This window comes from Callorhinchus milii, unplaced genomic scaffold, assembly GCF_018977255.1.
Source record: "Callorhinchus milii isolate IMCB2004 unplaced genomic scaffold, IMCB_Cmil_1.0 Scaffold1, whole genome shotgun sequence".
Lineage (NCBI taxonomy): Eukaryota > Metazoa > Chordata > Chondrichthyes > Chimaeriformes > Callorhinchidae > Callorhinchus > Callorhinchus milii.
In genome coordinates, this window is record NW_024704742.1 from 115,184,069 (window position 1) to 115,328,247 (window position 144,179).

Consider the following 144,179-nt stretch of genomic DNA (forward strand, 5'->3'; position numbering starts at 1 on the left):
GGAAAATATGAACATGCCAAAATATTAACTTGAATGTTAACTATTACATTCACAAACAAGTGCATTATTCCTAATATCGTGAAATATCTAGTGTACATTATGCAAATCCAGCATATCTGAAAATACAAACTATTATGGAACAAGTTGAGCTGTAAAATTTATTAAACTGATATTTTGACAATGTTGTAATAATTGTCTAGAATTGAGATTAAATGGAGGAATGCATAGATTTTTAGTGTTTTTTGAGCATCATAGAAATTTTCACTTAAACTGAAACTCAGCAATATTGATATGACTGAATAATATCAGCATTGAATAATTAGAAGTTTGATTGCGCTGACTCTGAAATGCACCTCTATAGAACAGCTCCTCACGTTATATGGAAGTATTAAAATAAACTGTTCACACAGAGATTGAGAAAAAAAATGCAAATCTAATGTGAATTGACAAATATCACATGCTTTTTTTAAAAAAAAGTGCTAAATATTAAAAAGAAAGGAATACTACTTTTCCTAATGCTAGTAATACAATTTAGGTTTCTTTAACAAGATCAGTTTAATGTATAACTTGCTTGTAGTTATATTACGGTAGATAACTGTTTATTGTATTTAGTGACCTCTAAATTGTGACCAAATGATGTTTTTTTAAAAAACATCACATTTTATAAGAAACTAATTTGTTCAGGTGGTGTGTGTTTTTATTATGTGACTATTAATTGAAAAAAAATGGGTGTTCATTTTGATTACCTTTTTAAAAAATAAATGACTATTTATAATTAGGTTGGTTGTGTTATTATTTTCTTACAAGGTTCAAAATCGGTCCAAAACGTTTAAATTATCTTCTGACTGAAAAAGTGGATGTTGCAGTCATGAATAATTGATTTTAAAAAGTTGCCTTGGTCAATAATAATCCTTGCATTTGTCTTGTCATGTCTTTGAGACGTTTCAAAGCGCTTCACAGAATATACTGTAAAGTGAATTCACTGTACACTGTAAAGTATATACTGTAAAGCGAGAGACCTGGGTTCAATTCCTGGCAGGGTGAAACCTTAGGCAAGTTTCTTTACTCCACACGCCTGATAATAATCCCTCAAGAAAAAAAAAGAAAATTAGTCACTTCAATCCACGACTGTTTATGGGACACTGCTGTGCGCAATTGGCTGCCGCATTTCACCCACAAATACACAGTCAATTCACTTTACGGTCTATTCTGTGAAGCGCTTTGAGACATCTAGAAGACGTGAAAAGTGCTATCAAATGCAAGGATTATTTTTATTATATTTTGTGGTCAAGCCTCCTATTTTATAAGCAACTGTGGTCACTTGTCATTTTCACAAGGCAAATGATTACTAAACCTTTACTTTTTCCGTCTGAGTTTCACATGACTTACTGTGAAGTTTAGTGGACTCAGTGGTTTGTAGGTGAACACTTAACGCCATAGCCAATAAACATCTGCTCTTTTATTCAGGTGCTATTAAAACGATAAACTCTTGTGATGTTTGTAAAATCTCACAACTATTGTATGACAGTTTGCCTCTACAATAAAATTTGCTGCTCAGGCTAAAAAAAAACACATCAACGTACAATTCAAATTTCAGTGTGAATGTGTCCCTGGACACAGGTCATTCCGCCTGAAATAAGACTCCAGAGCTTTTTTTTTGTGTAGTTTTGCTTTCCGTTGAGAAATATTTCTCACCTTCCCGAGGACACACCTGCTCGAGCCCTTCTCTCGTTGGTTTTGCAAACGTGTAAATTGTGGGGTCAAGACAACAAACGCCAACAACAACAACAACAACAAAAAAAGGTGCTTTTCTGCAGACTTTCTCTCCGGCTGGGAAAAGGTCAATCAAAACACGGATGTGTTGGCAGTAAGTTGCTGTGAATGTAAGTTGCTGTTTTCCTTACTCCACACAGAGCCTAATAATAATCCCTCCAAAAAACAAAAACAATAATAAATTGGTCATTTTCAATCTACAACTGTTTGTGGGACATTGCTGTGCGCAATTGGCTGCCGCGTTCGCCCACAAATATACAGTCAATTCACTTTACAGTGTGTTCTGTGAAGCGCTTTGGGACGTCCTCCCGACGTGAAAAGCGCTATATCAAATGCAAGGATTATTATTATTATTATAGGATTAATGGTTTGTCGGTTGACATGGCGACGCCCTGACCGACCGACCGACCGACACCCCCCTCGCCCAGGCACCGGGCGTCGCTTTGCGATGACGCAATCGCGCCCCTCCCCCCCCCCCGGGTTAAAGCGCGGCCGTCGGAGCGCGTACGCTAAAGTGGTCGCGGTGTGATGACAACCACAGAGTGCCTGGCTGGTGCTGCCTGCGAGGCGCTGCTCGACGCCAACATGGGGGAGGAGAAGGAGGTGGTTTTCAGGCGCGGCTGCGGACAGGTGGGTCCCGGTGGCTTCCCTCCCACCTCAGGCCCGGGGAGAGGCGGCTTCAGGCCTTCCTGTGACTGATCACAGCGGGGGTTAGCGCGGCTTAGAGTGAGTTTGAGAGAAGAAGGTCCCGAGCGGCCGGGGGGAGGGAGTGGGGGTCCTGGGGGGAGAGAGTGGGGTGGGGGGGAGAGAGGGGCCTGGGGGGTCCTAAGGGAGAGAGGGGCCTTGGGGGGAAAAGGGTATTGGTCCCAGGGTGAGAGAGGGGGGGGCCTGGGGGGAGAGAGGGTGGGTCCTGGGGGGGAGAGAGAGAGGGGGGATAGTCCTGGGGGTGGGGAGAGAGGGCGGTCCTGGGGGTGGGGGGTGGGGAGAGAGGGCGGTCTGGGGCGGTGGGGGGAGAGGGAGGGGGTCCTGAGGGAAGGGGGAGGTGGGATCTGGGGCCTTCTCCTCCTCCATGAGCTCTGGGTCACTAACGGCCGATTTTTCTCCCTTATTTGCCCAGAGTGATGACTCGGACATCTGGGACGACACAGCTCTGATCAAAGCGTACGATAAGGCGGTGACCTCGTTTAAGGTAAACAGCGGCTTTACACCGGGAGACAGCGGGTTTATAATGATAATAATCCTTGCATTTGATGCATTATCATGTCTTCTAGACGTCTCAAAGGGCTTCACAGAATAGACTGTAAGTAAAATGACCGTATATTTGTGGGCGAAACACGGCAACCAATTGCGCACAGCAGTGTCCCACAAACAGTCGTGGGTTGATGTGACCAATTTATTATTATCATTATTTTTAATTGGATTTTTACTCGGGGAGACAGGTTTTCATTGAGTGATTTTCTCATTGGGTGTCAAACGTGCCACTATAACGTTTAATTGAGGGATAAAATTAATAGGATGTAAATAGGGAGTTGTTAAGAGAACAGATTGGTTCACGGTGTAGCCTTGACTTGACCTTCCCAAAGGCAGACCTCGCTGGTCTCCCAAGAGCTAGGAGAATCCACAATACTCCAGGGCGCTCCTGATGACCGACCAGCTAGCCTGAGTGGGACAACGGATTCTTTCCACTCGAGTTAATTCTGGTTCCTGTTAATGATCTAAACCAGGGGTGTCAAACATAGGGTGGGGTGATATTTGGCAGCCTGCTCAATAGTCGCAACCACAACACTGAGAAACTACAGTCAGGACAACTTGTCTTCAGCCTATGTGTGTGTCTGAATGATCCAGCATTCCAATTTTGTACAACTCGGTCTCAATTGGACTTGTGCTTTGCAACTAACTGGGTAAGGGCTCCCTCTAGGTTTTCAATGGAAATGGCAGCCTGAAAACACGCACTGAATGTGGAGGCCGGCAGTTTAACAGTGCAGACGAGTGCTGGTCCTGCTCGAGGAAAATGTTATTTTGAATTAAATGAGAAAGAAAAATCTTACCAACACCTCTCCATGCATCCTTATACAGAGGAAATAATCCTTTAGGGATTTGGGGATTAATTTTACCTTCCGTTCAAAGACCGCTTTTTTTCAAAACAGAATGGCTTTGCTTGTGTCTCAATTTTTTGACCATTTATATTATATTTTAATGTTGAACGTTACCCACTGGAGCATTACGGTCTCCTGTAAAACTGTCAAATTTTAATGGATTATGCCACATTTGTATTTTTTTTTAAAAATAGCATTTTCACAGCCTGATGGTATTTTTTCTTTGATGTTAAAAAAGTAATATTTTGGAAACATAAGTTAAAAATTGAAACTTAGTATTTGCTTGTATACTTTTTTTAATGACGAGAAATTATGCAGTACGGGTAATTTTTTTTAATATTGTGTGGCCCACCAAGTGAACAGTGAACAAACCACCAGCAGTATGTCTGCACAAATGGCTTCTCCTCTCGCTCTCACCTGGTCACCTGTGGGGTACCCCAAGGATCCATCTTTAGCCCCCTACTCTTTCTGATCTGCACGCTCCCTCTTGGGGATGTCATCTGCAGACATGGCGTACATTTCCACATGTATGCAGATGACACCCAACTCTATTTTTCCACCTCTCTTTGCGAAGCGATACTCTTTGGCTCTCGTCAACGTCTAAAATCTCATGGCTCTCACCTCCTCCACCTACCCGAACTCCCCCTAAAACTCTCCGAACCCGTATGCAACCTTGGCGTCAGGTTCGACCCCCAATTATCCTTCCTCCCCCACATCCGGTCCCTCACCAGCGCCGCTTTCTTGCACCTCCGATGCATCGCCCGTCTCCGCCAATACCTCTCCCCAAAAGCTGCTGAAATCCTGGTCCCTGCCTTTGTCACCTCTCGGCTGGACTACTCCAACGCCCTCCTCGCCGGTCTCCCATCCACTACCATCCATAAAATCCAAATCATTCAAAACTCTGCCGCCCGCATTCTCACCCGCACCATATTCCGCTCCCTGATCACCCCAGTCCTTGCCAGACTGCACTGGCTGCCTATCCCAGAGAGGATCGATTTCAAGATCCTCACCCTGTATTCAAGTCCCCGCCCCCCCCACACTCCCACCTCTCCGACCTCCTCTCTCCTCAAAACTGTATCCGTTGCCTTTGTTCCTCCGGGTCTGGCCTCCTCCTCGTCCCCCGAGTTCTCCGCTCCACCCTCGGCGGCCGTGCCTTCAGCCACTATGCCCCGAGGCTCTGGAACTGCCTTCCTCACTCCCTTCGTCTTGCTCCCTCCCTTCCCATTTTAAAGTCTCTGCTGACGACCTTTCCTTTCGACTCCGCCTTTGGTCACCTTCCTCCCCCTCCCCCTGGCTCGGTCCCGGGATCCGTTACTGTAAAGCTCTCTGAGATGCCGTCCGGCATGGAGAGCGCTATATAAATCCATGTTGTTGTTGTTCTTGTTAACTTAAATGGCCCCTGCGGCCAGATGCGCTTGTCACCCCTGCTCTAAACCAAAGCTCAGGTGGGTAGGTGATCCTAGATGGACAATTGGATAGTCTTAAGCATAATGTATTTCTGTTTATCAAAAAATAAATATTTTTTGGAACAATAAAGCAGATCAAATGCTTTCTTCTGGTACATTTGCTTCCTGTTGTCTGATTCCCATTTGATTTTATACCATATAGAATACAAAACATTTGTAAAGTGACTTGCATGTCAGGAGGACGTTCCAAGGCACTGGACAGTCAGGGATTTGGAACCAAGCTGGAGGTCGGGATTGGGGAGGGTGGAGGGTAAGAGGGTGGCTGAAGACTTGGTCGAAGAGGAGAGTTTTGAGACGCGCTTTGAAGGAGGCAAGGGAGGGAGTGAAGCGAAGGAAATGTGGGATGGAGTTGCATGGGCTGGGGGCAAAAAGGCTGAAGGCCCGGATGCTGATGTTGGAGTAGGCCGGGCGGGGGACGTGGAGCAAGCCATATTAAATTAAACAGTAATTTTGTTTTCCCTACTTTGGGAAATGTATGAGATCAGGAACTTGCAATATAGAGAAACACAAGTGTGTCACTTCATCATACAATTCTAACATTGTGCTGGAACCCATAATTTTCTCCATTGACTATAATTTCCAGTGTATTTTTGCTTACTTCGTGAGGAGGAGACATTTTACTAAAACATGGTTCAATGTTGACGTGTTGAATATTTTGGTTTACATGTCTGTTCCTCTGTTTAGAATGCCCTGAAGAATGGTGAATATGTTGAGTCTGATAACAAGGATTATAGTGGCTTTGGAACAAAACGAAAAAGCAAAAAGAAGAATAGAAGCAGGAAGAAGAGTAATGTACATCTGGATAGAAGGGTAAAATAAAATCATTTATTAGGATCATTCAAATTTAAGTGGAAAATTTCCTTAAATTTTAAAACCGAAGTGAAGGCAAATAAAAGAATATAATAAAAATGTTATCAAGAAGAACATATTTAGCTGTGATATAGAGATCATAAAGAAGTTGGCTGCTATATTTTCAGATACTAAGGTTAATGGAATGCTACTATAATGAGTGTAGTGCTGGCTTTTTTTATATCTCCCACCCTACCCACCTTACCATCGATTGGTGGACTTTCAGCCTAACCGCCCCCACTCTCTGGAACTCAATCCTGAATCCCTTTGACTTGCTCCCTCCTTCACCTCGTTTAATAATAGTCATAATCTGTTACAGCGCTTTTCATGTCTTCTAGACATCTCAAAGCGCTTCACAGAATATACTGTAAAGTAAATTGACTATATTTGTGGGTGAAACGCGGCAGCCAATTGCGAACAACAGTGTCCCACAAATAGTCGTGGATTGAGTGACCAAATTTATTTTATTTTTTTTCTTGAGAGATTATTATCAGGTGTGTGGAGTAAGGAAACTTGCCCATGGTTTCGCCCTGCTGGGAATCGAACCCAGGTCTCTCGCTTGCGAGGCGAGTGCTCTAACCACTGAGCTCAGGACTCCACGCTCTGTTTCAAGACCTACCTCTTTGACTGTGATTTCTTCATCTTTCCCCCCCGCTCCCCCCACCTCCTCTGATTCCATCCCAGTTTGGGTATGCCTTGGCTATATGAATGTAAATTTGTATTGTAGTGTCTTAATCGTGTTTAAAAGGTGTAAATTTGTCTTCATTTTCTCTTTTGCACCGGTTTAAAATCAGTGGTTGGTTGGTGATGTGTGCAATGCAGTGTGGACCGAAGATGGCAACATGTACCCAGCTATTATTCAGTCAGTTAATGAAAAGCAAAGCACATGCATTGTGATGTACACTGGGTATGGAAACCAGGAAGAACAGAATCTGTCTGATTTGATACCTGTTGACAGCTCTGAGGCAGAGAGTGAGGGACTAAAAGAGGTGAGCAACATTCAGGTTTGTTTGTAGCCTCAAAAATTGTAACTTCTTTTGGCGATGGTAGGTAAAATACAGTCTTTTATGTCCTATTATACGCAGAATGATGGGGCGGACCGTCAGTCCACAGAAGAGAGTGAAACAGCATCATCTACAGATAGATGTCCTCAAAAGGAAGCTAAATTCAGACCATCAGCACCTCAACCTAACTGGACCAGAGAACCCAAAAAACATCCCCCTAAACCATCTCAAATACCAGGGTTTGGCTCTGTAAGTCTATATAGAAATATCTGTAGATTTCACTATGGACCTCCTTCACTCTTTCTCTTACCACCCCCCCCCCCCCCCTTTAAAAATGTAATGTTTGCTTTGGTGAATAGCCATCATTTTAGTGAGGTATAAATTGGGTTTAGGTAGTGTGAATGATACTGGAACCCTACTCATCAATCTAGCGGATGTAGTTTCTAGATTTAGAGCGATTCCCAGCAATGTAGAATGATTGTATTGTGTTTACTCTCCCTTTGTCTGATAAACATGCAGGAACTTTCAGTGGACTTAAATGTCAAAGAGCTGATTGTTCATCTGCTTCCATAATACAATTAACTATGACCTATTTGTGCACAATCTTGAATTTATTTATACTGTATGATGCAATTTGCAGCAGGAAGTATCTCTCCATTTGGTGGAGCTGTTCAAATTTAAAACTAAATTCTGCTCTGCATTGCATTGAAACATCTCAATATGCTTCATGGGTAATTGCTTTTGAGTGCAGTGACTACGTACTTGCATACAGTCACTACATTTAAAAATCAACTGTGAAGCACTTTAAGATGCTTAGACAGTATACAAAATAAAGAGTGATAGTCAGAGAATTAAGTGCAATAGCCAAACAAAAATTGGATCAACTATTAATGCAGACAATAGTTGGGCTGGAATATATGGTTGAATTGTTAGATTGGACCATGTTATAGACCTGGATACTGATGCTTTGAATGGTGTTTTGTCTTTTATATTTTTATACTATATTCTTAATAATTTGAAAATTTTTAGCTGTATTCCAGAAATTATAATAATCCTTGCATTTGATATAGCGCTTTTCACGTTTTCTCGAAGTCTCAAAGTGCTTTACAGAATATACTGTGAATTGACTGTATATTTGTGAGCGAAAATTACACTTGACATTAGAATAAGATGCAGTTTGATTCTGTGAAAGTTTTAATGGAATTAGATAACTATACTGTAAATTCATTGAACATCATTGAATCTGCATTTTGTTTTGTTATGCAGCCTGATGCCAAGTTTGGCCCACCTCCTTTCTTGCCTGGATGCCTACCAACAATTCCTGGAGGACCACCGGTGAGTGAGTTTCCTTTTCAGTATTAAATTTGAAGCAGCAGCACAAATTGGATAAAAATCCAGATGTGTTGTGATTTATTAAAAGCATTATTTGAGAAGTTATCTCTCCTCTTGATGAGATGGAGGAAGTGAGGCACCTGGGGGAAAATGGTTACAGTCTTTATATTCTTAAACAAAATTGTTAAGATGGATGCTAAAGGTCCCATGGCACTATTCAAAAAGAGAAGGGAATCTCTGCAGGTGTACTGGCCACAATCCCTCAGTTAAGATGAGTGATTCACTTCAGGCCTATTTGAGAGACATTACAGTGTGCCAAGTGCCATAATAATAATAATTCTTGCATTCAATATAGCACCTTATCACATCTTTGAGATGTCTCAAAACGCTTCACAGAATATACTGTAAAGTGAATTGACTGTATGTTTTTGTGGGCAAAAAGTGGCAACCAATTGCACACAGCAGTGCAGTGTCCCACAAACAGCTGTGGACCAATGACACTATTCAGAAAGAAAAGGGAGTTTCTCCTAATGTCGTGGCCAACAATGTTTGTGAGACGTTGCTATATGAAATTGGCTGCTGCCTATAATATACATTTTACAGTAAATCTCCTTCAAGCGCTTCGAGATGTAAGCCTCATGTGATTTTTATTAATACTGTAGTATAAAATGTAACTCTTCTCGATCTTTAGAAGCTTTTTATAAAATGTTACATTTTAGGTTGTAAGTGTGACAGGGTTTGAAGACTAAATTGAGGTAACTTGAATTTTTATTTAGGAACTGTAAACTTATTTATGGTCTGAGTTTTCCCCTTCTGGATTCTAGTTAATTCCTCCTCCACCGCCAATGGGCCCAGATTCAGTTGATGAGGATGATGAGGCTTTAGGAAGCATGTTAATAGCATGGTACATGAGTGGCTATCACACTGGTTATTATTTGGTAAGTACTTGTTGCAGTTTCTATGAAATCATTTTCTTAATGCTATCATTCTAGCATAATGTATAGTAGTGTATTTAGAACTATATAAGGTAGATATATGTGTGAAGGTTGGTGGTGTTTTATATTGTATCTGTATCCTAAATAAACTTAACCTTTCATACTTTTCCACATTTCCTTCTCACCATTTGAATATTTAGCACTCATGAGAACCTGCATTACTTTGCAAATTAATGTTTTTTTAAATAATAATGTGACATTGCAAATATAATTACTGTCAAACCTGTCTTCAACAACCTCTCAGGCAAACTGGGCCAAATTGACCTTTATATGAGGCTGTCCTCTGACTAAGGATTCATTGATGTGTGCTCCTGGGTAGTTGTTAATTGGGGGTAGTTGCTTGAACATGTTTGACTGTAATATTTAAGCAAAATAAGTTTTGACTTGGCATTGCTAAAATTAGTTCCCTTTGCACAATAAAAGTGATGGCTTTCTTTTAGATGAAGGTAAAGGTGAATCTGATACTTATTGCAATTTTTCTATTGTAGGGTCTTAAACAAGGCCGAGCAGAAGAGGCCTTGGGGAAAAGTTCTCATCGTAAGTAAACAAGTGGGCTCTGAGAGTTTGTTAGAATGGTGAGTTTCTCAGTATTTAGCAGATGAACAATGACAAAGTGGTTATGTTTCTTTTCACAACTCTGCCAGTTTTGCCAATAAGATTACAGATAGTATAAAACTCTTTCAATAGTATCAGTCTAGTGGGTTGCCAAGTAACTCAAGATGTAGATGCACAGCTTGCCATATGGATTAGAAAAGTCGGTGGCTTGCTGTTTACTGGGATAGATTATCTTAAGAAGGGGGGCAGTAGGGCCACTACCCATCCTTTGGCTTCGGGGTGGGAAAAGTGAGAGAAAATAAGTATTTCCTTAATATTCCCACTAATTCCCCAACTGGCAAATGTGCACACACAAATCAGGTGAGGATTATAACTCCTATTTATAATATAATGTCACTTAGATGAGATACAGAATGCTACTGTGCTCATGTTACCCTAGCACAAAACACATTTCCAGAGCTTTCCTGGACCGCAGTGGCAAAATCAAATGCAGCTTAAAAGGGAAGATTATATTCATATTAATATGAACAAAGTTTATGTAGTTGTGGAGCATTAAAATCAATTCAGATTGAAGAGTGAGAGTGTAAACCGAGTTTGGAAAATTTTCAACTTGCTTTAATGAACATGAGTTCACAATATAAAATTTACCAACAATAAATATTAATTTTTAAATCTATAAGTGTTCTAGGGTGGAGATAAGATACAATATTTAGGAAGAGTAGAGGGAGTTTTACTCAGGAACTAGCCCTTTGAGGCACCTGACTGAGGAACACTTGATGAGTAAGCTGAATGTTACAAGTGTAAATATCTCATCCCTTGTTTTGGCGAATGCAAATTTTCATGAAATGTTGCTTACGAGTGTTTCTGTTCAAGTTATATACATAACTAAATAATTGCTATCATTGTGACTGCAGTTTTGAATTAGCTGGAAAATAGGATGACTTATTTAAATTTGTTCTAGAGTTCTATGGGTATTATATTTGAAAACTGAAACTTGTAACTAATTACATTTTCCCTCTTTTGCAGGTGGATCTTTATCTCCCAAGGAGAGAGTGTAACAATTTTGATACAGATAAAGTGAAGTAGAATGTCAAATCTGTACGAATAAACCATTAGTGTGTTCTTGAGAATTCTTTGTATTGACTAAATACTTTTTATCAACTTGTGAATAAAATTTTTTTTCTGTTTTGACATCTTGCCTTTTACATTCTGTAGGAATTATTTGGTGTAAAATGGGTGAGTGGAAGGAGAAGAAAGGCACAAAATGCAGTTCAGAGTTTTTAAACTATTTCAGTTTATAGCCCAATTAATATATTTATCTACACTCAGTTAGGAAACAGTAACCACTGGATTTCTAGCTTTAAAATAGTACTCACTAAGTGTGTGCTTTTTTAATCTGACATCCAAATTAATGAAGGGTAAAATAAATAGTAAATTGAGCAGGTTTATTAGGATAAAGGCTTGCAATTGTAACCATGCTTTTTTGCCCCTTTAGGTGGAAGGTAGAGAGAAAAAAACAATAACAAAATTGGACACTTCAATCCATGACTGTTTGTGGGACACTGCTGCGCAATTCGCTGCCGCGTTTCACCCACAAATGTACAGTCAATGCACTTTACAGTATATTCTGTGAAGAGCTTTGAGATGTCTTGAAGACGTGTAAAGCGCTATATCAAATGCAAGGATTATTATTATAAGTTTGCTTGTGATTGGTTGTAGATGGTGTGAAAGAAATACTGCCTTTTCTATTTTAAGAAAAGCCACTCCACAGTGTGAAACTCATATAGATCAGAAATTTATTTTCTTCGGTCTTCTGAGTTGGCTGATCTAAACTGGAGGCAGCAACGTATAATCTCGCAACTGGAGCAAGACATCATAACAATTAGCCTTGGTTAGGCAGGAGAAAAAAAGGACGCCCAATTGCTATCTCGTGATTCCTGCTGCTAAGTAAGTTTGGAAGAGAATGGATCAGGCCAACACTCATTGCCAAGGCTTGCCAGTGATATCGATTGGGTAAGTTAGCAGTGGGTACCCTTTGAACTATACCACATTATGGAATCAATAGCTTCAAAGCACTTGAAAGAATACTGTCGCTCAGTGGTAGCCAACGTTTATGGTCGTCCAACAAAATAAATTTTCTTGATTGAATATTTCTCGATTTATGCCGTAAATCAAGAAATATTCAATCAAGAAAAACAACAACGAGTACTTACCTGGACTCCTGCGGATGCTCGGGGGCCGTTTCATGACGGCCCGCGGGCCACAGGTTGGCCACCACTGCTCTGATAACTACAACAACAACTTGTGTTTATATACTGTTATGTGGGGCAGTGTCTCGGAGCGCTGAAACATAGTCTTACTTATCCCAATGGCATTTCTCGTTGCTAACAAATTATATATTTCCAACTGGAATTTGAAAGTGAAGTTACAACATAACCCGCTGTGACCCTACATTGCTGCCGCTTTAAACACATTAACGTCATTGGTGCAAGAGCGTGCGCCACAAAGCTCCCTGGGAGTTGTAGTTCGGTGGTTCCGCCGTTGCCCGGCAGGAGGCGCCGGGCAGGACTGCAACTCCCGTGATGCCGCGGTGGTGGTGGGGGAAGACGGGAGGTGGGGCGCGCTGGCTTGTGGGACGGGGTGACGTGAGGGAGGGGGAGGAGTAGCGGCAGGAGGGACGCTGTGGGTCTGAGGTGAAGAGAGAGAGAGAGAGAGCCGCGGGGCCGCGCCAGGCCAGGCCGGGCTGGGCTGGGCTGTGAGGCCGGGGAGAGCTCGGCTCAGGCTGCACTGACAGCAGCAGCACGTGTGTGGCAGGTACTGGCGGGGCGGGGCGGGCCGGGCCCGGGGGGTGGGGGAGCGCCGGGGCCGAGGCCGAGGCCGGCTCTGGCGTTGTCACTGTGCCGTTTACCAGCTTCACTCACCCCGGGGGTGTGACCGAGGCCTGGCTCGGCTCGGCTCGGCCACCGCTGCCCTCAGGTGTAACCCGAGAGCCCCGAGCAGGTCACCAGCGGACACGGTGTCACGGACCACGTCCCCCATCCCCTCCGCGGTGTTGTACCCGCACCAGCCGCCGCCACTCACTGCTCCTGTAAACACTGCAGTTTCACTGCTCCACTTAATTACTAACAGTTCACTCCAGGACAGTTCTCAGGCCTCTGCTGTTTAATTTGGTTTCTCTGGTACTACAGGGGATATAATAATAATAATAATAACCCTTGCTTTTGATATATCAAATGCAAGGCTTATTATTATTATTAACCCTATTATTATTATTAACCCTTGCTTTTGATATAGCGCCTTATCATGTCGTTGAGACGTGGCAAAGCTCTTCATATGCTGTAAAGTGAATTGACTGCGTATTTTCTGGGAAAAATGTGGTTTGCCAATTGCGCAAAGCTGTGTCCCACAAACAGTGGTGGGTTTTAACGTTGCTGCCTGGGGCCCTGAGCTGGGGGCGGAGGCCACAGCGGGTGGAGAGAGGTAAGATCACAGAAAGCGCGGTCAAAGAGCAACGTCTTCAGATGGCCCTTGAATGAGGTGAGGGAGGCAGCGAGGCAGATGGACACCGGGATTTCGGGGCATCTTGTGTTACATCAATTACGGGTTTCCACAATTGAACTCTGTAACCCCAGTAATCTTGAAACCTTTGATTCTTAGCTTCACTGGGAAATATGGCTTTCAACAGGTTAACAATTAACCCCCAGTGCTCTGTTTACAGGATTTTACATGGTTGCACACGATCTTACTAAATGCTTTGACGAGGCAGACATTATTATGCGGATCAGGAAAAAAACAATTTAAACAAGGTATCAAATTTTACATTGTCTAAAGGATTAACTGTTATCAGCTTTATCAACTCTAAAGTACGTATATGGTAATTTACCTGTTTAAACAGCTCAGTGCTTTAGTTCTTTAAAACAACAGCTGCAGACTTTAGTTGATTAGCAAAGCTTTTAAAATACATTGAATTTTTTTATCTTCTCACTGCTTTTTGCTATGAGTTTGTCGCTTGGGCTCATAGGGATAAAGCCTCCTCTGGCATGTAATAATAATAATAATCCTTGCATTTGATATAACACTTTTCACATCTTCTCGACGTCTCAAAGCGCTTCATAGAATATGCTGTAAAGTGAATTGACTGTATATTTGTGGGCGAAACGCGGCAGCCAAATTGCGCACAGCAGTGTCCCAAATTTATTTTTTTTCTTGAGGAATTATTATCAGACATGTGGAGTAAGGAAACTTGCCCAAGGTTTCGCCCTGCCTGGAATTGAACACAGGTGTCTAGCTTGCAAGGCGAGTACTCTAACCACTGAGCTATAGGACTCCACGTATTGGTGCTTAGTGATCGACCCTCAGTAATGAGTTACTGTTTCTCAAACAGTTAAAAAAGTAAAAACGTTAGTTCTCCTAGAATTATCCTTTCTTATATCCAAGTTACATTAATGCTGCCAGTGATTTGAAAGCTGAAGAATGACCAGTTCAGTGAGATTCGGAAGGATTACTGTTTGGATGTGTAAAATAGCAAGAGTTAGTAATTTCAAAAAAGGAGTGCAAAAAATTAGCACACAAAACCTTCCACTTGTCTAAGGATGTGTTGCAAGAGTTATAAGTCCCCTGCATGTGAGCTTGTGCAGGGTTTATTGATATTCTATTTTTAGGATTTTTATTTTTATGCAACATCTCTCTCTCTCTGATCTCCACCCAGGAAGTGTGTGCCCAAATGTGAAATTAGGTGTTGGGAGTATGCTGAAGTGACATAGATTATTCCGTGCTATTGAGTAATACTGCACTCAATTCTTAACAATTAATGGTGCCTTAGAATTGCAATGAAGTTCCCTTCCTCTCCATCTCTATAAAATTTGCTTGTACCCGAGATTCGAAAAATTATGGCAATGTATATTTTTGAATTGATGAGGGCAGGTTTATTTTGTTTCACTCTTTCTATTCCCCTCAGCAGCGGCCATGGCAGATGTTGATGGCAGGAATGCTGTGTATGGTTGATGTGTGATGCTGTTCACACCAACAAGCAACATTCAGACGGAATCGAAGTTACCAGAATTTAACCTGCAGTTGATTACCGGGGAATAAATAGGTTAATCTCAGAATATTTTTATGAATGTATTTATAAGTGTTTTATAGTAACTTGTTTTTTACTCTGAAGAATACAAATATATCTGACGTGGTGAAGGACATTATTTGCATTGGGGTGCTTCTCTTATAATTAAAAATGATAATTACTAAAACTTTGGTTTCTATGATGCATATAGTGTGTATAAAATAAAGATGATCCTTGCTTTTGATATAACGCCTTTCACGTGTGGAGTCCTGGTAGCTCAGTAGTTAGAGCACTCACCTCGCAAACGAATCAAAAAGGATCTGGGTTCGATTCCCAGGCAGTGCAAAACATTGGGCAAGGTTCCTTACTCCACACGCCTCTGTTCACTTAGCAGTAAGTAGGAACCTGGTTGTTAGTCGATTGGTGTGTTGCTTTTCTGGGAGTAATAGTCCCTTCAAAAATAAATAATGTTTTGGTCACTTATTCCACAACTGTTTGTGGGACACTGCTGTGCGCAATTGGATGTTGCATTTCGCCCACAAAATATACAGTCGATTGACTTTACAGTATATACTGTGAAATGCTTTGAGATGTCTTGAAGACGTGATAAGGCGCTATATCAAATGCAAGAAGTATTATTATTATTGAGAAGATGTCTCAAAGGGCTTCACAGGATTAATTGTAATATGCAGTAACTTGCATTTTATAATCAAATGTGGTAGCAATGTCCCATAGAAAGCCATAAAGTGAATGATCAATTCTATTTGGGGGATTTTTGCCCAGGACTCTAGGAGAAACTCCTTCGACTTTTTCGAGAAGCACCATGTGTCACCATGTAAAATTTGAATTGTTTCTTGCTTGATGTACGTATGCGGTTGACTGAGATAAATCTGAATGTGGGTAAAATTCTAATGTGGAAGAAACTAATGAATTGCTTTGAAATTCAAAAATGGTTTACATTTAAAATTTTAAGATTCAGAAGTGGCAGATTGTACTCCAAAGTTTATTCGCTTAAAAGCTTTATTGCTGTGAGATCCTGCAATCCCTGATGTGTTGACGTTATATTCTTACAGAATGTTTCGCCGCTCAAGACTCAGTGTACGGCCCAATGTGAAACCTGGTGGAAGAGGTTTGGCAGGTTCTTCACAGGCACCCAAACAGGATGACAAACCTCCTGCCTCAGATCAGCAAGCAAGCCCAGAGGAAAAGGCAACCAATGAAAAAGATGTTTCTGAGAACTCGGGCACGGTGCCAGTTCCATCACCTCCATCACCACCACCTAATTCAAGCGCAGAACAGGACCAGAGAGATGGCCCAGATGAACAGCAGGAGAATGTGCCACTCAACAAGTTAGTATTGAATGTAAATACAACAGAATTCTTAGTAATCGCACTCATCCAAAGTGAGCATCATTTTAAGTGGGTACTGGGCACAATTTTTGCCATGACCGTTGTAATTAACAACTCAGTACTGCAGAAACGTGTTAGGACTGTTTAGAGGTGTTTAAGATGGTGAAAGTGGATGTCAATAGTCTGTTTCCATTTGCTGGTTAGTCCAAAAGTAGAGGGCATAAATATAAGATGGCTAGTGGTAGTTTTAACAGGGCATTTAGGAGGAACTTTTAAGAGGGTGATGAAAGTGTGGAACTCACTGTCAGAAGCAAATAACGTCAATGTATTTAGGCGGAAACTTGATGTGCACTTGTGGGAGAAGGGAATAAAATGTAAAGGAGAGGGGCTTGTGTGGAGCATAAATGCTGGTGTGCACTAGGATCGGCTGACTGGCGTCTTTAAATGCCTCTATATAAGTCATGATAGCTTCCTGCATTATTCAGTTATGTTTTGATAATATTGGTGTCAAATCACATGATTTGATCTTGAGCCCATTAGCTGTTTCTGTCTAGCATTAGCATTGGAAGATAATCAAAGAAAACAAGAAAAATAACACATGGTCCGTGATGTCCTCTCAACTCTTAGAAACGTTTCTGCCTTAATAATATTCTGCTGTGCATGTGTTATTCTTTCGATGCAATTTTGGCTTCTGTCTTGATCCCTTGAATTGGACCTTGTTCTTATTACTGGTATTGCTATGCTAAGTGAAACCTGTTTCAATTGTATTGCCACCCCCACCTCCTGCATTTTTCCAGCATATTTGATGTCTTCCATTTGAAGTCTTCTTAAAGATTTGTTTCCTTGTTTGTCAGGAAAGAGAAAAATGATAAGAATACCGAGTCGAGTGCTGGCATCAAATCATCTGCAGTGCCTTTGCAACGAAGAAAGCGGATTGCTACCATGCCAAATTTGGCAAAACAGAGATCTGCAACTCCGTCAGCAAATCAGTCAACTACCGTGACCCCAAAGTCTCCGCCTCGGAAGCCAACTCCCCTGTCTTCTGTGAGCAACGCCGTGTCACTTCAGGAAACTCCACCTCTGTCGCAGACCACTACTCCTGAGAAACCACTTCCCAAATCACCAGAGAAACGAAGAGCCTCTTCAGGACAACAGACCAAATTGCCAGAAAAGAAAACTCCAATTCCTCAAGTGCCGCAGTTCTCTCCAGTTAAAAAAAGTTCCAACAAAGATTCAACCTCAGCAGCTAATTCTCCTCGAGCTGATTCTGTCCGGAAGGCATTGGCATCACCGCTTAAGGAGAGGGTTACACCATCTCCTGGTGCCTCATCTACATCTCCCAAAGGTCCAAAACTTCCATCGGAAGTTGAACGACTGAGAAAAGCTCGGAAACTGCGGGAAATGCTGAAAGAGGAGTTGAGGAAAGAGAAGGTAAACTGCAGTAAATGTAAAAAAAGGTTGCTTTTTAAAGGGAATAAATACTTTCAACGGATAACCTATTGCCATGTCACCCTTAACTAATTTGAAAGCAACCTAAATGTTTATTGTTCCTTACATGTTGAAATATCTCAAAATGCTTTACCAATAATCACAGTGTAGTGTAGCTTCTGTTTTGTTTAGCAACCATTCGCAACAGCCAAATCCCACAAATAGCCAGGAGGTGAATGACCAATTGATCTAATGATTGTTGGCCAGTAAATGCCCTTCTCTTTTAAAGTTTCATGAGATCTGTAAGGAGGCAGAGGGGACTTTGGATTAACATCTCATCTGAAAGACAACATCTCATCTGAAAGACGTCACCTCTGACAATCCTCTTTAATGTCAGCCTAAATGGTTGATCTCAAGTCCTGACATGAAAATTGAATTGACAATCTTTTGATCCAGAGATGAGAGTGCTAATAATTGAACCAAACTGACACATTAGATGGACATGTGACACATCACTAATAATTCTTAGATTTGATAATTTATCTGCTGATCAATTGTGAATGGTGAGGCAGGTCTTGTAGTTTTAAGTTTCTGATTCACAATACAAGTATAGCGCCTTTCACGTCGGGAGGACTTGCCAAGGCGCTGGACAGTCAGGGACTTGGACCCGAACTGGGATTGGGGAGGGGGAGGGTAGGAGAGTGGCCGAAGACGCGCCTTGAATGAGGTAAGGGAGGAAGCGAGGCGAAGGGATGGAGGTTCCAAAGGGTGGGGGCAGAAACAGCAACAACAAAATTACATTTATGGAGCGCCTTTCACGTTGGGAGGCATCACAAGGCGCTGGACAGTCAGGGGTCAGGACACGAGCATGGGGGAGGGGTGTGGTAGGGGTGAGGGAAGGCAGAGAGGTGGGAGGGTTACCCAAGGCATAATCGAAGAGGAAGGTCTTGAGACCGGCCTTGAAGGAGGCAAGGGAGGAAGTGAGGTGAAGTTCCAGAGTGTGGGGGCAGAGAGGCTGAAAGTTCGACCACCGATGGTCGGGCGGGAGACATGGAGCAGACCGGAGCCTGCTGAAGGCGAGCTGAAGCCCGCAGAAAGGCTGAAGGCCCGACCACCGATGGTGGGTTGGGTGGGGGACCTGGACCAGGCCACAGCCTACTGAGTAGATGGAGTGGACCAATTGATATTGGGTCAGCAGGTCGCAAAGATAGGAAGGAGCAAACCCGTGGAGAGCCTTGAAGGCAAGGATGAACATTTTGAACTCTATCGTCTGGGAGTCAGCCAAGGTGGCACAGTACAGTCAAGGTGGGGCAATACATGCAGATGGAATGTTAAACAAGGACATCAGTTTGTCATTTCTAACTATTGTCTGGTCTTATTTTTTGGAGGGTCTATTGCAGAAATCTAATCGGGAGAAGATTTTACTTTGGGAAAGTGGCACTCCACCAGAACGCACTAAAATGACGATGAGAGACTTCATATACTACCTCCCTGAAACAAATCCAATGCAGTAAGTGCTCTGTGCTTACATTGTAGAGTTTTGAATAGAATACATTTTAGAACCATTTGATTGCTTATTAAGATGCACTGTTTACTGCAACTCCTAACAGGTCTTCGTTGGAAGAAGAAAGAAGACAATCGGAGAAGGTACCTGCACCAGTGCCTGTGTCAGTGCTGGCCCCAGTTTTAACTAAGGAGTGAGTATATCTTATTCTGTTTACCAAAAGGAAGCCTTTTAAAAATAAATGGCACAAGAAGGATATTGTGCTGTGTGCCTATTTGTTTAATCTGCCTTATCAGTTTCTGTTATAATAATAATCATCCTTGCATTTGATAGAGCTCCTTAACACGTCTTTGAGATGTCTCAAAGAGCTTCACAGAATATATTGTAAAGTGTTTTTGACTATATTATGTGGGTGAAATGCGGCAGTCAATTGTGTACTGCAATGTCCCACAAACAGTTGTGGATTGAGTGAGTGACCAATTTCTTTTTGGAGGCATTTTTACCTCCGGAAATCTATCCTCCAATTGACTAACAACCGGGTTCCTACTTATTGCTAGGTAAACAGAGACGTGTGGAGTAAGGAAACTTGCCTGAGGTTTCGCTATGTCTTGCTTACCAACACTTTGTGGAAAAATAATGAAATACTTCTTTTTGGGATACTTTGCTCATTTGACATTTTGGATGCCAGACAAAGTGAAACATACGTATAATAAATAAACCCTGCATTTGATATAGTGCCTTATCACGTTGTTGAGACATCTCAAAGCACATAACAACAATCACGATATTGACTGTATTTTGTACGTTAACATTTGGGAATTATGAATGGTGGAAATAAAGAACAAATTCCTTCACCAGTACCACAGTTTTCAGGCCTTGCATTTAAAATTCTCAGCGACACAAGTCTGCAATTTTTTCCTTGTATGAGAGTATTTGTATTTGGAATTGTACGTTTGGGTTTCTAAGTGGTCTGATATTCACCATAAAATTGCATGTCTGCTGGGTCACCCTCGTAAGGATCTCAGTCTTCATTGACTGAAGTCGCTATTTTATAACTGCTGGTATATGCAACAAGAACATGTATTTCAGTTATACGTCAAAGGAAGTTAACTTCCTGTTTATGGATTATAGACCAGAACTGGAAAATACTAACGCCTCAGGTGATGATGAGGATGACGAGGGTGATGATTCAATCTTGGGTCCACGAGTTAAGGTAGCAGAAGATGGGACTATTATCATTGATGAAGAAAGGTAAGCCTAAAAATATTAACATTTCAGACTGAAATGCTGGAGCAGTCTTTATCCTAATGAGCCAGCTGGATTGTGAATTTTGATGAGCTGAGATCTTGAATTATAATAATAAATGATAATCCTTGCACTTCAGGAGGATGGCTCAAAGTGCTTCACTGGAGTGACCGGATATTTGTAGGCAATTGAGTATCACTGCATTTACTGTATTATTATGAAAACTAAAAACTGATCAGTTTGCAGTATTCTTCCTGTAGGTGTATATTAAATGCTAGGAACTGCTTTTTAATTTCTGAATTTATTTCATAATTGATGAGAAACATTGTAGTCTTGAATTGACCCAAATACACAGTGATTGTTGGCCTCTGGTTTTAATTTAAAATGGCAGTTTTCAAACTGCCTTTATTATTGCTACTCCTTGCCAGTCATTGAACTCGGATAGGTCTCACATTTTTTTGTTAAATTATTTGTGTAGTGCTGTTAAGTGAACACTTTTGATCATTGAAAGCATTGAACACTCACAGGTCCATTATAGCATAGTTAATTGAGGGGAAAGTTCCCTCGATGTCTCCTATCTTGGTGCCATCATTTTAAGCTTAAGCTTTATTGCAGAAGTGTGCCATTTTCTCTTCTCCACTAGATGTTATATGACGTTTTAAGTGGGTTTTTCAGGACAAGCAGTTTTTTATAGGAACTGGATTGAGTTTGCCCAAAATTATTTTGAGTGGAGCATTATGCCAGTTAAACATTTACTTTTAGAAGGTAAAATTGTACTTTGCTGAATTGTGCAAGTGTGGTCTGATTGAGCGAAATGATCATTCCTGAAATCTTAATTTATTTATTTTTCTAAATCATAAACAGTTTAACTGTTGAAGTTTTGAGGATGAAGGGACCTAATATCGCTGAAAACAATGATCCCATCTTTGAGCGTGGCTCACAAACAACCTATTCCAGCTTTAGGAGAAACACTCACACAAAACCGTGGTCCAATAAAGGCAAGTTTTAAAGCTCACGCGAACATTGTATTTAATAATAGTAATAATAATAATCCTTGTATTCATATAGTGCTTCATCACGTCGTTGAGACATCTCAAAGCGCTTCACAGAATATACTGTAAATTATAGACTGTACATTTTGTGGGCAAAACGCTATAACAGTCGACTCAATATTATAAAACTAATGCACAGAAGTTAAGTCTCTACTGGTGCCTTTTCAGATAGAGACTACAAAAAATCACATTGGGACTTAATTTGCAATATTTCTCAATAGGATTTCTTAATAAGCTACTTGTGCAGATACTTGGATCTCTTCTGTTCTGCATTACAATATTTGTTTGGTAAACTGAACGTCTTAGCAATTCTCAACTAAACTGTGCGTTGACTGATTATATAATCATTTCTTTGGAATATAAAATCTAATAGGAATATTTTAACCTGTTCTTGAAAAGGTACCAGCAACTGTTCTAATCATCACTTTTGCTTCATATCGCACAGTCAACATGTTTGAGGACAATGACATATTGACATGTTAACCTTTTGTCTTTTAGTGTATCGGTCCCATTAGTAATTCCGAGTATTTATTCTTTCTGCAGAAACGGACATGTTCTTTTTAGCGATCAGTATGGTAGGCACCGATTTCTCTATGATTGGTCAGCTGTTTCCCAACAGGTCAAGAGTGGAGATAAAGGTAACCCCCCCCCCCGCGTTCACTTTAATAGGGCTAAATGCTACATGATGGATATATTTTCAAACTGTTAAAGCTACAAAGTCATAGCATAACAATACCAAGTATTTAAGTAGAATCATAAAATATTACAGCACAGAGGGAGGCCATTTGGCCAATCATGGCTGTTATGGCTCTTTGGAGAAGCTACCCAATCAGTCCCACTCCCTCGCTCTTTCCCCATAACCTTCAGATTTTTCCTTTACAAGTACTTATCTAATTCCCTTTTGAAAGTTGTTATTGAATCTGTTTTCAACAAACTTTCAGGCAGTGCATTCCAGACTGTAACAACTCTGGGAAAAAGAAAATGTCTCCTCACCTCCCCTCTGGTTCTTTTGACCATTATCTTGAATCTGTGTCCCCTGGTTACTGACTCACCTGCCAGTGGAAACAGTTACTCCCTTTCTACACTATCAAAAACCCTCATAATTATGAACACTTTTATTAAATCTCTCCTTAACCTTTTCTGCTCAAAGGAGAACAATCTCAGCTTCTCTCGTCTCTCCACATACCTAAAGTCCCTCATTCTTGGTACCATTCTGGTAAATCTCCTCTGCACCCTCTCCAAAGCCTCGATATCCTTCCTATAGCGTGGTGGCCAGAATTGGACACAATACAACCAGCGATTTGTAACATAACTTCTTAGGCCTCTATTTATAAAGTCAAGGATCTTGTATGCGTTTTTAACAGCCCTATCAACCTGTCCTGCCACCTTCAGGTGTATGTGAACCCCCAGCTCTCTGCTCCTGAGCCCCCTTTAAAACTGTAGATTTTTTTTCAAATATGAAACCAATTAAATGTCATTACAAGATAAGATTTGCACAAGGTAAAAGATGATCAGCACTTGTTTTTCTTTTTACCAAAGAGCCACAGGAATATATGTCACAGAAGGAGGCCATATGATCAACGTATTGGTACAACAATCAGTACAAATTTACCTTCATTTAGCACTTTTCATGGTAAAGTATAGACTTTACCAAGTCAGCATAAGTTAAATTTACAGTTTAACAATGCAGCCAAAAGAATTTTGGTTCTGCTGATACTTTCTGCATTGAAAAGTTGGTTGATGGAAATCTATCACACTCACAGAGAAATGTGCACTTTTGGTAGTAAGGTTTTAGTAAAGGGTTTTGGTGACTTGAGTGAAATTTCAAAACTGTGAAAATGCCATCTGTGGGAAAACACCTGACGTCTCTCTGCCCCCCCCTTACCCACTTCAAGTTTGCTTTGTATTTGAAGAGTGTTCTGAGCTGTATGACACTAAAATCACCACATTACAGAATTGGTTTGGATGAAGAAGGCCCTTTGGCTCAACCATCTTCCCATCACTGAGGGCTTGAAGAACTGGTGTTGGCTGGTTTGTCCCTGGTGGTGGTGGTGATAGTGGAAGCGATTTCAGGACGTTGATGAAGAGGAGACAAAGCATCTTGACTTAGATGCATTTTTTTCTCTCCTAAACTGATTAGTTACTAATAAGTTTTGTGACAATATGATGTATTGATAGTTTTATTTTAAAACCCCTGTATAACAAGGCTTGCTGGTTTCTGATTTTAATTGGTATAAATTGGTACTCATTCCAATTTTTTCCAAATGCCGGAAAAAATTCTCATTGTTAACCATGTGTTTTTAAAAACAATTTTTATTATTTTGAACATCAAGAACAACATTAAGAAAAAAGGCCTTCCAGACCATAAGATTGCCTTGGGTATCATTTCCTGTGACCTGTGCATGCGCATTACAGAGGAAGTGACTTTAGTGGCATTGTCTGCACATTTACCTAAGTGCAAAATATTTTTTCATTGACAATTTTCTCTTCTGCAGAACAAATTCAAACGTGAAGAAAAGCTAAATTCATGGAGGATAGATAAAGCATTCAGTGAGTATCCAGGAGTATACTGCTTAGATGGGAATAGTACATTCTCTAATTTCTGTACTGACTTAAACAGTGTTTTTATTTGCAAATGGCAGAATGTACCAACAAAGACTGTCTAGCCAGGAATAGTACATGATAGCTGCGGAAATTTTGTTTCTCTTTTTAAAGCAGAAGTGTGTCGCAATTGAAATCTACATGTATTTTTTTGCTGATTTTCAGTGAGAAAGCGCTTAACCAAAACAACGGAAACTGATGTGTGTTTACTACTGTTTCTCTTTTAGTGGCCTCCCTCCCTCCCTCCCTCCCTCCCTCCCTCCCTCACTCACTGTCTGCCCTTTGTCATGCAGAGGAGACCAAACCTCTTGATTTGGAATTCTTTGGAGAGCTGCTAACAAAGGTTCTGGAGGCAGAGACGAAGAGGAAGAGAGAAAGGAATGGGAAAAACAAACACCAAGCCCCAAGAAAATCAAGTGTCAAACAAAAAAAGAAAGGTATGAACCAGAGGTGCAAGAAATCTCAAAGCTCTTTGCAGAACGAAGTGTAGTGAATGTGTATTTGTAGCCGAACACAACAGCCAATTTGTGCTCAGCAATTCCCACAAATAGTCACAAAGTGAATGACCTATTTTATCTGGGTAATTATTGGCCAGGACACAGGGGTGAAATCCTTTTTCAAATACAATTGATTACAATGCCTTGGGATCCTTGACATTCACTTGAATAGACAGACAGGACGTTAGTTTAACATCTAATGTGAACGATGGCTGCTCCACCAATGCAGCACTTCCGAGCACTGTATTGAAGTGTGAGCCTGCACGAGGAGCTAAAGGTCCTGATGTAGTGCTTGAACTTGCAACCTTCTGATTTGGAGGCGAGAGGGTACCAACTGAGCCACTTTATGTCAGTATAATTTGTTATGTCAAATCTAAGGATTCTACTTCTAATTCAATATTGGAAAGTCCCTATCCTAGAATGTATGAAGCCAGATTGACGGGGAAAGTTGCTGGGAAATGTCCCGCTTGCCAGTGTCACCGATGTACACGTTTTCTTAAAGCGAGGTGCTTATTTTTCACACTTTCTTTAATATGAATTTAGGTAAGAAACTGCCCCTTGGAGAAACTGAAAGTGACCCAGATGATCCTGACCCAGTTGAAGGTTCTTCCGATGAACTGGCTGAGACTGACCCCAGCGCTGTGGAAGAAAGAACTGAGGCATCACACAGTGTGGAAGAGCAGGAAGAGATGCAGGAAAAAGAAACCGCATCAAAAGCTTCACTGACCAAAGGCAAACGAAAAAGAAAGAAAAAGGATGTTGCAGAAATAACTGAGACAGAAAGTGCAGAAGGACCATCGCTAGAGGATACTGCTTTTCAGAAATCTAAACAGACAGGACGGCAGCAGAGCAAGAAAGGTAAGAAAATATTTAGTTCCACGCAGGACTTCATTTCACTTTTGGTGGAACTTCTGCTTTTCCCCCTTTATCTGGATTTCCTAGATCACTGTAGGACTGTGGCCAGAATAGACTTGCTGAGACTTGTGGTGAATCCTTTTCTTGAATAAATTATCAAGCTGATTGCAATGCCATTGTGTGTTAGTCTGGTTCACGGTAGCATGAGTCAGAAGGTTGTGGGTGCAAACTTCCTGCAGCTGAATGTGGACAAGACGGAAGCCATACTCTGGCTCCCTTCAAAGTTTTCACTCCTGTGGACCTGAACTCCTCAACTTTCCTGGGCTCTCCCTCAAACTCACTGAACCAGCGCGCAATCTAGGCATCCGGTTCAACCTGCAGCTGTCCTTCCTCCCCCACATCCGGTCCCTAACCAGGACCACCTTCTTCCGCCTCCGCCACATTGCCCGCCTTCAACTGTACCTTACCCCAAATGCAGCCGAAACGCTCGTGCATGCGTTTGTCACTTCCCGCTTGGATTACTCAAACACACTCCTCCCCGGTCTGCCCAACTCCATTATTTGAAAGATCCAGCTCATTCAGAACTCTGCGGCCTGCATACTGACCCCGACCAAACTCTGTACCCACATCTCACCAGTTCTGGTCAGAACTGAACAGATCAATTTCAAGATCCTCACACTCGTATTCAAATTCCTTCACTCTCTGGCACCTCCCTACCTCTCAGACCTCCTCACTTCCCAATCCACCACCCGGCGCCTCTGCTCGACTGGCGCCGGCCTCCTGCTTGCCCCTCACAACCTCCGCTCCACCATCGGTGGTCACACAATCAGCCACTATGCCTCAAAACTCTGGAACACTCTCCCTCAGTCCCTCCATCTTGCCCCCCCTCTCCCCTTTTTCAAGTCCCACCTGAAAACCTTCTTGTGGAGTCCTGTAGCTCAGTGGTTGGAGCACTCGCTTTGCAAGCGAGAGACCTGAGTTCAATTCCAGGCAGGGCGAAACCTTGGGCAAGTTTCCTTACTCCACACAGAGCCTAATAATAATCCCTCCAAAAACAATAATAAATTGGTCATTTTCAATCTACGACCGTTTGTGGGACACTGCTGTGCGCAATTGGCTGCCGCGTTCGCCCACAAATATACAGTCAATTCACTTTACAGTATATCCTGTGAAGAGCTTTGAGACGTCTCGAAGACGTGATAAGGCGCTATATCAAATGCAACGATTATTATTATAGTACAATACAAAATTACATTTGTATAGTCTTTCACATCGGGAGGATGTCCCAAGTTGCTGGACAGTCATGCTATTGAATTGGTCACTGTTAATGGTGCTAAAAAATCTAATATATCTTTGAACGTTTGCCATTGTTTGTGGGAGATTGCTGAGCGGAAATTGGCTGCCACGTTCACCCACAAAATGACACGTAAAAGCTTCAGCTTTGGTGTCCAATGAAGAATACAATCTATGTGCAGAAAGTTTGTAACAACTCTGAAAAACTGCTTCTTCAAACTTTTTAAGTTTCCTGAAACTGACAACTACCTGAAAGCTGATTTGACTGTAGCAACTGTGTTGTTTGTACCTCAAACTTTTGACAGGAGCATAGATTGCATGATAGATTTGTGATGTAATTGAAATTATATGCATTTGAGATTTGTTAAATATTTTGCACAGGAATCCAAAATGCTTCCGATTTGTCGTCTGGTGAATCAAGTCTTGGTGGAAAAGTTGCCAAGGATGGTGATGACATGCATACAGTAGATGGTGAAATGTCATGTGATCCAGAGACAACTGAAAACAAGCAAACTTCCCCGACCAAGAGAAAGCAGAAATCCATTCCTGAAGATAAATCCGCAAGGTAATGTTGATTTAAAAAAATTCTCCTTTGAGTTTCTCCCCTCTTTCCTCAACAGCTGGAATACACTTGGAAGAAAAATGCAGAAAATCAAAATAAAAAAAAAATAAAGATATGAAAAGGAATGGTGTGTAAGCACTTATTTCCCGTACCATCAACCATGTTAAAATACAGTTGGTGGATTGAATTGCAATGACTTTCCATTTCCACTCAACCACAGTGAAACGCACATCACATTAATTATATAAGTATAATCTCTTAGAACGTTACATGTGTTTTCAGCTAAATAACATGGGTGCACTGCAATGGTATCTTGAGATATAATGATTGCCTTGTGAAGAAATTGGATGTCACAGCTCTGACTAATGTGCAAATTCTACGCCCTCTTGTAATTGTCGAATGTTAAATTGACTAACTCAAAGTGGGTCCAGGTCCATTGCTCAATATCAGCATCAATTGTCATTCTAATCCAGTGTCTAGAATGTTGCCTTTTCTGGGAAATGGATCAAATTCATAAGGGGTTTTGTTCAGTGATTTGGGCTAAGTTGTGTTGGGACCGTAGATGTAGATTCTTTATCCTCTATATCTGAATAGAGAATACTGAATGCTGACAAGATAAGTGCCAAAATGGAAATGTATTGCTCAGCATGACACTTTAATGAGGAGTGAACATAGAAATCACAAACTTGACCTTTTGCAGAAAATTTCCTGTGAATTTGAATTATTTATTTAAATTCCAATATTAATATTAAATATAACCAACTAGATCTTTTACACTGTACTTGTAATGCATAATGAACAAGAAAATGTTTGGTTTCTGTAAAGTTTTTGAACATCTTAGAAACCACTCCTAATATGTAACCATTTGTTTCAGTGATCATGAAAGTGTAACATCCTCAGAATCATCATCAGCAATTCCAGCAGAAAACTCAGAGAAAACACAACACTCGCTCCTTCAGAAACCAAAACCCAACTTGAAGTTGACTGGAAGGAAAGGAGGTGATGGGAAAGGATCTGAGAAACCTGCTTCTGAAACCACTGACTCTTGTGATGATCAGAACAGTGACAAGTTAAACGATCAATCTGTGCAGGTTCATGATCCTCCTTGTGAAGAAGTTAATGAGATTGTGGGTAAAGAAATGCCAAATAAGGTAGGGGTGTGTGTGTGTGTGTGTGTGTGTTAGTCAATCAAGTACTAGAATATCGAGGTTTGACCTGAGTATTTTAGCGAATGATTAGGTCAAGTGTATGTTGATTGTTGTGCACTTGTTGTAGGGTGCTCAAATTGTTCTTATTAGTGCTGAGTATTGGCGCTCACAGTCAAAATGTTCCACAAATTTCTTGCTTGTGGAGCGATACTTAGTCTTATCATGTAACCATTTACACCCCTCCTATCAGCTCCCGGAAAAATAAATGTTACAGGATCCTGTATGCTGGAATAGAAAACATTATTTGCTAGATAACAAGAGAGGATAGGAGAAAGAAGTCTCCTTGGCTTATTTGAGATTCAACATTCCAGAATATAGTTTTTCCCTTACAGCATCAAGCTATTTCTTAAATGAGTTTCGAGCTAACTTAAAGTGCCTTACTGTGTCTTGTATTTTAATTGGATCTTACTTTTCCCTATTCCAGTATTTAATCTGTTGGAGTATTTGTGTTTATTCTGATTGTCTGCCACTACAGACCAAAAACAATGGACAGTTTTAAATTTTTGTTTCCAGTTATTGCAGTTTATTGTTCCTGAGGATTCAGTCGTCAAAAAACATCAGCAAAGTTCTCAACAAGAGCTGAGGCTGTTATCATTTCACATGTGTTAGTGTCCAGTTTTTGTACAATCTTCTGTTTTTATTGTCACACAGGATATTGTGAGTGTTATGCAGATGCCTGAAACGACTGAAGTTGCTAAACCCATAACTCAGGAGACTCCAGCAAGTCAAGCCCACGATTCTGGGACTGAATCAAGGTAACAGGGTAGTCTCTTTTCTTCAAAAAAAATTGGTTCTTGCATCCCTATTCAAGATGATTTTTTCACCTGCTTTAAGTGTGTTCCAACAGTCTGCATTATTGGAGTCTACCAGACCATTTCTAACTCGATTTCTTATTTGAGAAAACTCAAAGTACCTCACACCTACTCATAGGAACTCTGTTCCGACTTCAGCTATGTTTGGAGTGGACTTGCCATGAGTAGATGTAATGTGTTTGGGTTACAGAGTGGTATCTCCATTGGAATGAATCTCAAAATTTGTTCAAAATCTCTGGTTAAAAAAAGTAGGAAAAAAAGCCCCTTTGCCCATTTGATCTCATCCTTGGACAATATTCACTCTACTGTTCTCTTGTAAGACAAGTTTTTTTCATATTGTCTCTTTGTTTTAGTTCTGTGGAGAAACTGACTTCTCATGAGGAATGTAAGGAACCCAGATCAAAAACAGGACCACCAGTGAGGAGCCGGTCCCAGAGACCCAAGCCAAATTTAGGAAAAGCAGCTGGAAAGAAAGATGTGCCAGCACAAAAAAGGAAGATTGTAGCTGAGGAGGCCACAGAATCCAGTCCTAAAACCCCTGATAATGAAGGAAATAAACCGATGACGCCTGACACTTGCCTTACTCCAGTGGTAAGAACTATGAAACTATAGGAACATAGGCAAACAGAAACCGGAGGAGGCAATTCAGCCATCAAACCTGTTCTACCAGTTTATTAAATGTAGTTTAGTACCTTTTCGTAAAAGATGAATTTTGGACTCCGAACAAGTTGTGCATTTGTTTTAATGGTGCACAAATGAAGTTTGTTATTGATCCATTTCAAACTTGATCTGTAAGGAGGAATAAGGAGTGGATGGAGTCTCACGTGGAGTGGACTGATTAGGCTAAATGGCATGTTTCCATGCTGTGCAGTCTATGTAAATCTGTGAAGGTTTATTATTTATTTCCTGATAATCAAGTTTTTCGATGGAATCTTTTATTGGGATCCCATCTGCTTTATAATTCAGGTGGACATTAAAGGTCCCTTTCTCTCCTGCTTTTTAAAAGTAAAATGGAGGTTATTCTTCTTTATCTTGCTTTATATTCCTTCCTCATCCAAATTCATCCCAAAACCTTGGAATTAATTGGCTCCGTGTGTCTGTTTTTAGGAAGTTCCTGACGCAAATTAGCTACATAACATTCCTTTCTTATAATTCTTATTCTGTAAAATACTTCAAGAGATTCCTTTTTCATATGTTGTGTAAATGTAACCTGTGTAACTTTAGGAATTTGGTCAATCTTTTAATTTCCAGTCTGAAGGACCATCACTTGCATCTGTACTGGTTTCCTCTGATCCTGTGGAGTCGGAGAAACAAAATGCCGCTGATTTGGATTCTATGGTATTGAGAAAGGACAGCGTACATCCTGACAAAGTACAGCAACCAGAAAGGCCACTTGAGAGTGACAACCAGGAGGAACAAGAGGAATTAAACCTGGAAACTTTTCAGGAGAAGATTATAAACAAACCAACAAGGTACAATACATTTTCTTGATTAAATATTAGTACCAATTTTCTTGATGGAATATTTTTTGATTTATGCCATAATTGAATCAAGAAAACACTGAGAACGCACTAATGGTCGAACATAGACCTATCTAAATTTATGTGAATGTTTGGAAGGACAGCTTCTTGACGCACAAATATTTAATTGAATTTGTTTGGTGGATAATATGCTAAGTTCCTTTTTTTTAAGTCTTTTAAAAGATGCAATTTTAGTGGAAAACATACTGAAGATGCTAATATGCCTGCTAATTATGCTGCAGGACACAAGCCAATAAACTCCCTCAGCATTGTCACACCACTTCACAGTAAAAATCCTGTGAAGCCCTTTGAGGCATCCTGCCAATGTGAAAAGCCTATACCAAATGTAAGGATTATTATTGTTATTTGTGACAGATCCAGATCTGCAAAGGCGAGCTTTAATGTTACAGTAAAGAATTATAAAGCACAATAGGTTGGTAAATTGCTCGTACTTCTCCTGATTGATTGATGCATGTAAAAAAAGTAAAACTCTATAATTGTATAGGTCTGGAAGGCAGCCCAAAGCTCCAGCATTTTATAATCCTCCAGTAGAACAGAAATCATCCACCGCTTCCACGTCATCTGAAGGAGAGAATGAGAGCAGAGGCCGAGGTAGACAGCCGCGATCTCAGAAACCCAAATCTAAAGCTAGCAAAGGCTCAGCTAAGAAGGACGCACAAACCAAGAATGCTAGTAAAGGTCAAGGACAGGGTAAGATGACACTTGTGACCTTGCGAGCGTCCCAGGACGATGATGAAGACGATGAGCCTGAAGCGGAAGAAGAGGATGACATGTATCCCTTCAGTCCTGAGGAAGTCAATAAAGCACCAGCCTTTGTGCCTATCAGTCTGCGGTCTCCAGAACCTTTTCAACCCCAAGTGGAGGAATCCATGGAAGAGGTACAACACCAAATGTGCAATTCTTCCAAGTCCGCACAGCTTTGCCTCACTAGACTAAGTTTAAGATCCTTGTTGCATTTTTATAACACGTGATTATAGTTTACAATGGATGAAGGTTTTATGTGCCTTAAATGCATGTAATAGTTGCCAACCCAATCTGTTTCTCACCTTTCAGCAAGAATCTTCTGACTGTCTTGACCTAAAATTGCAATGCAATCTATTTATGTATGCTAGCTGCAATCTAACAGGATATTATACAACTTTTGGACAGGACTTTCCAGGAGATTGTGAAAGGGGGTGTTACTGAGCATCAGCCTTAAATATAGACGAGACAACATTTGGAGCATATGTACTACGATTGGGCTCAGCACCTCTGAGCTGGAGAGCAGAAATAATCACCTGGGTTCCTGTTCCTTATTGAAGCCAGTTTTCTCCCTCCTCTGCTGAAGGAACAAACTCTTTCTTGGAACAGGGTTTCACAGATGCATTCCCCTGCCCCTTTACTTGACCTGACTGGGCACACAGAGTGTCCCATCAGCAGATTTATTTGACTGGGAGGAATTATAATTGAACCCAGCCTTTTTCCCACCAAACATTCACCTCTGCATATTTTCCAACAGGGATCACTAGATGGTGATCAGGAGATTTGGCTGTGTTTTTTTTCTCCCCACCCTCATCCACCAGGTTACTGACACTTGGACACTTTTGCAATCTCCTGGAAAGTCCTGTCTGAAAGTTATATATTATATCTTGTTAGATTCCAGCTAGTATACATAAATAGATTGCATTGCAATTTTAGGACAAGACAGTCAGACGATTCTTGTTGCATAAAGCCAGATTAATTTACTGAAACAGCAGCCCATGTTCACTGCTCATTCACCCATACTAGCAACTTTACCAGTACAGGTATGAATTTCCTCTTTTTTTCACTATACAGATCCGGAGTTAAAAAGGATCTTGGGGCTAAGTTCACGTGTTTGGCCCTTTCTCAGGATCAGCCAATGTCACAATAGCAGTTTGACAATAATTCCCCGCTTCTTTATCCCCCCCTCCCCCCATCGTCGTCTCACGAATCTGTGCCCAGGCCTCTTCACACAATGTATGTGGTTGCAAACAGAAACTAGACTGAGAAAGGGGTTGAATTTGCTTCTTTCCAGGCTATGGCACAGCATGAAAAGGCTGCTATATATTTTATATTTCAAGCTGAAACAGGAATAAATTGCAAAATATCAAACAATTTGCATCATGTTTCAAGCAAAAGCCTTTTCAATGTTTTTGAGGGCACTTTGATGATATTATTCCTCATGCTGTATGTTCATGATTGATTTTATAACTTGTTTTCAATTTCACAAATGGTACTTGGCTTTAGTTTATTTAAGGCAATGTTGAAACGTTGCTAACATTTTGAAAAACTGTCCATTCTGTTTCTCACCCAGCTTATCAGCTGCTTCTCTGGACTGTGGTGCAGATGTTGGGGTCTCGTCAATATTGGTTTCTATTTTACAGTAAAGCTGGATGTATTGTGGACTCTCCATCATTGATCATGGCAATAGAAGTGAATGAATCCTTGATATTAATACCTCGGTGGGAATCTAACAAGAAATATTAATGCTCTCATATACAAACAGGTATTCATATTCAATGGACAGGGGACAACAGTGTATTCTGACATTACCTGTTTGTATATGAGAGCATTTGCACTATTTGGTTGAACCAGGAAAAGTGTTTTTGATCTGAATTCTATCAGGTCCCAGATAAGCCATAACGTTTTGCATTTGAATATCAACAAGATCAAAGCCATTTTGTCTGCCTACATCCTTATCTTACCCCATTGCTGCAAAAAAAAATTGTTACCGAGTAACTAGGAACACGGTTGTTAGTCGATTGGTGGATTGCTTTCCGGGGATAATAATCCCTTTAAATAATAATAATTTGGTCACTCCATCCACCACTGTTTGTGGAACACTGCTGTTTCAAACACAAAATATACAGTCAATTCACTTTATAGTGTATTCTGTGAAGCACTTTGAAACGTCTGAATGATGTGATAAATGCAAGGATTATTACTAAAAGTACGTATCCACTGTCACCTCAAGGATAGATTTTTCAAGTGCTCTCCTTGCTGGCCTCCCAAACTCCATTCTCCAAAACCTAAGACTGATCCTGAACTCTGCAAGCAGTATTCTTACCTGCACAAAGCTCTGAGTACCCACGAACCTAATTCTTAGACTCTTCTCCAATGAATTCTAATACCTTTTGAGGATTGAATTTAAGATTCTTGTCTTGATCTTCAAATTCAGTTTCCACCCAAGCTACCAATGTAATCTTCAGTCCTGCCTCCCATTCCATACTTCTTCTGACTGTTTGCTCACTCCACTGTCAACCGCTGTTGAATGCTCCTGTGCTCTGGAATTCTTCCAATTCCACTCTGCCTTGATAATTCTTTCTATGCCTTCAATAACCTCTGAAAGCATATTTCTTTGGCGAATGTCATCATCTTTAAAACTTTAATTTCCCCACTTGGTGTGCACCACCACATTTGCCAACCATTTTCAGATGATCTTTTCCATGAAAAGCACAATCTAAATGCAAGTTGTTGCTGAATACAGATTGCAATATTTTTAGTCTTTTAGCTTTTGTACTTTGTTAAAAGATGCTTTTTCTATTAAATTTTTAAAATATATTTTATATGTTCTGTATCCCGGCAGAGGAATTTTGCCTCCAATCACAGCAACGGTGTAACAGCATTTCTGAAATTGGCAATTAGAGTTGTGCACCAACAGGGCTACTATAAATTCCTTTCTATGGGTATAATCCTAGTCCTCTATTTCACTTGGGTGTTTGGTGTCTAATATTATTATATCGTGGATCTGTTTGTCTGCAAAACCTAATGCATTTAAATTGTACACAGTTATGGTGGATCCAGTAGCCAATGATTTAGCTCTTTCATAATCACATAGCAACTTCATTCTATTCACTAAAGTAATGAGGGGACTGAACATTTTTTTAATTTTCAGTTTTGCGTTTTATTTTCACCATGAATCTACATTACTTGATAGCAGTTGTCGGTATTTAAATAAAACTCAAAACTGAAGATAAATTCTATGCGTGACGAACTCTTAACAAGTAATGCAGAGTTGGAAACGTTCTGGTCGGAAAGTTTACCTATTCACTCCCATTTATCATTCACACAGCTTGAAATAGCAGTTAATGTCTCAGACAGGACCTATGATAGTGACCCTGAACAGCCACTCCCTGTGGTGCCTGATAAACATGACCCCAGTCAGTCAAGCACCCCAGTTCCAGAAGGAGAATGCAACCCATCAGCTGATGATCAGGTCAACCTTTTTGTTGTAAGTTGTTGTCGTCTGCTGTTTCCACATGTGTGTATCAGTAATATTTTTTAAAAAAAGTACTGCAGTTACATAATATACAGTTATCTCCAATCAACTGTGGCTTTCAATTCATAAAAAATAATTCAGCAATAAAATCTTTTCAATGTTTTGATTCTCAGTATGTTCCTTGTTTATGGCGAAATCGAATTCAAATATATTTTGTGTGCTAAAATGTAATATGTAGGTTTAGATTTCTACAATATAACAATAAGTTGTGTAAAATGGTCATTGACTTGGTATATTCAATTAATTGTCCACACTGTGTCTAATGGCAAAAAGCTACATCATCACTTCAGTGAAATTTCCTGCAGAAATTGTAGTCTCTATTTAAATGCCAAGTACAAGCCACCTTTTTAGAAAACCTCCAGAAATATAGTGAGCTGAAGAATTACTTTACATAAATCAATACAGTTTGATTACTGGAGCAGTAAGGTTTCAAACCTTTTCTGTTTTATTTACAGGAAGTTTTTGAAATTGCCAGTGAAGAAATGAATAAAGGTAAGAAAAGGCCTGAACACGCTACTCAGTGCTGTCTTGATTCAGTAATTTTGATGTGTATAATTGGAGTCGTGTAGCTCAATGGTAAGAGCGCTCACCTTGCAAGCGAGAGACCTGGGTTCGATTCCTGGGCAAGGTGAAATGTTGGGCAAGTTTCCTTACTCCACACACATGCCTTTGTTTACCTTGAAGTAAGTAGAAACGGATTGCTTTTCCGGGGGTAATAACTCCTTAAAAAAAAATTGATCACTTAATCCACGACTGTTTGTGTGACACTGCTGTGTGCGATTGGCTGTTGTGTTTCGCGCACAAAGTAAACAGTCAATTCACTTTACAGTATATCCTGTGAAGAGCTTTGAGACGTCTCGAAGACGTGATAAGGCGCTATATCAAATGCAACGATTATTATAGTACAATACAAAATTACATTTGTATAGTTTTTCACATCGAGAGGATGTCCCAAGTTGCTGGACAGTCATGCTATTGAATTGGTCACTGTTAATGGTGCTAAAAAATCTAATATATCTTTGAACGTTTGCCATTGTTTGTCTACCATCATATGTTTTAATCTACTTTCCCAGTCTATTTTAGCCAAATTGTCCCTGATACTGTACGTTAATACGTTTCGCCCACAAAATATACAGTCAATTCACTTTACAGTATATTCTGTGAAGTGCTTTGAGACATCTCGAAGGTGTGATAAGACGTTATATCAAATGTAAGGATTATTAATAATAATGTACTGCAAACCTTGGAGGTTATTCTTCCATTTTTTATAAATTTGCTGATCTTCAGTCGGTAAAAAGCGTGCGCGATGGAGTTTTTACGATAGGAAATGCAGCATTCTGAATCACTGTCATCTCTTTCTATCTTGCCTATAATTTAAGAGCTCTCCTGTTGAAATTCTACCTTTGGAATTTGCAGACCATTTCAAACTTAATTATGCACTTTATGTTTTTGCTCTCCTCACACTTTGTATGTTTCCTACTTGCCAGTCCTCTTGAGAGATTCGACTGACCTCATAAAATGCTGCTGTTGGCCTTCTTCACAGGTGGCTGGGATCTTCTTTGCTCTGGGTTGCTTTGTTCTTTGTTCTCTCTTGAGAGTGATCAGCCTTATTGGATAATATTCTATGTGTGGAGCACCTTATCTAAGTAAGCTCTCATCATATGTAAAGCTAGACAGTAAGAGTTCCCTCAGGCTTAGCCACCTGTGTCACATTTTTGTAAAGAAACAATAATAAATTGGTCAGTTTCAATCCACCACTGTTTGTGGGACACTGCTGTGCGCAATAGGCTGCATTGTTTCACCCACAAATATACGGTCATTTCACTTCACAGTCTATTCTGTGAAACGCTTTTGAGATGTCGAGAAGATGTGAAAAGCGCTATATCAAATGCAAGGATTATTATTATTATTCTCTTCTTCACCCAGTCTTCTTGTATATCTCCAGCTCTGGGACTTGCATCTTTAAATTATATTGCAGGTAACCATGCAGGAAGCTCAAAGTCTGCCATATTTGTAATATTCAAAGAACTTCCTTTTCATTCACATATCAATGCAGCTAAAGAGGAGAATGTTCTAGGTGAGACTTTTTTTAAGCTTAGGATCTGTACAGATCTTGGATGAATTACTGAACTCTATCATTAACTGGACATAAAAACAGAAGTCACGAGTATTGTGCCTAGCGCTACTCAGATTTTATTGTACATTTGATTTGAGCCAATATATTAATTCTTGCATTTGATATACAGCCCTATCGCGTCATTGAGCGGTCCCAAATTGCTTCACAGGATTTATTGTAAAGTATAGTGACTGTATTTGTAGTCCAACTAGGAAGCCAATTTGCACACATCATTGTTCCACAAACAGCCATGAAGTGAATGGCAGAACAGTCAGTTCTGCAAATCTAAAACTCCACTTAGTAACAACACAGTATCATGTATCCTCAGAACAAAGCTCCATCTTTCAATCAACCTCAAAACAGTTCAATGAATATTAAAGCTGCAGAGATTTTGTACTGGTAAACTGTTTTCTATTTGCTTCTATTCTGTCCTCAAAATAAAATTTAGGAAGTCTCATAGCGTAGTGGTTTGTGCGATTAAGACAGGACCGGGTTGATTCCTGGCAGGGCGAAACCTTAGGCAAGTTTCCTTACCCCAAATGCCTCTGCTTACTAGTAGTAAGTAGGAACCTGGTTGTTAGTCGGTTGGCAGATCGCTCTCTGTGGGAAATGGTTTGTGTGTCAGCCTGGCACAGTAGTAGTACTCGCACCTCTGACTCAGAAGGTTCCAGGTTCAAGCCAAAACGGAACTGTATCAATGTTTCTTTCTCTATAAATTGCATTTATGCTTTTAGTAAATAATGCTAACTTTTTATTATGAATGATGGTTCAATTAGAGAAGGACCCTTGCAGCGTGGAGCCCAGTGACACTTGCATCGCGGAGCCCGGGGACCCTCGCATCGCGGAGCCCGGGGACGCTCCCATAGCGGAGCCCGGGGACGCTCGCATCGCGGAGCCCGGGGACCCTCGCATCGCGGAGCCCGGGGACCCTCGCATCGCGGAGCCCGGGGACCCTCGCATCGCGGAGCCCGGGGACCCTCGCATCGCGGAGCCCGGGGACCCTCGCATCGCGGAGCCCGGGGACCCTCGCATCGCGGAGCCCGGGGACCCTCCCATCGCGGAGCCCGGGGACGCTCCCATCGCGGAGCCCGGGGACGCTCCCATCGCGGAGCCCGGGGCCCCTCGCATCGCGGAGCCCGGGGCCCCTCGCATCGCGGAGCCCGGGGCCCCTCGCATCGCGGAGCCCGGGGCCCCTCCCATCGCGGAGCCCGGGGCCCCTCGCATCGCGGAGCCCGGGGCCCCTCCCATCGCGGAGCCCGGGGCCCCTCGCATCGCGGAGCCCGGGGCCCCTCGCATCGCGGAGCCCAGTGAGCCTGGCAGGAGAAAGCTCAATGACTCTTGCAGCACAAAGCTTTGTAACCCCGGCAGTGCAGGGCTTGGTGATGGATTACACAATACTGAGGATACTCATGGAACCTGCGCAAATCAGAAAATCGTGGATCAGGCTTCTGTTCATGGTGGTGACCCTTCTTTGCAAACTGCTGAAACGATTGAAACAGAAATTAAGTCTAGGAAAGCTGACGAGCAGAACGTTTCTACAGGACGAGATGTGAAGGATGCGCTGTTATCTGAAAAAGAGAAACCAACTCAATCAAAAGAGGACTCCAGCAGTAGGAGTTTTAGGTATGTCTGGTTCAGATTTTAAGGCTTATGCCCCTTATAATGGATTCCTCTACCAAAGGGAATTAGCAGAATAGTGCAGAGATCAGTCCTCTCCTCAAAATATATTGTAGCTTATCTCCATGGATCTCATTTAGATGAGATCTAACTACGCTAGTTCTGTGCAAGGAGAACTTTCCTCTGAACTTCTTCTAAACTTCAGCGCTGCGAGTTTAAACCTGCTGCTATGTTGTATGAAGAATCGGGTGCAAGATTTTTAAAAAATTAACAAATTGTGCTTGTTCTCCATTTGTTGATTAATTGGTGTTTGGACCAGGTCTTGTGAAAGTTTCTAATTCCGATAGCTGTGAAATTGAGACCATTGCATGAATCATTCTGAGACCAAGTGCACTGCTATTGAGAAACAAAAACGAATAATATTGTCAGCTCCCTGGATAAAATGAATGATTGGAAGAGTTAGCTACAAAGTTGTCAATTGTCAGCCCACTCTAACAGTCTTCAGGTTTTTTTTTTGAGACACTCTTTTGGACCAGAAACTGGAAGATAAAATTGGAACAGTAAGAACCGATATTTATTTGTTCTCCTTCACTTTAGTGCCTCTTCAGCTATTGAAGTGAATGATGACACACAGGGAAATCGAGCCGTGGGCAAGTCCAGAAGATCTAGGTTTCTAAAGCCAAGGCCCAACCTCAGTAAAAACGCAGCTCGAAGGCATGTAAAAGAACAACCATGTTCAGGTGCAGAGATGGTAGAAACCCAGAGCTCCAATGCACCATCAGCACCTACTTCAGAGAGGACAAAACATGGTAAGCAAAATGGGAATTTTTAAAAATCTGATCAAAACAACAACTTGCATTTTTATAGTGCCCTTCAATAGCATTAGCATTTTGCAGCATTTACCAGCAAAGTGATTTGACACCAAACTGGAAAAGGAGGGGAGTGACCGAAGGCACAGTCAAAGAGGAAATTCTTCAGGTGTGATTGGAAGATGGGCAAAGAGGGGCAAGACAGAGGGACTGAGACAAGGAGTTCCAGAGATTTGGGACAGAGTGGCAGAAAGCATGGATGCCATTTGTAGTGTGAAGGGGATAGGGGACATGCAGAAGGCCTGAGTCAGCTAAGTAAAGGCGTGCGGAGTGAGCAGATTGGAGAAGTAGGGAGATGCCAGGGCGTGAACTGATTTGGAAGTGAGATTGAGGATCTCTCCAAAGAAAGACCTTTTTTGGGGGGAGAAATTGCACCTGGGACCAGATTTACTCTATTTGTGTAGCATTTTAAAGTGTCCAGAATTTGCCAAATTATTGACTTAACTTTAACTTGTTTTCTGTTGTTCTTAATCAAATGAATTCCATTTCCAGATATTCCTAATTCTTTTTAAGAACTGTATGAAGCCTAAATTTATAAAATTTCTAAAATTCCGCATGATCTTAAGGCTAAGGCACTAAAGAATTTTGGCCCTTGGATTGGTTGCAGGATGAATATTTTCAATCAAACAACTTTCAAGCAACATGTTTCTGGACCCTTTGTTGTTGATATTACTCTGGAGTCCGCTTTAGCCGGATGCATCAGGGTTAACCGGTGTCCGGCTAAAATGGATTCCACTGTATCTAATAGTGAGAAGGTGTGACCGTCAAGAGTAACTTGCCATTCATTTTAGCCTTCTCTGTTGATTAGCTTCCTGATTGAAAATAAACATTCATCCTTTTGTGTATTGTTGGCATGAGGTTGTTTCCTATATAATAGGAACCTATATTGCAACAGATGTTTGAAAGATGTTTAAAATTCTGTCTTTTTGTAGCTGATGAAATGGAAATGAAGAGCAGTGACTCCCTGCAGATTCGCCTCTTGGGAGGGGAAGGTGATGAGCAAGATAAAACCAGGGAACAGTCTCGAGCTGATCAACCAGCAGATGAGACATTGTTGATAACTGAGAAAATGTACAAATACATGGAGGATAAAAAGCAAATGATCCAAAGCGAGCCTTTAAGTGAAAGGTGAGGATGAAATATCAATAGATGTTGAGAACAAGAAAAAACAAATGCAAGTTATCTTGTTTTGCTTCCAGGGAACAATAGCACAAATATAAGCAGTAGATAAGTGGAATATGCGACATTTCATTTCAAACATTGCATGTTGTTTTGCTTCATTGTTCTTGCTATTATAAAGCGAAGTAAAATTCTCTTCAGGACATCTCCCGGACACGATCTGCTACTTCCAGTTGATCAAAACCAAGAGACAGGAGAGAGAATTTCCTCAGACTCATGGTGTCAGCAACCCACAGTCGACCTCTGTCAAACCTCCGATACAAGGTTGTCTTCAGAAGTTGCAGAGACAAGTGTAGAGGTTTCAAGCTTGGGTTACGATCAGAAGGTAAGCAGCGCTAAGGAAGATTAAATCTTTTATCGTTTTGGAAAATAACCTTGGTACTCCATTCTAGTAATATCTTTGTTCACTTTCACACTGTAATTGTGAATTGCCTTGTGCAAATCGTATTGTATTGCTAAAAAAGTCTTTTTTTCCAACAATAAAAAATCCCCCCACCCCATGTCTGCATGGAGGAAACTAGAATTCCCCCAAACTTCTATAAGAGTTAATGCAACATTGGACAGGGTAGAGATGTAGATCATCCAAATAAAAATTGAAGTCCTGTAACTACTTAATGAAGTTACAGATTTTTTTAAAGTGCATCCACTTCCCAAACAGATGGGGTTTGCGATGTGACCCGACCAGTATTTCTGTAGCCCAAACAAAATATTGTTAAACATAAACAAAAGAAACAAAATATGTGGAGAGGCTAATCAGTGTTTTAAAGCCCTTCATCCTTTCCTGGCTACACATTTGCCACATTTTTTCTGTTTTGGTTTCATATTTCCAGCATTCTCATAGGCAAAGAAACATCAATGTTCACTTCATGTTAAATAGAAACTTCACTTTGGGATTTTCTTACCTTGGTATTGATCCTGCAGTGACTCCCAAAGTATCTACCACATAGCAATTGGTTGGGTTGTGAGGTCACACTGCAAAACGCATTTTATTCTCCATCGTTGGCACCATTTGTCATAAAAGCTACAGATGAAGATAGTTTAATATATATCTTGAACGTGGATTGGTTTTAACTATTGCAGATTGACGTCATGGAAGCTAAAGATATGGAACACCAAGGAATGAACACTTTTGAGGGAGATTCTGGTAATTGTCCTGAAAGTTTTGAAACTACTTTATACATTTTTTTGTTTAAACTGTTTAATTTATACTTTCAAGCTGGAAAGCGTTGATAGTTGGGAATAAATTAAAAGTTTCTAATTCTGTTGAGAAATCAAGGTAATGTCATAAGCAAGTCTCTAGTTTGTGAATGAGACCTGAAGTGACCAAATTATTATTATTTTGTTTTTGAATATATACTGTATGTGCCCTTTTTGAGAGAGGTCACTACAGTGATCTTTGACTGAATTTAATCCCTGTATCCAGAGGCCATAAGGCCTATTGTAATGTCCCTGCTACCACAGCACAGGTAAGCTAACAGCACAGTCCTAGGAACCGTCCTAGACTAGGATATGGCATGGTGCATTTCTTTCTTGTTTGTGTTTTTTTTCTCTCAAACTATTATTGTGGTTTCCTTGCATGGATATTTTGGACCAGTAGTTTTGTTAAAAGCATCTTGAAAGGACATTTTATTGTTTTAATTGATAGTTTATTTTAAGCTTTAATTTCATTATATTGTTTTTAAATAACTCAGGGTGATAAAAAAATTAAGTATTTATTTCTCTCTGAGTAGGAATGGATAGATTGACAATGCTTTTGCATTTACCTTATTCACTAATTAATCAGTCTTGAGTTTCCTCTTTAGAAAGAATTCCAAGTTTGATAAGCTAAACATTTAAAGTCTTTGTGATTGTGGTTGCATTTCTTTCAGAGAATCTTATGGCGATTGGGAGTTCAAAGGAGGAGACATTTATATTAACCTTAGTTGAGATCCCGACATCCAGTTTAAATGAGTACGATCCATCTTCCACCTCCTTTATGCCATTACCGGAAGCTCCCCTGGCAGTAGTTGAACCAGTTATATCCCTACCGATGGAAAATATAGAAGATGCAGAAGCAGTGAGGTAAGGCTTTAATATTTGGGATGTTGAAGCTACTTAGAATCTATCTTAAACTTTCAGTAGTTGGCGGTTGATGGAATAAGTTTAGATGAGTTAATGTTCCGACACTTTGAAAGTCCATATTTTATCCAAAGAGCGATCTTTTAACCTATCATTTGTCCATCTGGTTCCTTTCCTAAAGAGCTGACTCGGTCGGGTACGGATTCACAGTACGTACCTGCTCTCCGATACCTTGCCCTAATGATCATTCTTAAAGTGTGAGCTCAGTGAGTGAGTGTCAACAGGCTAGGATTCTGTAGGGTATCAAAGCTTAGCCTGTTCTCACTTGACATGTACACGTTTGCACTTTCTAACAAGATTACTAGATAACAATCAGGAGTGGCAACCTTGGCTGATTTGCCAAGCCCAATTGTGGTTTCCTGACTGCTGCTTTGGCTAGCAACAGCCAATACAGCACAGATGGGAAATCAAACCTCTTGCTAACCTGTGCCTAAAGAAATTAAAGAACAGCAAGGAGTGTGTGTTTCTGGGAGAGACCATATTTATGTGGAATTCTCAGTAGTTTGGTTTGGAGATTCTTAAACATGGTGATGGATTTCTACTTATGTCATAAATCTTGATTAACCAAAAATATGAGCTGTCTGAAGCTGGGATTAAGGTACGTTGTGGGTCAGAGTGTTCGAGCTTTACTGTGTTGTGTACTAATACTGCTTGACTGGGCAATGCTTCAAGCTGGCTCTTTTAATAAGAGCAGGAAAGATCCTATTCCCCAGCGCTGACATTATTTACTGTGAAACGTTAACAAAAATCTAGCTTTCAGAAAATGAGATCTTGCTACAATTACTGTTTCCATTCTTGCAGTACTGAGCCCTTGGTAGAAGCTCCTGATATAGTCACTGTAGCTGATAGAACACCACTGATAAAAGCTTCACCACAGAGACGCTGCTTAAATAAGCCAAAACCTAATCTACATCAAATGGGGAGAAAAAGGAATGCTCCTAGTGTGAAGAACTGTCGAGATGCTCCTCCTGATAAAAACAGTACAACAGTTGCACCAAATACTGAGAGATGTGAAGAAATCGCTCCACAAGTTGAAGAAGCTTCTCAGTCCAGCTTAACTATCAGCACTTCACCTGAGGTAAGGCTGCAATACTGAAATGTTATGTTAATAGCTTGTAAGGTGGATTTCCTCTGCATTATGGTATGTTCATTGGCTTATACCAAGGTTGCTGATGTTAAACATTAAAGGAGAAAAGCCCAAATTATCTAACCTACAGTATCTGTTCTGGGGCTACTATTAGGTACGAAGAGAAAAAATATTGTTCTCCAGTATCATAGACTTGATTTTATTCTAAGAAACTGCTAAATGGTACAAAGCACGTCTGTTGGGTATATTAAGTTGCATCTGAAGAGCTCTAGGATTAAGTGTTGTAATTCTGCTGTTTGTCTGTTTTGCAGAAATGTCCAGTGATTTTCACAACAAATATGTCTGGTAATTATGGTAAGTGTGATTTTCAAATATAGCTATAGCATGATTGTGACTGTTGGGTCTTTTTCAGTGTACAATGACAACAACTTATATTTATATAACACCATACACAGAAAATAAATATCTTAAAAGCACTTCACAGAATTAGATTAGTTAGAAATTAATTAGAAAATGCATTCAGATGAACTAGTAGTTGGTAGTTTTGTGAACTTTGCTCAGACATTTGTATTGGGCATGTGAAATTGTTTGCTTTTTTTTAATAGTTCTACTTCCTAGGATCACTTGTGGAGTCCTGTAGCTCAGTGGTTATAGCACTCTCTTTTGCAAGCGAGAGACCTGGGTTCGATTCCCGGCAGGGTGAAACCTTGGGCAAGTTTCCTTACTCCACATGTCTGATAATAATTCCTCAAGAAAAAAAATAATAAATCGGTCATTTTCAATCCATGACTGTCTGTGGGACACTGTTGTGCACAATTGGCTGCCGCATTTCGCCCACAAATATATACAGTCAATTCACTTTGCAGTTTATTCTGTGAAGCGCTTTGAGACGTCTAGAGGATGTGAAAAGCGCTATATCGAATGCAAGGATTATTATTTAAGATAGTTTTGCAGTAATGTTTCTGGTCATGGCAATGAAAAGCATTCTAATGTAAATATCGAAAAGCATTTTATGAACTATTCTTTGTTTTAGTTTCAGGCTATTAATTTTGCAAATCTGGCAGCGATTACCAGTTGAAAAATTTGTCTGGGCTCATATTTAACCTGAGGATACAAAGGATGGGATTTAGTTGTGCTGGCAGCACCGCTTTCTTCCAACTCCGCCACATTGCCCGTCTCTGCACATTACCTGAAACTCTTATCCATGTCTTTGTCATCTTTCGGCTGGACTACACTAACGCCCTCCTCACCGATCTCCCTTCCTCCACTATTCACAAAATCCAGCTCATTCAAAACTTCGCCTTCTCATCCGCACCAAACTCTGCACCCCAATTACTCCAGTCCTTGCCAAACTCCACTGGCTCCCTGTCACAGAGTGGATCGGATTCAAGATCTTCACTCTAGTGTTTAAATCCTCCCATTCCTTGGCACCCCCCCACCTCTCTAACCTCTCTCCCCACAGCAGTCTCTGCTGCCTCTGCTCTACTGGGTCCAGCCTCCGCGTCCCCCGAATCCTCCGCTCCACCATCGGTGGCCGTGCCTTCAACCACTACACCCTGAAACTTTTGAACTTTCTTCCTCAACCCCTTCGCTTCACCCACTCCTTCCCCATCTTCAGGTCGTGCCTGAAGACCTTCCTTTTCGACTGCGCCAACTGGCATCCTTCCCTCTCACTCCGGCTCAGCCTTGGGCTCCACCATTGTTAAGCGCTCGGAGACGCCGCGTGGCATGGAGTCCGCCATATAAGTGCAAGTTGTTGTTTTGTTGTTGACAGATGAAATATGGGATGTGGTTATTGTATGTGTAAAACTGAATTTCAAAGATAAGTTTAGTCAGTGATGGAAAAAATATATTATATATATATTAGAGAAAGAAAAAGTGAACATTTCAAGGCAGAGAGAGAGAGAGAGAGAGAGAGAAAAGAGCTGGCAAAGTACGGTGATATAGAATCCATATAAAAACTGATACTAATGGAAGAAGTTTTTTTNGGTGAGCACCATTCAAGCACTGTGTAATTTGTATGATATACAATTATCCTCACTATTTACTTACCTACAATTCGGTCACTTCCAGTTAGTGCGAATAACTGTATTTTGAAAGTGATGTCATTTGTTCCCCAAAGATGTTGCTCCATCAGAACCCAATGAGACTTGCAGTTCTGCTCTGTTGAATAATGTAGACCCTCTACCTGTTGAAAATGTCACTGACCCTTGCTCGGAACTTGCTGATGAACCAAAAAAACTTGCATCGAGGATAAGAAGAAGTAAGTAGCTAATTTCAAAGTGAATTTGTTTTGCGCTGTGCACTTCACGCAGGAATGGGTTACTATAATTGGTTTATTATACACAGAAGATAATGCCTGGTTCAGACTCATCTTCATCCAGCTAATTTCCCAGGTAGTGAGTAGTAACCAAATCAAAGTGTGTGACCATCTATTTTTATTATCTGTGCACGATTTAGATTTTCTAAGCAAATGCTTTTCTGTCTTAAAAGGGATGAAAAATCTTTTTTTTTTTTGAAAAAAGCTTATCCTTAGAACTGTTCTATTAATTGAGTACAAAAATTAAAATAATCTACTTGGCAATTCAGTGGACTCTGTGGCAACCACTTTGGGCAGTCATCAAATTAAGCAGATACACTGGGGAGAATGGAAGCCATGGAGGATATCTGCTTATCAGTGTCAGTGGGATTATGAACAAGAGTAGGCCATTCATCCCCTTGAGCCTGTTTTGCCATTCTATTAGATTATGGCTGATCTGTACCTCAACTCCATTTATGCGCCTTTGCTTCATATCCTTTGATATTCTTACCTAACTATCAGTGTGTTGATTGTCAATCTTGTTTTGGATGTCTGAGCCATATGTTATGATACACTTAGGCTACAAAACCCAAAGTGCACTAGTCTGCTCCATTCATAACTGACTGGTTTCTGTTAATCTTCAGATTACATCAGTCATCTGATTTTTCTCAAATTTACTATTTGTAGGTATTGCTAAACAATTAAGTGCCAGTTTAGGTTAGGCAGAAAGATTACTTGTATATTTAAGAATACTTTTGGTTTATTATTTATTATCTGGTGTATCTCTATTTTCTAGGTAAACTTTCAGTAAAACCTAATTTTTCAGCAAAAAGAACTGCAGCTACATGTGAGCCCAAGCTACCAGCTGGAAATAAACCAACTCAAAAACTTTCAAAATCATCAGGAAACGCATCTCGCCCTCAGGCCTCTCAAGTAATGTTGGAAACTGAACCAATTTGCAATTCTGCAACTGATGTGAACTCAGAACAAGAGCCAGAATCATTGTGCCATCTTCAAGTGCCAACTGATATACAAGAGACAGCAGCTACCACTGAAACAGTTGACACCGCTTCAGAGAGGTTGGCAGAAGATGTAGCAGAACCATCTGAAATAAACGCACCAAATACAGCTTCCTCTTCCAGGGCACCATTAACCAGGTAAAGAGGTCAATGGTAAAATATGATTTACTTGATGATTTACTACAACAACAAGATTACATTTGTGTAGCGCCTTTCACGTAGGGAGGGCGACCCCAAGGCGCTGGACAGTGTACAGCATTTCAGACCCGATCTGGGGTCGGAGGTGAAGGGAGGGAAGGGGAAGGGGGGGGTTGACCGATGGCATGGTTGAAAAGGAGGGTTTTGAGGTGGGACTTGAAGGAGGCTAAGGAGGGGGCGAGGCGGAGTGATTGGGAGATGGAATTCCAGAGGTTGGGGGCAGAGTGGCTGAAGGCTCTCCTGCCAGTGGTGGGGCGGGTGGGTCGGGGGATGTGGAACAGGCCAGAGCCGGCTGAGTGGAGGGAGTGCGTGGGTTGGTAGGGGGTTAGGAGGTCACAGAGGTAGGGTGGGGCAAGGCCATGGACTTCGTAGGTGAGGACCAGGATCTAGATCTGGTGAAGTGAATGTATAGGTCAGTCTCTGCCCTGCTTGCAAGATTAAAGTACAGCCTTTAACCCAGCACATCAAAAAAATCACCCAACACATTTCAAACTTACCACATTTCAATTTTTTCTAAAATTTGAGTTTTACTGTAAGTTTTTTTTTAAATTTGAAGAGTTACAAGGAAATTTCTGTTTTTTTTTACACGTTTCTTTTTAACCAATGATTACTGATATGGGAGCATGTGATGCTACATGATGCCATGTGCCATTGTGGGTCACATGCCTGTGTTAAGTAATAATAATCTTTGCATTTGATATAGCGCCTTATCACGTGCTTGAGACGACTCAAAAGCGCTTCACAGGATATATTGTAAAGTGGAGTGACTGTGTATTTTGTGGGCGAAACGCAATAGCCAAATGCGCACAGCAGTGTCCCTCAAACATTTGTGGATTGAGTGATCAAATTGAAAAAAAATTGGGGGGGGATTATTTTGGGAGGGATTATTAAAGCGATCTGGCAATTGACTAACAACCAGGGTCCTAATTACTGCCAGGTAATAGAACCGTGTGGAGTAAGTAAACTTGCATAAGGTTTAACTTGATTAATTCATACTAATTTGCAACTGGAGGGCAATTTTTTTAAGTCATTCAAATATTCCATTAGAACAGAAAGTGTTCAACAGAAAGTGTTCAGAACTGGAAAGAAGATTGGTTTTGATTAGATATACCACCCCCCTCCCACACGCACATTGTCGAAATACAAGCTACATTTTATTGTCTTCCTTATTAGTGCTGACAGATTTTTGTGTTGGTTTATTTTTTTTGCTACATGGCTGCACCAAACTCCTGCCCTTCCAAAGCTGCAGTTAAAACATTCTGGGTGCTGTATTGGCAAGTAAGTTTAAGCAAGTAAGGTGTGATTCTGTTGTTTTTTAATAGGCCGGGACGTAAACCGCGAGGATTTTTATCTTTTATATCTAAGAAGTCCAGTGAAAGTGAAACAAAACCCAAAAGGACTAAATTTCAGAAGCCTCGTATGAATGTTCCACGTATTGCTGGAAAGAGATCAGCACCATCGCCTGAAGATACTGCAGAAACAGAAGCGAGTCTTTCTCTTACTGCAAAGAGGAAATCACTTGAGAGCCAAAGTGCAAGCCTTCCTGACACCAGTGGTGCACCTTCTGAAGTACGTAATTTGTTATTTAAGGGGGTTTGTGAACATTAAAGACATGAAGCAACAAGTATTTTAGACTATCTTTAATTCGGTCACTGTTATGAGTGTTGCTCATGTTTATAAATGTCTCATTGCAGGTAGCACATCATTCCTCGGTGCAGTGTTGGCAGTCAGAGTCGTACAAAGAAGAGGCCTTCTGTGCAGGTCAGCAGGATACTGAAGAGGCACCAACCAGGGTTGCAGAATATTTTTTTAGCGATATCTTCACCGAGGTAGAGGACCTAGAGTGAAGAAAGAAGATTACTGTGAAAGGAGTATATTTTATTGGTGCTGTTACATCACGGAACAAAGTGATTAAGACATGAACTAATCACAATGCTGAGAAAGATGTGATACGTGGACACGTACAGGCCATGACTTTTGCTTTCTTTTGCACTGATACCCTGTAAAATATTTGTCCTCCTTAGTAATATCAATGTGTAAAAAACATTTGCTGCAACCCCGTTCCAATATTCTTGGTAGGAAATATCAAGATTTTTTAACAGAATGATTTATTACAATGTGATATTTTTCTTAGTAACTGTACATTCTTCAAAACTGTGTTCTATTGTTCTCCGTATATCTTCCAATTAATTGGTTAGATAACCCTGGGCAATACATAAATGTTTCATCCACGCAATTCAGCTGCTGTGTAAAATATGGAAAAAAATCTTTGATCCCATTCAATCTAAATGACTAATTTTGTTATAAAATCAAAAATATGCAGAAGTGGAAACCATAATTGTCTTGCTGTTATACCAAGGGACATATCTATCTATTCTGATCCATACTTCAGGATTATTTTCTGAAGTGCTACAGATCTGTATAGTTAGAAAAATATGAATTTGAACAAGACATATGTATAAAATTACAATGTTTAGTGTATTGCACTTTAACATCTAAAGTAATCAGGATTATTTCTGGAATATGGAACTTAGAGTTATAAATATTAAGGGAATTATGATCTACTTGGACAATTTGCCTTTCGGAGATTGCCTTTGAATGGGATATTTTTGGTGACAATTAATTACAAATTCATCATATTGAAACAAAATAGTGGAAATTCAGCCAAAAAAATACAACCTGAAAGGAAACAAATTGCAAAAGATAGTCCTGCTGATTGCAAAAAGTGAATAATTTGTAGTGATGGGATTGGTTTCCATGGTGGCAGATGGTAGTGTACTATGTTTCAGTTTTTAAAGCAGAAGAATGAGGCTTGGGCCAGGTCACTGGTCAGAAATATACAAAAGCAGGTGCCAATGTATTGCATTATCTGAATCCAAAGATTGAGGATTTGTTTTAGATATTAGCCATCATTTTAATAGCCATAGGACAAGCTGACTGTGATTTTTGTCAGAAAATTTCCCTCAATCTTGAACTTACAATATTCCCATCACTCACAAATTTATACAGCATTGCTATAATGATAAGGATTACATCCAGACAGGTGAAAATAAGGGTCTTAATACATTAACTTCACTGCTCTGTCCCTCTGTCACTCATTGAAGATCGAAGAACATGACAGTGACATTTCATAACTTTAACTTGGTCGTTTAATTATGGCTAGAGATTGCCATTATAGTTTTTTTGGGCACTGTTAACAAGGATTTAAACTGACAAAAAGAAGCAAACATGAACAAACACCAAGTGCTGACCCATTTAACTGGATTTTAATGTATTGGATAATTGAGTGAACTCATATTTATTTGTTCTACATGTCAAGAATGAAATGCCCATGAATTTTCTTTTTGAAATTATCTGCACTTCTGGTTGAGTTTTTTTTAGTATATTTGTACATGAAATGTTTATTTTTAAGTTTTAAACTACAAATGAAAACTTTTGGTTGAACTAATTTTTTTCAGATCCATTTTAAAATTTACCTTTTTTAAAAAGCTCCATTTTCCATGTTAAAGTATGCTGTCAATATGCTGTATTTTTTTCTTCAGTGCAGTGTTCATTGATCACAAGTGCAAATCATTTCTCACTTTTTGTGTATGAACGGTTATGTAAAATAATCCTATTTTTCTTTAAAAATGAGCGCACAATTTTGTTTTGAGGTAATAATGAGCCTGTTACACTGGTAACTGACCCAGCTATTGTGGAAATCTTACTTGTGCTGCAATCGTTGCTTGGACTAATCTGAAATAGCATTACAGTAGGAACTCTTGCCTTCCGAAAGGGTGTGTGTGTGTGGACAGAAACCTCTCAGGGAGCCAAACATCATCTTTTGAAGCTATGGGTTCCAGGCTTAGTTTAAATAAAACTGGTGTAGTATATTTTGCTGGTACTCAATCAAGATCCTGGCTGGAATGGAAGAGAAATAATATTTCAGCCTTGATCATCATCGTCCATCATTTTTGTTCTCTTTCAAGCCATTCTGGAAAAGCCTAAGTGTCAGAAGCTCAATTAAAGGTCTACGCAAAACTTTTTCAATTGACCCCAATATTTGGAAATGCTGGCTGTTTGAGGAGGAGTCAATTATGGAAATATTCACAAATGCGTGAAGTGCCATTGGACAGAAAGTGCTGTTTTCAACATTGCTTGTCTCTTGAGTCAGCAGCTGGGTCAGTCACACATGCATAAATGTAATTTATTGTCACCTTACTCTTCAGTTGGTTGCAGATTTTTATGTACAGTAGTTATTAACTGAATGACTTGACTCAGTTGTCAATTCAGTATCTTCCTGGTTTGGAAGGAATATTACAGTATTACACTCTGAATAGATGGATTCATCTGTTGTAAATTTTGTAAATAAATAAATCTTATACGATTTATGTGTTCAGTGGTGCTGAAGTTGGAAGTTTTTTTGGCTACCTCGACTAACAATGTTTAGCTTTTAGGTTATTAGGTCACTGCTAATGTCACTTCTAGTGTATATGCACACTATGTACAGAAAGTGTCATTCATGTCACTTCCTATGTGCTAAGTTCAGGAAGCATTATAATTGTCGGCGGGAGAGGATACAGGTGGAGTTTGTGGGGGTGGAACTGAGAAGGTCAGTGATTTGGACGTTGGACAATTTTGAAGTGACAAACAACTCCAAATTGGATTTACATAGCTCCTTTTATATCAGGAGGATGTCCCAAGGCATTGGACAGACAAGGGTTTGCACCTAAAAATGGTGGTTGGATTTGGAAATGATGGGGTCAAGGGAAGTGGGGGTGAGGAAGGATGACCTAAGACAAAAAGAAAGGTGTTGAGACTGACCTTAAAGGAGACGAGGTCAAGAAGAGATCGAGAGTGAGACAGCCAGGCTGAACGTCGGTCCTTCGAAGGTAGGGTTGGCAGGATGGGTTGTGAAGCAGTTCAATGTTTGCTGAGTGGAGGGTGCAGGAGGATAGTAGTGTTTATCGGATCTAATGGTCTGTCAACAGATCTGGCTGGACCATATCAAATCCTACCGCTCTGCCCGCATCTCCGCTAAATCGTCGTTCTACTCCAAGACAATCTTGGAGACCAAGGACAACCACAGGCTCCTCTTCTCTCAGCTGCCTCTGCCCTTCCGTCTACTATCCCCTTTCCATCTCTCCCTCTCACCCGGCCCCTACCCATCCCTCCCTCCACACCTTCGAACCCCCTCCCACTCCTCTTTCACCACCACTATAAACCCATGTGAAACTGACCACATGCTCCCTCGCCCCCATCCCTAGCCCTCTCCTTACCTCCCAGCTCCACCTCCTTGCCCCTCTACTCACAGACGTCAAGAACCTCTCCCTGTCCACTGGTACTGTTCCCACCCCATTAAAAACCACCACCATCACTCCTATCCTTAAAAAACCCTCCCTGGACCCATCACTGCTCTCAAACTACTGCCCCGTCTCCAACCTCCCTTTCCTCTCCAAGGTCCTGGAACAAGTTACTTCCCAGCTTCGCTTCTTCCTCTCCCGCCAGTGCCTTCATGAACCCCTCCAATTGGGCTTCCGTTCCACCCACAGCACAGAAACAGCCTTGTTCAAAGAGACAAATGACATTCTGTCCATCTGCAACCAGGACTCCCTCTGCCTCCTTGTCTTCTTGACCTCTCTGCTGCCTTCGATACCGTTGACCACTCTATCCTCATCCACCGCCTCTCCTCTCACCTCAGCATTCACTACTCTGTCCTTGACTGGTTCAGATCATACCTCTCACACAGTCTTCACTTAATGTTCACAAACGGTTTCTCCTCCATCTTGTGCGGTGTTCCTCAGGGTTCTGTCCTTGGTCCCCCTCCTCTTCAATATCTATATGCTTCCTCTTGGTGACATCATCTGCAGACATGGGGTCAACTTCAACATGTATGCGAATGACACCCAACTGTACCTCTGCCTCCACCCTTGACTCCAGGACCACTGCTGACCTGACAGAATGTCTGTCAGACATCAAGTCCTGGATGAGAGCTAACTTTCTTCAGTTAAATGTCAACAAGACTGAGGCGCTCCTGATTGTCTCCTGTCAGCGCCTCCACACCTCAGGCGCTAACAGCATCACTATCCATGGATGTACACTCCACCTTACTAAGCCAGTCAGGAATCTCACCTATCCTTTCTATTCCATATCCGTGCCTGTCCCGCACTGCCTCCCTCCACCTCTGCAACATCGCCCGGCTCCGTCACTGTCTCACATCGCAGGTTGCCGAAACCCTCATACACACATTTATTACATTGAGGTTTGACTATGCAAACTTCTTGTTTGTCAGCCTCCCCAACTACTCCCTCCATAGGCTGCAGATCATCCAGAACTCTGCAGCCCGTGTCCTCCCCCGCACCAGGCTCTGTGACCCTATTGCTCAACTCCACTGGCTTCCCATCACACAGAGGATACAGTTACAAGATCCTGGTCCTCACCTTCAAAGTCCTCCATAGTCTTGGTGCCCCCTACCTCTGCGACTTCCTAAACCCCTACCATCCTCCCTGCTCCTTCCGCTCAGCGGGCTCTGGCCTGCTTTACATACCCCACCTTGCTCGCCCACCACTGCCACTATGCCCCCACCCTCTGGAGCTCCATTCCGCAGTCCCTCCGCCTCGCCCCCTCCCTTGCCTCCTTCAAGACCCATCTCAAGACCCTCCTCTTTGACCGTACCTTTGATCTCCCTGCTTCCCTCCCTGCCCTCTACCCTCCTCAATGCTGACCCCCAGCTCGGGTCCGAAGCTCTGACTGCCCAGCGCCTTGGGACGTCCTCCTGACGTGAAAGATGCTGTACAAATGTAATTTTGTTGTTGTTGTTGTAGTGCTTAAGAAGATCACAGAAGTAGGGTGGGGCAATACCATGGATGACTTTAAAAGTGAGGACAAGTATCTTGAACTCAATCTTCTGTGGGAAGGGGAGCCAGTGAAGCCCAGAAGGGTGGGTGTGATACTCTCATGGAGCCTAGTGTGAGAAAGGCATAAATTAAGGCTTTGGCTGTGTTGGGAGATCAGGTGGCGACAGACGTGAACAATGTGGAAATGGAAGAAAATAGACTTGTTTGGAGCCTCGATGTAAAGGAGAATTGAGGGTCAAACAAAAAGCAGAGGCTGCTTTAACCCGATTCTCTGGAACCCTCCCTAAATCCTTTTGCACCTTTCCTTTATGCTTTCAAAATCTTGAAGTTCAACCTTTGAATTCACCTTGGGTTGCCTTCCTCCTTAACTTTCTTCTCTTTTGAAATGATCTTGTGGGATCTTCAACTACGAGATTGTCTCATTGAAAAGTTGACAAGAGAGGAGAAACCAAACTTCTTACTGGCAGCTTCAGCAATGGCAGAGCAGATACCACTAATGCATCCCGTTTCTCATTAAACACGTCAACATAATAATAATCCTTGAATTTGACACCGCGCCTTATCACGTCATTGAGACTTCTCAAAGAACTTCACGGGATATATTGCAAAGCAGACGGTCTTTTCACGGGCAAATTGCGGCGGCCAATTCGTGCACAGCAACGTCCCGCCAGCAGCCGAATGACCGATTTTTATCTGTGGCGACCGTTGGCCGGGACGCGGGAAGAAACTCCGTTTCTCTTTCCGAACGGTGCCGCGGGATCGTTAACATCCACCCGGACGGCGCCAGGGTTCAACATCCATCCCGTCCAAAGGCCGGAACCTCCAACACACACAGCGGAGCCCGTGTCAGCCCCGGACCCTCCAGCACCGAGTCCTGAATTGGGGCTGAACCCCCAGAGTTATTATTGAGCTGCAGGGGGGGGGGGCAGCCAGTCCACAGGGGGGGGGGCAGCCGGTGCACGGGGGGGGGAGCCGGTGCACGGGGGGGGGGGAGCCGGTGCACAGGGGGGGGGAGCCGGTGCACAGGGGGGGGGGAGCCGGTGCACAGGGGGGGGGGGAGCCGGTGCACGGGGGGGGGGGCAGCCGGTGCACGGGGGGGGGGGGAGCCGGTGCCCCAGTGCACAGGGGGGGGGAGCCGGTGCACGGGGGGCAGCCGGTGCACGGGGGGGGGGGCAGGCAGTGCACGGGGGGGGGGGGGGACCGGTGCACAGGGGGGGGGGGGGGCAGCCGGTGCACAGGGGGGGGGCAGTGCACGGGGGGGGGTGGGGGCAGCCAGTGCACAGGGGGGGGGACAGGAGCGGCGCCATTGGTTGCTGCAGTGGGAGTGTTTGCCCGGGGTTTGACCGGGCGGGCAGGGCAGGGCAGGGCAGGACCGGGCACTCACACCCTCACGGCTGTCGGGGATGCTGCGGGCTGTGAGGCTCAGGCTGTGCCTGGCGGGGGCTGGGCCGGGCTGGGGCCGGGGCTCGGGCTGGGGCCCGGGGCCGGGGCCTGGAGCCGGGCCGCTCTCCTGGCGGCGGCGCTGCTACCACGGGGACACGGTGGCGAGCATTGGCTCACGGCTCGATGCGAACTCCGAGCTGTACCAGGTAGGCCGCAGCTGAAGCCTCGGAGTCGCTTGGAAAGATGAAGCGTCAAAATGGAGGTCACGCCCCCTCCCCCCCACGTTATTGTCCTGACATTGACATGGGGTCTGTGTGGATGCAGCCCCTGTGACAGTGACAGTGACCGTGTGGCGGGGCCTGGGGGGGGGGGGACGGGGGGGACGGGGGGACAGTGGGTGTCAATGGATCCTTCTCGAAAATCACCTTCATTTTGATACCTGAGGCCGAGAGGGTGACCAGTCCGCGCAATTATTGGCGGCCGCGCTTCGCCCACAAATATACGGTCAATTCACTTTACAGTCTATGCTGTGAAGCGCTTTGAGACGTCGAGAAGACGTGAAAAGCGCTATATCAAATGCAAGGATTATTATTATTATTATCAGCCACCCACGCCTTAAGACTCACCGTCACCCCCACCCCCTCCCCCCCCCCCCGGCAGACCTTTCTGTGAGCAGATGAAGTCTTGTGCCAAAGGTGTATTATTCCACCACTTGTTTGGCTGGGGAAATGGGAAATGCCTTTCAATATGCTTTTTCAGGCTTGAGACTGAAGGTAGGGCAATGATGAGGATATATGGTGGTACTGATTCTCTTGGCTGGAGATAACAACTGGCATTTATGTAGCGCCCTTCACGCGGGGTGGCGTCCTGGAGCGCTTCATACTATTCAGAGCGCTCAGAGATGTTACCAATGCCCTCTTCTGCACCAGACTCCATGACCCTATCACCCCCCATCCTCGCCCGACTCCACTGGCTTCCCATCAACAACAACAAGATTACATTTGTATAGCGCCTTTCATGTCAGGAGGACATCCCAAGGCGCAATACAACTGTATCCTCTCACGCAGAGGATACAGTTCAAGATCCTGGCCCTCTTCAAAGCCCTCCATGGTCTTGCTCCCCCCTACCTCCGCGATCTCCTAACACCAACCATCCTGCTTGCTCCCTCCGCTCAGCGGGCTCTGGCCTGCTTCACGTCCCCCACCTCGCTCCCTCCCTTGCCTCCTTCAAGACCCATCTCAAGACCCTCCTCTTCGACCGTGCTTTTGATTACTCTGCTTCCTCCCCTGCCCTCCACACTCCCCATCCCCACCTCCAGCTTGGGTCCAAAACACTGACTGTCCAGCACCTTGAGATGTCCTCCCAACGTGAAAGACACTATACAAATGACATTTTGTTGTTTTTGTTGTTACAGTATTTGTAGGAATAAATTACTAAAAAGGACAAGGAGAAAAGAGCAAAACAACAAATTACATTTATACAGCGGGAGGACACCCCAAAGCACTCAAATTATGTACAAAATACCCCAAAAAATCATTTTACTGACTTTTATTTACATCTTCAAGGAAAATCATGACCGAATGAAGGCCATAGTAAATGAACTAAAGGAACGAGCAGAGAAAATCAGATTGGGTAAGTATTTTGAGAATTTAAGATGTATTTGAGAAAAATCAATGGAATTAAAACCAGTCTGGATACAAATTGGTTACAATGCCTTTTCTCCACCTCTAGTTATTTGCCAAAGTCAGTAATTCAAATTAAGCTTGCTCCTCAATTCTTTCAGTATTATTGATTTAATACTTATGTTTAATTGTTCTCTTCAACCGTGCCTTCAGCTCCCCTCTCGACTCTCTACCCCCTCCTCGCTCCCTCCTTTCCCTCCCCTCACCCTGACCATTTCCCCCCTGCTCGGGTCCCGACCCAACTGTCCAGCGCCTTGGGACGTCCTCCCGCCGTGAAAGGCGCTCTATAAATGCAATCATGTTTTTGTTGTTAACAATGATTTGTAGTATCCTAAATGGGCCTGCTTTTCATTTTAATTCAGGAACGTTAAAATTACTCTTGTGTCATAACCCTTTTTTTACAAAAATATTCTAAAATCATTCTTTTTTGTGGCCCATTGCTTTCCCTTTTCTCCCTTTGTTTGTCCCTTGTACCCTTTGTTCTACCATTGGTGACCGCACTTTTAGCCACTACACCCCGAAACTCTGGAACACTCTTTCTCTATCCCTCCGCCTTGCCCTTTCCTTCCCCAACTTCAAGTTGTGCCTGAAAACTTTCCTCTTCGACCATGCCTACTTTCACCTCTCCCCTGGCTAGGCATTGTGCTCTTCCACCATCAAGTGCTCTGGGATGCTACCCTGCATGAGGGGCGCTGTATAAATGCAAGTTGTAGTTGTCGTTGTTTCCTGAAAATGGTGACATGCTGGGGTACAGGTCCATGGGAACCTTTCCAGAGTTGTGTCCAAGGGGCTATTTCTATCTGCGAGTCTTGATGCTTGCTTCCAATCTTTGCTTCTTTTGAATTAGGTGGAGGAGAAAAGGCTCGGCGATTACACACATCCAGAGGAAAGTTGCTGCCCAGAGAACGCATTGACAGACTGCTTGATCCAGGGTGAGTGAAGTGGGAGACAATCAATCAGTGTTTAATAACGTTCATTCATTCGTCCCCAGATACACCTGTATAGGCAGACCTTCTAAATCTAAAGAAACAGAAAAGGGGTGATGTGGAAAAGTAAAACACTGTCCTTTTATGATTTTCTCCCCTTTTGATAGCTTACAATCCATGTTGCTGCTTTGATCAAGATATTTCCCTGTTCACCTTAAGAACTGTGTTGCTTGTTTCTCAGAGTTTACTATCAAAAGTTGCACTCTCTTCTTGAGCCTTTTGAAAAAGCAGCAGATGACCACCACTGGTGCCTTTGCTGTCTTCCAGTTTTCGTGATTTCTTTCATTGCACAACACAGCCTTTACAGGTTTTATTTTTGCTTTATTGTTTTCTGAAGAAGGATAAGTTTGTGATGCTGGAAATGATTAGATTCCGTAATTTTTTTAAAAACAATTTTAAATATCACTCAATTCATGACTGTTGGTAGGACACTGCTGTGCGCAATTGACTGCTGTGTTACACCCACAAAAGGTACAGTCAATTCATTTTACAGTATATTCTGTGAAGCGCTTTAGATGCCTCGAAGACATGATAAGGCACTATATCAAATACAAAGTTTATTATATTATTATATTACATCCTTAACACGCACAGCCTCCTTTAGTGCCCACATCTCGCCTCACTCACCAATCTATCTTGAAAAGTCGCCTGAATACCTATCTCTTTAGCCATGCACATCGCCACCTTCTTCCTCCTCCTTGCCTGGTGTCTGGGACTATTTCTGTAAAGCACTTTGAGATATTACCTTATCTGAAAGACACTATACAGTAAAACTCACATAAGTCCTATCTTTATAAAATCGCCTAAGTCGTACATTACCCGAATTCCATTCAATTTCCTATTAAACCACTTAGATTTCTTTGCACTACTCATATTAATCACCCACTAACTTGGATCGCCTCTCCCCTACCCTCCACTACTCCAGCACTTACCGGTCAACTCCATTGAATGGAAACGTAGTCTTGATCTATCGACGCACGTGCAGAAGAACTTCATTTCCTGCCGTTAAGTGCAATTCCAATGCTTAAGTGCCTTGGGACGTTATGGTCCCGACTGATACGACTTGATGTTTTACTGTAAAATTCATCTAATTAATCCTAACTTGAACCAAACCCTAACCCTTATATGGAGAGTTAGTCAGAGGAAAAAAAAGTATGGTGCAACAGTGAAAACCACAGGCTTAGCTTTAAGATCCTCATAAATTGTAAGATCGTACAGAATTTTGGAACATTTATAAGTGCAGTCTTAAAAGAGTAAGGAAGCCAAACTTCCAAATTAAGACTGAAGTTAAGATTTTTACAAAAAAATTGCATGATCTTACAATTTATGGCAAAACTATAAGAAATTTAGGGTTTTTGAGAATCCTGCTTGAGATCAGAGGATGTATGCTTCCTGCGTAAGTTACTGTTGCCTGACAAGTACTCTTTTCTCTTTCTTATCCATCTAAATTTCCTCAACATTCCTTCAATACATCTATTTGAGTCCTGTAGCTCAGTGGTTAGAGCACTCGCCTTGCAAGCGACAGACCTGGGTTTGATTCCCGGCAGGGTGAAATCTTGGGCAAGTTTTCTTACTCCACATAGCTGATAATAAACTCTCAAGAAAAAAACCCAATAATAAATTGGTCACTTCAATCCACAACTGTTTGTGGGACACTGCTGTGTGCAATTGGCTGCCGCTTTTCGCCCACAAATATACAGTCAATTCACTTTACAATATATTCTGTGAGAGGCTTTGAGACGTCTAGAAGATGTGAAAAGCGCTGTATCAAATGCAAGGATTATTTTTTATTACTATCTATCTCATCCACTACTATCCTCGTATCCTTTTAATTTCCAGGAACCGGTCTAGTTCCTTGTTGAAATCCTATGTAAATCTTTGTTCCACATACCCATCACCCTTTTGCTAAAAGAAACTCATTTGATTTATTCAGCTTTTCCTGATATTTAAATTTGAATTGGATTTTCAGGTCTCCGTTCCTGGAGTTCTCCCAGTTTGCAGGTTATCAGTTGTATGGGAATGAAGAGGTACCAGCAGGGGGCATTATCACCGGCATTGGAAGGGTATCAGGGTAAGTCTAGTTACATTTATCTTTCTCTTCCCATTGCCCAAGAAATAAAACAAGATCTCACAGTATTACTGCCTCTACATTCCACTGTTTCTGTAGTACTTTTCTCCACTCCTCTGAGGTCTGAGGCAGGGAATTCAAGGGCAAAGAGCTATCCCACCGCTTCCTACTTGTTGAGCAGCCACTTGTGACTTTAGCCCCAAAATCCTGACTGTCCAGCGCTGTGGGACATCTTTCCGACGGGAAGGGCACAATACAAGTGTAATTTGTGGTTGTTGTGATTAGCCAATCTTGACACCTGATCATGTAGCCTAAATGTGTTACAATGTATTTACATTGTTATTAGGCTCTAGTGTCTAGAACTTTTTTATTTTTACGAGAATCTTTTTTATTATAATTAGAGTCTGCTTTGATTGATCTCCCATAAAGCAGTGGTTAGCTCGCTCACCTTGCAAGTGAGACGACCTGGGTTTGATTCCCGTGCAGGGAGAAACCTTAGGCAGGTCTCCTTACTCCACACGCCTCTGTTTATCTAGCAGTAAGTACGAACTCGGTTGTTAGTCGATTGGTGGATCGCTTTCCGGGGGTAATATTCTCTCCAAAAGCATTTGGTCACTTAATCCACGACTGTTTGTTTGCAATTGGCTGTTCCGTTTCGTCCACAAAATATACAATCAATTCACTTTACAATATATTTTGTGAAGTGCTTTGAGATGTCTCAACGACATGAAAAAACGCTGCATCGAATGCAAGGATTATAAGATCGAATTTACCACTGATACAAAATGTTCAACACAAATAATATAGTAATCCTTGCATTTGACAAAGCGCCTTTCAAAGCGTAGCGGCTGAACATTTTGTAGGCAGACACATCAGCCATGAAGTGAATGACCAATTTTATCTGGGGCATGGTTTGCCAAGGACATCGATTTCTTAAAACTCATCTCTTTTAGGAACACAGACATGCAGTTTCAACAGCAGTTTCTTCAGACTTCACAAGAGGGCGCCAGTGCAGTGGTAAACTCCAGCATTAGTGAGAGTGAAGGCAACTGAGCCATGAGAAATATACTCTGCTATTTGTAACAAAACAGCATACAGAAAATAAATATAGCAAGTCCTTTGGACTGACATTGGAATATACCATATTCTATGGAAGATGAAGTATTTTTTATCCGGCTGCAACAGACACGTATAAGAATTATTGTTTAATCCATACGCATACCGGCTTTATGTTGCATTTTAATGTCCCTCTGAGATTTCCTTGGTAGTATGGTCCTGCAGAATTATTGTCCTCTCTACCATTGAAATTTCTTCCTGCTCTTTTCTCCTGTATTTACCCTCTGCTCTTCTGACAACTGCTTGTTTCTCACTCCCACTGTCCTATCATCGGTGGCTGACCTGTTAGCCACTGAAGACCTCGTTCTCTGCAACTTTTTTCCAAGATCCCTTCATGTGATCTCCATGTGTTCAAAACCCTCTGGTCCGAATGATGGTTACTAGATAATTTTCCGTTAAGTAACATTTGGCACACTCACAACAACATTTAGTGCTTTCAAACTGTATCTCCTGTAAGGCACTTTCGATTGTTAGCCCACAGTATTACATTTCTAATGGCTTTTTTGAGGCCGAAATTTTGGTATACCTTAGCAGGAATTCTGTTATAATTTCTATGAACTTCAGGAACTCCACTTTGGAAATAGATCATGCAGGCCAGCCAGCAGTGTTGAGTGCTTCGAGATGTCCTTCAGATATGAAAGACATCTAAAAAGTCGATATTAGATGTAAATTGTGTTTCATTGTATGTTATTTTTCCGAACTGCAGAAAACCTGCTTCGAAATCAACTACACAATCTCAAATTTAAGAAATGATCTTAAAGCTAAGGCCATAGGTTTTTGGGGCATTTGTTGTCTGTGAGGGAGTTAGCTAAATATCTGAAAAGGAGAAATATAAAAGGATACGGGGAAAAGGCAGATAAATGGGATTATTCTTTCAGGGAACCAGCGCAGGAAAAGTGAGCAGCAGGATGGCCTCCTGTGCTGTAAATATCTATGGTTCTGATTCAGTATTTTGAAGCCAACAGCCCACTGTTAACCTCTTATTCTGGCAGTTTACTATTGCTAGTACTCGCTTCATATTGCTACGCACAAATTGGCTGCCGCGTTTGGCTGTGAAATACACAATCACTACACTTTATTCTGTGAAGGGCTTTGAAATGTCTCAATGATGTGATCAGGCACAATACCAAATACAAAGATTATTATTACAACCTTTAATTCAACTGATTGGCGACCAGGAAAACTTACCCAGTGGTAGTAGAGGAGTCCATATGTGGTGGAGCCTGCAATTGCTTCTCACCATATCGCAACCGAGAGCCCAGTGCTGCAGCCATTTGGTTTTTAATAAGATCACAATATTGTCTTTCTCTGTTGTTTCAGGGTTGAATGTTTGATTATTGCCAATGATGCAACAGTGAAAGGAGGATCATATTATCCCATTACAGTCAAGAAACACATACGAGCGCAGGAGATTGCACATCAGAACCACCTACCATGCATTTATTTGGGTGAGACTTTATTTTTTGTTGCAGTATTCTCATCTTTGTGTTTTTCAGAAGGTTGCGATCATTTCCATACATTGGTGTGACTAATTAGCTTTTGCCTAAAAGTACATTGTCACTACATTATACAGTCAAATCCTGTGAAATGCTTTGAGGGATTTCAATAAGGTGCCAAATCGATTGTACAGAATATTATTGTTGCAGTTTTCTGCACTGTCTGGCAAGCTTTCCTGCTGCTTATCCAGCTGAGACCATTCTACCAGTTAGGGCTTTGGCTCACAGGGATAACAGGAGCTGAGTGGGAAGAATCCCTGCCCCAAGTGACTGTTCTGTCCTTCCAAGTACTACCAATGAGCCAGGCTGGCTGGGCTGTCATCAGCAGTGCCTTGTGGTAATGTAGATTGGCTGGCTCAGAATTCGGACTACCGAGACCACCGCAGAGGGTTAACTCCACTCCAACATTCCCTTAAGAACATAAAAAATAGAAGCAGGAGTAGGCCATTTGGCCCCTCGAGTCTGCCCCGCCATTTAATAAGATCATGGCTGATCTTCTAACCTAATTCCATTTACCTGCCCTATCCCCGTATCCCTTAAACCCTTTAGTTTTTAAAAATCTATCGATCTCAGTCTTGAATATATTCAAAGACTGATCATCCACAGACTTCTGGGGTAGAGAATTCCATAAATTCACTACCCTCTGAGTGAAGAAATGTTTTCTCAACTCAGTTCTTAAGGACTGACCCTTAATCCTGAGACTATGATCTTTAGTTATAGATTCTGCAACCAGGGGAAACAGTCTCACACTATCTACCCTGTCAAGTCCCTTGAATATCTTATAGGTTTCTATAAGATCACCTCTAGAGAATATAGGCCTAGTTTACTCAACCTCTCCTCGTAGGTCACCCCCTCATCCCAGGAACCAACCTAGTGAACCTACGTTGCACCCCCTCTAAGGCGAGTATGTCCTTTCTTAAATAAGAAGACCAAAACTGCACACAGTATTCCAGGTGTGGTCTCACCAAGGCCCTATACAATTGCAGCAAGACTTCCCTACTCTTGTACTCTAATCCCTTTCCAATAAACGCTAACATGCTATTAGCCTTTCTATTTGCTTGCTGTACGTGCATACTAACTTTCTGTGATTGGTGTACAAGGACACCTAAATCCCTCTGAATACTAATACTATCTAGTCTCTCCCCCTCTAGAAAATAATCTGCTTTTTTGCTTTTTCTACCTAGGTGAATAACTTCACACTTCCTCACATTATACTCCATCTGCCACCATCCTGCCCACTCCCTTAACCTGTCTATATCCCTTTGCATCCTCCTTGTGTCCTCCTCACAGCTTACTTTCCCACCTAGCTTTGTATTGTCCGCAAATTTAGATACATTAAGCTCTACTTCCTCATCTAAGTCATTGATGTAGACTGTAAACAGTTGAGGTCCAAGCACTGATCCTTGTGGCACTCCACTAGTCACAACCTGCCAATCTGAGAAGGACCCGTTTACCCCTACTATCTGTTTTCTGCCTGTTAACCATTCTTTGATCCATGCTAATGTTTTATCCTTAATTCCATGTGGCCTAACCTTATGTAACAACCTTTTACGTGGCACCTTGTCGAATACCTTCTGAAAATCTAAGTACACTATATCCATTGGTTCCCCCCATCTAACCTGCTAGTTACATCTTCAAAAAACTCTAAAAGATTTGTTAAACTTGCCAAGCATGACCTTGGTTCAGCTCCAAGGAGACTCTGCTTACCCTCTCCCTCCTCCCCTAGAAGTAACTAATGCTGTGTTTACACTGCTGAGGGTGGTGGTGGGTGGGGGGGAAGGGGTGGGGGAGGAGGGAGAATCCCATGTGGAAGAAGATGCCCAAATTGTATCATTCCTGGTTCACATTACTCTACATGTGCACATGTGTTGAACACTTAAATTGTCTGCTTTTAAATGTTATTAGTGATCCGACCATCTCCTTAACAACATTGAGAAACAACAGTCCAGTGGCTCCCAGGGTGAGCCCAGTGTGATTCGCACTGATTTTCGTCACTTCTGAAACAAGATCCTCCTTTTAGTTACATAACTTGGGCCCCAGTTTTACACTAGACAGTGACCAGCACCTGGGCAATCAGTGGATTCAAGATGATTTTTTTTTACAACTTTGGATCGGAAATTGTCATTTATCCATGTGGTTTGCATAACCCTAAATTTCTAAAATGTTATAACATATAGAATGAAAATTGACAAGCAAGCTTATGGACTCCTGTAGCTCAGTGGTTAGAGCACTTGCCTCATAAGGGAGAGGCCTGGGTTCGATTCCCGACAGGGCAAAACCTCGGGCAAGTTTCCTTACTCCACATGCCTGATAATAATCCCTCAAGAGAAAAAGAATAATAGATTGGTCACTTCAATCCATGACTGTTTGTGGGACACTGCTGTGTGCAATTGGCTGCTGCGTTTTACACACAAAAATGCAGTCAATTCACTTTACAGTATATTCTGTGAAGCACTTTGAGACGTCTAGAAACGCTATATCAAATTCAAGGATTATTATTATTAAGCTCTGGACTGATCAGACCATTATAAAGGTATTCCAATCTGCGGTTGGATCAACAACTTCTTCCCCCGAAAGGAATTGTTGATCGATCTCTGACAGAACGAAAGATGTGGAGACTCTGAGACTTTATTTCACCCACAAAATACACAGTCACTTTACACTGGATCTCCTGTAAAGCACTTTGATACGTCTCAATAACATGATAAGGCGCTGTATCAAACGCAAAGATTCTTCTTCTTCTTAATAATGTGACTTCATTCCAGTTGACTCCGGCGGTGCAAACCTACCTCGGCAAGCAGAGGTTTTTCCAGATCGAGACCATTTTGGGCGTATCTTTTATAACCAGGCTGTCATGTCTGCTAAAGCAATTGCACAGGTATATTCACAATTAATTAAAATATTGCCATGTTGATCCATTCTTGTCATGAGCTTGGAATAAAGTAATGTGGGTACAAGAAAAGTCAGCACTGCTCAGCAATTCAGTCCTCTGGCTTTGATCACTGTTCCTCAATGATGTATTTATTCTGGGGCTTGCCATCAGTAGCTTGCACTTGTTCCCAGTTTGGTTTGAAGCCCGAGATGCAAAATTTCCCATGTTCTTAGCCTTAAGACCCTTGTTGTGAAAGTTTGAGATTGTGGACATTTTTAAAATTCAGTCACTGAATGAAGTTGGTTTGCTGGAGTTCTTTTATGGTTCCGGTATTAAATGCAATGGAAATGATTGGTGGGATTCCTTTCCGTAGTAGGTATTTTAATGTTAAATGATCAATGATGTTTTGAGCGTATTGATCCTCCTGGGATTGCAGTCCTTGGATAAAATAGGAAGAATATTTTCAAGTAATGCTTCCTATGTAAATAAAGTAGATTAGTGGTTGGTATCTTGTATTTGGCAACACGCCAGTGTAAAACTAATTGAGAATGTGGTGTTAATATTATTTTATGACTATAATTAAATTCAGTAACTGGCTTCTCCCCTGTTTGTGTATAGATAGCTGTGGTAATGGGCTCCTGTACAGCAGGAGGAGCATACGTACCCGCAATGGCTGATGAAAGTATTATCGTGAAGAAACAAGGGACGATTTTCTTAGGAGGACCACCACTGGTAGGTACATTGTAACTGTCAGGGTCAGGAAACATTGGGGTCTCTGCCATTGTCTTCCCTGAACTGCACACCCCAAGTCTGTGAACAAGATTCTGGTAGGTATTTAAGAGTTGCATTGGAGAGCTAAAAACTTCATAAATCACAGGCTCGTTGGGGAACTAAAACCGCCAAACAACACTACTGACCATTTTCTAAAGATTTTCAGCTCCTGCAGTGTGGATTTGAATTCACAATAATAAACTGAGTCAAGGGTGGTTGAAGCCGGGACAATATAGAGCTCCAAGTTCACAGAATAGGAATTCTATTTACAGGATATATTGCTCGACGCTTATGAAATTGAAAGTCTCCCAAGTTAGAACAAGGGTCATATTTAGGACTGCATGAAAATTGCTGTTTAAGTATTTGGAATGCATTTATCTTCAAGCTGGAAGATACCAATTTTGAGGTCTGCAATTACATTCAGAGCAGGTTATTTATTTCAAGTACTTCCACTTCCAATCATAATTGCAATCCATAACTTGTAATCCATACTCATAACTATTTCAAGTGTGTGTTTATATTAAAGGTTAATCATTGCCAACGTTAAGTGCAACACGCACATTGAAAGTGCTAAATTGGATAAATAAGTATTTGAAGAGGGAACAATATTATTAAGGTAAGGAGCAAGAGCAGAGAATTTGATGGGATGAATGTCCTTCTTCTGTATTGTAATTTCTGCAATTCTATTTGGTAACATCTTGTTTGATTTAGGAAATTTGTATGTCAGATTTAAGAGTTGATATGAAGGTGATCCTTTAAATGCCCAATATTTTAGTGTGTTTGTGAAGTGTTTTAACACAGGATTATCGGAGGGAGGGATTATTTTCTTTTGTTTGAGCAGCCATACTGGGCAATGAGATTTATGTAATTACTCTGTGATATGACAGCTCAGTTATTGCCATCTCATCGGTTGCAGGGTGCAAAGATGAATGAATGTCTGGCATCTTTCAGAATCTACTTACCATGGCTAACCCCCATAGGAAGTCTTAATTGTAACAAAATTGTAAGCAAGAAATTGATGAGTTCTGGCTGCCTCAAAGCATGAATCTAATCAGTAAACATGGAGCAGTCCTAGGGTTAGGCAATCAATATTGGTGCCTGAAAAATAAAATTGTGGTATATAGATCATATCGATTGCCTGCTTTTCACAATCTCTGAGATTTACTATTTGCTGATTATGTCTTTCACCATTTGTTATTTTGTCCTGCTCTTTAAGTTGTTTCTCAGTGAGGTGTACACTGACAGAAAGCTTGGCTGCTTTCTGACTCTTTATTTTTTTCTTTTGCCAATTTTCTACCTTCCTCCTCCTCCTCCTCTCCTGAAGGCATTTGACTTGTTTTTCCTTCTATCTATGGACGCCAATCCCTTTCCTTGCAAAGTGTGGAGTCCAGTAAGGTAGTGGTTAGGGCAATCGGCTTGCAAGCGAGAGGATCAGGATTTGTTTCTCTGATGGGGCGAAACCTTAGGCAATGTTCCTTACTCCACACACCTTCAGTGCCTTGGGATGTTCTCCTGACGTGAAAGGCGCTATACAAATGCAATTTGTTGTTGTTGTTTACCTAGCAGTAAGTAGTAACCCGGTTGTTAGTCAATTGGCGGATTGCTTTTTTGGCGGTAATAATCCCTTCAAAAAATAATAATAATAATTTTGTCACTCAATCCATGACTGTTTGTGGGACACTGCTGTGCACAATTTGCTGCCTTGTTTTGCTCACAAAATATACAGACAATTCACTGTACAGTCGGAACGACGGAGGGTTGTGGACTTGAAACGTTGACTCACTCCTTTCTCCATAGATGATGCCCGACTAGCTGAATGTTCCCAGCAACTTCTGTTTTTGCAATGATTATTATAATTATTATTAAAGTGATTCTTGTGGAAGCTTTGACAATGAATGCATTTCAAACACGGAGGGAAACTCTCAGCATCTACACAGATGCACCTCTAGTCAGGGTCGCTGGCTAGCGATTAGATTGGAAGCCTGACTCATTTTCCCCTTGCTAACCTGGGGCATTCAGGCCAAGTCCAAGCCAGTTGAGATCAAGCTAACCCAGCACAGTCTGGGCGTTAATGCTGGGATCTTCCCATTCGATGTTTGAACAGGATAGCGTATTTAGGGATTTACTATGTACATCTTTAACAAGCTACAAAAACTAAATGCAGTAGTATAGGAGACAAAACAGGAAGAGCCCCATTCATCATCGCAACTTCCCATTTCTGGAGGAATATGAACTGTTTTGTTGGGGAAAAACAAAGGTTCAGTTTTGCAGCATTCAATGAAGTGAGTCTCTTTTATGAATTGGACAATGGGGGCCAGACCCTTCAAAAATTTCCCCTTTGCCTTTTAGCCTGTACCAAGCCCTTACACAGTGGGACATTTCAGTTGATAAGCTCTTTCGCTCCTCCAGGGCCAGAGGTTTGGGGCAATCTCCAATGTGCTAACATTTAGTTCACAACGGCTGGGGATAAATCAGTTCCTAATGATAGCTAGCATTAGTGACGGGACAGTCTCTCTTACCGTTATGCTTGCTACTAATGCATGTCCCATGGGACTGCTTTAAGGATAAACCTTTTTGGTAGAAAATCTTCCGAGATCTTCTACCAAAAAGGTTTATCCTTAAAGCTGTCCCATGGGACATGTATTAACGTGCATCAGCTCTTGGATATCCTACCTGAAGGTTTCCATTTGATATGTTCAGAGACCAGAGGGCTCTAATGTACACTTCAGTTTATGTTATTACACTTTTACATAACCAATCAATATTGGTTTATGTGTAGACTAATTATAATGTAAATCATTCCTACAATTTACACATCAGCATAAAATACTCCAACATGTACAGTAACTGGATATAAAAATATGGTGTTTGACCTTACTGAAATACATGGTGACTGGTATGTTTGTACAGGTGAAAGCAGCAACTGGTGAGGAAGTTTCTGCTGAAGATCTTGGAGGCGCTGATCTTCACTGCAGGTAAAATACTTCTAGCTGGGTTTGCAAGAGATATTCATATGTTTGAACGAAACAAATATATCTGTTCTTTGATAAACTCTTTCATTGTAACAGATCTCATCCAATACAATTGTACAATACATTTGACATTTACACTGTGCCTTTCATGTCGGGAGCACGTAACAAAGTGCCAATGTGTATTAATTGAAAGCGATTTCTGTTCCCTAGGATAACTTGCCCCCGTTTGCATCATAGTTTATTCCCATATTGGCTGCCATGTTTTCTCACAAAATACACACACAGTCACATCACTTCATAGTATATCCCTGGAGCACTTTGAGACATCTCAACACCAAGATAAGACGTTATATTAAATGTAAATAAATGTAATATTTCTTGTCATGAAAGGTGGTTGAGGCTAGGACATTTGGACTCATTTAAAATACAGCTTGATGTTGTAATGGGAGGATGGTAAGATACGTGTTCTGGAAGGATGAGATCAGATCAGGTCAGAAACGCCTTCTCCATCCGAACCCAGCTTGCGATCTTGGGAAACCTGATGTGGGATCTATTGAACATTGCAACGGATGCAATGACACAAATCACATCAATGTCACTTGCTACCATACAACCTTTGTAAATACAGTTGTGTGAAGCCATCCTTCTGACTTGAAAGACGCTATATAAATGTAAATTTGTGGTGCCATGTGTAACCCATGCGTGACAGAGATGAGAATATTATGTTCAGTCACGTTTTGTGCAAACGTGATCTTCCACCATGGAGTCTATTTGTACAGTGATACTGCTTAAAATGATAGCATTTTTCTTTAAATATATTTAGGTCTTAAAATAGGCAATCATTCCCAAGGAGATGGAGTGAGAGCTGCTAAATCCAGTATATAGGAAATTAATTGTGGCTGATTGATTATGATCGAGCAAAACTTAATTTCACACCAGACATAAGGTCATTTTTATTTTATAAAAATGTCGTTCTTGCACGTTTCATCTGGCTACGATTCAGGTTACATTGACTTGGAATGAGGTCTTTCTGTCTGTTTCTGCTTTTCTTGACTAGACTAGAAGTCTAGAGTTTATTGTAATGTGATCTAATGGGCTATTTGCCTAAACTCAGGAATGTTTGTCATTGTTACTATACCAATTAAGAGCAAACTCAAATTTAAATATTTATATACTCTATCTTCACGAAGATAGAGTATATAAATGTAGTCTGACTTCACGAAGAAAAAAGGATTAGTCTAGGGATGGCCAACCATTTTGCTTCTCATTTTTAGACTCACATACAACCTAAAGACAGAGAAAATGCAGCACCTTTTCACGTTAGTCCTTGAATCACTTTATCAGTATTGGGAATCTTGCAAATTTCAGTTCATTTGACTGTTTTCTGTAATTGATCTTCAACATGCTGTTCCCTCTGTGCTGTTGAATGTCAGCAGCACGACAGTACAGCCGAGCCCTGCTGTCAACTCTAACAGGGTCCTGCCACAACTAATTTCATCCACTGACACGGAAACTGATTATGAGGTCTATGCCCTCGTGTGTGAGTCACTGGAGTTGACGCAAAGGCGTTTGAGAATTGCTGCTAAGAAGGTGATAGTATAACACATCTTTATGGATGTAGCAAATCTGTCGAAGCATGCTGAAGCCCTGCAGTTTATAATGTGTTATTTGAGAAGGGTGTGGATGATATTTTATCAGTTTCTTTTCCTTTTTTGGTCACCAGTCTCTGAGTTTGGGGAAGGTCTAGAAGGTACCTGTTTCTATAGCACTGTCAATGTCTGAAATTGAATTTTCACACAGCAATGTCCCACAATGACATTTGTGGGACTGCTCTGTGCAAATTGGCTGTTGTGTTTGCCTGGTTTTTCTGGGGGTGTTGGGGGAAAAGTGTGAGAGAGAAATCACCTGAAAAAACTCAATACAATTTACAATCATATAGTGCCTTTCAGGTGGATGTTTCGTAATGCTTTACGACCATCATAAGACTGAAGATCATTGTCTTATAATTTAAGATTGTGTCGAATTTTGTAAAATAGTCTTAAATTCAGTCTTAATTTGTAAGTTGATTATTTACACTGGAAAATCAGCCTCCAAATTTAAGACCATTTTCAGTCCCCTGGTTCTGCTTTCCATCTCTGTTATAGGACAGCAGGGATATTGTAGACATGTCACTTGGTGAAACATTGCATTTTACATTGTATGAGCAGTGACCTGGAGAAGAAAAGGAACCTGCAGAGGAACAGCAGAGATGGTACGGAGACTCTGCTGTTGCAATCTGGGCTCCAAATGTGCTTGAGTGAACTGGTGTTATTGCTGCTGTAATACTGGGTGCTCTCATTCTGCTCCCTCAAGTTTATTTTATCTCTGTTCTAACATGCTCACACATTTGCTAATGTGAACAAAGGGAAACAGCAAGTCAGCTGCAGGATATGGTTTGGAGGCGAGCAGGAGGAAGAGAGAGAAAGATAGACTCTGCAAATGCAATACAGTAGTTTCATTAAAACTATTCTAAGGATCAAAGTGGCAGTTTGGGCTGGCATGAAACCACCCCTCCAAGTTACTTTACTTAATTTGAGCTTTCACTTTCAATCAGACTTGCCTTCTGATTTGGGTTGATGGAAATCAGTTTATGCATAGTTTCCAAGCTGAACTAACCTCTCTGAACCTTTGCAAAAGAAATGCAATCTTCCATTATGAAATTCAAAGGCCCCAAAATATCCCATGGTTTTAGCCCTAAATTTAACACCCTACAGAAGTTTAGAAAATTCTTAAATTCCTTCTTTATTCGGAAGCTCTTTTCCTGAAAGAATGGCATTAAACCAGCCTTGAATTTAACAATTTTCCCAATTCCTGCACAAACTTAAATTATAAGACAACACATATAAGTCTTAAGGCTAATGCCATGAGGATTTGGGCCTGAGGTCTTTTGCAGTGTCAGCTTAGTTATATATGGAGAGGATTCAGGTGTGATGCGTGCCCAGAGAAACTGAAGTGAACTGGTGTTTTGACCTAATAAATCTTTGACCCAGATCTCATAAATCGTAAAGACAAGCAATCTGCGAAGAAAACTCTTCATGAAATATTGTTGTCTTATTTTGTGTCCTGCTGAAGTCTCTGAGTAATGTGTTAACTGTGGACTCTGCAGAAAGTCTGGTGTTACTGATCACTATGCCTTGGATGACTCACACGCACTCCATCTGGCACGAAAGGTTGTTCGAAGTCTCAACTACCAGAAGAAATTGGATGTAAGTACACAGCCATTGAACAGCAGGACTCACGCCTTGGTTAATTTGGATTATTAGGCAAAATTTCTGCCCATAGAGATATAAATTAATAGTAAAAATCCCTAAATTCATTGTGAAAATCTGAATTCATATTCCTAAAGAACCAAACACTAGTTTATCGCATCAGCAATGCAACTTATTTTACCAGATAATAATAATCCTTTCATGTTGGGAGGACGTCCAAAAGTGCTTCACGGGATATACTGCACAATGCAGTGACCATGTATTTCTGGGCAAATATGGCAGTCAATTTGCACTTTCTTCCCACAAACAGCGATGAAGTGAATGACCAATTTTATTTGTGGGATTGTTGGTCAGAACCCCCTTCTTTTTTTTGAATAGTGCCATGGGACGTTTGATGTCCACCTAACTGTCAGATGGGACCTTGGTTTAACACCTCAACTGATTGGCGGCAACTTCCAACAATGCAGCACACCCCCAGCACTTGATTGGAATGCCAGTTTAGACCATATTAGTTACAAATCCCAGCATGGAGTTTGAACCCACAATCTTCTGACGAAAGAAATATTCTCCCATCAAACACTGATTCCTCTGTTAGCTGGAAACAGCATGATTCAAGTGCATAGAATTTCAAACTTGTTGACAACAACAACAAGCCACAACAAAATTACATTTGCATAGCGCCTTTCATGTCGGGAGGATGTCCCAAGGTGCTGGACAGCTAGAGATGCGGACCTGAGCCGGAGGTCGAGATCGGGGAGGGTGGAGGGCAGGGGGGGAAGCAGGGTGATCGAAAGCACGTTCGAAGAGGAGGGTCTTGAGATGGGTCTTGAAGGAGGAAAGGGAGGGGGTGAGGCGGAGGGATTGCGGGATGGAGTTCCAGAGTGTGGGGGCAGAGTGGCTGAAGGTCCGCCCGCCCATATTGGGGTGAGCGAGGCGGGGAAGTGAAGCAGGCCGGAGCCCACTGAGCAGAGGGAGCGAGCAAGATGATAACAGGTTAGGAGGTTGCAGAGGTAGGGAGGGGCAGAACCATGGTGGGCTTTGAATGTGAGGACCAGGATCTTGAACTGTATCCTCCATGTGATGGGAAGCCAGCCAGTGGAGTCGGGCGAGGATGGAGGTGATAGGGTCATGGAGCCTGATGCAGGAGAGGACATGGGCTGCAGAGTTCTGAATGATCTGCAGCCTATGGAGGGAGGAGTTGGGGAGGCTGAACAGTACCAGGACGAGACGGTGCGGGGGTTAGAGGAGAAACCATTTGTGGAGATGAAGTCGAGATGGTGCGAGAGGTACAATCTGAACCAGTCAAGGACAGAGCCGTGAAGGTTGAGGTGAGAGGAAAACCAGTAGATGAGGTTAGAGTGATCGACGGTGTCGAAGGCAGCAGAGAGATCAAGGAGAACGAGAAGGCAGAGGGAGCCCTGGTCGCGGATGGACAGAAGGTCATTTGTCACTTTGACTACGGCTGTTTCTGTGGTGTGAGCGGCACAGAAACCCGATTGGCGGGGTTTGTGAAGGGAGTGGTGGGAGAGGAAGGAGCAAAGCTGGGAAGCAACAACTCAACTCGTTCCAGGACCTTGGAGAAGAAAGGGAGGTTGGAGATGGAGCGGGAATTTGAAAGTTGAGATGGGTCCAGGGAGGGTTTTTTAAGGATAGGAGTGATAACGGTGGTTTTTAATGCGGTGGGAACAGTACCAGTGGACAAAGAGTGGTTTATGATGTCTGAGTTGAGGGACAAGGAGGTGGAGCTGGGAGGTAAGGAGAGGAGTAGGGATAGGCTCGAGAGTTATTGTCGGTTTCACGTGGGTTATGTGTGGTGGTGAGAGAGGAGTGGGAGACAAGTTCGAAGGTGTGAAAATTGCAGATGTGAAATAGCCCTGAAATGCTACTCTTTACTGGTAATAAATAACATCTCACTCTTGGTCTCTGTAGGTAACTGTGGAAACCCCAGAAGAACCATTGTATTCTGCCGAAGAGTTGTATGGGATTGTTGGTGATAATCTGAAAAAAAACTTTGATATCAAAGAGGTATATGTAAAAATCGCTGTGCAAAATTTAAAGTACAGTTCGTACCAAAACATAGATGGCTTGTTCTGGGTTGGATATGACAGTCAGTCTAATTAGCTGCTTGATAACAGAATTGGGAGGAAATAGAGATAGGTACAGATTGAGATGAACTTCAACTATCAACATGATTTTCTGGTGATATTGGAAGAGGGAGACATCTTGTCTGGGAAGGGAAAGAAGTCAGATTTGAATACTGGATGAATATTCAATGGATGAGGTGGATGAATTTTTTTTCTTAATTAACTATGGGGATCAGGGATTCCAGGAGGAAGAGTGGGTGAGATGAAATCCATGGTATCCAAATGGATATTCTACTCTTTCCACGCTTTCATATTTAAATCACAATTCAACCATGTTCATTGTGTATAGTTCTACTCCTCTGTAGCTGCATATTAATATTTAGTAGTTTGATTAATTTTCCAATCAGAGCCTATTTGCCAGATATCGGTCTTGTTTACTTGTTAGTGACTGCAATAACGCTCATTGTATTGTAAATATAGATCTCTACTTGCAGGTTTACCTCCCCATTTGCTCACTTCAAATGATGGAGCATGTGGGCAATTTTGGTATTTTGTTCAACTCTCAATTCACCTTTAAACCTTTCATCCGGGCTCTGATCAAGTCCACTTTCCTCTTTCTCCACAACATCACTGCCTATGTCACTAGCTCGCCCCCTCCCCCACCCACCCACACACAGCCAAAACTCTTATCCACACCTTTATCACCTACAAAGGCACCTTTTCCAATGCTCTGCTTGCCAACTTCTCTTGCACCACCCTGCACAATCCAGAACACCACAGCCTGTATCCTCTCCCATATCTACCTCACAAGCCCATCATCTCCATACTAGCCCAGATCCACTGGTTCACTCTCCCCCAGCAGATCAACTTGAAGATCCTCGTCCTTATCCTCAAATGTCACTTGGTGATCTCCTATAACCCCACTCCCCCAGCCTTTCCCTCCACTGCACCAACTCTGGTCTGTTTCGTGCCCAATCTGCCACACCATTGGTGGGTGACCTTTCAGCTACTTTGTTCCTGCTCTCACTACCCAAATCCCTTCGATTTGCCCCTTCCCACTCAACTTTCAAAACCCTTCCCAAAACTCTTTGACTGCATTCAATCACCTACCCCCATAACCCTCCTATCTCACTCCCAGCTTGGGTTCCTTACTCAGCCTTTGTAAAGTATTTTGAGAAATCCTTATACTATATGAAGGCTTCTATATACGTGCAAACTGTTGTTGGTTTGTGTAACTCCAGTAAGCAGGTACATTGCTGAATGCCTCAATCAGGAATTGAAAGCTAAAAATTTGCTACACCAAATTTCTGTAGCACTGTTATTGATAAACATTGATTTATCAAAAATGTAGAATTGGTACTAATATTTGAGTTTCTAAGATGTTTTGCTAACTTTAACCACTGGCTGTATGAGTCTTTTGCTTTGTGAAAATGAGCCCTGCAAAGTACAGAGTATATACACACAAGAAATTTAAGATTAGTGGAAGCAACATGGCAAATAGACCGAGCATTAGCAGAACATAAGACATAAAATAATAATAATAATAAGCCTTGAATTTGATATAGTGCATTTCACGTCTTCTAGACGTCTCAAAGCGCTTCACAGAATGTGCTGTAAAGTGAATTGACTATATATTTGTGGGCGAATACAAAGAAACTTCTGTTTCAAAGGTGAGCTGAATGGATTAGTATGCTAATATGTTATTTCCTTTCCAGGTTATTGCCAGAGTAGTGGATGCCAGCAGATTTGATGAGTTCAAAGCCTTTTATGGAGACACATTAATCACAGGTACAGTTTCTGGGTGAATATGGATCTAATTATTAAAAGATTAAAAGATGTATTTCTCTTTCAGAAGTTTAAAGAAAATTGCATAGCGATTATACTGAAGGTTATCTCTTACCTTTCTTGTCCATAATAAGGAAGTATATATTTTGGACGCTAATTAGCAGCTGAAACACTATGTTTTGTTTTTGCAATTCAATCATGCTGCTTAGTGCCACACAAGAAACCAACACTTGCTACTTTGCTTTAGAAAGTTAGAGCAAGTTTGAAAGAGTGATTGAACGGCAAAGTGATAGTACAAATAGTGATTGATGTTGGGAAAAGCACCTGGAATGTAAAATGTGTCTCATACAACAACAACAAAATTTCATTTATAGAGCGTCTTTCATGTCGGGAGGACGTCCCAAAGCGCTGGACAGTTGGGTCGAGAACCGAGCAGGGGGTAAATGGTCACGGTGAAGGGAGGGAAAGGAGGGAGCGAGGAGGGGGTAGAGAGTCGAGAGGGGAGCTGAAGGCACGATTGAAGAGAAAGGTCTTGAGACCGGCCTTGAAGGAGGAAAGGGAGGAGGCAAGGCGAAGGCACTGAGGGATGGAGTTCCAGAGCCTCGGGGCTGAGAGGCTGAAGGCCCGGCCACCGATGGTAGGGCGGTTGGGGCGGGGGATGTGGAGCAGACCGGAGCCAGAGGAACGGAGGGTACAGGCAGGTAAGTAGGGGGATAGTAGGTCAGAGAGGTAGGAGGGTGCAAGGCCATGAATAGCCTTGTAGGTGAGGGTGAGGATTTTGAATTCGATCCTCTGGGGGATGGGGAGCCAGTGGAGGCGAGCGAGGGTGGGAGTGATGTGGTCCCGAAGCCTGGTGCGGGACAGTACACGAGCTGCAGAGTTCTGAATGACCTGCAGCTTGTGGAGGGAGGTGCCGGGAAGGCCGGCGAGGAGAGAGTTCCCATAGTCCAGCCTTGAGGTGACAAAGGCGTGAACCAGGGTTTCAGCAGCGTGAGGGGTGAGGTAGTGCTGTAGTCTGGCGACATTCCGGAGGTGGTGGAAGGCAGTGCCAGTTGTGGCGCGGATATGGGGAAGAAAGGACAGCTCAGGGTCGAACAGAACCCCGAGGTTCCTGACTGGCTTTGAGAGGTGGAGAGTGCAGCCTTGGATGCTGATGCTGTCAGCGCCTGAGGTGCGGAGGCGCTGACGTGAGCCAATCAGGAGGGCCTCAGTTTTGCGTACGTTGAGCTGGAGAAAGTTATCTCTCATCCAGGACTCGATGTCGGACAGGCAGCTGTCAGGACATCGGTGGTTGTGGAGGTGAGGGTAGAGGAGGAAAGGTAGAGTTGGGTGTCATCCGCATACATGTGGAAGTTAACCCCATGTCTGCGGATGATGTCACCGAGGGGGAGCATATAGAGGGTGAAGAGGAGGGGACCGAGGACAGAGCCCTGAGGGACACTGCATGAGACAGTGCGGGGGCTGGAGGACAAGCCGTTTGTGGAAACAAAATGAATACAAGGAACTCCATATATATTACACCGACTCATGAGACCTTTGTTCTGATCTGAGATGCTCTGTGGGTCGGCATGCCATATGTGGCATTCCTGCGCTTTTCACCCAAGGTTATTTTTGGCGGTACAGTTGTGCCATTCACTCTGTGGGGATTGCCCTTTGAACACCATTTAACCCCAACACTGCTCGCTGCAAAAGCAGAGCTCTAGACTGAGGTGATCTGGATTGTACCTTGTGAATCATCATGATACACATGAGATTTTGTGAGTAAAATGCAACTTGCACTTCAAGGTGGTGTTTCCAACTGTGAGATGTCAGTAACACTTTCACTTTCGTGAGCCGCAAATCTAAATCTGATACTGTATACCTTGGGATACTCAAGGCAAGTTAGAGTGATGGGCATGTATTACCCTCGCTTGTGAGAGTATGTTATTGACATTTAGTTGAACCCTTTCAGATACTGGATATTATTAATATGATATTGAAGACTTATAGTTTTAATAAAGAAATGCCTCTGTCTGTATGCCCAGGTCAAGTTATTGTGACATGTATTTGGATTCTGCGATTTGCAAACATCTATCTGACTTTGGTACATTGAACAATTCATCTTCAGTGCCTCTGTCAATTATGATTGAATTTACAATATTGTTTGATTAAATATAATCTGTGTGACCTTAGGAAACTGAATAATTAATGTCCTGAAAGCAATAGTTCAAGTCTCCTGTTTTAAAAAAACTCCATTCTGGGCACATCTCTTGTAACCTGAACCTCTGGCTTATTTCCTGATTTCATCTCTCTTTAATTAGCTTCTTTTTCTTCAAATATTGAGGCAACTATAGTTAAACACCATTTTATCAATTTTGTCCACAAAATAAAAACCTGTATATTTTGGGGGATTTTCAAAAATTGGTTTTGTCCAAAAATGGCAGAAACAAAAATTGACCCCCCAAAACCTAGTTAAATTCAGTGAAAATCTTTCTCTGTCTCACACACTCTCTCTCTGAGTTTCTCTCTCTCTCTCTCTCTCTCACTCACTCACTCACTGAATATCTTTAATTTTCTGTCTCTTTCTATCACTTTTTCTGTCTTGCTCTCTGCACAAAAGTACAGAAAATAGCCAATTATTCACATTAATTGGCTAATTAAATTAAGGTTAAATTAATTGCCAAAGTTAAATTAACAGATTTTTACTGATTTATTCTGATTGACTTTCACCAAAGAAGTGGTTATTTTTCAACGATTTTTGTTTAAAAAACTGTAATGGGTCCTTAACTCTAGTTAATTCGCAAAGAACATACCATTATCAGGAATCTGAGTCTCATAAGACAACAGAGCGTTGGACTTGGACCTCGAGAACTTCAAGGTGGCAGGCACATCACAAGTTGTCCTGTAAAGGTCCTTCCACCACACTGAAGGCGGATGCCTGCCAGATAGCTGATGAGGAAACTCTGAGGCTTGAGGTGACAGCTGCTGGGAGGTGCTATCTGGAGTCGGAGTTTGTGAACACACGTTCGTATGTCCAGTGCCTGGAATCCACCTTGATTGTCCTGCAGAGAGGTCAGCAGCTGCTGCTTAATCTCCGTACCTCCAGTTGGTGGAACCATCACTCAATGGGAGGGTATGTGTGCCCGAGCTGTGGACAGATGGCAATGCTTTCATGCATTTCCTGCTGAGTTGTGTTGTCCACCGGGAAGCTCACAGGGAGTTCCTGGTACCTACCATCCACCTAGTAAGGGCTCAAATCAGCACTTGTCCATTGTCAAACGAACAACTAGTGACTATCCTCCTTGTGGGGCGAGGTAAGCAGGGTCTCCTTGTAGCTAAACTGACTCCAAGGTGACATGCTTGGTAACGGAATGTCGGAATCAAACCAGCCCTTTGTGGAGGTCTTGGAAGTCCAGTTCCTGAGCCAAGCAGGTCCACAGTATTCCAGGGCACTGCGGATGACAGTACAACCAGCCTGGTTCATTGGCAAGATTCGGAAAGACAGACCAGTCACTGGGGAGAGGGAATCGTCCATCTCAGCTCCTGTTAACCCTGCAAGCCAAAGCCCGAATAGCTGGGGTAGTGCTGGCTGGACAAGCAGCGGGAAATCTTGTCAGATAATGCATCAATGGAAAGCTATTTGGTTTTAGCTGGTTAGACTCCAGCAGTACTTTCTGGAACTAGGTAAGCAGGATGCATCCCTCCAGGGAGAGAGTGTGCTTTCCATTCCAATAATCTATCTGTGGGATTTCCATGTGTAGGTTGGATGCATGGAATTCTCAGCTTGATTTGAATACTCTTAAGCATGGTGATGGGTTTCCCCATGTGTCAGTCACCCGGCTAACCAAAAAAAAACACGGGTTGAAATTTTTTGTGTCCCACCAATTGTATTATAATGCGGCTATCCCTGTATCTCAGTCTTTATACTGGTTAATATGTTTGTATGTTTCTTACCCCACCAATTGTATTATAATGCGGCTATCACTGTATCTCAGTCTTTATACTGGTTAATATGTTTGTATGTTTCTTACCCCCCCCACTTCAATATGTTCAGGGTTTGCAAGAATCTTTGGCTATCCAGTAGGCATCATTGGGAACAACGGAGTCCTTTTCTCAGAATCTGCAAAAAAGGTCTGTACACAACATTGGTTAACAAGCTGCTGCCTGAAGCACACTCTAGACATGGTTAAATAAGCTCTACATGAGAGGACTCTGATGTAGAATAGCAATGGCTTTAAATTACAGCCTCTCACTGCAGGATACTAATGTTTTAAAAGCAGCTGTCTTAGCTGAATGGAAAGCAGAACAGTTCAGCTGCCTTCATAGAAAATGAATAATGATCGTTGGGGGAGGGTAGTCAGGGGGTAATACTGCAGCTTCTTTCTAGATCCAACAATACAATAACAACTTACATTAGTGCCCTTCACATGGGGTAGCGTCTCACAGTGCTTGTCAAGAATGTGGTGAATGCTACTTCTAGTAGCATAAAATTTACTAATGGAAATAAGTAGTGTATGTATTCAGGTGAGTATTGTAGGGACTTTAGTGTACAAAATATAGGTTGGGCTTTATATTCACGGACCAACCATTTCAAATCTTGCTGTAGAAATGAGGCACACCATGGGTCACACTTCCTATTTAATCAGGGTGTGTGAATTTTACTCAGGGTGAGTAAAATTGTGAACTGATCGCTTATTCTGGGGTTTCAGCTTTACTCTGGGGTTTCAGCCTGATACCGTCAAACTGAAAAGTGTCACAATTGGTAGATCCCAGCTATCAGCGGCTTCTCACTTCAGGTTCAACTCATCAATACATCTGGTGAATAATTACCCACTTTAAGGTTAATGACTTTCGTGGTTGTTGATGGATGTTTTTATTAAAATCAGTAGTTGTCATGCATCCACTAGTGAGTCATTTGATTAAATTTTGAGAACCGTGGTCATTCATGTGTTTTTCTGCCTACTTTTTTCACCTCCTCTCCTGGTAGTGACCTGCGCAAAGGTATGTTTCCACAGGTGTAACCCACTGGTAGTCCGCTCTAACGGCTAGTGCAGACAGTGATTGATGGCAGGCTATTCAATCACAAGGAAGGGGGCAGAAATCAGAACACTGTGCATCAGTCAAACCCATAGTAACATTATTTCATCCACAAAATACACAGTCAATCCACTTCACAATATACAATACAAAATTACATTTTTATAGCGCCTTTCACGTCGGGAAGATGTTTATTATTATTATTATTATGTGCATGACACAGTTTCCCAAAGGATATTTTTGCTGATAACTCGAAGGTAGGTGTTAGTGAACAGGTAGAGAGGAGGAGAAAATTGGAGAGAGAGAGAGAGACAGGACTGGAGGATTTTTATATGCGATGGAGAATACTGGTGAAGTGATAACAACAACTTACATTTATATAGTGCCGCTCACGCAGAGTAGCGTCTCAGAATGCTTGACAGCGGTGAAGGCTGATGCCGAGCCAAAGGATGGGGAGGGGGAGCTGACCGTAAGCATGGTCGAAGAGGAAGGTCTTCAGGCCCGTTCTGAAGATGGGGAAGGAGGGGGCAAGGCAGAGGGATTGAGAGAGAACGTTCCAGATTGTCAGGGCATAATGGGTAATAATACAATTTAACTTAGTTCTAATACAATTTAACTTAGTTCTAAGTGTATTTTTTAGTAAAAGGATATCAATGGCAGCATTTACATATTATCTACGCAAAATTCACTTTAAATAAGGTGATGCTTTTAACAGGCATCACAGTTTACCTTTTGTTCTCTGTTCAACGTGCAGCCTTTTATGCTGAAAATGTCACATAGCTTGAGTCAAAGTGTATGATTCATCACTAAGGAAAATTGTATTCCATTAGATATTCAAAGGTAGAAGGTTCAGCCATTAGAAGAAAAGAAAAAAGCAATATAGAATTGAGAATGGGGAGCAACATTGATGATGTTCAGTGTTGTCAGTCACAGTATGCATATCCACAGAGATCAATTACCTTATTCCTAAACACATTCAGTTACGTATTAAAAAACGCATATTTTGAAATTACTACCCCCATGACTCCGACTCAGTGGTAGCCTGAAGATTTCAATGAAACCTCAATTGCAGTTTGAATGTGGAAGGCGCCGTCTGGGTTTTTCACTCTGATTGAGTTGGGTCAGTATCCCCAGTATAAATTCAGAAAGCTGTTCTTTGGTGCTGAAAACAATGTTTGCCATTAATTAATCAAGCCTTGAAGCGGGGGTGATGTGCAGCAATTTCAAAACACATTTTAATGCCATTCCTTAAAGAAAGTAAATAAGTTTGGGAATACCACAGTTTGACATTATTCCATTGCAATTATTTATTTTGAATTTGGCTGTGTGATTAGTCCTCTGGTGATTGCATTTTGCAACTTGACTTTCAGTTCATTGATTTATCCTTTTACTAGTCAGCTAGCATTTTGTGATCACTTTTCAGGACTTTTCAGATGCCTTGGAAGCGTGTATATGTGTGTATGGAGAGGGGAAGGCCTAGTTCGTAATAGTAACAAAAATAACAATCTATTCATTGTGACAAATGAACGCAAAAGATTGGGGTAAACAACATAAGAACTCATGCATTGAAGGAGGCAAGAGAGGAAGCAAAACGAAGGGATTGTGGGATGGAGTTCCAAAGAGTGGGGGCAGAGAGGCTGGAAGCCCGGCCGCCAATGGTAGGGCGGGTTGGGCAGCAGACCTGGAGCAGGCCGGAGCCTGCTGAGCGGAGGGAGTGGACAGGTTGATAGGGGCTCAGCAGGTCAGAGATGTAGAAGGGGACGAAGCCGCGGAAGGCCTTAAAAGTGAGGAGGAGGATTTTGAATTCTATCCTCTGAGGGATGGGGAGCCTGGTGCGGGAGGACACAAGCTGCAGATTTCTGGATGATCTGCAGCTTGGGTAGGGAAGAGTTGGGGAGGCCGACAAGGAAGGAGTTTCCGTAGTCGAGCCTTGAAGATATTAAGATATTGCTGAGCAGTGAGAGTCTTTTAGGAAAAACGCTGGGAGCCCTCCGCTGGGAAGGCTAAGTTTGAATCAGAGCTCCATTGATGCTTATATATCCCCACTTCCTCTTATACAGAAGCGAAAGGGATGTCTTGCACCTGAATTTACCTGACGTGTTCCGAGGTGAATCGCACTGACCTGATGTAAGGCAGTTACTAGGGGAGGTAGGGCGTGCACAGGGAAGGTGTTCTATGACCTTTGTGTTTAAGCAAGCCTTCTGGTGATTTTATAACAGAGTTGCCGTTGATATGTTTGTCGGGGTGATCATTCCCTTGTTGAGCAGGACAGACCTTAGGATGCTAATTGGGACAGGGCAAGAGAAAATAAGAGCTCCCCTTTTGTTCCAAATAAGTTGATTCGAAGATTTAAAGAATTAAAAATATTGCCGAAGCCTAGTTCCAGTCCTTGGGCGTCTACATGTTTCATGAAGTAATTTGTATATACTATATATATAAGTGTGTATATGCCTGTTTTGGGGTTACATCAACGATAACTTAAATTTATTTAGCTCCCTTCATGGGGGGCAGTGCTTGAAGCACTTAACAATAATAATAATCCTTACATTTGATATAGCAACTTTTCATGTCGTTGTGACGCCTCAAAGCGTTTCCCAGATTATATTGTAAAGTGTATTGACTGTATTTTATGGGTGAAATGCATAGTTTGATGCCAAGCCAAGGAGAAAGTGGAGGTGACCTTAGGTACAGTCAAAGAAGAAATTCATCAGGTGAGATCTGAAGATGGATAAAGAGGAGCCAAGGTGGAGGGATTGTGAGCGAGTGTTCCAGACGTTCATTCTTACACTGTAAATCGTTTTGTGCACAATTAATACCTAATAGATGCTGACTTTATAAGATTGTCGTCTCTAAACTGAGCCTCCTTCCCTATTTTGGATGTTGTTTCTGATTTGGTTATATTGTATTTGGAAAGTGAAAAATAAACATTGTTTTATTATTATTAATTAAATATATATATTAATTATACTATAAAGAGGATTGACTGTATATTTTGTTAAAAAAATGTTGCTAATCTGTATAAAACGCATTGAATATCAATAGCCTGTCTCTTAATTCCAGGGAACCCACTTTATTGAGTTGTGCTGCCAGCGAAACATCCCCCTCATCTTTCTCCAGAATATCACAGGTAAGAAAGGAAAAAGTCACTTTCCCGTCTTTTTACCATCAGATTGTGGCTCCTCTGATCATTCTCGACTGCCTCTGACCTCACATGTTGAGCAGGACAAGAGAGCTTAAAATGCCAGAATGGGTAGTGAGGAGGGAGAAAAGGAAGAGCCCCCCCAATTTTTGATTCCAACTAAGTTGACTCAAAGATTTGAAGAAGAAAAGAAAAGGAGGGTGAACAAACAGTTCAAGAGCAATATCACTCTCGTCATTTTAGACAGCAACAACAACTTGGATTTATATAGCGCCCTCCACGCCGGAGAAGAGAAGTAAACCTGGCTAATGTAATATTAAGACATCACCAAAGACAAAGACGCACAGCTAAGAAGAAAGATGAAATTAGTTTTTATTTCAATATATTTTAATTCACTTTTTTTAAATAGGACTTATTAAAAACAATGTTCACAGGACACTTTTGTGCTATTTCCTGTGCTATGACTCTGAGCTCAAATTCCTGACGTGGGGCTTGAACCTTTTGAGTCGGAGCCGAGTGCAACCAACTGAGCCAGAGTGATGCCTGTAGATATAACATAAAAAAGTTCATCAGATTTGACCAATAAATCCGCTGGGACAGCCGGAAATATTTTTTTCCAGCAGCTTCTAATAACTATTTTAATTGTTAATCAGGTTGAAGGATCGATACGTGCCCAGAGGAAATACTTAATCCTGCAGTTTCCACACAATTAGAAACCTGCTTGAAATAATTGATGGACATTGAGTGATAGTGTGATGTATTTACGTGTCACAGAGCTTGGAAGCGAATGATATTGTGTTGAAGGTAACGGGGAGAGATACTGAGTGTCGCAGGCTTTGAAATCTAGCCCAGACTGACAACATGACATCTCCTCTCTGATAGTTGCCAGGGTCTTAAGTAAAATGACTGTGGGATAGTTCCAATACAGTTCTTATGGAGGTGCAGCACTGTTTACAATATGAAACTAACTTGGCCATTTTGTTCGTATTGTACATGTGTGACACGTTTATGCTTGTAGCTACAATTGATTTGAAAATTATAGTATAGTATATGGAAGCTCCTTTGAGATCCAATCAAGGAAGTCAACTTCTGAGGTTCACACAGCACAGTTTCAGGTGCTAATGAGCTTGCTATTGAAATTGGTGTGATTCTCTTACCCCCACCCTCCACCCCCCACCCCAGGAACTGGGGGAAACTTGGAATTCCATTATTGCAAACCATGGCAAGTATATGCCTGCAAGAGTTTTGATAAATAAAAAAAAATTATAAATATATAAAGAGGAAGAGGCTGTCAAAGGTAAATGTGGGTCCGCTACAGGCAGAGACGGGGGGAATTATAGTAGGGGACAAAGATGTGACAGAGTCATTAAACAAGTACTTTGCTACTGTCTTCACCTTAGAAGACACTGAAAACCTACCAAGAATAGAGGGGAACCAAGAAAAAAATGTTAGCGAGAAACTTGGGGGAATTAATATTATTAAAGAAATGGTTTTAGGTAAATTATCAGGTCTTAAAACTGATAAATCTCCTGGACCCGATGGCCTACATCCTAGGGTTTTAAAAGAGGTGGCTACTGAGATAGTGGATGGCTTGTCTTTGATCTTCCAAAGTTCTCTGGATTCTGGAATGGTTCCCATTGATTGGAAGATTGCAAACGTAACAACACTATGTAAGAAGGGTGGGAGAGAAAAGATGGGGAGCTATAGACCAGTTAGTCTGACATCAGTGGTAGAGAAAATTCTTGCGTCCTAATTAAAGATGTCGTTATGGGATTCCTGGAAGACCATAACAAGTTTAGGCAGAGTCAATATGGTTTTACAAAAGGGAAGTCATGCTTAACTAGTCTTTTAGAGTTTTTTTTAAGATGTATCTAGCAGGTTAGATAAGGGGGAACCAGTAGATGTAGCATATTTAGATTTTAAAAAGGCATTTGACAAAGTGCCACACAAAAGGCTATTGGACAAGGTTAAGGCCCATGGGATTAATGGGAACATATTAGCATGGATTGAAGAGTAGCTAACGGGTAGAAAACAGAGAGAGTAGGGATAAACGGGTCATTCTCGAATTGGCAGGATGTGACTAGTGGAATGCCACAAGGATCAGTGCTTGGGCCTCAGCTATTTACAATTTACATCAATGATCTAGACGAGGACATTGAATGTAACGTATTTAAATTTGCAGATGACATTAAAATAGGTGGGAGAGTAAGCTCTGAGGATGATGCAAAAAGATTGCAACGGCATATAGACAGGCTAGGGGAGTGGGCGAGTAGGTGGCAGATGGAATTTAATGTGGGGAAGTGTGAAGTTATTCACCTAGGTAGAAAAAATAGAAAAACAGATTATTTTCTAGAGGGGAAGAGGTTAGATAGTGTTAGTGTTCAGAGGGATTTGGGTGTCCTTGTACACCAGTCTCAAAAAGTTAAGTTTGCAGGTGCAGCAAGCAACTAAGAAGGCGAACGGCATGTTAGCATTCATTGCAAAAGGTTTAGAGTACAAGAGTGGGAAGTCTTGCTGCAACTGTATAGGGCCTTGGTGAGACCGCACCTAGAATATTGTGTGCAGTTTTGGTTTCCTTATTTAAAAAAGGACATAGTTGCCCTAGAAGGGGTGCAGCGTAGATTCACTCGGTTAGTTCCTGGGATGAGGGTCACTGACCTATGAGGATAGGCTGAATAAACTAGGGCTATATTCTCTAGAGTACAGAAGAATTAGGGGAGCTCTTATTACAACATATAAGATTCTTAAAGGGCTGGATAAAGTAGACACTGAGGGTCTGTTTCCCCTGGTAGGAGAATCTATAACCAGAGGTCACAGTCTTAAGAACAGAGTTGAGGAAACATTTCTTCACTCAGAGGGTAGTGAATTTATGGAATTCACTACCCCAGAAGGCTGTAGATGCTCAGTCCTTGAACATCTTCAAGGCTGAGACTGATAGATGTTTAAAAAATAGAGGGATTAGGGGATATGGGGATAGGGCAGGTAATTAGAGTTAGGTCTGAAGATCAGCCATGATCTTATCGAATGGCGGGGCAGACTCGAGGGGCCGAATGGCTACTCCTGCTCCTAATTCTTATGTTCTTATGCTCTTATTTAGCAACCCTGGTCTGAGGAATAGCCCCAGTGTGTGTAGGATTTTTTTTGTCAGCAGGGTGCCTTAGTACATGTGGAAACACATCCCTATGCTTAAGAATACACAAACCAGACAAAACTAGAATCCTACCTTTTACCTATGGAAATGTCTCTGTCTGAGATGGAATGCGCACTCTCTCCCTGGAGGGAACCGAGTGAGAAGTCGAACCTGGTTTTATATGAAATATCTGTAAAGAAACATATTGTTCCCAGTGTGTGTAAAATTGAGGTATATTAAACTATTCTGCCTTTTATTTTGATCAGGCAGGTGTTAGACTCATGTAGAAATGGAATCACCATGCTTAAGATTGTGGAGTCAAGGGAAAAGTAGCAGAATGAATAGCAAACTGGCTACAAGACAGAAAGCAAAGATTAGGGGCAGAGGGTAGAGTGGCAGGGAGTGGGCAGTGGTGTTCCACAAGGATTAGTATTGGGACCACTGTTGTTCACAATTTACAATAATGATTTGGACTCGAGGATTGAAAGTACAATTTCAAAATTTGCGGACGACACCAAATTGGGGGGTATAGTTAATGCTGAAGAGGACTGCAACAAATTACAGCAAGACATTAATAAACTTGCTGAATGGTCATTTGAATGGTAAATGCATCTCAATATAGTGAGGTGGTACATTTTGATAGGAGGAATAAGGAGGTCACGTACTGCCTGGAAAATAAAAGCCTAAATGGGGTAGAGGAGCAAAGGGACCCAGGGGTACACATACACAAATCACTAAAAGTAGCAATAAGGCCATGAAAAAGCAAACCAGGCACTGGGGTTCATTTCTAGAGGATAGAAATGATAAGCAGGGAAGTTATGGTAAACTTATATTGAACCTTGGTTTAGATATAAGTTTACCATAACTAGGAGTACTGTGTCCAATTCTGGTCCCCACATTTTAGAAAGGATATGGAGAAGGTGCAAAGGAGATTCACAGGATGATCCGGGAACTGAGAGATCATACCTATCAGGAAAGGCTGAACGTGCTTGGACTCTTCCTTTGAAAAGAGAAGGGTGAGGGGTGACCAAATAGAGGTCTTTAAAATTATGAAAGGTTTTGATAGGGTAGACATAGAGAAGATGTTTGCACTTGTGGGGGAAACCAAAACCAGGGGCCATCAATATAAAATAGTCACCAATAAATCAAATAGAGAAGTCAAAAGTAACTTCTTTACCCAGAGAGTGGTGGGAATGTGGAACTTGCTACCACAAGGAGCAGTTGAGGTGAAAAGCATAGATGTATTTAAGAGGAAGCTAGATAAGTATACGCGGGAGAAAGGAATAGAAGGTTATGCTGATAGACTTAATTGAGGAAGAGCAGGAGGAGGCTCATTTGGAGCATAAACGCCGTCATAGACCAGTTGCGCCAAATGGCCTGTTTCTGTGCTGTATATTCTAATGTATTGTTTAAAACAAACTACTAAGACATCCACACATGTATGAACATTTCTATTAATTTGGTGTGGACTAACAATTCTTTCTCAGCCATGTTATACTGGCTCCAAACAGCAGAGCTGCTTTCCCTTTCAAACAAGCATCTGTGCATGCCAGGAAATCATCCTTTTGTTTTATAGGTTATTTTTTGCTACTGCTGCAAGTTCACTTAATAAACTTCTACATGCTGTATGAAATATCTACGAAGAAACCTATTGCCCCAAAGTATTTTGCACGACTGCCTTTTCAATAAATGGCACAACAATGCCTTTGGTAATGTGATTATTCATAGCGCCACTGATTTGCTTGTGCTGATACAATTAAAACATCTTCATTTTTTTTAACTAAAAGGGTTATTAAGATGTGAAACATGTTACCACAAATATCGGTTACGGGGAATCATTTGCCCCATTTGTAACGGGAATTAGATGAATTCTTGAATGAGAATATAAAAGGTATTGGGGAGGAACAAGGACATTGGATTAGAATAAGAATAATCCATCCATTTGTGATAGCACCTTATCGTGTTGTCAAACGTCTCAAAGCGGTGCACAGGATTTTACTGTAAAGCTCAGTGACAGTGTATTTGTCAGCAAAATGCAGCAGTCAATTTGCACACAGCAACTTATGAATATAGTTATAAGCGGATATTCAGAAAGATCAGGGTAATAGGATTAGAAGAATGAAGATATAAAAAAGTATTGGGAAAGAGATGGGACATGAAACTTGAGGAACAAAAGCATAACAAGATATTGGGAAAGAGCAGGCACATGGGACTAGAGTTGGTAGCTGCAGTTGCAATGAATCGCAGAAATCCCAATGTTTTTTTTCTAACGGCTTGCTGAATATCTTGATTTACAAGCCACTTCTATCACCGGTGCAATGTTTCCTTCAGCTTGCTCACTCCAGAATGGGGATCTCTCAAAACTGGTTTTATAGAGATAGATTGCACCCAAAATTTCCGAGCTGTTTCCCCATTTTTCGTATCTCCTTTGCGTTCCTGATGACTGTTTCTACACGTATCCAATATTTGCTCGAGATTGTGGAAAGGGAAAGAAAAATGTGGTCATAGTCTATGGTCATAGTTTGCTCTATAAAACCAGCAAAAAGAGATGTGGAGGGCGCTATATAAATCCAAGTTGTTGTTGTTGTAATTGGAAGGTTCTGTGAATACAGTGCGTCAATTTTTTTAACTCAAAGGGTTATTAGGATGTGAAACATGTTACCACAAATAACGGTTACCGGAATCATTTGCACCATTTGCAAAGGGAATTAGATGAATATTTGAGGGAATTAGATGAATACTTGAACGAGGATATAAAAGGTATCAGGGAAGAGCAAGGACTTCCTGAAAAGGAAGTAGATTAATGTTGGATGTGACTTTTCATCAGATGTCGATCAATCTGCAGTACATTGCCAGAATTTTACTTCAATAACAACAAATTACATTTATAGTCTTTCACGTCAGGAGGAGTTCCCAAGGTGCTGGAAGGTTAAGGGTTTGCACCTGACCTGGGGGTTTGAATCAAGAGGGATGGAGGGATAGAGGTGAGTGGTGATGGGAGGGTGGCCGAAGCCAAGGTCAAAGTGGAAGGTCTTGAGATGGGCCTTGAGGGCCTTGAGATGGGCCAAGGGAGGGAATGAGGCGAAGGAATTCCGGGATGTAGTTCCAGAAGGTGGGGGCAGAAAAGCTGAAGGCCCGACAGTCAATGATGGGGTGGGTAGGGTGGTGGACATGGAGCAGGCCAGTACCTGCCGAGTGGAGGGAGCAGACAAGTTAATAGGTCACAGGGGTAGGGAACAGGATGACTGTGGAGCGCTTTAAAAGAGAGGATGAGGATTTTAAACTTGAACCTCTGAGGGATGGGGAGACGGAGTCAGGTGAGGATACGTGGTGATCAATTCATGGAGCTTAGTATGGGAGAGGACACGAGCTGTAGAGTTCTGAACAATCTGCAGTTTGTGAAGGGAAGAGTTGGGAAGTCCAGTGAGCAGGGAGTTAGTGTAGTCGAGCCTACTTCAGATTATTTATTTTCTTGGCAAAAATGTTCTTGCAGTGGATTCCTGAAATGCTGGCAAGGACTGGTTGGGCCGAATGGCCTGTTTCCGTGGTGTACTGTCTGTGTAAATCTGTACAGTTTCTGTCAATGGAGGTTTGAGGTCTTCATGGAGATGTCTCACAAATTAAATAACCCGTTTTACAGCCTCCTTTGGTAACTAAACTTTGGTGGTCAGGCTTGTTACAGGCAGATGTATGGATTGAATGCAACAATGACTTTATTAATGTGTTCTGAGAACTCACAGTCTGCTAATTTTTAAGGCTTTATGGTTGGAAGAGAATATGAAGCCGGTGGAATAGCTAAAGACGGAGCCAAAATGGTAACTGCAGTTGCCTGTGCAAACGTTCCCAAAATCACTGTCATAATTGGTGGTTCCTATGGCGCTGGAAACTATGGGATGTGTGGAAGAGCATATAGGTAAGTACCTTGAATTCTGCCACCTGATCCTCTTTCTTCTGTTCCAGGACTTACACAGTTTAATGCAGGAAAATAAGATTCTGCCCTTTGAGAAGAAATTTGTTCGGTTTGGGTTGAACAATGCAATGCTGATTTAAGACACCCATTCGGGAGATAGTTTAGGTTTTCTTAACACTTTATTTGCAAAAGGAGCAGAGGACTCTGGGCTCTCAGCCCAGAGCTAGAAACACTGAAATTGACACATTTTTAGCCCATTGTTAAACAAGGGCATGTTGCAAAAATAAATGTACAGAAAGTGACATGAGATATGGATGAAGGTGAAAATAAAGAGAGGTAGGGGAACAAGGCGAGTCAAGTCGCGAAGATAAAGAAAGGATTGGGGGAGAGTTGGGTACCAATAAAGACTAGAGAAAGAGGCAAAACTTCTATAGTGGAAAAAGCAAAGTAAAGGGGAAGCGTGGCTGAATGGATAACATTGAACAAAATAAATAAATACTTATATACTCCATAGTGCTGCTGATGTGATGTTTTTTTATTTCAGAGACCAAGCAATCCAGTATAGATGTGGAGCACATTTTTGCATAATCCTAGGATGTCCTGTAACTATTAAAATAAATACTGTAGTTGTAAATATTCCTTCCTTCAAGGATTGTTTGTCACCGGGAACTTGTGCTAGTAATGTCATTGACTTGTTGCAGAATCCTTCAACCATTAGGATCAAAGGCATTGATCTATAAAGCTTCTACACAGTTGATGCAGAGAAGTACAATATGTATGAACAATGAGAAGGCTAAAGGATTTTACACGGCCTGTAAAATTACCCCAGAAGTACACCAATATAATTTTAACAGACCAAATTGGTGCCCTGTGAATCAGTACTCTAAGGTGTCTGGGACGTCCTCCCGACGTGAAAGGCGCTCTATAAATGTAATTTTGTTGTTATTGTTGTCTGTAATACTGTAGCAAATTATATTATTCATGCAGACTCTGATGATGTTGCATTGATCGATGTTAGAATAATTTTATTTATTACATTGTTTTAGTTTATTTTTATGATCTTCAAGGTGAGGAATGTTAGAGCTGGGAATGGAACACTTTCCTATTTTGAGAACCTAGTGTCCATGTCAAACATTCAGGTTAGTTATAGTGCAGATAGCTGTCTTAGTAACGTATCTTAGTTTCAACCTAAAACAAGCACTCTAGCTTGCTGTGGGGTGCCATTTCTGGTTTTACGCTGACCATCATCACTCTTGAGTGAGATTGTCAAATTAAGAGCAGTTTTTTTCATGTCCATTAGGTTGAGTCAACTCAAAGTAATTTGCATTAGATCCTTATTGCAGAGCAGAGAGGGGAGAAGCCTATCCTATTAGTCTGACAGAATTGAAACCCTGGGACTAGAGTTAAAAGCATAGTGTAATGGCTCATTGGATCAACAAGTTATTCCCCACCACCACACCCCTGCCATCAAGTTAAGCAAAATTGAGGACCTGTTGCTTGAAACACATAGTTATTTAACAAAAAGTGATGTGTCTAAGTTTATTCTCTTGAGTGTTTTCAGATCTTTGGGGATTTCAACAAGAACACATCATTAATGTCTAATACGAGGCATTGTTTTCAAGTATAATACCTCTTGTATTTGATATAGTGCCACTTCACATCAGAAGGATGTATCAAAATGCTTCACAGGATTTACTACTGTAAAGTGTAGTGACTGTGTATTTGTAGGTATAGGTAGCCAATTTGCTCACAGCAATGACCTACAAACAGCCGCAAAGTGAATGATAATTTTATTTGAGGATCATCAAACAAAACAATAATAAATTGGTCATTTTCAATCCACGACTGTTTGTGGGACTTTGCTGTGTGCAATTGGCTGCCGCGTTCGCCCACAAATATACAGTCAATTCACTTTACAGTGTGTTCTGTGAAGCACTTTGGGACGTCCTCCCGACGTGAAAAGCGTTATATCAAATGCAAGGATTATTATTATTATTATTATCAGGACACTGGGAGAAACTCTTTTGGGTTTTCGAATAGTGCTGTAGAATCCTTAATGTTCACCTGAACAGGCAGACGGGTACCTCACTTTAATGTCTTGTCCGAAAGAAGGCACCTCTAACAATACAGTTCAACCCCAGTTTGGAGTGTCAGCCCAGACTGTGAATTTAATATGGGGCATGAACCCAGAACCTTCTGAGTCAGAGGGGAAGAGTGCTACACTGAGCCAGACTGACACGTGAATTTGAGAGATGCACAAAATATTTCTTGTTTTAAAATATTCGTAAAGTAGCTCAAATAATCACATTTTTGTTTTCATTTTTTTTNCTCTCACAGAAATACTATTGTAATTTTCGAAGAGTTGGGAGCTACCACTTGTAGCAGAAACAGTACAATGAATTATTTTCTTTCAAAGAAAACTTTGCAGTTCTGTGTTGATTGATTCATTTGTCTCTTAACACAGCTGTGTATATCTTATATGAAGTAAAATCCAAGTGAACGCTGCAAAATACAAATACCTCATACCAATATTCAGGATATTGAGGAATTTTATATAAATCATGAGCAGAAAGCAATGTCTTTAAATGAGCCCAGTGTAAGAAATCTGTCTGGAAGTAGAATGTGGTCAATGGGATTGACAGCCTCGTTAAAATGGAGCTGTCTAATGAAAATGTTTTTCCCAGCTCTGGGCTTTAAATCAGTGCAGGTTGTCTAAATATTCAACTCATTAATTATATTAAACCAGCTCGCTGTTGCTGCTAGCAAATGATGCTGTCAGTGATTTGGGGTTATTTTTGTATGCTCCAAGATGACGACATTTGGGACAATGCAAAGCAAAAATTTTTGTGATAAATAATTTATTTTCACAATGAAGAGGAGCACTGAGTTGCAAATGTGGCAGACCTTAAAGAATTCCATATTTATTATGCTCTTGAAATTTAAATTAACTGGTTTTCTGAGCTAATGTTTCTTAGGGGGAGGAAATGATGATTTTGCCTGAATTTGACTCATTGAATTTAACATCTCGCTTTTCCTTCCAGTCCAAGGTTCCTTTATATGTGGCCTAATGCACGCATCTCAGTGATGGGAGGTGAGCAAGCTGCTACTGTTCTGGCTACAATTACAAAGGACCAAAGAGGGAGGGAAGGAAAAGAGGTAATTGTCACCTAAAACTACAGGACCATTCAAACATGACGCATACCTCATAGAGCAAGCTTTGCCCAGCTTAAGATTCAAATAATAATCACCATTATGGTCATTTTTATTACAAACAATGAACTTACTCTGCTCCTGTATCCAAATTCTGGCTTCAGTAATGTATATATAGTACCACTTACAATACACTTCAGTTTACATTTGTACAGTAGCTTTGTATAGTCGGGAGGATGTCTTAAAATGCTTAAATACATCTGGAGAGAGCATGTTGATAGCAGAATGAGACGGCCTTACCTTACAATCCCAACTCCATGCCTTGCAGAAGCGTCCTTCTCAAACTGCCTCTGTGTACCTTTCTGATGCTGTTCTGTGACTCTGTTCTAACCAGCTGAAATGGTCCAGGGAAAGTTTGAGGAACTGGTTTTGCATCCGCCTCTTCTCTCCAACCTTCAACCCTACCAAACTGGCTGCTTCCTTTGCTCAGCAAACACGTTAATTCATATTAATATTTGGGGGGGGGTTAGCTTTCTGACACATGCGGAAACACATCACCATGCTTAAGAGTATCCAAACCAAACAGAGTTGCATGCATCCCACCTATACTTGGAAATTTGAGATGTTCATTGGAATGGAATGCTTACTGTTTCTCTGGAGAGACACATCCTGCTTACCTATTTGTGGAGACTATAACGTACCGATTGGCAAGAGACAAGGATTAGGGACTGCAGAATGTGTATTGGGGGTACTGCTGGAATCTTATCAGCTAAAACTTGCCATTGAGAGCCTTGTCTGCCAAGCTTTTCTGCTGTTTGTCCAGCTTGGACCACCCTACCTGTTAAGGCTTTGACTTGCAGGGTTGAGTGAGAAGAGTCCTTAGTCCCAGAGACTGATCTGCCAATTTTTATGTAGTTCTCTGCAGCCGATGAAGCAGCATTGAAGGAGCCGATTATCAGGAGGTTTGAGGAGGAAGGCAACCCTTACTACTCCAGTGCCAGGTAAGGAAGTATTCATATCAGTGCTTTGTATATTGAAAAATGACAATAATGATAGGTGGACTGCCTCTCAAGCTATATAAACATTGACAAATATCATGATATATTTGATGAATCTTTGGTCATAATTGGCATTGTCTACAGGTCCATTTCTAAAGAACAGCAGGTAATGAGATCTATCGTGCAAACCATGTGTAAACACGTATATATTATGCTTAACTTATAATCACGTGTATACAAAGGAAATTACAGATGACCTTAATAATGTAATTAACAAAGTAAAGGATTGCAACTCCTCCAGTCATGCATTTACTTGTGGTTTACACATGGCATATAAACCCTAAAATCCTTTTTTCCACCACCCACTACCTCCTCCATGTCCCCCCTCAGGTCTCCTCGATCTTCACAGTAAATGCCAAGTGCGAGGAGGTCATGAACTTCTTTTCATCTAAAATTCACAACATCTGCCAGGCAGCCTCATCCACCTGCCTCTTGTCACCCACCACCACGCCCTCTCTGTCCCCCTCACTCTCCCCATCATCTGCTCCTACCACCACCCCCATCCTACATTCCTTTCTCCCTCTCACCCACCATCACCTCCATGAAACTCACTACCTGCTGCCTCGACCCCCTCCCCACCAACTTGCTGGTCACCCAGCTCCCTCTCCTCTGCCCACTACTGGCTGATGTCATCAACCAGTCCCTCTCCTCCGGATCAGTTCCTGGCCCCCTCAAAACTGCTGTCAACATCCCCCTCCTCAAAAAACCTTCCCTAGATTCCTCAAACCCCAGCCACTACCGCCCCATTTCTAACCTGCCCTTCCTCGTAAAAGTCCTAGAGCACGTTGTTGCCAATCAATTTCGCGCACACCTCTCCTCCCACTCCCTATTCGAACCCTTCCAATCCGGCTTCCGCCCTACCCACAGTACAGAGGCTGCGCTTGTGAAAGTCAAGCGTCAGGCAACCTAGGCGTCAGGTTCGACCCCCAATTATCCTTCCTCCCCCACATCCGGTTCCTCACCTTCTTCCACCTCTGACACATCACCCGTCTCCGCCAATACCTCTCCGAAAGCCGCTGAAACCCTACTCCATGCCTTTGTCACCTCTCAGCTGGACTATTCTAACGCCCTCCTCGCCGGTCTCCCATCAACTACCATCCATAAAATCCAACTCATTCAAAACTCTGCCGCCCGCATTCTCACCCACACCAAACTCCGCTCTCCGATCACCCCAGTCCTTGCAAGACTGTACTGGATTCAAGATCCTCACCCTTGTATTCAAATCCCTTCACTCCTCTGCAGCCCCTACCTCTCTGACCTCCTCTCTTCAAAACAGTACCCTTTGCCTTCGTTCCTCCGGGTCTGGCCTCCTCCTCATTCCTCGAGTCCTCCGCTCCACCCTCGGCGGCCGTGCCTTCAGCCGCTACGCCCCGAGGCTCTGGAATTCTCTTCCTCACTCCCTTTGTCTCACTCCATCGCTTCCTATTTTCAGGTCTCTGCTGAAGACTTTTCTCTTCGAGCGCGCCTTTGGTCACCTTCTTCCCCCTCCCCCTGGCTCGGCCCTGGGATCCGTTACTGTAACGTTATCCGTTATGTTATATTCAAGACTGAGATAGATAGATTTCTTATTGCAAAAGGGATTAAGGGATATGGAAATAAGGCAGGGTCAGGTTATTAGTTGGAGTTAGATTAGAAGATCAGCCATGATTGAATGGCAGGGCAGGCTCGAAGGGCCGAATGGCCTACTCCTGCTCCTACATGTTATGTTATGTAAAATGCTCTGAGACGCTGTCCGGCGTGGAGGGCGCTATATAAATCCAAGTTGTTGTTGTTATAATACACCCTGCATTTATGCATGGCTTGTATAGATCTCCAAATCAATTACACTAAAACCAAAGATTGTATAAATCTGAACTGGTAGCATCAATTGTACCATAATCTATATCGATGTTTAATAACTGGCAGTCTTAGAAATGAGGTGGGCTAATGTAAGCTGTGCAGAGCAGAAAGGTACCAAGTTCCAATCCCTGGCAGGTGCTGAGTTAGCTGAACTCATTTGGGATACTGCAGGTGGCCTCTGTGTCCTTGGGGTTAAAGAGCAAAAAATCAACAAGATTTACACACGTGAGGAATGGCCACTTTGGGCGCAGTACCAATAAGTGTGTATGAAAACATTTGTGAAGCCTCCCAATAAAAGGCGTTGGAGCACTTTAACAAATGTGAAGTTGTGGTGTGTCTCAATCTGGCTGCTAAGACTGTGGTTGCCCTCGTAAACAAGAATCAATTTTGCTGTTCGATCAAGAAGCATTCACTAATAATCTAAGGCCTCACTGATGTGAAGTTCTGTCAGTGGAGGCTTCATTCCAGTTGCTAGCAGCATAAATGAAAATGTCTTGTCCGATTCTGTGATGGAATTTTTTTGTCAATATCAAAGGTTTAGGTCCACAGCCAGATCCTGGCCATTGCTGGTGCTCCAACCATAGAAATTTACAGCACAGATTAAGACAATTGGGTCTATGTGTCTGTGCTGGCTCATTCAAGAGCAATCTTTTCAGTCCCATTTACCTGTCCTTTCCCCATATCCCTGCAGCTTATTCCTTTTTAGGTATTTGTCTAGACCCCTGTTGAGTACTAATATTGGAGAATCTTGAAGGACACGAAAGATCTTTAAGGAGATGTTATTTGGTTCAAGCAGCTACTTGATTACCTTTCACCTATCAACAGTGGTTCTCTTGAGTGGTTAGTTCATTGCATTTAACATTGCGTTTAGGAGTTTCCTTGGATATTGGCCAGCATGAAAGTAAAGCCTAATCTTGTGTCACATGGAAATACTCCTCTCGTTAAGCCTTCTTTTCAGGTTGTAATGCAAAAGCTACAAAATCCCCAGTATTGTACTTGTTTACAATTACTTGTCTGTTTGTGCTTTAGGGCTCTGGAACCCAGATGTGCTGGGTAATCGCTTTGCTTCTTTCCCTTTAACCATGCATCTAGCCACAGTGGAAGGAGAGGAGGATTATTGAGGCTTGCTTTATATCCATCAATTGTTTTTAACCAACAAGCGACTAATAGCCTTTAGTTTTATCTAAAGGTTTTTTTTATCCATGATTTTATCCCTGGCATTACCAGTAAGAATTACACACTAAAGTGGTTGAAATTGACCGTATCAGCCTGTTCACTTCAGTTCAGCTGCAGTGTGTTGATTTTTTATTCTTCTTGTAACTGTGAAAAAGGAAGAAGATGGGGTCAAACTTGCAATATTTGCACAGGTTGGGAAGTGCTATTTTGAACCTCCTCAGTCGACTTGAGCCATTTGATTATTGCTTGGCAATTTCCAAAATCCACTGATGTGTGAAAAAGGGTTAGAGTGAAATGCAGGTTTGTGACTTTTGGCAGCTTTTAGCACTTCCTACACCCACTGTGAATATTGCAGAATGCCTTCTAAAACAACCCAGGAATGAACATATAAACCCATATGCGAATATTTCTTGTCAGGGAGTTGCATGTTGTATCCTTTGCCACAATCTCTCTCATCCTTGTAATTGAATTACACTCAATTTTGAGGCTTTTTTTTCTGCACAACCTAAATTATTACTTACAGTAATTGTTCTGGTGCTCAGGGACAGCAAGGTCATTGATGCATTTCCTCCTTTCAAATAACCATTGACCCTTTAACGTTTACCTTCAATTTTTCAATGGAGGTAGAGAGACTGGATTTTACAAGTGATTTGAGTCATGTCCTATTCCACTGGATCTAGCCAGGCTATTAAATATTTACCTTGCTAGTTTGCCTGCTGACGTACTGTGAACTGTTGGATAAGACTAAAAAGCGAAGGAAAATGAATCACGTTTTAAAGTTAATGATAGTTCTTTGAATTCTCATAGAATAATAGAACGTTTACAGCCATTTGGCTCATCAGCTCTATGCTAGTGCTACCTTCTGACTGAAAAACTGGGATGAAAATTGTGATGTGTTCATTAACACATTATTGGAAAAAAAATAATAATCATTCTTACATTTGGTATAGCACCTTTCACTCTGTGAGGACTTCGCAAAACGCTTCACAAAATATAATGTAAAGTACAGTGACTGTGCTTTGTGGGCAAACTTACAAAAATGCAACCATTCAGTGTCATGCAATGCAACCTTAATCTTTAACTGGTTTGTGGGTGTGACATACTCCATCCCACATGCACTGTCAAAAGGGTTAGGCTTAAAGCCAGTTGCACAATGCATTTGGAGTGCCTGGTAGCAAGATATTGGTTTAGCAAAAATGAGTGTTAAACTGGTAATTCTATGGCTTGCCAATCCAACTTGTGTCTCAACAAAGACAGTCAGTGCATTTCTTCAGAGGTATTTAATCTGCAGATAGTCATGGAAACAAATTCAGAGACCAATTCAAGTGATATAATTGTTTTCACTTAAATTCATCATTGTGCTATAAAGTGCCTCATTTTTAACCACTAGTCATGCAGGAACCTAGGCAACATTTAAACACAACCCTCTGGACAAATTGTACAGAATTGTGGTTGCCAGCAGATTTTAATTAATATAAATATTTTAGAAAAATTGCACGGTGAGTAAAATAGCATGCGTCTCGGGAGCTCTGTGCACCCTTGCACTGGATTAATTACTATCCACTGCCAGAAAAGGACAAATAGCTCTAGAGTACAAATTAGTCACAGCAATGGTGCTAATCCAGGTCATTTCTATTTAGTTTCCTGACAGGACTCCGGGTCATGTATAATTAATGATCCGAGAGCTAATTGATTCTATTGAGGAGCTTTTTGATGTTTTTAATAATTAACACAGTCACCTTCTCACCTTCTTAAGGAAGAAACGCAAAGCATCTGAATGGGTCACAACAGGCTCACTATTGTTCTAGTTTTATTAGATGCAAAAATCATTGACCTTTCCAAGCTGAAAGTTTACCTCAGTGGTTTGTGGAGTACTTTGAATAGGAAAAGTGTTTCAACAATTGAGTGATGCACTTAAACTTGCTTTGGCTTTTTTGAGGAAGGTGATGTATTTTTCGTTATGGCTTTGCCATCGCTGACAACCTGCAATGAATACAGTAAAACTTGCATAAGTCTGATCTGAATAAATCGTATAATTGCCGAAGTCGTACATCTTCCCAGGTCCCGTTGAATTTCCTATTATTTATAAGTTTCACGTAACTCATACTTTGCATTAGTGATTTTCAGTGTATGGTCTCAACTGATATGACTTATGTGAGGTTTACTGTAGAATGCAATTTCTCTGCTTATCTGAAGTTTCCTTAGCACCCGATCTCCGCTGTTTGTTGCCACCATTCAGCAACTGAAAAGACCAGCTGCAAGACGTGATGGTGTCATATATTTTACCTATTTGACAATTTGTGTTGCCTTTGAGACATTTATTTTTTCCCCCCAGTTTATCACTTCCTAAATAACTGCAGCAAAATTGCTTAATATTCAGGCACATCTCCCAGCTTTTGCTGCTGTTATTTTGGCATGAGTTGATCGGAGAAAAAACTTCTAAAGGCCTTGTGCATGGATGGAGTGTTTCACATCATTGCACCACTTAAGCAATGATATCTTCACCATAAATTTGTTTTGTGGAAGAAAAATGTACAGTGGACTATGGAGAAAATTAACATCCAGTTCATATTCTAACTTGATAACAAAGAGTTAAAATAGCCTTTCATTTAGCAGCCAGGATGGAGTATTATTAAAGACTACAGTTTTGTTTTTAAAAAATATATTGTATTTTGTATAATATACAATGTATAAAATCTGGCTTTTCTCCAGTACTTCATTGCTTTTCTCTCTTTTAGCTTCTTACTAATAGCTAAGCTGTATGTACAAAGGAGTAATTAACCTGTATTCCTTTCCATTTCACTATTAATTGCCAAACTAATTTATACCACCCAGTATGTGTACACTTCTTCCAGTTAGCTTTTGTTGAGAATAGATTTTGTGAGGCTTTTATTGGTCAGCCGAGTGTCGTTGACACATGTGGAAATCCATCACATGCTTAAGAATATACAAACCTGACTAAGCTCCACACACTCAGTGATTTGTCTGCTAAATTGCCAAGAGTAACTACAAGAATTTGTTTATTCATAATACAAACACTGCTTTAAATGTCATTAACGATTCTTAAGAATCTCAGTGCTATAGACTAACGTTGTACAGGATAATTGGGAAATTAAATCACAGCTGGCCTTAGTCTGTATGATTTGCCATCCACTTGCTAAGGCCACTATCCAATAAATCAGGAAATGTGCAGTGATAGATTGTGCTCGGTTCAGTAGCAGGTTTTTCCCATATCTCATACCAGATCTACAAATAAGTCATACCACACCATTGGATGAAAGCAGAGTTCCACAGTCTATATGACTGACTCATCTGAATAATTGTTTCTTAAGTGTACTTATTTCTTACCAAAGAAAATTGGAATTTAGGTATGTGCAATAAACCATCCTCGTCAAATGTGTTTCCAGCCTGATGTAGTTGGAAGCACTCTCGCCTCCAAATCAAGGTTGTAGGTTCAAGCCCCATGTCGGGATTTGGAACTCATATTATCTAAGTTGACACTAATGTGGTCATGGGGGTGTGCTGCATTATTGGAGGTGCATCCTTTGAATGAGACTTAAATTGAGCCCCTGGCTGGTGGATGTTAAAGATCTCATGGCACTATTCGAAAAGTGAAGGGTGTTTCTCCAGGTATCCTTGTTAAAAATCCCCCAAACAAAATTATTCATTCATTTCATAGCTGTGCACAAGTTGGCTTTTGCGTTTATTCACAAAATATACACATCAACTGCACTTTGCAGTATATCCTGTGAAGTGTTTTGGCACGTCTTTCCGACCTGAAAGGCAAAATGTAAGGATTATTATTAAATTAATTATTAAATGAGCATTTGATGGGATTGTTTGCTTCTTTCTAGTTTAAATATTTAAATGAGAATCTCTGGCATAACATTGTCAATGCGTAGATTGCACGTAGGGGTTATATATGCAAGCCAAGGGCACAAAGCTATGTATTAGTATCCCTCTAATGGCGGTGCTAAAAAGAAGTCTAACAATCTTCATTAATTGCTTGCTTTGTTTACTGTCTGCTGTAACCTTTAAGGACATTGCTTTGCAATAATCTAATTTGATTATTGCGCAGATTGTTAAGGATTCTATTGAAGGCTTTGTTAATTGTGTGACATTTTCAAGATTTGAATCTCACTAAAGTTTGCTTACTTTACGTTATTTCTGACTTTCCCCCTCCCCTTGTCTTTGCAGACTATGGGATGATGGTATCATTGACCCTGCTGATACCAGGTTGGTGCTGGGTCTGAGTCTCAGTGCTGCTCTCAACGCACCCACCAAGAGAACAAACTTCGGAATCTTCAGGATGTGACCTGGGCATTTATTTATTAACACCAAGATTTCCTGATTTGCACATATGTGATATGTGATATGGGAACTGAAAATTACTAACAAATTGTGAAATAAAATGTGCATTTTTAATAGCGCTGGTTTGTTCATGTATTTAAATGATGAAAAATACCAGAAACTCTGGCAAAGAGAGAGAGAGGTAGGTCTAAGGGCACAGGTGTCAATGGGGAGATTCAGATCCATGTGTCAATCGGTGGGGTGGGGGGGGTGGTCTTTGTGCTCACTGAATATCACAAATGGCTCTTGATGCCAAGTCCATCCAAGCATTTAAAAACAAATTGGATAATTGTTTGAAGAGCAATACTATTGTATATCAGAAAGGAGCAGGGGAATACAGGAAGAGCAAATAGAATTAGAGGGAAACTAGCACCAGCATTGACATGATGAGCTAAATGGCCTCCTCTGATGTAAGACGTGGGATAATGTCAAACTACGGCATTATTCAGTGCTCCAAAACACTGTCCTGCATGAAGGGACTACATAAATGCAAGTTACTGTTCTCAGATTCTACGTTCAGCTCACAGCATTTCACTCCAGTCTGATATGCTTTTTAATCTAGTTCTTTATCTTGTCATCAAACTAACATTAAGAAACAAAACATCTCTAATTGCCTAACTGTACAGGCTGTGTTAATATTGATTTGTGTAGGATAATATAGTTAAATATAATGGCAATAATAAATTAAAATTGAAATCATAGCACATTATATAGTTTAGTAAATCCAAGGTTATCCAATCTGAACACAGTGAGTATTTTAGTTCATTTAAGAAAGACTTTCTGCTCATGTGAATGAGCTAGCAAAATATAAATAGATTTGAGTTAAAATGGGATGATTTTCAATGCTACAATAGGCAAAACGCAGCTAGAAGGACAACAAAACATTTCTGCACACTTTGAGGTATGTTTAAAAAATAGTTTCAGAGTAAGATTGAGAGCATTTTGGATGCATTTTGGATCTATTTGATCATATTTGTGGGGTATTTTATTCATATCCGGTTACAAGAAAAAATCCTGAAGTATAATCAGTGAGGTGTTATACCATTTTAGATCTTAACCACTTGACTGATGAAGTCTCAGTGTTTTTTGATTTCTTATTTTCTTGGAAAGACTTTAATTAATCTTGTTAGAGAACCCTTAACTCCCAATAAAACCAATGACTTCCAGTTAGTCAATGACTTCCAGTTAGAGGCATAGAAAGTTTAAGAAACTTAAGAAACTGAGCTACAGGACTCCACAACAGAGGATGAATCAACAGATACAATAGGTCATTGAAGGCGGCCATTTGACCTATTGTATCTGTTGATTCATCCTCTGTTGTGGAGTCCTGTAGCTCAGTGGTTAGAGCACTTGCCTTGCAAGCGAGACACCTCGGTTCAATTCCAGATAGGGTGAAACCTTGGGCAAGTTTCCTTACTCCACACGCCTAATAATAATCCCTCCAAAAGCAAAAACAATAATAAATTGGTCAGTTTGTGGGACACTGCTGCGCAATTGGCTTCTGCGTTTCACCCACAAATATACAATCAATTCACTTTACAGCATATTCTGTGAAGCGCTTTGAGACGTCTAGAAGACGTAAAAAGCGCTATATCAAATGCAAGGATTATTATTATCCTCACATTTCAGGCCTTAACCAAGCATGCATTTCTTTCATATTGCTTTCCACTGCTCCATCTCACACTGAATACTGCCGAACCCCTCATTCACAACTTTGTGACCTGCCACCGAGACTTCAGACACATTTCTCGCTAATTTCTCAAGTCCCACCATCCATAAGCTCCCAACGAATCCCAAACTCCGCTGTCTACATCTTCGCCCACCCCAAACTTCAGTCCTCACCTGGCTCGCTGGCTCCCAACTGATTGACTTCAAAGTACTCTCCGTCATCTACAAATCCCTTTATGCCCTAGCACCTCCCTATCTCTGATCTTCTACTCCATTCTCAGCTTCTTCTTCCACTTGGCTAATAATATTGTTCTCCACATTCTACCATCGATGACCAAGCCTTAAGCTACTACACCAAATGCACAATAAAACCTATTCTAGATCTTTGGTATAAATTACTTTCTGTGTACTTGTGCTTCCATGTTCCATGTACTTAATTTCATTGCATTCTCTCACGTGATACAATTTACTCATTCTTTAGCAGTGATTTTTGAAAATGTATTTCTAGGGCAGTGAAACAACAATTGGATTATTCCCCAAACCAAATTGAGCTACTTATTGAACTGAAAAATGAATTTCAATGTGGATTCTAATTACTTTTCCTATTGTAAAACTGAATACCTTTTTGGGGTGGAAGTATGGTCAAGCCACAACTTTCCTTAAAAGACCTTAAAGAATGCTACTCCTTCCAATTTCTAAGTCAATTGAGAGAGAATATCAAATCCCTTTTTCTCTGTAATAAGTACAACTTTTAATACTATTTATTCTGTTATGTCTTTAAAGAGCCAAATCAATAAAACCACCATGATTGACTGATCAGTAAAGAACAGGTTAAGAATGAGTAGAAATAACAACAATAACTTGCATTTATATAGCGCCCTTCACACAGAGCAGCATCCTGGAGTGCTTGTATAATACTATATACAGTTGATTATACAATGCACGTGAGTATTTTAGTAAGCTTAAATCTGTTATTCTGGAAGCCTGATGATGAAAGCTCCTATCTTTTGGGGATTTGAACGATATTCATATGTTCAATAGTCTTTCTGAGTATTTTAAATCAATTAAAATAGTCACAAATACTATTGTGTATTGAAATTCACCTGCACTCTCCTAGCCTTAAATATTCCATTAAACTACTGGAATTTGAATAAACGTTAAAACTTTCTGTTCTTTCCCAGACGATGTTTTGACAATTCAGTTTCTTTGGAAACGATTCGAATTCCAAAGACTGACCACATCAATTGTAATGAGTCAGAGTTAGCAAAGACATTTGGGAAAGTGCTGAATGGAGACAAGGTAGGGCAAAGCAAGCAATAGAAAAGTGAGTCAACCTGCACCACGTTACCACATGATCACTACAATTATTATAAAGTCAGAATGCAAATCTTGAAAAGTTACGTTCTTGTTTTATCATTACTGGACTACCTTTATTTGGTATTATTTTTATACTTCTGCCTAAGTATGCCCTCCCGACGTGAAAGGTGCTATACAAATGTAATTTTGTTGTTGTTGTTGTAAGTATTCATAACGTATGAACACAAAGTAAGCTTTGGTTAAAAAACAGCTTTATTGGGTACAAAAGTCAAATAAAGGGTGTTCAGAGTTTTTTTTTTGCTCTTAACAATTCCATTTATGTCCCTTTGTAACTTTTTGATAAATGATTTGAAATCATGAGATGCCAGGTGCCAATGAAGAAGAAAGGTGTAGTCAAATATTGCAATAGGCAGAGGTGTAGGAGGAACAAGTCATCTTTACATTCTCTTGGCAGAGAAATGAAGCATTCAATCATCCTGAGGAAATAGTTGCAATATGACTTGCAATAGAGGAAGACAACTTGAGCTGTTCACATATTAAAGTTTTTCCAGTTTGTGTGGAAAATTTGCCGAAAATAACAACAAGAAGTAAGAAAATAATAAGAAAGAAGATTGGATTAAAATGACCCTAAAGATGACGTAAAAAGTTATCTTCCCCAAATAAAAGAGTGTAACAGCTTTATTGTTCAATACAATTGAATAATAGACCAATTATAAAAATATAATTTCTATATTCATGTCCCGAGCATTCTTTAATAGTGGTAAAAGAAGAAAAAAATATAACCCCAGTGTCATTAATTCAAAGTTTAAGATGATTTGCTGTAACTAAAAATTAAAACATCATCAACCCCTCCCTGTCCACTGGCACTGTTCCATCCCCTTAAAAACAGCCATCATCATCACCCCTATCCTCAAAAAACCTTCCTTGGACCCATCCCTACTCTCAAATTACCACCCCATCTCCAACTTTTCTTTCCAAGCTCCTTGAACAAGTCGTTGCTTCCCAGCTTTACTCCAGGACTGAGCCCTGAAGAACATCATCCGCAGACATGGGGTCAATTTCCACATGTGGGGATGATACCCAACTCCATCTCTCTGCCCCCACCCTCGATTCCAGGACCACTGCTGTCCTGACAGAATGTCTGTCAGAAATCAAATCCTAAATGAGAGCTAACTTTCTACAGTTGAACATCAACAAGACCGAGCCCTGCTGAATGGCTCCCGTCAGCACCTCCACACCTCAGGCCCGACAGCATCACCATCCAGGGATGTACACTCCACCTCACTGAGCCAGTCCGGAACCTTGACATCTTGTTTAACTCTCAACTGTCCTTTCTACCTCACATCTATACCATGACCTGCTCTGCCTTCCCCCACCTCCACAACATCGCCTGGCTCCGCCACTGCCTCAGCCCTCAGGCCGCCAAAACTCTCATCCACACGTTCACCACATCTCGGCTCGACTATGCCATCTCCCTGCTTGTCGGCCTTCCCAACTCTTCCCTCCCCAAGCTGCAGATCATCCAGAACTCTGCAGCTCTTGTCCTCTCCTGCACCAGGCTCCGTGACCCCATCACCCCCATGCTCATCTGGCTCCACTGGCTCCCCATCCCCCAGAGGATAGAGTTCAAAATCCTTGTTCTCGCCTTCAAGATCCTCCATGGCCTTGCTCCTTCCTACCTCTGCGACCTGCTGACCCCATATAAATCTGTCCGCTCCCTCTGCTCAGCAGACCACAGCCTGCTCCACGTCTCTGCCCAGCCCTCCTCACCATCAGCAGTCCGGCTTTCAGCCTCTGCTCCCACCTTTTGGAACTCCATTCCACATTCTCTTTGCTTCGCTCCCTCCTTTGCCTCCTTCAAGGCACGTCTCAAGACCCTCGTCTTTGACCATACCTTCAGCCACTTTCCTGCCCTCCACCCTCCTGATCCCAACCCCCTTGCTTGGATCCAAATCCCTGACTGTCCAGCGCCTTGTCACATCCTCTCTACATGAAAGGCGTTACACAAATATAGTTTTGTATTGCATTGTATTGTAAAATCAATGCAATATGAATTTCATCATTTTAAAAGATATAGAAGCAACGCTTCATTTCATTGATCAAAAATATTTATCTGTATCCTCATTCTTTCTCAACGAAAAGCAACATAAGCAATGTTTGAGTACCAATTATTTTTACCATGAAAAACATATTTCACCCGAACAATGACCAGGGTCTTGTAACAAGCAATTAATTTTTGTGCTGACGCATACAGTATTTAGCTGAACCCATGAGAGCTGTACAAAGGGCAGACAGGAATCACATCCAGAAACTATATCTATCTTGGACCTATTGTAAATATCAGCTGGCTGATCCCTTTGTCTAGACCTGTCTGCATACATGCTATGGACCTGCTACGATTTAAGGTTAAATAACTCTCACTTTATCCACCACAAAACAAAGTAACCAGACAACTATGCTGGATTATAGCAAGCTCGTTCAATTAGATCAGCCTCTGGGATTTTAATGTCTTCCCACAACAATTTAGAAGTTTGTGTGATTGAACGTACTAAAAGCAGTGAGATGACTCAGGTATTTTCACAATGCTCTTTAGCACATTTATTCATATCCTGCAAAACAAGTGGCCCTGCATTGTCATGAGCAGACAATGTAAGAATGATCGAACGCTTTCCAATTACTAAGGTATTCCATTCAGACCTCTGTAGCACTAATCTATGCGTTTATCACATCCAGGCTTGACTACATCAACTCTCTGCTTGCTGGACCACTCAACAACAGCAAGAACAACAACCACCACAAATTACATTTGTATAGCACCTTTCATGTCGGGAGGATGTACCAAAATGCTGGACCCAATTCCTCCCTACACAATCTGCAGATGGTTCAGAACTGTCTTTTCCCACACTAAGCTCTCTGAGTCTATCACCACCATCCTCGCCCAGCTCCATTGTCTCCCCATACCCCAGCAGATTGTGTTGAAGATCCTTATTTCAAATCCCTCCACATTCTTGCCCCACCCTACTTGTGCAATCTCCTCAAACCATACCAATTTAACCACTCCCTTGTTTTAGCAGGCATCGGCCTGTTTTACGTCTCCTGCTCTAGCTACCCCATAATTGGTAGTCGGACAATCAGTTTATCCACCACAACTCTCTGGAATTCGATCCATCCCTCAACAACAACAACAAAATGACATTTATAAAGCACCTTTCACGTCGGGAGGACGTCCCAAGGCACTGGACAGTCAGGAGTGGGGTTGGGTTGAGGGAAGGCAGAGAGACGGAAGGGCGACCAAAGGCATGATTGAAGAGGAGGGTCTTGAGATCAGCCTTGAAGGAGGCAAGGGAGGAAACGAGGCGAAGGGACTGTGGGATGGAGTTCCAGAGTATGAGGGCAGAGAGGCTGAAAGCTCGGCCACCGATGGTATAAAAATAAAAAGAAGTTCTCCCCCCTTCCCCGCCCCCCCACACCGATAAAGGAAAATATCTCAAACAAATCCACTCACTACACTGCTGAACCACACATACATGTGTTAGGGTTTGATTTTGTCTTTATTATTTATAGAAAATAATAAAGCAAATCACTCATGACTTACGACTATAAGACTTGTATTACGACTTGTATTCTATTTTTCTTCCTAGATAAGGATTTTGTTTTTAGCAAAATATACGACACATTTACTGATCACTATTTGCTGATCACTATTTGGTGATCGCTATTTACTAATCACTATTTGCTGATCACTATTTGCTGATCACTGTTTACTGATCACTATTTGCTGATCACTATTTACTGATCACTATTTGCTGATCACTGTTTACTGATCACTATTTGCTGATCACTGTTTACTGATCACTGTTTACTGATCACTATTTGTTGATCACTATTTACTGATCACTATTTACTGATCACTATTTGCTGATCACTATTTACTGATCACTATGTACTGATCACTATTTGCTGATCACTATTTGCTAATCACTGTTTACTGATCACTATTTACTGATCACTATTTGCTGATCACTATTTACTGATCACTATTTACTGATCACTATTTACTGATCACTATTTGCTGATCACTGTTTACTGATCACTATTTGCTAATGAATGTTTACTGATCACTATTTGCTGATCACTGTTTACTGATCACTATTTGCTGATCACTGTTTACTGATCACTATTTGCTGATCACTGTTTGCTGATCACTATTTACTGATCACTGTTTGCTGATCACTGTTTACTGATCACTATTTGCTGATCACTATTTGCTGATCACTGTTTGCTGATCACTGTTTACTGATCACTATTTGCTGATCACTATTTGCTGATCACTATTTGCTGATCACTGTTTACTGATCACTATTTGCTGATCACTATTTGCTGATCACGATCATCGTTATTGTCAACCGTCGCAGGTCAGTGTCCCCCCAGTTGAGCACCAGCTGCTGCCTCTCTCTCCCTCTGACTGACCCACAGCCCTCCCCACACAGCTGCGTCCTGTGCCGCACAGGTCCTGAGCAGCAATAAGCCGAGCGCTCCCTCTCGGCGCTTCCCTCGAGAGCTCCTCTCTGTCGCGAAGAATTAAAGCCATGGATTTTCCAGGAGCAAATTGGAAGTTTTTTTTTTTGGTGGTGTTGTTGTTTTTTTTTTTTTTCCTTTTCCTTCTTGGACTTGTCGAGCAATGCGCTCATCCTGACGTCAATGTGTCCGTGTCCCTGATTGATTTCCGAGAGGGGCAGTCACTTATTGGAAAGGTGCCGTTCGCTATATAAAGCCCCAGTGTGGCGCTGGAGGGCGTGAAGCCCCGCGTCTGCCACCGGTTTGAGGTTCAGCACCATGGAGAGCTCCCGCCTGTGTCTCCTCACTCTGCTGAGCGCCGCTCTGCTCCTGCACTCCCACTGCCAGGAATCGGACCTGGAATCCAGATCCCTGGACCACTCCTCAGCCAAAGAGGACTCCTCTCAGGAAAAGGAGCTGGTGAGTTCCGATCAGCCTTCTCCTCCTCTGCTGCCCTCACACCGTTTTCTCACCCTTACCCCACAGCAGACAACTGCTTTCCGTGTGAAAGCGCTGCAAATCCCTTTAACCGTTTCGGCTGTTTCGGGTTAACAAAACAAAATTGAACAAATGCAAGTGATTTAGTATTGTCGTGGACACAAACTGAAAATAAGGTATTTTGTAAATGTTGCCCCCTCCCCCCCCCACCCCCCCCCCCCAAAAAAACACAAAGTTATTATAACATTGAAGCACTCCATTCTGCCCAAATAGTTTTTTTTTCTAAATGGATGTTAGGAAATGAGAACAATAAACGGTAATCTCAGTGCGATCAGGTCAGTGGGAAACGAGGGCTGTGTGAAATGTGATCATCCTTTTCATGGAAACCTTTGGCGCAATGTAGGAAACTTTCTCGTTTTGCTGAGCAGGATTTGATCAATTCGCACTGCATACCCTTCCCACGGGCTTTGCACGATTGCACATTGTAAGAGGCTTTGGTTTTCACACAGATTGAAGCTTTGCAGGAAGTTCTGGAGAAACTCAAAAGCAAGAGGATGCCAACCTATGAGAAAAAGTTCGGCATGGTCCCAATGGTAAGTTGTATCCAGTTAATGTAGGTAAGGTCATATAAACAGCATTACAGTACTCTTACTTAACGTATTTTTTACATTTCCTGCACATATACAATTCTCTGTATTCTCTCTATATAACAAACTTCTTTTTCTCAATACGAACAAAACTAATTTCATGAACCAAGTTATATTTCTAAATCACTCTACACAGACGCAGTGTGAGAAAACACCCAATAGATCTAAAATGATCACTAATGTAATGTCACAATGCAGCTTTGGCTTATAATGGGTCTCGAGTCTTTCTGTCTCTCGCTCTGCTCTCTCTGTGCGAATGTTTGTTTCAATATTGTGCAAACAGACTTTTTTAAGGTACGAGATTAAAATGAAGTGAAACCTTCTGAGCAAAGAGAATGATTATGATTTAATAATTTAGGAATTCATTGCAGTAAGCCTTTATTTTGCATCCTTTATTATTATTTTCCTTTACAAACGTATCCAATTATTCAAGGTGGGAAAATATTTTACACCAAGAAGGAACACCTAAATATATCAGCAAACATAATTTACAGTAACATTTAGTCACCAGCCACAAATGTATTAGAGACTGTCACGTTTTAAGTCGGAACAGGCTGAGGAAGATAGAACATTCATCTTTGTTTGACTCATCACTGATATATAACTACTGTTGAAACTAATGATACATGATAAAAATCCAGAGATAATGTCCAGAAAAAATAAACTGTTCTTAGTTTTGGCAGTAGCATTAAATTCAGATCAATTCATGCTTTCGTATTCACAGGTAAAATATTTTTGCTGGTGAGACACAAGGAAGGAATAACTAACATTTCTTTTTACTTTAAAAACACAGTGCGATGCTGGGGAACAGTGTGCAGTGAGGAAAGGAGCCAGAATTGGGAAACTCTGCGACTGCCCCAGAGGAACCTTCTGCAACTCATTCCTTTTGAAATGTTTGTAGAGAACAAAGATCACACACATAGGCACTCATAATAAAAACATTGCTTCAAGAACATCCGACTGCTTGAAATTAATCTCAAACCAAACATATTCTACTTACCAAAAAAAAGGATGGTGTAAAAAAAAAGGTTATTTCTACTGCAATGTAGATCTAGTGTGGGAAATATGAAATAAGTAGGAGATGATGTTTTCAGCATAACAATGTTGTGTACAGTTGCATTTTTGTTTCTTATTGGTGACAAGTGTTTCTGCCTGTATTAGTTAATGAGTTTGAGTTTACTCACAATATTCTAAGTGTTTAACTTCCTTGTCACAGAGGTGTGACCTGTATTTATAAAACTGTATTTTTGTATTTAGAATGCATTAAACCTACTAATAAAATCAGTTATAGGCATCCCTTGCCTGTCAGAAGCTTGTTCATTTTGTATTGCCCACAAAGTATACAGTCAATTCACTTTATAGTATATTCTCTGAAGCGCTTTGAGACGTCTTGAAGACGTGATAAGGCGCTATATCAAATGCTAGTTTTTTTAATTTCAATCTCTTTAATGTAAAACTGCCCATAAAACAGACTAGTTAGAATAACAGCTTTTCAAATCTTTATATTTAATAAAAATAGGCATTTAAACAATATAAAAATAATGACGACGACAACAATAATAATCCTTTATTTGTTCTTGTTGGGAGGTCAAATCAAAGTGCCTCACAGAATTTTACTGTGAAGTGGAGTGACTGTGTGTTTGTAGGTGAATGGGGCAACCCTTTTAAACACAGCAATGTACCACACACAGCCATGAAGTGAAGGACTAATTTTTGTTTGGGGAATTGTAGGTCAGGACACCAGGAGAAACTCTTTTCTTGTTTCAAGTAGTGTTATGGGATCTTTAGCAGATGGGTTCTCGGATTAATGTCTCATTCGAAGGATGGCATCTCTGATGGTTCAATCCCCTCCCTCCACCACCCCAGAGCACTGCATTGAAGTGTCAACTTGGACCGTGTGAGTTCTAATCCCTATGTGGGCTTGAACCACATAGTTAGAGTCAGAGTTAGAGTGATATGTGTAAATGAGCTAGGGTAACACCTAAGATGAACAAACTTAGACATTTGCAACATGATCAGACTTTGTATTGAATAAATAGCCTCCAAAATATTAAAAATACAAATTTCTACAGCAACATTTTGCCTAGAGCATTTTGAAATACCAAATTGACAAAAATGTACATATTAAAATGTAGTTATATATTTATTAATAAGGAACAACCAAAACAGCAACATAGATAGAAGGTATAAAAACAATACATACATGGTACTTCACTTAACAAAACGTATGGATTCATGTATACTTCAATCTTACTCAGTATTCATTAGATAAAAATATATTTCTTTTAACAAAAACCTTCCAGTTGTATCACTCCAATCTGAATCAGCTTTAAAGCTGCAGTCAGTAAATCTTACACAATAAATACGTAGAAGCTAAAGAGATTCATTTGAAAGAGCTATCTTCTTGTGTTTCTTTGTGAGTATGTTACATTTCTGATAGTGGTTGGAGATCAAGTAACATATATTTACTTGCTATCAGTTTCGAGCTGTGATGTGCACCTTTCTGCTGGCTCTATGTTTATAATAATAATCATGATCCTTGCCTTTCACATCAAAAGGATACCTCAAAGAATTTCACAGGATTCATGTTGGGAGTAAACACAATAGCCAATCTGAGCCATAAAATATAGCCATGAAATGAATGACCGATTTTACTTAGGAGATTGTTGGTCAGGACACTAGGAGAAATTTTATTTTCAAATAATGCCATGGTACTGATAACGTCCACCTGAACAGGCAGATGGGACCTTGGTTTAATACTTCTTCCAAAGCATGGCACCTCCAACAATACAGCACATCCCCAGCACTGGAATGTCACTCTACAGTTCAAAGTCCTGACATGGGGCTGTGAAGAACGGAAGTCACTGGTGTAAAATTGCAAAATGACCCGGCTACAAAGAGCTAAATAGTGTCTGAACAATTTTCCTAGGAATAATCCTAATCTCAATGAATGAATGAATGAAATTAAATCCTCATTTCATCATACCTTACTCAAAAATATTCTTTAGCAAGGCTTCAAAACAGTTAAACTGGTTCACTCAGTTATCCCTTCCTTTTACAATTTGCCTGAAAGGGTGGTCGAGGCCGATTCGATAACTACTTTTAAAAACGCGGTGGACGGGTATTTGAGGAGGACGGGTTTGCAGGGTTATGGGGAAAGGGCTGGGGAGTGGGATTTACATTAATTGCTCTATTCAAAGAGCCGGCACAAACTTGATGGGCCGAATGGCCTCTTTTTGTTCTGTACGATTCTATGATTCTAGGTTTTAAACCCTAAGCTTCATATCCTCCGAGTAGAACAACTACTGATGTATCTTGTCTTTTCTCTCATTCCTTGGAAACTCCATGCTATTAGTAATTATAATAATATAATCATAATACCTCCATTTGATATAGTTCCTTTCATGTCAGTAAGATGTTTCAAAGCACTTACAGGATTTACTGTAAAGTGTAGTGACTTTGTTTTACGGGCTACCACAGCAACCAATTTGCACACAGCACTAACAATGCAATACTAAATTACATTTGTATAGTGCCTTTCACATTGGGAGAATGTCCCAAGGTACTGGACATTCAGGGGGTGAGAAGGGGTGCGAGGTTGAGATAAGGAAGGGTGTAAGGCAGGGAGGGTAGGAGGGTGGCCGAAGGCACGGTCGAAGAAGAAGGTATTGAGACATGCATTGAAGGAGGCAAGGGAGGGAACGAGGTGAAGGGAATGTGGGATGGAGTTTCAAAGGGGGAAAGGTTGAAGGCCTGACTGCCAATGGTGGGGCAGGCTGAGCGGGGAACGTGGAGCAGGCCAGAAACTGCTGAGTGAAGGGAGCGGACAGGTTGTTAAGGAGTTAACAGATCACAGAGGTTTTAAGTGAATAACCAATTTTATCTGGGAATTTGTTGGTATAGTAACACAAGAAGAAACTCTCTTCTCTTATTGAATAGTGCAGTGGGATCTTTAACATTCACCTGAACAGGCAGAGTTGGAGCCTTGGTTTAATATCTCATCTGATGGATGGGAATTCCACAATGTGGCGCTCCCCAGCACTGCACCGAGTATCAGCCCGGACTATGTGACTTTGAACTATGTGACAGTGTGGGCTTGAACGCACAATCTTCTGATTCAGAGGCAAGAGTGCAACCAACTGAGCCAGGCTGACACTGCTGTGCGTTGCCCCTTCACCCTTCACCTATGCTCTTCAATAATAGAGCATTCATGAGAAAAATGTAATTAGGAGAAAACATTTAGACATTGCTGTTATAAATCACCTCTTTCTGGTGAAGTTCATATGAGGATCTGCTCACAGAGAACGCCAATATATTATGAGATGTCAAGAAACTATTACCTTTCATCAATTGATGGAAAAGGAGCATTATTAGTCATTGTTTGAACCTAGGCAATAATAGGTGAAAGCTGTAAAGTACCAGAAAATGAGGTACTGACTTAAATGTTAGTTGAAAGTGCGACTGAATAATTATGATGACCACAGGATAGCAGGCAGATTCAAAACATATACAAATTGTCAGATACACAGATCAATACGCCAAGTATAAATTTACAAATATTTTATAGTCGGAATGCATTATTGTGCTTCACAGGATTTTTGGTATAGTAACTGTGCATTTGTGCATAATAATAATAATAATCCTTGCATTTGATATAGGGCTTTTAACGTCTTCTAGGCATCTCAAAGCACTTCACAGAATAGACTGTAAAGTGAATTGACTGTATATTTGTGGGTGTAATGGGGCAGCCAATTGCACAGAGCAGTGTCCCACAAACAGTCATGGATAGAAATAACCAATTTATTATTGTTTTTTTTTGAGGGATTAATATCAGGCGTGTGGAGTAAGGAAACTTGCCCAAGGTTTCACCCTGCCGGGAATCGAACCCAGGTCTCTCGCTTGCAAAGCGAGTGCTCCAACCACTGAGCTGCAGGACTCCAGATAATCATGGAAACCGGTTTGTGCACAGTAATAATAATAATCTTTGCATTTGATATAGCACCTTCACACATTGTTGAGTCATGTCAAAGCTCTTCACAGAATATACTGTAAATTGAATTGATTGTAGGTGAAACATGGCAGCCAACTGCGCACAGCACTGTCCCACAAACAGTCGTAGATTGTGTGACCAAATTATTATAATTTTTTTTGAAAGGTTTATTACACCCAGAAAGCAATCCCCCAATCGATTCAAGAATTCAAGATCCTCATCCTCACCTACAAGGCCATTCACGGCCTTGCTCCCTCCTACCTCTCCGACTTACTATCCCCCTACTTACCCGCCCGTACCCTCCGTTCCTCTGGCTCCGGTCTGCTCCACATTCCCCGCCTCGACCGCCCTACCATCGGTGGCCGGGCCTTCAGCCTCCCAGCCCCTAGGCTCTGGAACTCCATCCCCCAGTGCCTTTGCCTTGCTTCCTCCCTTTCCTCCTTCAAGGCCGGTCTCAAGACCTTTCTCTTTGACCGTGCCTTCAGCTCCCCTCTTGACTCTCTACCCCCTCCTCACTCCCTCCCTTCCTTCCCCCCTGCTCGGGTCCCGACCCAATTGTCCAGCGCCTTGGGACGTCCTCCCGACGTGAACGGCGCCCTATAAATGAAATCTTGGTGTTGTTGTTGTTGTTGATCCTACTTACTGCTTGGTAAACAGAGGCCTGTGGAGTAAGGAAACTTGTCCAATATTTTGCCTTGCTGGGAATCAAACCCAGGGCTCTCACTTGCGAGGCTAACCACTGAGCTGCAGGACTCCACATAGCCTTCTGAGTCAGGGGCAACTGAGCCAGGCTGACCCCTAAATAAGTTAGACGGACGTGTTACAATTTATAGTCACTTAAATACATTTAAAGTTTTCTAAAAACACAATAGCTTCATAGGGTAACTATGTCAATGAATGTTATAGATCTCTTGTTATTCACTCGAGCCGAGAGCCCAGAGTGAGCTACGTCCGGAGTGAGGCGAGGCCAGAGTGTGAGGGAATTTGGTGAGAGTGGGAATTAGGTGCAGGGGGGGAAGTGGGGGCAGGCTATATAAATTTGTATCTATATAAAGTTTGTGAAGATGATGTGGCAGGTAAACTGCGAGGTCTGTCACATATGGGAGTCAATGGAGGGCACCTTAAGTCCGGGCGACTTCTTCTGCCGCAATTGTCTGGAAATCAGAGAGCTCCAGCTGAGAGTAGCTGAGCTGGAGTCTCAGGTGGAGACACTGCGCAGCATTAGGGATGGAGAAAACTTCCTGGACAGCTTTATCCTGGAGCCGGACACTCCCCTGAGTCCAAGGAAGAAGAATGTAGCAGCGACGGACATGACTGGGTGACAGTCAGGCGGGCAGGCAAGCGTTCCAGAAAGAGAGGGGCTGAAGAATCCCAGACTTTAGCCTTGTCTGACAGGTATGAAATATTGGCAACTTTTCCAAGGGAATGGGCTCCACCTAAATAGGGCTGGGACAAATATCCTGGCTACGCGAATAAATAGGGAGGTAGAAAGGACTTTAAACTACTAAGGGGGGGGGGGGGGGGGTAAAAACATAGTAAAGTATAGTCCACCACAGTTAAACTTGAGATCAACAAAAGCAAGAGAGCAGATTAACAAGGGAGAAACGCAAAGTGTGTCAAGCAGGGAAAGGAAGTACAGTGATAGAGTGCTGGTGAATAGGGTTAATAGCCGGAAGTCAGAATTAAGGGCGCTATATCTGAATGCACAAAGCATTCGTAACAAGATAGATGAATTAGTTGCACAAATAGAGACAAACCGGTATGATCTAGTAGCCATCACCGAGACATGGTTACAGGGTGATCAGGGATGGGAACTGAATATTCCCGGCTACGTGGTATATAGGAAAGATAGGCGATGTGGTAAACGAGGAGGGGGAGTGGCCCTGCTAATAAAGGATGGGATAAAAACAGTAGAGAGGAAAGATTTTAAATCTGAAAAGCAAGATGTAGAGTCAGTATGGGTAGAGATACGTAACTTCAAGGGGCAGAAAACTATAGTGGGAGTAGTTTATAGACACCCAAACAGTGGTCAAAGTATCGCTCAAGGTATAAATCAAGAGATTAGTGGAGCATGTAGCAAAGGAAAGACACTAATTGTGGGTGATTTTAACCTGCACATAGACTGGGACAACCAAATTGGGAAAGGTAACATAGAAGAGGAGTTTATAGAATGTATTAGAGATAATTTTCTAGATCAATATGCTGAGGAGCCGACCAGGGAACAAGCCATATTAGACCTTGTTTTGTGTAATGAAACAGGGCTGATCAGCAAACTGGAACTTAAGGCTCCTCTAGGGCAAAGCGATCATAATATGATGGAATTTAGCGTTAAGTTAGAGAGGGAAGTAGTTAAGTCTGAAGCAAAAGTCTTCAATTTAAATCGAGCCAACTTTGCTGGTATGAGAGAGGATTTAGCCAGAATAAACTGGGAGACTAAACTTAAAGATTTGACGGTAGACCAGCAATGGCAGACATTCAAGGAGATAGTGCAAAATTCCCAACGAGCACATATTCCTTTGAGGAATAAGAATGCCATGGGAAAGGTGGTGCAGCCATGGCTAACTAGAGCAGTTAGGGAAAGTATCAAATCAAAAGAAAAAGCCTATAAAAAAGCGAAGATGAGTAGTAAACACGAGGATTGGGAGAACTTTAGGGAACAACAGAGGAGGACCAAAAAATTGATCAAGAGGGAGAAAATAGATTACGAGGGCAAACTAGCAAAGAACATAAAAACAGACTCCAAGAGTTTTTACAAATATATAAAGAGGAAAAGGCTAGCGAGGGTGAATGTGGGTCCATTACAGGCAGAGACCGGAGGAATTATAATAGGGGACAAAGACATGGCAGAGTCATTAAACAAGTATTTTTCTACAGTCTTCACCGTAGAAGACACTGGAAACATACCAAAAATAGAGGACCAAGAAGACAATGTTAGCGAGCAACTTAGGGAGATTAACATTAGTAAAGAGATGGTTCTAGGTAAATTGTCGGGTCTTAAAACCGATAAATCCCCTGGACCGGATGGCCTGCATCCGAGAGTTTTAAAGGAGGTGGCTACTGAGATAGTGGATGGCATGTCTATAATCTTCCAAAAGTCTGTGGATACTGGAAAAGTTCCCATTGATTGGAAGATTGCAAACGTAACTCCACTATTTAAGAAGGGTGGGAGAGAAAATAGGGAAAACTATAGACCAGTTAGTTTGACGTCAGTTGTAGGGAAAATTCTTGAGTCCTTAATAAAAGACGTAGTTATGGGATACCTGGAAGACCATAAAAAGATTAGGCAGAGTCAACATGGCTTTACAAAAGGGAAGTCATGCTTGACTAACCTTTTAGAATTTTTTGAGGATGTATCCAGCAGGTTGGATAAGGGGGAACCAGTAGATGTGGTATATTTGGATTTTAGGAAGGCATTTGACAAGGTGCCACACAAAAGGCTGTTACTCAAGATCAAGGCCCACGGGATTAATGGGAAAATATTAACATGGATAGAAGAGTGGCTATCGGGTAGAAAGCAGAAAGTAGTGATAAACGGATCATTCTCGAATTGGCAGGATGTAACTAGTGGAGTGCCACAAGGATCAGTGCTTGGGCCTCAGCTATTTACCATTTACATCAATGATCTGGACGAGGACATTGAATGTAATGTGTCTAAATTCGCGGATGATACAAAACTAGGTAGAAGAGTGAGCTTTCAGGATGATGCAAAAAGATTGCAACAAGATATAGATAGGCTAGGGGAGTGGGCAAGTAGGTGGCAGATGGAATTCAATGTTAGCAAGTGTGAAATTATTCACCTTGGTAGCAAGAATAAAAGAACAGATTATTTTCTGGAAGGGGAGACGTTAGAGGGGGTGCAGCGTAGATTCACTCGGTTAGTTCCTGGGATGAGGGGACTGACCTATGAGGATAGGCTGAATAAACTAGGGCTGTATTCTCTAGAGTACAGAAGAATTAGGGGTGATCTTATTGAAACTTATAAGATTCTTAAAGGGCTGGATAATGTAGACACTGAGGATCTGTTTCCCCTGGTAGGAGAATCTATAACCAGGGGTCACAGTCTTAAAATTAAGGGTCAGCCTCTTAGAACAGAGTTGAGGAAACATTTCTTCACTCAGAGGGTAGTGAACTTATGGAATTCACTACCCAGAAGGCTGTAGATGCTCAGTCCTTGAACATTTTCAAGGCTGAGACTGATAGATTCTTGAAAAATAGAGGGATTAGGGGATATGGGGATAGGGCAGGTAATCAGAGTTAGGTGAGAAGATCAGCCATGATCTTATTGAATGGCGGAGCATTCGAAGGGCCGAATGGCCTATTCCTGCTCCTAATTCTTATGTTCTTATGTTCTTATGTTCTTAACATTCAGCCAAAAATGCCTGAAACCAGACTTACGTATTCTGAGGATTTATTACTTTGCATAGTTTTACTCCCCTGTTTCCTGCACAATAAAACAATACACAAAACAAGTCAGGGGAACAGTAAAGAAGAAAAACAGCTGAAGAATAGGAAGAAATCTTCTCTTGTGGGTGCTAAACTTCGAAAGAGAACACATTTAGAATTTTTCTCATATTAAGGCAAGTCTGGAATTCACAAAAGCAGAAATGACAATCAACAGAATATTCTCCTATGAACTAATTGTATTTTTATAACACAATCCATTTTATATAGCATATCTTCCAGGATCTAACTAATCTTTTACATTAAAAACATTCTTGTAGACTTCTGATGTGCTCCCAGATGTTAGCTTAGGTGAAAGGTGTTATACAATTACAAATTGTTGTTATTGTTGCTCCCAGTTTCTTTCCAGAGATGGTAGTATTCTGAGATGACAGTGCCTTTTTCCAATCAAATTAAAAATGGAGCAAATAAATAGAAGTAAATTACATAGCAGATGTACTTCAAGTAATAAAGGCTGGGAAAACTAAAATTCCCTGATTAATCTTTCAAAAAAAAGTCAAAAGGCTGATTTGAAATGTGGAATGATTGAAGTTGGGCGATCTTGACTCATGACCTGCCACATCATATTGAACCACTGTGCAACCAGAACTCACAAACTGTAGCCAGCCATTTGATTTTCTCCCAAAAGCTACCACTAACTAAAGAATCTGAAATGTGGCCCCATATGTTAAAAACACTGTTTGTTGAACAGATGGTTCATTATATTTCAAACCCATCCTGATCTGGGCAAGGTTGTTCTAAAGTCTCCATTGTATGTTAGCAACCTGTTTGGTCACACCTTGATGATTGGTTTAAACAAGTTTTATGCAGACTGATGACTGACTGTTTCCTTCCCTCATGGAGTATGCAGATCACACCTATTCACAGTGTAGGCGCTGAAGCATTGCAATCTACAGGATGATTGCTTTTGAATGAACAGATTGGCTGTAGTGAAAGAGCCTTTTATTAACCTTTTTTTGCAATAAAGTCAGCACAAAATCCCTGATATTTGTCTTACAAGCATCTGTTTCATGGAGGAAGGCAAGACTTTCACAAGAGTTCTCTCTATCACCTTTCTCTCTTTTCTCTGCTTTCAAAACCTATCTAAAGATTTTTTTCTGACTGAACCTTTGGCAACCTTCCCCCTCCCCATCTTCCAGCTTGGACTCCTGTTCTGCCTTTGAAAAGCGCTGAGAGATTTTCTCCCTATGTATTAATAATAATAATAATCCTTGCATTTGATATAGCGCTCTTCACGTCTTCTAGACGTCTCACAGCGCTTCACAGAATATACTGTAAAGTGAATTGACTGTATATTTTGTGGGTGAAACGTGGCAGCCAATTGCGCTCAGCAGTGTCCCACAAACCGTCGTAGATTGAGTGACCAAATTATTATTATTTTTTTCTTGAGGAATTATTATCAGGCGTGTAGACTAAGGAAACTTGCCCAAGGTTTCACTCTGCCAGGAATCGAACCCAGGTCTCTTGCTTGCGTGCTCTAACCACTGAGCTACAGGACTCCGCATGTAAAACTTGCTATAAGTGCAATTTATTGCTGTTTCTGAAATCTGACATTTCTTTATTTTTACAAGATTTTACCAGGTTTTTACTTGGCCTGGCATACACAATCAGTGGATTTTACAAAGAAAGATGACTAAAGACCTGAAGAGCAGAGCCAGCTCTCTGTAAATTTGTTCCACTATATTTAGCATATTTTTATCTTTCATAATGTACTTCTTCTTTGAAGCACATTTCCCCCACAATTGATGCTATGTAATCATTTTCAAATCTTGTTCTGTTTAACAGTAAGTAAATTGAATGCGGACAGTTTCGAGCTGCGATTAATTTACTTTTTCATCGCTGTAATAAATTCTATTCAGAACAATTTAAAAAAGATTACTTCTGCTGCATATTTCTGATCACCATGTGTCAGCCTGATCCAGTTGATAGAACTCTTGTCTGTTAATCAGAAAGTTGTAGGTTCAGATCCTATGTTTGGATTTTGAACTCACTATCCAAGCTGAGACATCCCAATCTTGTAAATACAAAAAAGTTGGATAAATGTGAATAAGATTTACTATTTAGTAATTGCTATCATTTTGTTAAGCAAATGAAGTCACTCGTAATTGAGTTTATCTAGTCACAAAGAGGAAAACAACAATAACAAATTGCATTTATATAATGCCTTTTCCAACGGGAGGATGTTCCTAGGTACTGGACAGTGAAGGGTTTGCACCCTTCAAAAATAGGATAAAGAAAATATTCTGTTTTTAAACATGTATTCACGATTATGGATTATGGTAGAATCTGATAGGGTCACTATTGATAGGTTGTTTTCACTTATCGTTGAGACTTATCTGCCAATCGACAAACAACCAGGTTCCTACTTACTGCTAGGTAAACAGAGGTGTGTGGAGTAAGGAAACTTGCCCAACCTTTCACCCTGCCGGGAATCAAACCCAGGTCTCTCGCTTGCGAGACGAGTGCTCTAACCACTCCATTACAGGACATAAATATAAAATAGCCAGCGGTCGATCTAACAGTGAGTTTAGGAGGAACTTCTTCATGCAGAGAGTGGTGAGAATGTGAACTTCACTGACGGAAGCTGTGGTTGAAGCAACTACCATCAATGTATTGAAGAGAAAACTTGATTCATTCATGAGGGAGAAGGGAACAGATTAGCCATAGGAAAGGGGAATTGGAGGGCGAAATGGGGAAACATGTGGAGTAGACATTAGAATAGATTAGTTTGGACGTATGACCTGTAACTCTGTGTAACATGACTTTCAAATAAAATATAGACAAAATTTAAAATATTGGAACCAAGATCCTGAAATACTCAGATGGGCTGAAATTCCAGTAAGTCTTTCACATAGTGCCTTAATAATGCACAATTATTACTATACTAAATCCCATTTGTGGCCAAGATCACCAAAGCATTATACATAACACCAACCAGAAATGTTTAGAGTGTTGAGGAATACTATAGTTTCGACCCCATTAAGTCTTATCACGGTAAGGATTTTGAAAATGTCAGATACCAAAGCAAATCTTTTTATCAAGTACATGGTCTGAATTAACACTTGTGGAAGTCTGTAGGGAAGTGACACCAAATTTTAGAAAGCATTGGTTTGAAGATGTTAATTTACTGGAGTGTTAGTACAATCCGCTTCTGAACACAATAATTCATAACAATCTCATGATTCAATCTTACCGACAAAGTGGAACTTCAAGAATGTTAAGGAATTATTGTCAATGGTTTTTAAAAATGCGACATAGAGATGGGAAATAGGATTCTACACAAGGAGCATTAGGACACACACAGGTTTATTTTTCACTTGTCTGCAAAATTTTCACCTTGCAGCTTGTACATGATGGAAAAAGTCTATTACAATATAATCCCACACTGCCAAGGTTAGTAAATTTACTAACCAAGAGAAAACTCACCCATAAAGTTGAAATCACAACTATTTAACTGCAGCACACAACGCACTTACAATGTTTTCTTGCTAAATGCTTATCACCAACAAAAGAAACACACACACTGGCTAATGTTTCTCTTGTTCACCAATTGTCTCTGGTTACGGTGCTTGTCCAATCAGTAAAATATTAACGAAATTTTTTGTCCTAAGGAAAGGAACGATTGCGCACAAGTGTCTGTCTTCAAAAAAGACCATTGTGTGAAATCAATGCACAGATGATATAAGAAATTCAAATGCTGTTTAAACTCTTTCTGTGGATCTTGCTGGCAGGACCAGCGTGAATTCTCGTCCTTGTGATGGATCTTTTCTTTAAACCATTGTGGTTCTTGCGATGATGGTTCTACCACACGTTTGTTAGTGAGATCAAGAATTTTGACCCAGCAACAATGCATTTATGTTCAAGTCAGATTGCGTGTGAACTCGGATAGTGGAGGTCACAGGAATAGGAGGTGTTGTTGATGCATGGCTGATCTATTGAGGTAGTGAGTTCTGTAGAAGGTATGAATTGTAGCCTCAGTGCATCTGTGGGAGAGAGAATGAATGATGAGCCTGGTGGCTTGGGTGTCTGTCAAGTGATTTTCTCTCCTGTGCAAGATGTTGAGCTTGTTGAGTGTTGTTCAGTTTGTACCCATTCAGATGAGTGGTGAGTATTCCATCACACTTCTGTCTAGAGCCTTGTATGAAGGACCGGCTTTGAAGAGTTTGGAAATGAGCTACTTGTCACAGAATACCCAACCTCTGCTCTGCTCGTGTATATGATACAGCTGGCCTGGTTAAACTTCTATCAATGGTGACCTCCCAAGGATGTTGATGAACAGGGTCTTATAATGGCTGTGCCGCTGGAAACATTGTTTGTTATCATTTTTCATACACCTAAATATTAGTTCAAGGCTAAGATTAATGTTTGTTGGTCACAGTAATCCAGTGTTTCACAATAAGTTTTGATGCAAGATTCTTGTACAAAGACTGGCATGAGCCAATCTCCATGACGTATATAATGAATATGATTTATGTCACTAAGGATTGGATAGGACACATTCCTAATCAATTCTGAAATCTTCCCTGTCCACACCCTTAGGGAGAGAATTTATCTGCACTCTTGTCAGCTGATTCACCAGAAATCAATTTAATCTACAGACCAAAACGAGGGGGCTTCTGTCTAGGGATTCATTTGATACTTATTGATTCATCACCCTTTAAATAACCAAAGTACTTACCATCAATAATCCCACAATGCTCATTACAATAAGTCTTATTGCTACATTCACACAACAATCAGTAGTCTCCAAATCCCTCCAACGTACTATTCTGAATCCCAGGGTCCTGGCAGAAGAAAGACTATTATATTAGGTCAGCCTGGCTACATCAATCAGATATACTATCAGATAATATGTCAGCATCCTATACAACAAAATGAGGCAATATGTTGACAAAAAATATTGCTTTAAGTTTACCAAGGAACTGTTTCGGAATAAGTTAAGCTTTAGAGTCCATCAAGGTGTGTGCTCTTACATACTTTTCCAGTACAGTAGAGGCTAAGACTCTGGACCTATTTAAGTAACAGTTTGAAACTGTCTTAGGATGATGGTAGGGTGGGTGTTCTGGAAGGATATCAATGGCTGAAGGGCCATTGTCTGTCTTCAAAGAAATGTTTTCTCGATCCACTTTTAACCAGCTTAATAATAATAAACCTTGCATTTGATATAATATATCACCTTGCTAATCAGGAGGATGTCCCAAAGAGCTTCACAGGATTTACTGGAAGTGGAGTGACTGTATTTGTGGGCGAAATGACAGTTTGCACAGAGCAGCATCCCACAAGCAGCTATGAACTGAATGACCAATTTTATTTGGGAGATTGTTGGCCAGGGCACCAGGAGAAGCTCCCCTCTCTTTTCAAGGGATCTTTAACGTCACCTGACCAGGAGATGGGACCTCGGCTCATCTGAAGGATGGCACCTCCAACAATGCAAAACCTCACCCCAGCATTACATTGGAGTGTCAATGGAGATTATGTGGAGCTCAAATCCTGATGTGGGACTTGAACTCACAAGTTTCACCCAGAGACTAGAGTGTTACTACTGAGCTCTAATTTGAAGACTTATCAGTCATTTACCATTTGGTAGCCTTAAAAATGAACCAAACAAATGTGTGACACAGTAGGAAGCTTTTTATTTTCATGTTAGTTCTTGTTCACCCAAGAAGCCATCCAGCCTAATCTCAATTCTGTAATAGAGTTATAGAACATTGGAAACAGGACTTTTAGTTCAACTAGATATGTATCACATTAGTTCCCATGCCTCCCAGTTATCTCTCCTTTACTCTCCTATTACCTTCTCCCACCAAAATATGAATCCTGATTGATCACTTCAGCTCAGAGAGCCAGTTCTGGAATCTCCCATCTTTGAGATGCTCCCCTATGTAAAAATGTTTTGGTCAGCTGGATGTCTGAGACATGCAGAAACGCATCCCCCTGCTTAAGAGTATCCAAACCAAACTGAGATTCCCATGCATCCCACCTACACATGGAAATCCCAGTGATAGATTGTTGGAGAGGAATTTGCACTCTCTCCCTGGAGGGATGCATCCTGCTTTCCTAATTCTGGAAGTATTAGGCACAGGTTGGCAAGAGCTAAGGCTTAGGGCTTAGGGATGTTGGGATACTGCTGGAGTCTAACCAGCTAAAACCGCATAGCTTGCTGTTGAGAACACTATCTGGTAGGCTTTCCTCCTGCTTGTTCAGCCAGGACCACCCTACCCATAAGGGCTTTGGTTTGCACGATTAATGGGAGCTGAGTGGGATGACTCCCTGCTCCCAGTGATTAGTCTGCCCTTCCAAGTTGTGCCGATCAGCAAGGCTGACTGTACTGTCAACAACAGTGCTCTGGAATACTGTGGATTCACCTGTAACCGGACTACTGAGACCTCCACGGAGGGCTGGCTCATTTCTGGCATTCCATTGCCAAAACATGTCACCTTGGAGCCAGCTCCCAGGAGACCCCACTTACCTCCCCCCAAGGAGAATAGTCATAGTTGATTGTTTGATAGCTAACAAGCGTGGGTTTGAGCCCTCACGTATGTAAAGTTATACAAGTGCAAATTGTTGCAGTTTCATTGAGAGAAACAGTACATCCCTGCAGGTGAGAGCTGTGCTGTGTTAACTTTACCTTACTTTTGTTTGCAGTGACTTTCCTACCAGACTGGATCCATAACATGGCTATAATTAATGACACAATTCAGAAAGCCTGCAATATGTAGCCTGTCTATGGAATGATCAATGCTTTTCAAATATAGGTGTTTGTCTGATCCTGTTTTCCCATGAGACTAGGTGGGTTTTAAAGGTGGATTTAAATTGATTTCAAAAGATTGATCTAAGACTGAAAAAAATAATATTCCATAAACTAATTCAGAAGGTGCAAGATTTCTGTAACAAACTCAGACAACTGCTGTAATCTTGAGAAAAGTTTTACCATATAGAACTTTAAATGCCATTATGCCTTATCCGCTGCTACAGCCATATAAAACACTGTGGGTTCATTTGTTGTTCGCAGCTCTTATAATATGTTTATCCCTTCTGTAAGAGGACACTGACTTCCTGTTGTGTGCAGGGAGGTAGAAGTATACCTCAACGCAACTTGAAAACATGAATTTTGAAATGGAACATTTTTAGGTTTCCTGAATATTGCCCAATTGATGCAATTTATATTCAGATCGTACGGCCATGGGTTTGGGAGTGGGAGGGAAAAGGCAATAAGGATTTCCACTGACATATACTTGATGCTATCTGCCATCATCCACTTTCACTGGTGTTGGGTGTGCAACAGCATTGATGTGGGGAGTACTGAGCTGGGGACATAAAGCAGGATGGTTGTTTGCCGAGTGGAGGGGGCAGTCAGGACAGTAGGGTCACAGGATGTCACAGAGGTAGTGTGAGGTTAGGCCATCATGGGATTTGAAAGTGAGGATGAGGATGAGCAAGAGTCAGTGGAGTTGAGTGAGGGGAGGTGATGGGCTCACGGAGCCTGGTGTGGGAGAAGACATGGCCTGCAGAGTTCTGGATGAAATACCTGAATTAAAGACCTTTAGAATTAAATTCCAAACTCAACTAAATATAATTCTCAGATCCAGTGAGGGATTTACAATTACATAAGAAATATTAGTTGTTACAATGGCTAAAAGAAGATGTTATATTTGCTGCATCATTTAATCCTTATTTTAGGGAGGTAACATTCTTGAGAATCTTTACATAATATGGACAAAAATCTGAGTTTTCTGTGGTGGTGGGGGTGGGGTGTGTGGTCAGAGTTGAAATAAATTCTAACGGGAGGAGAGGTTGTACAAAAAAAAAGCAAGACACAAAGGGATCTTGTAATTGCTCTGTACGTAGACTAGAAATCCATCCTCTCAGTCCACCAAAAAATTAATCATGCAGCAAGTAAGTTACTTCCTGTCCCTAATGGACAATTATTAATTATTGACAAAATGAATAACAAAATAAAACCTTTGTATTTATGTACCACAGCATTTCCTGTAATGATCCTTTGAGCGAACATCCAACTAGTGGTATTTCCAGCTTTGCTCTGTTTCCCTCCCTGGTCAGTTAATGAGCAACTTGTTATCTATGTGTTCCTACGTGCTCACCACAGCAATAAATGAAGTGGGACTTTTATGAAAGATATAATGCCTTTTATCACATCAAAATGGCTCAAGGCACAGATAACTACCGTCAAAACATAGGGACTTCTTTCTTCTGGGCAAAAACAGCAGTAAAGTCCCACAAAATACAAAATATAATACAAAATTACATTTGTAAAATGCCTTTAACATCGGGAGGACATCCCAAGGAACTGAACAGTGAGGGATTAGGACCTGAGTGAGGGGGGGGAGGGGTTGAGAACAGGAAGGATGAAGGGCAGAGAGGGTAGGAGGGTGGCCGAAGAGGAGGGTCTTGAGGAGTGCCTTGAAGGACGCAAGGGAGGGAGTGAGGTGAAGGGAATGTGCATGGAGTTTTAGAGGGTGGGGTAGAGAGGCTGAAGGCCACAAACACAACATTCAAACACACACACAAATATTCAACACAACCACACACATCATTCACATGCACAACTTTCACATACATATATACTTTCACACACTCACACACATTTACACACAACTACACGCAACATTCACACATACAGCATTCAAACACGCATATTCACAAACACATTTATACATATTCACACCCACCATTCACATTCAACAGTCATCGTGCCTGTACACTGGGTGGGGGGCAGAGAGGCTGAAGGCTCGACCACCGATGATGGGGTGGGCCGGGCGGGTGACATGGAGCAGGCTACTGAGCGGAGGGAGGGGACAGGTTGATAAGAGGTCAGCAGGTCGGAGAGGTAGGAGGGAACAGGGCCATGGAGGGCCTTGAAAGTGAGGATGAGGATTTTGAAAATAGCCATTAACTATTTGGGACAGGACTCCAGAAAAGATTTATTTTCTCATTGCACTGATCTCTAAAATATTGGCCCAACATCTGTCAAATTTCAATACTCATGACTAAGTTTGTTTGACATTTTATCACAGGATGCAGACTTGCTGACTTGATGCCTTTGCAAGACTTGAGCCTGTAGAGATGAAGTGTGCTCTCCTCACATTTAACCTTAAAACCAGAAAAAAATTAAACTTGTGATTTAAATCCACTGATTTTGGTGGTTCATTCACTCATTTATTCTATTGATGAGCCAGGCAGGCTGGATTGTTAACATTGGAACACAAAATTGCTTTTAGTTAGATATCAAACATCTTCAAAAATTGGAGCAAACTCTTCAAATTGAGAGCCACACCTGATGGGAGCCAAACAGGAGAGTCTCTGTCTTTTCTACATTCAACTGGAGAAAGTTAGCTCTCATCCAGGACTTGATCTCCAACAATCAATGAGAACAGCAGTAGTCCTGGCATCCAGGTTGGAGACAGAGAGATAGAATTGGGTGTCATCCGCATATGTGTGGAAGTTAACCCCATGCCTGCAGATGACACCGCATGTAGATATTAAAGAGAAGAGGCTCAAGGAGCCCTGAGGGATGTTGCATGCGATGGTGTGGGAGTTGGACGAAAAGCCCTTGGCAGATATGAATTGGCAACGTTGGAATAGGTAATAATGAAACCAGGTAAGGACAAAACCGTGAAGGTGAAGCTGAGAGGAAAGGCAGTGGAGAACAATAGAATAGTCAACAGTTTTGAAGCAGACAGAGAGGTCAAGAAGGATGATGAAGCAGTGAGAGCCCCCGTCACAGACGGAGAGAATGTTATTTCTGACAGGGCAGTATTTACTCCAGGTAGAGTTTCCAGAATTTGCCAAATTGTTGAATTCAGTTTTAGCACTGAAGTCAGTTTTCTGTAATTCTTAAAATACAGACACTTATAAAAAGTTGGCTGAAAAACGGTAAATAGGGTCAATGTGCATCCAGGTGGAACTTATCCCACCGGATATTTTGCCATACAACATTGAATGTTTGTGTAGAAACAAGCTGTCTCTGAAAATAGGATTTTATTTAAATATCTGAGTGTAAAAAATAAAATCTAAATGTGGTTGTATACTTGTGCTATCAGAAGCCATGAGTAATCATTTCAAAAGGAAAATATGGGACAGTAAATTGTAAATTTCACAGTTATGAAATTCATTATAACATATCAAAGTACAGAATGTAGTGTAATACATCTTGGTAGATTACAATTATTAAATCAGCATTAAAAATCATTGTGGTGCAAAAATCCTTTGGACATTTACATACATAAAGTACTGTATATTTAATGTAAAATTTATTGCAATAGAGAACCAAGGGCCCAATGTTCGTCTTGACAATGGAAGTAAAGCATGTTTAATGTTTTTTGCAAACAAAGGTTAATGGAATCCTATCAGCACAGACCATTCCTAAATGCTGTTTATGAGCACAATATGTTTGCTGTAACAAACGTACAGCAACAAGTGATTATGCAGCTCCAGTCAATAGTTCACGCAGCTAAAGTAATGAACAAGCCAACAAGCCAACTAACAAGCCATGGTGTAGAATTTCAAACATTGCAGCTGTAGAGTTTGAGATTCAATAGGAACATGACTGCTTATATCACACTCCCCTACCCGCTGCCTTTAAGCTGCAGCTCCCTACTCTGGCCTCCTCAGCTCCCTATTCCCCTCCGCTCCACCATCGGTATCTGTGCTTTCAGCTGCTATGCCCCAAAACTATGGAACTTTGTTCCTCAATCCCTCTGTCTTGCCTCTTTTTCCCAGTCTTCAGATCACACCTGAAGACTTTCCTCTTCGGCAATGCCTATTCACCTCCCCCCCCCCCTCTTCCTAGCCCGGTGTCAAGCTCTATTCCTGTTAAGAGCTCTGAGATGTTACCCAGGTGTAGTGCACTATATAAATAATAATAATAATCCTCCCATTTGATGAAGTGCCTTATCACATCACTGAGCCATCTCAAAGCGCTTCACAGAACATATTGTAAAGTAAATTGACTGTGTATTTTGTGGGTGAAATGCAAGTTGTAGTTGTTGATGATTGTTCAGAAAATTTGGAAAACTGATTTCTGGGCAAGGAGCTGGTGGATACAGAGCCTGAGCAGCACCAGGACATCTTTGGTGGAGGAAAAGCCAAGAGCAATGGACAAAGGCCTGTCAGGCAATGTGTTAATCCATTTCACGAGAGATTCGGGTGAAGAAGATTTATTTGATCTCATCCTTTCACGATAGCAATCCTACGGTCTTCTCTTCACAGGATTAAGCTGATTCATAAATAAATCCAGCCATTCTGACCTCTACCACCGTTCCTGAAACCTGTTTCCAACTGTTAATTGCCTTCTGTGTAAAGAAATACTTCCTGGCATCTGGTTCATTATCATTTACAATAGCGTTGATTGTTAATTTATGAAAAAAATAATAATACAAATTCTACTGCACTAATGAGATTACCACTTTGTAAAGTAGTTTGCTATTCAGGTAGCTCTAATTTACAGCAATAGTAACATTATTCAGACCTTTCACACAGCTGAATGATTTGCAGTCTTGATTTAACCAAATTTGTTCCGGTTAATGTCATTTTCCCCGTTTGTCCTCAGTGAGCAAATTTTGTATTTATAGCTTTGTGTTGTAGTGTTCTATAATATTGTTCTACATTGTGTAGCTGTTAATCTTACTTAGTCCATTGTGTCATTTGTATATCGTCTTTCAAGTTGGGAGGATATCCCAAGGTGCTGGACAATCAGTGTTTCGGACCTGAGCTGGGGGTCGGGATCGAGGAGGGTGTGGGGGGGGAAGCAGGGTGATCGAAGCCATGATTGAAGAGGAGGTTCTTGAGATGAGTCTTGAAGGAGGCAAGGGAGGGGCGAGGCGGAGGGACTGCTGGATGGAGTTGTAGAGTGGCTGAAGGCCTGTTCACCAATGGCGGGGTGGGCGAGACGGGGGACAAGAAGCAGGCCGGAACCCGCTGAGCACTAGCACAATCCCAGCCTAGTTATATTTATAATTACATACCAATTGGTGCTGATGAATTAATTTTTCCATGCCAGAGGTTAAGGGATGATTTCAATGAAGTATTTAAAATTTAAAATAATGAAAGCAACTGACAGGTTACACAGTGGATGACTCTTCCCTTTGGTAGAGGGATCCATTACAAGGGACGTAGCCTGAAAATCAGAACCAAGACAATTAGAACTGAGGGTCAGAAAGTATTTCTGGGGTAATATTCCATGCCAGAGTACTGAAGAAACTACCTATCCTTCTCTCACCTCTGGACCTGGCATTTGATATAGCGCCTTATGTCATTTGGACGTCTCAAAAAGAACTTCACAGAATATATTATAAAGTGACTGTGAAACATCCACAAAATAATAAAATGGTGGAAGAGCCTGAACACGCTGAATGTCCTCCTCTTGGTCCCATGTTGTTCTGTTCCTAAATACTGAAGTTCTGTGAGTTTTAAAAGTAATTCTGTATTCAGACAATTTAATCAGGTGTCTCTGGATTTCGTGGTTCTCCCACTTCCAATTAAAACACTGCCTATAGAAGGTGCCCCTATACCACTGTGCTTGTCTTGCATAACAAGAATTGAAATGCCACCTTATTAGTCTCTACAGTTTGTGCCAATTATTCTCCATCACAATGAGCTGTCTGGGGAAATCTACTTGTCACAATCGGAACAAGCTGTGAATAACAAAAGGAGCCTGAGCCACCAACATAAAACAGCTATTTGTAACAACGTAGACAGACAGCAATGACGTTGGTTAGGAACAAGGTGCTGGCGGCATAAACTTCTTAATGCAAAAGAATTATGGCAGAATGCCAAAATCTGATCTCTCCCATACTGACACTGAATTTAAACCTGAGGTCCTTACATATCCATTTCCCTCAAACCACTTGCTAAACCAATGGTCGTCATAATATAGATCCTGAAAAGATTGATGTTCATTTTTAATATAAGCCGGAGTTTTAAAATTGGTACTGTATTAGCATTTGGGCAGATTTAATTCCACGTACAGGTCACTGAGGGCAGTCAGAATATTTATGGCCAATTTACTGCAGCTCAACGATGATTTTCTACTTACCATAAGAGTGATTAAACTTAATTGAGCTCATAATTAAAAGATGGCATTAACGGAAAAATATCCAGCAGCACTTGTCAATGAATAAACACTAGTAGCATTAGACAAGGGTAATATTTAATTCAAATTGCCCTATGGTTGAGTTTAATACTAATGTCTGTAAAAATGCTCCCGGAAGCACATTCGTTTTTAATTGTTTGTTTGGGGGATGATACTCAGTTGTAAATTAATGGCAATTAATTCAGGAGGAAGACAAAGGCATCGCGAAGGCTTGTTGTTAGCAATTCTTAAGCCTGGATAGGATCAGCAGACAATTTCTAGACTTGATTCACTTGTGCATGGGAGCGCAAAATCACCATTGTTTCGGTTAACATGTCTGGTGCTCTGAAATTGACAGCAACCTACTCCCATTATGCTGACTTGAGAGGCAACAAACATTCCACTAGGCAATCACTTGGGAGGTCAAATCCTCTCATGTCTCTACAAAGCATTCATTGGATAGATTTATACATAGCTTCTTACTCTCACTGTCCAGATAAGCAGAGACTAAATTATTGATCCCATATAATCAGTCATGAGAAAAACTAGTTTGAAGCCTGCTTTTGATAGACTGAACTCTTTCTTACAGAGCAACAGAAAAGCCCATTCCAAAGATTGGATTCCCATTTGTGATATTCACAAACTGGATAATCCAGAACTCTGTAGCCGGTGTCCTCTCCCGCACCAAACTCCGTGACCCCATCTCCCCACTCTCGCCCAACTCCATTGGCTCTTATCTTTCAGAGGATCCAGTTCAAGATCCTGGTCCTCACATACAAAGCCCCACCCTACCTTTGTGACCTCCTAACCCCCTACTAAGCCGCCCGTTCCCTCCGCTCAGCCGGCTCTGGCCTGCTCCACATCCCCTGACCCACCCGCCCCACCATTGGCGGGAGAGCCTTCAGCCACTCTGGCCTCAACCTCTGGAATTCTATCCCCCAGTCACTCCGCCTCGCCCCCTCCTTAGCCTCCTTCAAGTCCTGCCTCAAGACCCTCCTCTTTGTCCATGCCATCGGCCACCCCCCTTCCCTTCCTTCTCCCCCTCTGACCCCAGCTCGTATCTGAAATGCTGTACTCTGTCCAGCGCCTTGGGACGTCCTCCCAACTTGAAAGGCACTATACAAATGTAATCTTTTTGTTGTTGTTGGATCTGTTGCATAAATTGCAACTTCTAGTTAAGAGAAGTTTTAGCCTTTGAATCCCAACTCCATAAAATCAGAAAAATGAGATAGCCTTTTCAGGTGAAATTTTACTCACTGATCTTTTCTTAGACTTTGCTTTCTTGGGTTTCAGGACTTGGAATTTCACAAACTGAAAGTTAATACAAAAAATAATCCTTGCATTTGATATAGCACCTTTCATGTCAGGAGGACATCTCAAGGCACTTCACAGGATATACTGTAAAAATTAGTGACTGTATATTTGTGGGCAAACATAGCAGCCCCTTTGTGCACAACAATGTCCCACAAACAGTCATGAAATGAGCAGTGAATTTTGATAGTAATACTAATCCTTGCATTTGATATAGCGCCTTATCATATCTTAGAAACGTCTCAAAGCGCTTCACAGAATATCTGGGAGATTGTTAACCAGAAGACTGAAAGAAACAATTTTAAATTTTTGAGTAATGTCATGGGATCTTTAACATTCACCTGAACAACAACAATTTGCATTTATATAGTGCCCTTCACGCGGGGTAGTGTCCTGGAGCGCTTGACAGTGGAGGAATCTGACCCCGAGCCAGGGGGAGAGGGAGGAGGGAGGTGACTGTGAGCACAATCAAAAAGGAAGTTCTTTAGGTGGGATTTGAAAGTGGGGAGGGAGGGTGCAAGGTGGCGGGATTGAGGGAGAGAGTTCGAGAGCTTCGGGGCATAGTGGCTGAAGACACGGCCGCCGATGGTAGAGTGGAGGGGACGAGGGACAAACAGGAGGCCAGAGCCAGCCGAGCGGAGGCAGAGGGTAGTACCTCAGAACAGACAGATGGGACCTCAGTTTTAACCTCAGCTAAAGGACAACATACCCATTGTACTAGAGGGTCAGTCAGTTGCAATTTTATGCAACAAATGCAATTTTTGATTGTTACAAATTACTAATTGCAAAGTAGATCCCATTGCCGCCTAATCTGTCCATCTGATGATCCACTTCTCATTGTTAGACACGAAATGCTCACACGATGATGACACTTATGTTACAATGCAATATTTCGGAATAATAATCAATATTATAGTCTTCAGTCACATCAGCCTCACACAACATCCTGTCATTTATTCTGTTGCTGTTTGTGAGGCATTACTAGTAGAGATTAGCTGCCTTGTTTTCCTAAATAACACTGCACTATAAAGTAACTCAGACTTATGAAGACGTTTGAGATTTTTCAACCTGGTATCACTGTGGTTTTAATGTTTGGCTTCACCTGTGCTTCCTCACATATGAATGATGCAATAATAATAATAATAATCCTTGCATTTGATATAGCACCTCATTGCATCATTGAGACGTCTCAAAGCGCTTCACAGAATATATAACGGGTATTGACTGTGTATTTTGTTTGCGAAACTCGGCAGCCAATTGTGCACAACTGTATCCCAAATACAGTCAGGATTGAATGTGTGGAGTTTGAACAGAGGCTGAGGTTTGAACTGAAGAGGAAGGTGCTTTGACTCAGCAGCCTCAGGTGGCTGATGCCCAACTTTATCAGAATATTGTCAATATTTCAGGCAGGAACAGCTCATCAGTCCTTGAACCCACCCATCCAATTTTCCACAAGCTATTTGAAATGCATCTATCTCAATATTTACCCTGGAGTTCCTCTGACTTCCTCCCTTACCTTGTTCGATGTACTGTACATCTCAAAGTGTCCCTCTTTGGCTGCGCTTTTAGTCATCTTTCCCCACCCCCAATGTGAAAGGAGCTGTATAAATCTGTATTGTATTTTCTTATAACCTTGATATCCTTTAGTTGACATGAACTTGTCAAATTACTTTTTGGAACCGAAGCTTGATCCTGTGGTCGATCAGAAAACATAGAAACAGGTGACGTATTTGATTAGTTGTGATACACATGCAAACCAGGAATTATGGTGGATGGAACTTTCATTTCTGTAACAAAACTTCTCCCTTATCAACTAAATAGGGCAACAAGTTATTATCTCAGTACAGAGATAATAATCCCTCCAAAAAAAATAACAAATTGGACATTTCAATCCACGACTGTTTGTGGGACACTGCTGTGCACAATTGGCTGCCGCATTTCTCCCAAAAATATACAGTCAATTCACTTTACAGTATATTCTGTGAAGTGCTTTGAGACGTCTAGAAGACATGAAAAGTGTTATATCAAATGCAAGGATTATTATTAATAAGAATGCATTGCGGTTATGTCCTGCAGCCAGAAATTCTACCCACAAAAATACAAAGTCACTGCGCTTTACAGTAAATCCTGCAAAGCCCTTGGAGATGTCCTCCTAATATGAAAGGCTCTATATATCAAATGTAAGCATTATTATGCTGATACAGGCGTGATGGGCCGAATGGCCTCCTCCTATTGCTGTAAATTTCTATGATTCTATTCTTATTATCATACATTTCAGGGCTGTTTGTCAGACATTGCTGTTTTCAAATTGGCTCCCACATTTATATACTAATACACATTTACTGTATATAGCTTTACAGAAATGACATGAAGCACTACAGATTTTCTCAACATTATAGATGCTACATCAAATTCTAGGAGAATTAGTATTATTTTCACTCTTGAATTTCAACAATATTTCCTGAAGTGATGTTATACTGTCATCTGCTGGCAGCAGCAGGAAGTGATCCATAAGTGTTCGGAATTCACCCACAAGAAAATGTAATGAGAAAGAATTAAGAAGCAAAAAGAGAAGCAAGACAAGTTTACTTCTTCCACTATAATTTGAAGCTTTACTGTTAGATTTACTTGAAGCAAGATCTTTTGTTGGTTTGAAAAAGCCTTTCTGGAAATATTGCATCAAATCTGAAAGTCGACAACAACTTGCATTTATGTTACACCCTTTGCACAGAATAGCATCTCAGAGCACTAGTTGTACAGTAGATGGAGATAGGATAGTTGACTTAATTTTACCTGGTATTAATGTTTGCCATTTATGTTCATTACTAGAAACTCTAAGCCCTCTGGGTTTGCAAATTCTAGTGTTGGTTTAACAGGATGGTTAATGTTTTACCTCAAGGCTGGACTCTCTCCTCGCCGGCCTTCCCGGCACCTCCCTCCACAAGCTGCAGGTCATTCAGAACCCTGCAGCTCATGTACTGTCCCGCACCAGGCTTCGGGACCACATCACTCCCACCCTCGCTCGCCTCCACTGGCTCCCCATCCCCAGAGGATCGAATTCAAGATCCTCATCCTCACCTACAAGGCCATTCACGGCCTTGCTCCCTCCTACCTCTCCGACCTACTATCCCCCTACTTACCTGCCCGTACCCTCCGTTCCTCTGGCCCCGGTCTGCTCCACATCCCCCGCCCCAACCGCCCTACCATCGGTGGCCGGGCCTTCAGCCTCTCAGCCTCTAGGCTCTGGAACTCCATCCCCCAGTGCCTTCGCCTTGTCTCCTCCCTTTCCTCCTTCAAGGCCGGTCTCAAGACCTTCCTCTTCAACCGTGCCTTCACCTCCCCTCTCGACTCTCTACTCCCTCCTTGCTCCCTCCCTTCCCTCCCCCTGACCATTTCCCCCCTACTCAGGTCCCGACCCAACTGTCCAGCGCCTTGGGACGTCCTCCCGACGTGAAAGGCGCTCTATAAATGCAATCATGTTGTTGTTGTTGTTTACGCTTCGCTCACAGAATGCACTGTACAATATATTCTGTGAAGTGCTTTGAGGCATCTCAGCAACATGAGAAGGCGCTATATCTAATGCAAGGATTATTTGTCATTATTATATTATATTATAATAACAATCCTTGCTTTAGATATAGGGCCTTATCATGTTTCCGAGATGTCTCAAAACGCTTTACAGAATATACTGTAAAGTGAATTGACTGTATCTTTTGTGGGAGAAACACAGCAGCCAATTGGCCACAAACAGTCGTGGATTGAGTGACCCAATTAAATAACACCACAATACAGTCCATTCGGGCAATATATAGTCAGTATATTCTGTGAAGAATTTTGAGATGTCTCAAGACTTTTAAGCTGTATCAAATGCAAGGATTATTATAATTGTTATTAAAGTTCTGACTCTGTTTTTAACTCTGAGAGAGGGACGCATTTGGGTGTTAAGTGCTTGGAACACAATCCACGACTGTTCATGGGCTACTCCTCTGCGCAATTGGTTCCCGCGTTTTGCTCACAAAACATATAGTAATTAACTTGATAGTATATTTTGTGAAGGGCTTTGAGACGTCTCAAAGACATGATAAGGCATTATATCAAATGCAAGGATTATTATTATTCATATCTACTTTTATCACATCTTATATAAAGATCTATGTATACAGTACATATTATTAATAATAATAATCTTTACATTTCATTTCGCACCTTTCTCTTGAGGAGGCAGGATGCACTGTAAAGTGGACTAAGTGTACATTTTGTAGGTGAACCCAGTAGCCAATTTATACATAGCAATGTCCCACAAACAGCGAATGACCAATTTTATTCAGAGGATTGTTGGCCAGGATACTGGGAGAAACACCCTTCTCTTTTCAAATTGTTATCTTTATAGTCCCCTATAAAGCAGGCCTCGTTTTTAAATGTCTCATCTGAAAGACGGCACCTCTAACAATTCAGCACACCCCCAGCACTGTATTGGAGTGTCATCATAGATTATATGAGTTCCAAGTCCTGGATGAGCTGTCATATCAGGTATTTATCATCTTGAAACAACCAAAAGAAAAAAAATCTTTTCTGAAGTAACTATGAACTGCAGTGAAGTTGAGCTCACACTTAAAAAAAACTTCAGAAATGCAGGCAGTAATCTGATGTTAAACATGGAGACATAACGCAGTAATCCAATGTTAAGAGCAGTTCTGGTAAAATCTAATATCTGATGTTTCATTGAGATAATCTGGTTAATCAGCGATGTTAAATGAAACATTCAGCTCAGAAACAAAATAATTCTGTGGCTCAAGGCGGAATCCTGTTCACTGCTCAGATGGTGGTTGAATCACCCTCCTCTTTTCTTCAGCGAATCTGATTCACTTTTAAAGTGTTCAGAGGGAAGCAGATAGATAGCTACTTGACAACCATGTAATTTGGGGTATGAATGATAAAGCCTTCTTAAGGTGTTAATCGGGTCTTTTTGGTTTTCAACCAGTGGTAAGCATAGCAATGGTCTTTTACAGTGCCAGACAAACTAAATATCATAGAAACCATACAAATTGATGACAACATTTTTACAGGGTGGTCGCGGCAGGTGATTTTATGTGGCCCGCCACCATTTCCAATCTTCCAACTTCCGCTCCCTCGGCAGATACATGACAACATTTACTGCCCGCGGCAGCCAAAAGGTTGGACCACCTTGACATAGAAGAAAGCCATTCAGCCCATTGTGTCTGTGCTGGCTTCTTTAAGAGCAATTATTTCAGTCCCATTTACCCTTTTAAGGTATTTGTCTACAAGGAAACAACAACTTGTATTTATATATAAATATATAAAAACATTTATATTTTGCCCGCCCGCCTCGCCTGCCACTATTGGCTAACCTTAATTGCCTCCTTCAAGACCCATCTCAAGACCCTCCTCTTCGACTGTGCTTTCGATCTCCCTGCTTCCTCATCACCCTCCCCGACCCCAACCTCCAGCTCGGGACAGAAACTCTGTCTGTTCAGCGCCTTGGGATGTCCTCCCGATGTGAAAGGTGCTGTAATGTGTAAATAATATGTATAAGTAACTATATAACATTATTTAAGGGAAATTATTTAAGTTATGTGTGATTGTCATATTTGCTCCCTTTGTTGCATACCTTCTATTGTGTATTCCTTATCTGCAAGATAGCCTAGGGTTGCTAGGTTTTAATAAAAAGCTGTTTTTTCTACTGAATGTATCCTCGAGTCTTCAGTATTCTAGACAAGAAAAGGAGTAAGCACTTTGGAGGGTAGTTGTCAACATCAGGTCTACTAGTGCGAGTAGACTCCAATTAGATATTCCAGTTACCGGGCATTGGGGTTAACTGGGAATACTTGCCTGTGTGTGACTCTGACTTGGTTGAGTCACTTTTGAAATAGTGACTCACACTGAGAGGTTAGAAGAGAAGCAAAGGCCACTTAGTATAAAAGCGTTAATAAAATTCGCATGAAGATCAAGGGGTGAGGACCATTGCGACATGATCTCGTTCCCTCTTAAAGGCCAATATGGATCTTGCCCTCAATCACCACTTCCGGCAGTGCATTTCATAGCCGACATGAAAAAATTCTCATGATCTCCCCATTCGCTCGTTTAATCACTATCTTAAATTGATTCCCACTAATCACTGACTCACTGACCAGTGAACATAATTTCTCTCTCTTGACTCTATTAAAACCTCTGCTAATTAAAAAAATTCTCTATCAAGTCACACCTCAACTTTCTTACCTTCTTTATTCCAGCGGAAATAGGCCAAACCACACATCTCTGATATCACCCTAGTAAATCTCCACTGTTCTACCTTGATGTCTTTCCTAAAGTGGGGTGAACAATACTGGACACAATATTCTAACTGCGGTCTAACACGTTACCTCTTTGCTTTTGTATTCCATACCATTATTTAGAAAACTTAAGGTTCCATCAGCTTTTTTTGACAGCTTTTCCCATCTGCATTTCTACCTTGAAGCATTGATGTATATTAATCCCCAAGACCTTTTGCTCCTCCACTTCTTTTAATATTTTCCAGCATGGTAAGTCCTTTTAATAATAATATCCTTTCAATAATTTACTAATCCCAATATCAAAGGCAAAAATGAGGTCCAGTATGAGGCAATTTCAAACAAAATTCCTTGATAAAGAATACAAATAATAACTCCTCTGGTAAACAAAAGTGCATCACGAACATCTCGTTGACTTGCGGAAACTCTGTTCTGCAAGTCGATTGCAGAAGAGAAGTTTTTGTGGATTGGCGTGAAGTAGTTCTGATTTCCTTGTTAAGGAATCTTGTTGGAAATTGTTACATGTCAGACCTCACTTAGTAAATAACAATAACAGCAACAACAACAACAACAAATTAGATTTGTATAGCGTCTTTCATGTCAAATAGGTTGCTTTTCACAGTTCCTTTTCAGATTGTTGTTATGGAAACCGTGAACCAATTCTATTTGTGTTTCATTTATTGGAGGCTTCTCTTTTCTAATGAATGGGTTTCTCCTCTGGAGCTTTGCCCTTGTGCTTTACACTATGCCGGGTGTGCCAGATGGCAAATCCTTTAGAAATATATTGAAGATGATATCTCAGCGAAGACAGATTGCGGAGCTGTTAATGCAAGCATGTGATGGACCTGAGCCAGCTGGAGTGTTTAGAATCCTTATTATTAGAGCCTATTTGTACTTTTAAAGCCCGACCTTTCATTCTGACTGGTTCTTTCCCATGGCTAAGTCCCAAAGTACTGAATATACAGCTTCCTGGCAATGATAAAAAGGAGTTCTGTTTGACGAGATGTTTGGGGCAGAACCAGGCTTTATTTTCGTCAGTGATAGAATCACATCTGCTCACATTATCCTCTGGTTCATAAATGTAAGTAGTTCCTCTATCTGCCAGTCCAAATATGAGCTACTTAAATGTTATTGAGAGATTATTGTGCTATAAGTACACCATCCATGTTACTTTTCTTGCTCAATTACAGCAGTAATTCGTGCCAAAATTTAGATCAGCATTTACTTGCTCAGCACCAAAGTGCAAGCATTGAGTAGAGAACAGAGATGGCTGATGCAGTAACAGGCTCATCAAAGAATAGCAACGATTAAAGAGGCAGCAGGCAGCACAAGTAGATTATTCCAGGATAATGAAGCAGAACCACTTAAACACAGTTGGCTGGTTCCATACATTACTGTCTCCAGGTAAGCCTCAGGCACTTTCTACAGCCTCTGTTGGACTTTAATAATTAGTTATTTTGCAAATATTGCAGATCAAAAGGCTTCTGAT

The 144,179-nt window shown here is 41.3% G+C and overlaps 4 protein-coding genes across 6 annotated transcripts; all 4 read left to right on the forward strand.

Moving 5' to 3' along the window:
• Positions 1-2,250: 2,250 nt before the first annotated feature.
• On the forward strand, positions 2,251-11,261 carry smn1 (survival of motor neuron 1, telomeric). 3 transcript variants are annotated; one of them, XM_042334613.1, is made up of 9 exons: positions 2,251-2,403; positions 2,891-2,962; positions 6,020-6,145; positions 6,979-7,173; positions 7,270-7,437; positions 8,455-8,523; positions 9,345-9,458; positions 10,004-10,090; positions 11,097-11,261. In XM_042334613.1, exons 1-8 carry the CDS (start codon positions 2,302-2,304, stop codon positions 10,058-10,060), a joined length of 903 nt encoding a protein of 300 aa, XP_042190547.1. In that variant the 5' UTR covers positions 2,251-2,301; the 3' UTR covers positions 10,061-10,090; positions 11,097-11,261. The 3 variants fall into 3 exon arrangements, with proteins under 3 accessions (XP_042190547.1, XP_042190544.1, XP_042190553.1); XM_042334610.1 differs by having other exon boundaries at positions 10,004-10,052; XM_042334619.1 differs by lacking the exon at positions 6,020-6,145 and having other exon boundaries at positions 10,004-10,052.
• A 1,442-nt stretch (positions 11,262-12,703) lies between these two features.
• LOC103182713 (transcription factor TFIIIB component B'' homolog) lies at positions 12,704-52,235 on the forward strand. Its single transcript, XM_042331675.1, has 31 exons — positions 12,704-12,884; positions 16,203-16,478; positions 17,333-17,909; positions 19,295-19,416; positions 19,517-19,603; positions 20,542-20,661; positions 21,520-21,653; positions 22,251-22,345; positions 24,203-24,257; positions 24,602-24,745; positions 25,349-25,663; positions 27,335-27,518; positions 28,390-28,666; positions 29,375-29,478; positions 29,889-30,126; positions 30,787-31,007; positions 31,561-31,954; positions 35,149-35,307; positions 35,811-35,847; positions 38,248-39,094; positions 39,686-39,897; positions 40,890-41,085; positions 41,278-41,461; positions 42,217-42,280; positions 43,005-43,197; positions 44,056-44,332; positions 44,653-44,695; positions 46,464-46,604; positions 47,437-47,797; positions 49,180-49,426; positions 49,552-52,235. The coding sequence occupies exons 2-31, from the start codon at positions 16,204-16,206 to the stop codon at positions 49,702-49,704; spliced, it is 6,456 nt and encodes a 2,151-aa protein (XP_042187609.1). The 5' UTR covers positions 12,704-12,884; position 16,203; the 3' UTR covers positions 49,705-52,235.
• A 3,846-nt stretch (positions 52,236-56,081) lies between these two features.
• On the forward strand, positions 56,082-104,004 carry mccc2 (methylcrotonyl-CoA carboxylase subunit 2). The gene is made up of 17 exons (XM_042334625.1): positions 56,082-56,282; positions 57,642-57,708; positions 58,606-58,690; positions 60,714-60,815; positions 63,249-63,376; positions 66,190-66,302; positions 66,915-67,028; positions 69,978-70,042; positions 73,185-73,284; positions 75,217-75,312; positions 77,087-77,159; positions 81,190-81,266; positions 85,233-85,299; positions 92,198-92,354; positions 95,393-95,507; positions 96,417-96,502; positions 103,772-104,004. The coding sequence occupies exons 1-17, from the start codon at positions 56,097-56,099 to the stop codon at positions 103,887-103,889; spliced, it is 1,749 nt and encodes a 582-aa protein (XP_042190559.1). The 5' UTR covers positions 56,082-56,096; the 3' UTR covers positions 103,890-104,004.
• Positions 104,005-111,700: 7,696 nt separating this feature from the next.
• On the forward strand, positions 111,701-113,845 carry LOC103182696 (cocaine- and amphetamine-regulated transcript protein). Its single transcript, XM_007899790.2, has 3 exons — positions 111,701-111,886; positions 112,414-112,497; positions 113,345-113,845. Exons 1-3 carry the CDS (start codon positions 111,746-111,748, stop codon positions 113,450-113,452), a joined length of 333 nt encoding a protein of 110 aa, XP_007897981.1. The 5' UTR covers positions 111,701-111,745; the 3' UTR covers positions 113,453-113,845.
• The last annotated feature ends 30,334 nt before the right edge of the window (positions 113,846-144,179 follow it).

Coding starts and splice junctions, on each gene's coding strand:
- smn1 (XM_042334610.1), top strand. CDS start 2,302: ATGACAACCACAGAGTGCCTGGCTGGTGCTGCCTGCGAGGCGCTGCTC. Junction 2,404..2,890: donor TCAGGCGCGGCTGCGGACAG/GTGGGTCCCGGT, acceptor TTATTTGCCCAG/AGTGATGACTCGGACATCTG. Junction 2,963..6,019: donor AGGCGGTGACCTCGTTTAAG/GTAAACAGCGGC, acceptor TCCTCTGTTTAG/AATGCCCTGAAGAATGGTGA.
- LOC103182713 (XM_042331675.1), top strand. CDS start 16,204: ATGTTTCGCCGCTCAAGACTCAGTGTACGGCCCAATGTGAAACCTGGT. Junction 20,662..21,519: donor ATTATCATTGATGAAGAAAG/GTAAGCCTAAAA, acceptor AATCATAAACAG/TTTAACTGTTGAAGTTTTGA. Junction 24,258..24,601: donor GAGGATAGATAAAGCATTCA/GTGAGTATCCAG, acceptor TTTGTCATGCAG/AGGAGACCAAACCTCTTGAT.
- mccc2 (XM_042334625.1), top strand. CDS start 56,097: ATGCTGCGGGCTGTGAGGCTCAGGCTGTGCCTGGCGGGGGCTGGGCCG. Junction 58,691..60,713: donor GACAGACTGCTTGATCCAGG/GTGAGTGAAGTG, acceptor TTGGATTTTCAG/GTCTCCGTTCCTGGAGTTCT. Junction 92,355..95,392: donor ATGTGTGGAAGAGCATATAG/GTAAGTACCTTG, acceptor TTTTCCTTCCAG/TCCAAGGTTCCTTTATATGT.
- LOC103182696 (XM_007899790.2), top strand. CDS start 111,746: ATGGAGAGCTCCCGCCTGTGTCTCCTCACTCTGCTGAGCGCCGCTCTG. Junction 111,887..112,413: donor CCTCTCAGGAAAAGGAGCTG/GTGAGTTCCGAT, acceptor GTTTTCACACAG/ATTGAAGCTTTGCAGGAAGT. Junction 112,498..113,344: donor AGTTCGGCATGGTCCCAATG/GTAAGTTGTATC, acceptor TTAAAAACACAG/TGCGATGCTGGGGAACAGTG.